The sequence below is a fragment of the Heliconius melpomene genome, chromosome 3, assembly GCF_056956725.1.
Source record: "Heliconius melpomene rosina isolate 202511_hmr_F chromosome 3, ASM5695672v1, whole genome shotgun sequence".
NCBI classification, from domain to species: Eukaryota; Metazoa; Arthropoda; class Insecta; order Lepidoptera; family Nymphalidae; genus Heliconius; species Heliconius melpomene.
The window spans coordinates 9,589,615-9,700,743 of NC_140391.1; the positions used below are offsets into that span (position 1 = coordinate 9,589,615).

Here is a 111,129-nt window from a genome sequence, read left to right on the forward strand (position 1 = left end):
AAAAACTTTTTATCAAACAAAATAAATAATAAAATTATCGTCTATATTTATAATAAATCGTAAAAGGGTCGGTGTCTGTACTTGGAAGATATTTTTAAAAAATGGGAACTTTCATTAACTTAAATTTTAAAAATCATTGTTTTGGGTTTTATTAAGTTAATGAAAGTTCCCATTTCCATGAAAGTTGTCTTGTTTTTGCCTAACCTCAGAATTGCCTTAACCGATATAAGTAATTCTTTGTTTACTATAAGAATAGGCGATACTTATGTAGTAAAATATATTGTTTGTGTCTAGGTGATTAGGGGAATTGTGCTAAGATTGCCATCTTATGATACTATGATAAGATGACACACTACCAATATTGATGAAACTATTAGCGCTAAGTGCGATCTTATGACGTTTTAGAGTGTCTGTAGGCAGCTAGTGCTTAAATTGAGTATGGCTGAAAATGAATGCAGATGGGCAAGTAATTCATGTTTTCGGTATTTTCAATTGCAACAAATTTTTCTTTCGCTTTTGCTTGATGGTGAAAAGACATGTAAGATAAAAATTTTCTACTTGAACTAATTATAAATGAAAATAGGATTATTATATGACACAACTAACGCTAAAAGTGCATCCTGACCTATAAACTTTTGTCACAACGGTTAAAATTAAATTCATATATCTATAGGGTAAGATGACATACAAAACGCGAGTATAAGATGGCATACTATCTTACCCTTATAAATAGAATTTATGTATTTTTTTGCTTTACCTACAAAATGCCTGCAAGAAGACATGGATAAGGCTGCTAGAGCAAGGGCATTCAATAGCCGCAAGTGACGAGGCTTATTTCCCTTTTGGAAAAGGTACTGATAACGGAATCCAACCTCAGAATTTGCAACATGTATGAATCTGGCCTTAATACTGTTTAAAAGCCCCCCAGCAAAGAAGAAATTATTTATTTGTGAACAACGCTCGACAAATAATGATGGCATTTTTATGCCACATACTAAGTTTGTCATTTTACCATGTAGATATGTCGTCTTGCACTGGTCGACCTAAGTGCGATTTTTGTTTGTTTTTATGATGTGCGAGATGATTGTTCTGAAACTAAAATAATTTCGTAGATTATGGTATATATAGTGTATACGCAATATGGTGTTCTCAGATCACTTTATTTGAGTGAGTTTATTTAACTTTATTTTACTTTATTTTAGTTAAGTGATCTGAGTGTGATCCGGCAAAGACGACGACTAAATAAGTATCTTATTTTATATTGTTAGTACATATACAATTTTTATATATATTTTGTTGATTTTTGCTCTCAAAATTGCCTAAAGCAAAAAGTTAACTTACATTTAAAGGCATAGAGTCAAGAGCTTGTCAACTAGTACGTGACGCAGGTTCATGTTGTCCGGTGTACTGCGTAATATGTGCGTTAATGTAGGGAGTGCTCAGGATAGGATTATGGGATATGGATTAGGTAATTAATAAAATCAAGTTATTCTGTAAGCTTTGTTAGTGGTACAATAACTCATTACCGACTGGTTTAATACCACCAGTCTTGCTCTACTTTTTATAACGTTCTTTCCATAGAAACTCCTGTAGAAATTAAAACAAATAATTAAGTTTAACATTTGTCACATTTTATGAAATGTTTAAAATGACAAAATGTAAAATAAACAAAATATAGATAAAGAAAAATTAATAAAACAAACGCCATATATTGAATATAATTTATTTGTAGCAGTATATCAAGTACTATACACTAAAAATCAATTACTATAGCATACAATTAGCATTTCTTCTAAAATTACATAAAAATCCCTTTAATATACATTTGAGCGATTAAAACCTTTTAAAAATTTGGTAACAGCGAATATCGCCTAACACTAATTAATAGGCATTAAAATCTTTTAAAATATACAATTTAGGCACATCACTAGTTTACGGTTGGCCATTATACATTTAATAATCGCATAATTCTATTAGCGAAAGTAAATAAAAAAAATGTTACTAGCAATTGTAGCAAAATCAAATTGCTAGTAACAATGACAAAAAAATTAACAAAATAATATTAAAATGTAATGAATTAGAATCAATAAAAATCAACAATAATAAAGGCTGACGAAACGCCTAACTTAATAGCGGCTCGACAACATTGCGAGGGCTTTTTTAATACAAATATGGTCAACGGAACGTCACTAAGCAAATAAATATGAGTATCATATAAAAGGAAATACAGCAAATATCGATTTTTGTAAGTAAACGGCCAATATACAGTAAGATTTCAAATGTTTTTGCATAATTGAAAGAGATCCTTTTTTCTAAATACGTTATAGATTTACATAATATTTGTCCAAAAGTTACAATTATTACAAAAAAGCATGTTTTATTTCATTTTTCAAAGGATCTGAATGGAGATTGCTGTATTTGCTTCTATATGATACATATGACCAAATAGTAAGTTGACATTTCATGACAATTATTCAATAAAAAGCCAAAATTAAATATAAATACTATTTAAAATTGTTAATTTAAAATTTAAAAAAGTCAACTGTGGTCAACTTAATCGTAATTTAGGCGTAATTTTAAGTTATTGAGTTGGTGTTGAATGGGGTCCGGGTTAATGCCAGTCAGAGTCGCCAACAGCACCGCCGTTGCCGGGGGGTGCGGGAGATGTAGGAGGAACTATAAAAGGTAGAAAATATCAGTTAAAAGTAATATCTTAATGAACTAAGATTTTCGAGATATAATTGAAGATTTATATAAAACTGTTCGGCAAAAGAAAACGTTATAACAAAAAAAAACAATATCCAGAGCTTTATTTATCATTTGCGCAATAGATAGATCTTTTCAGTTGTGATACTACTCTGGTGCGGCAAGCGCAAGCGCGGCATTACCTCCAGAATTTAGGGGAAAACAGAATGAAGTGTTATGAAACTAGATATTATAATTTAATCCCGCTGTAAACGAGATAAAGCGTGAAACCTAATACGAAAACTAAGCAAATATTAATAATTTACCATCCCCTCCATTCTGCGGTATAGCGGGTCCGTCGTCGGGCGTGCGTTGTGCGCTCTTAGAGTTGCGCATTAGTGGTTTATGCTTCTCTGTCGAGTGCTGCCACGCCCAGCACGATCTACAGAAGTACCTGGAATTTTAAAAAGATTTTTTTTTAATTTACCATAATTTTAATTGTAAAAATTTTGTTAGCTTATCTACAGACCAAGTTATTCTGAATAAGTAAATAATGATTGCTATTTCCATTTGCATCAAGTCATTTGTTTCACTAACGTAAATATATCAGTAGGCAAAATAAGATTTTATAGAGGAACATAAGGTAATTGTCTTGATCATTAATTTGAAATTAGCATACCTAAAACAGATCGGTTCCCGACAGAAGTAAGGGCCCTGCTGCAAGTTGCACACCGAACACATTGAGTCCTCCAAGTACGGGTCCACTTGAACCTGCAACGAGAAATTTTAACGTGAACACAAAAGTTGTATTTATAGCTTGTTTTAGAAACGTGCAACGCAATTATTGGCAGACTTGGTTTAATTTAATATAAGTAGTTATATTTCAAAAATACATTGCGTTAACACACACATTTTAAATAGTTTGAATTTATTGTTAAATGACTGAGCTACACGCTGTATCCCCCGCACAACAGGGTAGGCGGAGGGAACCAAGGAACACAGTGTTAAAACATTCCGCTCCCATTAAAATGACTCCATTTTCCACTTCCCGCTGAATTCGGGAGACGTTTGTACTCCTGCGCCACGAATGGCCCCTAGCATTATTATTTGCAGAATAAATAAACTATCATAACATTTATTTACCTTCTTGGTGAACTTGTCAGTGCGTATCTCAACGTACGCGGCGGATATGGCGCGCACGTACGAGCGCACGTTGTTGAACGTGACGCGCCCGGAACCGATAGGATACTTGTTCTTGTCCGTGTCTATACCTGTCAATCGGAAATCATTTTAAAGGAAACGAGTATTTTCATAGAATGTATCGATTAGAAGCACAGCTTTGCTTTATGAGATTAAACTTATTATTTGTTATTTTGAAATTAAATACAAAAAAATAAATAAAATCCATGGAAAAAAAGCACTCAAATGCTATATTGCCACTGTCATATTCTATACTTATAAATCTAATACATTTATATCTAAAAATTTTTACCAGCATAAACCACTCCGTGGAACAAATCGTTCATTATGGTCGCCAGAGCACTAGCGGACAGCATCCCGTGCAGCGCGCCCACGAACACGGTACGTGCGGGTTCGAGGCGGACGGAGGTGCCGGCAGGGGTCCCGGGGATGCCGGGGGACACCCAGTTGGAGTCCGATACTGCCCAGGGGATTACTTGTACCTAGAAAACAAGAGTACCATATTTCGATAGAATGAATAAGTTAATGATTTGCATAATTTGGTATATTATCATTAATATTATGGAACATCGACTAATCGTTGACAGTAGACGGAACAGAAGGACTGATATAATATAATCTAACTAAGATCCTATCACTGAATATAAAATGTTACCGCCTCGGTAATGGCATGGTAAGCAAGACCCGACTCTCAAGTCGGTAATTAAGCACGCAGTATAAGAAGGCACATACCTCCTTGGTCCGCATGTTCCGTGAGGCGACCCGGTAGTACCAGTCGGGGCCTTCCCTCCTGGAGGCTGCCAGCAGCGCGCGCACGCGGCGCTCGCTCTCCAGCGTCACGTAGGCGTAACCACGCGGGGATGCGCCGCCGCCGCCACGTCCTGGCCACTCCACCCTGGTACAGATCGACTACTTTGAAGACTGGGTACAATCGATGGTCGTTATGCAATTACTTTTAAGCTTCGCGCTTTATTTAGACAGGAAACCAGAGAACTATTATGAGGCACGTTTTGAATTCTGCCTCAGCACGAGCACCGTTTTGCGCAGTTACCACAACAAGGAAATGAAATGAAAATAAAAATAAAAATTGAATATATTTTTGAGTGGGCCTCTTGAGCTTGAGCTTGCTTGTGTCCCAGCCAGCACATCTGGCCTCCTTCGTTGATATTTAATTAGCGAGATTGCGGTACTCATTAAATCTGAATAATTTAGGCAAGTTCTAGACATTTTGTATGTTAATTAAAAAAATACAATTAGGTATTTAAAAAATATTCTAAAAATTCTTCCTTTAAAAAAATTACACTACTACAACACCTACCTCACAGGCTGAAAATGCTTTAGCGTGTTCATCAGGGTCTGCTCGGTGATGTCCCACGGCAGACCTCCGAGGAACACTTTAGGCGAGAACCCGCTACTAGGATCAAGGCAGCGCGAGGGCAGCGTGCCACTCCAACGCAACGCCTCCGAATGGCGGGAGGAGACTGCGCCACCTGTGATAAAAGAAATATAAACCTGAGATAACCAATTTATATTTAATAATTGTAAATAACATTAGATAAAGATAGTCCTGTGTAAAGCGTCACTATTTTGGTTGGTCAAGCAAGTTTTTGATGTATTGATTCCACGACTAAAATAAGTGGCTTAGTGATGAACATTCCAAGTTGCCGAAATTATTAGTATTAGTATGTTTTACAAGCATAACGTACATAAGCAAATTTCTTTATTTAGTAAGAGCTCTAATTTAATAGACTTAAAAGAATATTTCGATAGAAATATAGGAAATAACCAGACGATGAAACAAATATTTTTTTATCATTACTTACAGAAAGATGCACGGCGTGGTAGAGCTCGGTTTTCTTCGCTACGATTTTGCGCGCGAGCCCCTTCAGGCGGCCAGGGCGATTCCACCTAATAAAAACAAAATTGAATAAAAAACTTAAATTTTTCTTCGAATTAATATTACATATCGAAATCATACTGGCACGACAAATAAATATTATGTAAAGATATTTCATTCTCCACTTATGAAATTCTTCAAGTGAAATGGCTACGTCACTATATCTTTAAGTTTTGAGTAAAAGCAATATTATTACAATAAACAATACAAGTTACCTCCAGTCCCTCGCAGCTAAGTCGCGTCTGGTAGACGCTGATGCGCGTGTTGTTCGCGGGAGGCATCGCCAGGGCCTTCTGAAACATTCAACTTACTGTACACATCACAATTATAAACTATATTTTACATTCTCTTCAATAAACTTTATCACATTTTTTCCTTAGCTTCACGCTGTATACAGCATGTAAAAGTAAATAGGGAGCCAAGTATTTAGACAGTGCCCCCCATTCTCCACCCTATTCTGTAGACATTGAACGATAAGTGGCGGAAATCTATGAACCATCTGTCTCTAGTATGTATGTGTATTATCTATGCAATGAACTCTAAAATATGAATATTTGAATGCATAAACATTTTATTTCGAATTTATATTTAACTTAACTTCCTCTTTAGGAAAGAAAAGTTTCTAAAGTATAATTTTCCGACTCTCACGCAGAATACAATATAACTATGAAAAATCTATTGACGCATAGGAAACATCTTCCAGTCAAACCATAGAAATGTAGTTTAAGAAATTTGAACATTTCTTTATTGACGTTTAAGTTTGCATCCTGAATAATAGGAAAAATTAAGACTTACTAAGGAAGCCACAAGGTCTGTTATGCCCTGGCCCGAGTTGTCCCAGCCGCCCGGCCTCGCGCTCTCGCTGTAACAAAAATTCTTTAATCACTTTCAGGTACTTTAAAGTACTCGAGGAGTGCGCGTTAATTGTTTGTGCATCGATTTGAAAGTTTATGATAAGTATTTATTTAAGATATGAAAGGAAACTGCAACACGATGGGAGACTAGGTAATAATTTGTGGAATCAATCGGGAAAAAATACCCCGTTGGGTTTATTTCTATAATATTTCTACCAGACAACCTGCAGAAAGTGAGTGCAAGTATGCAGCTTTTTTTAACTTGCACGCTGTAACCCGCGCATAGCAGGGGATACCTAGACCTAGAACCTGGTGTGAAGATCCCATTCTCCATTAAGACATTTCCGTTGCACTTCCACCGACTTTTTTAGTGGCGGAACTCAACGACGCAAGCAATATAACATGCAATGTAAAAATAACGCATGAATAATAATTAAATTCAGTAAATTTAAATTGTAAACTAATATCTGTAGTCCTGAATACATAAGATTACAAACCTGTAGCTTGCGTAAGCAGTGGGATGACGCGGTGGAAAACATGTAGATGGAACCAGCGTGCGTGGGGTCTCTGCTGCCTCAGGGCTGCTGGGGGTTTCCCATCGCCACTCATTGTCACCACCCTCCTGTAAACGTTAATATTATATGGAAAAATAAAAAAAGATTACACTATAATGATCGTAGGCTGGACTTGAGTAACAAAAATTGTTTCAGTATTTGTAGAAAATTAGGTTATATGGTATAAGTAATCTTTAGCGAAGTGATATATTATGGTAATACAGCTCGTCTAGACTGACGGCATACACTACAATAGCGGAAAATCCCGATTCCTAAATAACTTGGTATATTCTAATGTTAGTATCCGCAATCATTGCGATAAATTCTTCATAGGAGAATTCCCAAAAAATAGCAAAACTAAAATTACCAATTTAGTAATAGTAACTTTTAATATCTAATTATTAATATTATTTCACTTTAAATAAGCAAAATATACAACTTTTAGAACCCAGATTAAACTGAAACTCTGGCATGTGCCTACAAAAATAATATTAAATTGCCCGCTTCTGCCAATAGCCGCTCCGGCAGACGCCTGCCAAATAAGAGATACAAAAGTTGCAAGTTTACAAGGAGACCCGGCTAAGTGCTGGCACAACCGTCGATAGTGTTTACTCTAAGAGAAGCGATCAACGCGTTTAACGGTATTCCACTCTGAATACTTGGTTGGCATAGCATCAATAGTGAAATTGAAAGTTGTCAATACAAGAAAAAGAGCAATTTCCGCTAAATTTGTATTCGATAAAACTAATTTACTGACTGACTGACTAAACGCGATAGGTCGTGGGCGCGATTATCACTCGAGGAAATGAAGTATTAAATATTTTCATTTTCTCGTTCTGGTAACGAGGGGTAAAGCGAAGAGTTGAGTTGGACCACTCAACAAGCAAGCAATGCTTCGAGAAATCGTAGGAAAGTAGGTAACGCAAGTGTCTTAAGCAGAACGGAGTGTCTCAACACTACATTCCGTGTATTCCTCCCGTCTACTCGGCTATGTGGAGAATACAGCGTGAAGCTAAACACCACATGAAATTTCTTGAATATTTGAAGATATTTTAAGACTGTTGGTATCTCTATAACAAGTAGATTATATAAGAAACCCAAAAAAGTTACAATATAAAGATTTAGGCTTAGGTCAGTCAGGATTAGGTCACAAGTTCGTTTCCCCTAGTAACAGGTAGCCCCGTCGGGATGAGTTATTATTAGTAGCGTCTAGTAATGGAGAAAATCTAAACCCTCGCAGCATTAGAACAACGTATACAATATTTATGCGCTAGCAGATATATTAGGGGGCTAGAGGTTGTTGCGGACACAATTTTAAAAGGTCAGGCACTCATTTTGAAAATTTATTTGTATTGTATGTATTTTGGCAATGTTTATTGTTAATTTATTCTGTTAAAGAAATATTTATATTTATTTATGTTTTTTTATTCGAATAGCTAAGCGTTAAAAATAAAAGTTAAATGGAGAAAAAGTAAAGTAAATAAGTAATACAGCAGCAGGTTTTTTTTAGCTTTACGCTTTATCCCACATGTAACAAGGTAGCCAGAGGGAATCTACTGTTAAGGTACCCCCTCCCTGATTAAGACACGTTCCGTACTATGCGCCGAATTTCGTTACGAGTCGAGGAACTATTATTACTAAAGCGAAAAAATTGAATATTCCATTCTCCCTAGTGGGAATTGAACCTACAACCGTCGCGTTAACAATCGTACGCTTGTTGCGTCTGTGCTATAACTAACTGCCTCTGTGCCATAGCGACCTCAAGCAGTAATAGTGAAATAAATAGTAATATAACGCAAACAATTCCTAGATCATAATGTAGCTATACCAATTAGTTACATAGTAAAATCACTGTTCTCCACTTTTCTACACCCGTTTATAATAGTATTTTCACGAATAGAAAATATGCATTTCCGTTTTAACAGTAAAAAATACTCTAATAGCAAGCTTCAACCACTTCCACTACAACACACGAGACATACCTAAATGGAATATCAAAATTAATCGAACTTAGAAATACCGCGCATGTTGAAGCGTTAAATTAGGTCGTAACAGTAATTAGGAAACTACCTTCGCGCCGGTACACCGTTTACACGCCGGATGTTACGGATTTATATACATTTGCCGTGAAATTGCTATCAAATTTCTATATTCTATTTGAAAATATTACGAATTTCCTTGTATCTCCACGAAAAGAACATTAGTACTTCCCAATGAAACAACTTAGGTAGGTACACGAGTAACACTAAAATCGATTTAATTTGCTGAATCATCGTTTTATTCTATTGGAATATACGCTACATTTCGAATTTGTGTTACGAGAATAATCAATCCATTCTTAAATAGGATGGCGGTTAACGAATAAATTTAGGTCAGCTTAGTTTTGTATAGATTCGGACAAGTTAAATATACAAATTGTCGACATTTATTTCAATCTAATAGTAACTATATAGGGAATGATGGTACGCTTTAGGAAAAAAAAATATTCCTAATTATTCGGCGGTAAGTGGAAGCGGAGTGACTTAACACTAACTAAATTTCCTCTGCCTACCCTACCCTATTTACATACGGTATACAGGGTTAATCTAAATATTGAGCCAACTATTACTAAGAAAACACCATTTAAAAGCATTTATAGATATAAAATTGGCGCCTTTATGGAGTATATACGATAAATCATGCGACCGTTTTGATCGGTGAGGCTATTAAAAGAGATTGTATTACTGCACTTAAAGGACGGGAACTTGGCAATTTTAAGATGCAAGCGGGATTTAACGCTCTGGAAGATTTGTCGAAATGTCGCTACAGTGAGGCTGGAGGAATTACAACAGTGTTCTTGTTCGCTAGCGTATATTTACAACATATTTTTTAACACTTTTCCCGACTATGTATTTGATGAATCACTTCGGTTTTGTAAAATCGAGTTTCGGTTCCAACTATTACACAAACTGTATTAGCGCTATATTTCAAATAAAATGAATATTCAAAGCTATAATTTTTAAAGTTGGCAAAGAAACTAAATCTGCAAAATAAATAAGTTTTTAAATTTGGGGTAAGAGTTAGACTAGGAAGTTATCGATTTTACGGAAACGCATCCTTTCTGAATTTACGTATAATTCAGAATTACTTTCAAAGATTAAATGTATAGAATACATGAGCATGAATAAAACGCAGTATATTTTAAATGCAAGCTATAAGCAAGATTAAGAAATCCAGGATCCAGGGCTGATACAAGCCTGGTCGCGGCTGCATTATTTGGCACGGCGCGCCCATTAATAGGGTAGCTGGCAGCCGTCTCTCGAACATTAACTGCCATCAAAACGGATGTCGTACGGACATTATGAACGGACAATAAAACTGTCGAGCGCTTTGTACTCAAATTTCAAGCCTTGAGGCTTTCAAGTGCATTAAGTAAGGCGATTGTGCGATGCACCGAGCATGGGTCGTATTTTTCATATATGTAACTACCCTACCGTTAAAAATATTTTTTTACAAGTTAAATTTTAGAGAATTTTATAACCATTTAACAGTAAAAGTGACACAAACGACAACTAATATATTTATTAGAGTCAATCAACCGTAAATTAATTTGAAATAATTGAAAACGCGACTGATTTTTCTGGTGCCCAACGTGGGCCCGGTTCTTAAATTCCATTAATTATAAAAACTTATTATTCTGAAAAAAATTCGAAAGCTTAAACCTACCCATTATGAAAACTACTTAAAAAGTTCGACATTACGGAAACGATATGTCTGTTGCAATCGTAGAGCCACTTTAGATACACATCTCGCAATGACTAGACGGTATTATTGCCCACGTAATGGGATATTAAAGAACTTTTGATGTAAATATTCGACTTAAATAACAATTGCGATAGAGATTCTAAAGTTAGAATAAGATTAATAAGAAATAACTTACAGTTGTCCTGGTAGTTTTCGGCGCGGCAGCTTCCCCGAATTGTGATGTATCAAATCCCAAAAACTCGGCCAGCGAGCGACGGTTCTCGCGTGAACCGCCGCCACCGCGGTTGTTATCCTAAACAATAAATTATTATTTGAAACTTTGGACTTTATGGAAAAATAAAATGAGCAAATTGGGAATCGCGTATATGAAAGTAAAAAAGTTGTTTAACGGTATATTTGAAATAACCAAAATTGAAGGTATTATAATTTAAAGTTACGAGGGTAGTTGTAAAAAAATGTTTCAAATTATAACCGCCAACTAAAACCGAATCATGGAATATAGATGTCGCTTGAAAGCACGAATCAAGGGAAAAAAATATGGATAAAAAAAACATTCAAATCCAACAGTAAAATATTAAAAAACTCACCTGATGTAAAAGCGGCATAAGTGCCGCCAAAAAGTTTACTAAAGTTTTCGATGCGACTTCGACCAGATTGTTCCAGACTTCTTGCCAGTTCGGCAGCCCAACGTCAACTGAAGGCGGCAATGCGCGCAGCGACGCACGAAGTCGAGACTGACCCCACCACCCCCTGCTACGTTGTGGGGATGCCGCCACTTGCTGTTAAGCCACGCCCCTTTCAATACACTTTTCAATTTATTTTTGAATTAAATTTTATTTTTATGATTTTTGTTAATTTAATTATTATATATTTTTGTAATTTTAAACTCAAACATTTATATAATTAAATTTTAGACGTAAAAGATATATTTTTTTATTTCTTTCTACATTATTGCTGACATTGAAAATTTACCGCATTCGTCTTAAACCAAATTACAACATAAAATGATATTCGTTTATTAAATAATATTTTATTAAATAAATAAATATAGATAATAATTTAATTTAATGATGCAATAAACTTAAGCAATAAAAAAATATATAAATTCTTTTTTCAAATTAGTGACAAGTTTGCCAGTTTCTAGCATTAAATTTCCTGTGAATTTGGAAAAGATATAGAAAAAACATTGGCTATTTCATGTTATTTAAGAGTAAAAAAATAAAATAATTAAATACAAGGTAATTAAAACACTCATTTTATTTCTTACATATATTATAAAATAAACTATTAAATATATCATTTTTTATTTATGGACATATATAAACGACGGCCTTACATTTAAATCAAATCTTGTCAAAGTAAAAAAAACAAGATAGGTATTCGTAGAATACATTTTAATAAGTCTGTAATACATAGTAATAAAAAAACATGTTTGAGTCTATTTCAATTGATTTATAAGATACACAAATTTACGTGTATATATGTTTATAAGACATACAGTTAAGTATTTTACAAAAAGTTACTATCTTGGCGCCCAGCGTGGTACAAAGAACATGCTATGTTAGTTCTTCAAAAATGAATAGTTTATTGTTTTAATTAATGAACAAAGTTGTAAAATTTCGTTGTTTAATTATGTTGAAATATTATAGTAATATTTCTAGAAACCGACCATGAAGCTAGGTGTATAAATAGGGCGCCTCTGCTACCAGTTGCAGAATGAAAGTAAATTCTTGTTTCGTTATTGTCACATAATAAATAGTCAAAAACGCAGCATTGCCAACCACCTAGCACGCAGTCTAGAGTCTCTTTAATATTATTTTAATCTGTTACATGCGTAAATGAATAAAAAAAGTCTTAATTTCTTATTAACTTTTAATAATAATAAGCCTTTAACATTAGTTTATTCTTGTAAACCAAACATAGGTGTCAGTATAGTGCCGGGCTGGTGTCTCGGCAGGCAGCCTCGTTCATCCGCATAGATGTATGGAAAGCGGAGAATCCAGTACGCAGAGGCGGAGAGTTTGATTGGCGGCTCTCCTACCGGTTGCGGGATGAAGATAGGACCGCCTGGTATTGGTTGTACCTGCAATTTTACACTAACATAGTTTTGCAGCTTTTTAAGATGTTATTGTAAATGAAGCGCGCTGTTAAATTCCGCCACGCAATGACTTAAACATTGGGAACAGTGGGAAAACCAGAGTACTTAGCACTAGGTGCCCTAAGCCTACTCTATTATACAGCCGTTTGGGAAGGGCCACAGAGGTCGACTGTGATGATTGTTGGTGCTATCATCAAATGAGGCGATTGATATTTAAATTATTTTAAAATTTTCATTCCTTTAAGATAGAAGCACTCAGGCTTGTCTTTATTAATCAACTTATAATGTCTCGATATGGAGTTCCATCTACAACTACAAGATTTTCTTTACCAAATTCGCTACTCTATATTTTTATACTATAAATCTCTTTGGCAACTACAAAGTGCGTGACGTGGTGTTAAGTGAGCTCCTGCAGGCGTATCCCTCATACAAATCGACCACCGTACCGTACAAAAGAACAATCTCAACCTCAATAACTCCAGCTTCCTTTTCTAGGTTATTACACCAATTAACCGCGGGCAGTGCGTGCTCGCACAAAACTCACTGACCTTGGGCTCCAGCGTGACGTGCACGGGCGCCTTGGGAGTAACAGCGTGCAGTCGCGCAAGGCGTGCGGGTGCGTGCGCACGACATACGCAGGGCGCCTGCACGGGCATGGCGGCGGCGGCGAGGCGTGCGCCCGCGCTGGCCGCGGCGCCCTCGCGCGCCCACGCGCTTACGCTGCCGTTTACCACCGTGTCGGGCGACGACATCATGAACCTGTGTAATATTCGTATTACTATTACATATTCGTATATTGAGTTCCTGTAGACCCCCGATTAGACAGTGCAGGAAAGTTCGGAAAGCCTGAAACGGAGGCCCGAGTCACTGAATCGCTAAACGTACTGTTCGTGTACCCGGTACCCATATAAAGACCCGAATATACGGACATGCGAGGTCTGTTATAGAGCTGATCGAATTTGCAATATGGTACTGCAGTACTAGCGAGGATATCACGGTGAGAATGAAGAAAAACGTGATGAAAGAACTACAAAAAAGATTTATGAAGAAAAAGTGAGCAGCAAGAGAGGTAGGGTTCCGGCCTCAGTTGACCTTCGAAAACACTAAGAAGAGATACTGGAGGAAGGTCACGTAAAAAGCATGAGAACCCCCAGTTTAATGACAGTAACCGAGGCAAATAAAGTATGCAGATCTCTGCAGTGTGAACAGCAAGTGAACAGTGTTTGGCGCTCCGTTACTAGTACCAGTTACTATAAGTTATAAGTTATTTAAGTTAATTATTTATAAGTAAATTGCATGTTAGAGATTGTGTAACTGATGTAGAACTGTCTTCCATTAATATGGATTGGTAATCCAATCAATGCAAAAAAATAAAGCTAAATATAAAAAAAATATATAACAAAAGAAACAACATACCTATGCCCCCTCGGACATTCGTATTCAAAACCAATAAATATCTTCACAGTTAAATTATGTGTGGGCGTCTTTCTAGTTCTTGCCCTCCAGGCATCCATTCTCACAGCACAGTCCCAAGGTATCAAATAATTAGTATGTGGTAGAAATCCTGGCTGCAGATGTTCAGGGAGTCCAGCACTGTGGGAGTATAAGGAGGAAGCTCCTAAACAAAGTAGGGACCAGCTTGGAAACGCTGGGAGGAGGGCAGCCGGACTGGTTGTATGGAGCATTCCTGGTAGATACTCAGTTGTTGATGGCTGACGGCTTATTACTTTTTCTGGAATGCAGTTTTAAATCAGGTTAGCAACAAGGAACTTTCAAAAATAAAAATTATTATTAGAGATGAGGCCCGTTGATTTTTATTATAAGAGATCAATAAAAAAGTTCAAACTGATTAAAATATATCACACCTGACATTGCAACCTTTTATTATTACTCTTGATTTTTAAAAGTCAATTATCTTAACTTATAGAAAATTATCTTTTTTTACTGCATAAATTTAATCTTTGTTTTACAGTGACAGTGCCAAATTTATCATTCACTTCTAACAAATCAAGCACCACTACAAGAGGTGTAGGCCCCTTGTAATAAAGCAGTATGGACGTCTTTAGACCAAGTAAGTGACGGACCTCGTTTGACGGCCGACATTTCATTTACACTACATATACACTCTCACACTCGTGAAAAGCAGAGTATGAATCTCGCAGATTGTCCATTATGTCTAAAATTGCTTAACTCTAAAAAATTACACCATTGTTTATAAAAAAAGTTTAAGCAAACATACCTGAAGCTGTTCCCTGTACTGTGACCACTTCTATGCCGTCATCACTACACGCGGGAGGGTCTTCCTCATCCTCCTCCCTGGCGAACCCTGGGGACAGTTCGTCTGGGGGTGTCCACGGGGAACGAGACTGTGGGGAAGTTAAAGCTGCAGATTCTTCAGCAGGTTCCTTGTTTTCAGACCCTTCTGGAGGTTCTTCTGTTGATCCTTTGACTGATGCTGCTCTGTAGTTAGGCATTTGTAAAGTTTTAATCATTTTTGGTAATTTATTTTAAAGAGGTTTTTTTAATGATATTGCAATATTACTTAAAGGTATGAAAATATATTATAGATAACTTTGATGTGTTTTTTTATTAATTTATGTGTCGATAATAAATATATATTATTTTTTTATTAAAATGTAGGTTAAAAATCCAAAGAAGTAAATCTTATTAAAAGAAAATGAAAAAATATAAAATATTGCATTTGTAACTATTAACTCATAAAAAAATATCTTACCTGAAGCTAGGCGTAGAAGGTTGAAACACTGGAAACTCGATAGTCAGTAAAGTAGAACAAACACCACATTCGTCAGCCGCGTAACTATAGAAGCTGTAGTTAGCTTTCTTCACGGTATAAGGGTCGTCGCGCGGGCACTTGGTGCGGCCGCAGTTGCACGCGCTTATGTAGCGGACGCCCGATGAGTGCTCTTTTGTGGTATCACTGTTAGTAAATACAATAGAATATGTTAAAATACATAAAAATACCTATATATTTGTATTGGAGTGAAGCTTATGCGTTTTGTTAGTAAATAGTATAACTTTACTTTAGTGAACATATTAGTTGTTAGATATTTTAACAGTGTAAAGGTTTTGGAACTGAACAAGTTTGACATCTTACTAATTGGATAGTGAGGTGTTGACTTGTCTGCTATATAACTATAGAAGCTGTAGTTAGCTTTCTTTAGAGAGTAGGGGTTCTGCACGGGCATTTGTGGGACCAAATGGTGTAATGGTTATAATTTTTGTGTCTGTATTAAATAAATAAGGAGGGCATGTAAATATTATTTACAGTCTGAAGAAGAAACAAAAGTTGAGAACCCTGGTAAAGTTATCCATATATATTTTTTTTTTAGTTTTACGTTTTTTCCCGCAGCAGCAGGGTAGATTACGGGTATACGTACTGTATTTTTACTCACCAAAGAACTTTTGTAAAATTGCGTGTTTTTCAATACACTCTTAGCGGAACCTCGTCGCTTTGTTTTAGTTTTGTGATCAGAGCGAGGCAATAAAAATAACTCATTTTCCCTCATGGAGATTAAGCCTACGACAGCCGCCTTTCTAGTTAGATATTGCTACACTGCGCCGAAAAAGAAAATGGCATTGGAGTTCTCAAATGTCAGCCGCGAACTGGACGCTCAGGCAGACCGATCGTCGTGGAATTCGTGTTGTCGTGGCTAATCTGTCTATAGTCTGTCGTATAGGCATACGAACGATTGAGATGATGATGATTGCTCTATTGAACCACAAAGAATTTCATATCCAAAGAACTATTGTAACACTATACAATATATATAGATAGATGTACATACTGTTGCGGGTGTATACAGGGGTGCGCGGTGAGCGAGGGCGCCTCGCACAGCTTGCGCGCGCGCCAGACGGCCGCACAGGCGTTGCGAAGGCGCGCTCGGGCCGCCGCCGCAAGCGGGCCGCGCGCCATGGCCTCTACCACGCCTAACGATACACTCACCTGAAGAAACAGGCTGGGTTTGTGCTTGTTGATGTTTTATTATGTGGACTACTTAAGTATTGGTGTAGAATGTACATCTTTAAATAAAAATAGCTGTCCTCGTGTATAGTACGTATTTATCATTTTTCATTTCATTAACAAATAGAGACAGGTAATTTGCAATATTTTATAAAAATATGATATATTGTCCCAAATAAATTTTTAAACTCCATATGTAATAAATGTTATTAATACATTACATTTAAAGTTTAAGTGTTTGGAATACCTTGTGTGCGTGATGTTGACTGGAGTAATGTGGAGGCAAACCTTCAGCATAAGATGCTTGCGCTATTGGCAACACCTGGAAAATTAAAGATACTATAAAAAAAGGTAGCTTCAAGCTTTTTGTAAAACATTTCAGTACATTTATTTCATAACAGATCTTTTCATGCTGACAGTAGTGATATTTCGAATTTTAGTCAAAAATAGAAACTTTTCGATGTTTAATTTTTTTATTAATATAGAGCAAAAATGAGTATCCCATTCCTAGGTTAAAAATGTTGTAATAATTAATTTCAAGTTACCTTTGCACATCTCGCCTGAGAGAACCTCACGTCAGTGGCGAGGGCATCAAAGAGGGCCCCATTGCCCTCGTCGTTGTCAGATTTGGGAGTTTCTTGCAAGTAAACAGGTGTTAGTGCTTGAGCGGCTGCACGCCACGAAGATGCACTTGGTAACTAAAAAAAATACTCTTTTAAATTTTTCTTTATATTGCAATCTGTCGCTAATATAGAACATTCAGCAATAGGCATGTCAAGGTTTGGTTGGCCTGTGTTGGCATTGCCACTTGTGTCACACCATACTTAAAAAATAATGTTCTGCTTTTACTGCAGCACATCCTGGGAAATCTAGTACGTAAGTCGGCGTTAACATTTTATATCATCCATAAGTTTTTGGGTAAGTGACTTTGGGTGGTTTAATTTTTTTTTATATGATTTAGTGAACTTGACTATTAGTAGGTATTGCTAGATTTTTGTGCAGTTATTCATTGGTCACAAATCATGGAGATAACTACTTTGAGATAACTCCATTTATATAAAATGTAAGTTTAACGTATGAAGATTATTATTAACAAACAACCACAGAAATACAAAAAAACATACCTCAAAGAAAGAAGTGCTCATAGCATATTTGCCAACATTATCATCAAATCCTTCACCAAATGCAAGATCTAAATGTCCTTGTAAAAACTGCCTAAAGGAGCTCCTCTGGGATTTTGTCTCAGGTTCAATTCCGTTACAGAGATGCACTAGACCTCGTATGAGCGAGCTAACATCTCTAGCACAATGATTATCATCATCAGCATTTATGTAGACAAATTCTTCATTTTTAGGTATTGCAAATAAAGATTTGGCGCTGTGGAAATATTTTATTTATATAGATATATATTGAAAAATGAAATTAATGAATGAAATCATAAATTATGAATGAGGCCTATATGGTGAACAGGCAATGTATGCAACTATAAAAGTATAACTACAATCATTGTGAACTTGATCATAATTGAGGGAATTAAATATTTGATATTTTCATTTTCTTGCTTTGGTAATAAGGCTAAGTGAGGCATTGAGTTTGCAACTCAATATACAATGCCTCGAGAATTCAGCAGGCACTTCAATTACCCACTCTCCGCTAAATTCTTAAGGTATTGCATGTTGCGTGGTGTTTATAATACTACTATACTAATATATAATACTAATATACTTTACTAATAGTAGTATAAAAATTATTCATTTGATATTTTCAATCTTACCAAACATTAGTGATTAATCTAGCTTTCCTCAAAATAAAATATATTTGATCTTCCACTGCATGTTCCAGTCTTTTTAATGCAGCTGGTACTTTTTTTAATGGTGTAGGGGCCCTTCTAAAGTGAAAAAGTAAGCGGGGGCAACATGGCCTGCCATGAGTTTCCCATGCTCCTCCAGCCTCAGAGGAAAGTATGGCAGATGTTGTTTGTGCTACAAGTTCTGCCCTGGAAATAGAATTACACTAAAACTAGAATGTGTGGTTTAGTTTAATATGATTTATTTCACTTTCACATAACCAATGGGAAAAAAATTGTAACTAGAAATCCATAGCAGGTACAGGTTAAACTTATTGTTATTTATAAGCTGTAGCTGTTGTTGTTGTAAAGTTTCAACTTAATCGATTCAGTTGTTTTTTGCCTGAGAGACGACTAAGCATTCATCCATTCTCACAAACTTTCACATTTATAATATTAGTAGGATAGGATGTGTAAAATTTATACATCCTACATCTATTGGGAACCTCTCTTGGAAAAAATGAGAAAGTTTGAGTCCCACTAGACTAGAATAATTATGTTTTTAACATTCATTAATGTGTGATTAGAACTTAAAAAAATAAATTTTGTACATGTTCATTTAAGTTAAATAATAAAATAGTAATATATTATAAAAATTAAAAATTAAATAACCTATGTATCAAATTAATATGAATAACAAACCTATAGCTATCAACAGCTTTAAATAGTTGTAAATATCCCAGATCAAAAACAGGAGTGGGTGAAGATAGTATTACTATATGACATAAATGAAAAATCAATGCAATAGCTTTGCACGAGTCCATAGCAAGTTCTCCAGATGCCACCAACCAATGTGCTGCATCTGCATCTTTAACTGTACTTTGAGAATTTTCATCAAGTTCTGCAGCTAAGGATACCAATTTCTTGGTGTCGAGATATGTAACTGCATGGAGATACAATACGCCTTTCCTCTCGTCCCAGTGGCATTCAATGCCATTCTGAAAGTTTAAATATATTGGTGTATAATATTTGGTAGGTATACCTATTCCACGAATACTATAGTAAAAGTTATTTAAAAGATTTTAATATAGCATATTAATACTTTTAATACTTACTTCTTCACATTGTACTGAAGATACCAGAGGCGTAGTTTTATTAGGATACCGATATGGTGATTTACCAATAATACCAACAACTACAATTCGTTCCCTTTTGGAGAATTCCGGAATATCGTTAATACTAAATGTTTGAGTCATTTTAAGTCATATTAATGAAAAGAAAATACTATATTGTGTTCAAAGATTGTGATTAAATATTTTGGTTCATAAATGTCAAATTGACAATCAGCAATTGTTATTTTTTACTTTCTACATACGTAAAAGTGTTAGACTCTACAATCCAATTATCAAAATACAAAAAAAATATTAAATCAAAATTTTTTTATTCAAAAAGATGCCGAATATTTGCGTAGTTAATAAATCCATATTTATTTTTCAACAAAAGCATACCGTACAGTAAGGCGTTTTGTCATTTAGCATTAGCACTTCAGACATAGTTTCGACATTCACGCTAGCTGTCAAATAGTTGATGTCAACAAAGTAAGTGTCAGCTGTGCGTTGGCTAACCTTTCTATGAGTCAAGGCAGTCAAGGTCCGCAACTTTTCGTGGAGAGTGGGAAAATGTAGTCGTAGAGCAGTATCAGTTATCAAACAAAATTTTGCAGCATTACACGTGCTTAAATTCCAAACACTAAAATTAAATTAGATAACTTATCAGTGAATTGGGTACGAAAGTGAGTTGTATAATAATGTCGTCGATAATAGACGATATTTGCGAACTATTAGATAGTTACAACGGCCGCGACAAGGTAAAATATGCGGAAATATTTCTTATATATTTCAAAACCCTGAAATTACCAGTTAATAATTTGTAATGCATAACAATTCCTAACAACCTGTTATTCTAGTGAAAGGCTAATCCATATTGTCACATAGATTTTGTTTTTTACTATCTTAAGTTTGCCGCAAATCTTATCTCAGTAAGTGAATACTAGAATGAGTTTTGGAAGTTATTTTTTAAACTTATATAGTAAATATTATATGTTGAAGTTAAACTTTAAAAGGAGGATGAAATTTCTAAAAATTGAAAATTAAATTATATATATTTCCAGATTGTCCGTCTAGCATGCTATACTTGCAAGCTGTATGGATGTGTGCAAGGAGAAAAATCTTGGCAGACAGCAGGCTCTCGTCTTTCCAATGCCCGGTTGATGTTAAGGCTGTTTGATGACATACCTATGATAAGACATACATACAGCTATGGTCTAGGAAGACATGTAAGTTGAAATACATAAATTCCAATGTTGAAATGTATATCAGTATAAGAAAATTAATTGCATATTTTCATGTGATAACCTTATCTTATTTAATTACATCATAGATTGTATAATTTTTGTTTTTATATGTATATTGAGTTTTACTTAAATGTTATGGTTGTCATGTTATGTTTGTAATGTTTTTATTTTACTTTTATATTTCTGATCTAATCCAAAAGCTAATGAATTAAATATTACAGGAATCTTCAAAAATTGCAGCACTCTTAGGAGTTCTTGCTAATATGGTTGACCAAACATTCTTGCCAGTTGAGAAAGCCTGCTGGCTTTATGATGTTGGCATCTTAAAGCTCTCTACATCGACAGCAGACAAATTAGAATTGTTAAGCACAGCTTTATGGGCTGCTAGTCTTTATATTTCACTTATACAGTGAGTATTTAATTTAACACATATAATAAAATAAAAAAATTGAACAAATAATTGGAACTTAAAAGAGTGATATCAGTACATCACTTATAGACTTATAATGAATTGTCTACAAGTATTTTCTATGATGTTGCCAGTGTTTCTAATTGCATTATATAATTGTGAATTACTGCTAATTCTGATACTAGAGATATATTAACAGTGGAAAAAGTTATTCTAACTTGGCTGCACAAGGCACAACATTGAGTCCTGTCATACAACACAAAGTATATTATATTGTACTGGATAGGAGAATGAAGTTCATTAATACTTATTTTCATGGCCTAACCTGCCTCAAGGGATAATTTGGGAAAATAAACAAAAGAAATAATAATAATTTGGTGTAATTAAAATAATTAGAAAGTTGAATTGATAGAAAAATGTGTGGCACTTGATTTTTTGTATGTTTCTGTATATAGTTTCGAGTTACATAATTTAAAGTCTTTACTAACAATAAGGTACTGAGTACTTTTTAATTATAATATTAGCACATTATGTTAATGAGTCAGATATAGTACAAAATAATTAATATTAATGAAAGTATTTTGCAATCAATACAAAACATTAATTACTCTGCAATCATATCTAATAAGTAATTCGGAACTATTTCTCTGCATTTTCGTACAACCTCCTCTGTGGCTTCTCCACATAATGTAACATTGGTGAAGTGATGTGTTCAACTGGCACACTCGGAATGCCATAATCACAAACCCATACCATACCATTCTTTGCATTATTTGTGTAAAATATATTTTGTATTAGCCTCATTCTGTATCTGCGTGTGGCAGGGTGGTAGAGGGAACCTCTTGTGCCATTTGTTTTGTACATTGCATAAAATGTTTTTTTTTTTACGATTAAAAATGTTAATAAAAATTTCCACTTCCAGAACATTCCGTTCAATGCGGCATCTTTGGTGGAGTAAAAACTGTCTTAACTCAGAAGATGCATATGAAGCGAGAAAAAATCTTGACAATAGACTATTAATACAAAGTGTTACCGCTGCGAAACTCTGTTTAGATATCACTCATGCGGTTAGCTGTTTACCCTCTGGTTGTCTTTGGGGGGAAAAAATAGGGGGAACTAAGGTTTCAGCCATAGCAACACTGTCATCTGTGGTTGGTATAGGGTTGTATTTTGCTAAGAAACGACTTTTTAAATAAATTATTGTAAATTGTGAAATGTGGAGGACATGTTACTTTGGTTTAATAATGTAATTTTGACAATGTATACTTATTTTTGAAAAGATGAAACTTAAATTTTATTTTAAAAAAAATTATATACAATATTACCTTATTTTTCCTTTTACAATATGAAGTATAAAAAGCAGTAGAATTTCGAACTTTTATTTATAGAATAATTATATATACCAATTTACCAATTCCAACATTTACGCAAGTAAGTTTGAACTTTATTTTATGTAAAAACAACTACATACCATATTTTTGAAATAAGGTATTGTTTAAAATAAAAAACTAACTACGGGTAGTATGCGTTACATTATTGGATTCCAGTACAAATATGACTTTGATTTATATTTTTCATGTCTGAACGTCTTACAATTTATTGTATATACCTATTGATATCTTCCAATTCCATTCTAATTTCATGAAACAGGGTACAGTAGAAATAAAAATGAGATGTACGGGCAAATTGAATGATTTATATTTGTATATATGCACTAACATTAATATAATAAATAAATTAGTCCATGTCTGTTCTTTTATTTACCTGTTTTTATTCTTGGTTATATTTTTTTTCTAATAATTCTAAGTAATGCATGTGAATAGTTATGGTTTGTTCATTTATAGTCATAGTAGTTACATAGATATGAAACGAATAGTATTCATTAACGTTAACAATTATTATAGTAAAAACTAATTTTCTTAAAAAATATTAAATAAATAAATAATTAAAATTTTTTTTTTTTTTTTTTTTTTTCAATTTCTATCCATTTACGATCAGCCAATAAGCTATAATTAAATTTTATATATATCTGGATTGACTTTTGGAGATGAACCCATCCTGTGATGCGTCATCTCATTTCACAGTTATGCTTCTTTAAATTGAAGCAAGTCTGGATCGCCTTAGTCGGTGTATGTTTTCATCTATATCGATCAGTGACCTTGCAAGTTCATTTCTATGATGTTCCAATCTCATTTTATATGTGATACACGATATATTTATCTGTTCCTTGACAGTAGGTATTTCAAGATATTCGTGGACTTCTGTATTTCTTATGAACCATGGAGCACTAGCAATTATTTTTAAGGCTTTATTTTGGAAGCGTTGAAGTATTTCTATATTGGAGTGGCTTGCTGATCCCCAGAGTTCAATGCCGTAAGTCCAAATAGGTTTTATAATAGTTTTATAAATTAACATCTTATTTTCTAATTTGAGTGAAGACTGTCTCCCTATTAGCCAGTACATATCCCCAAGTTTGCGATTTGCCTGTTCTCTTTTTGCCTTGATATGGTCTTTCCATGTGAGCCTCCTGTCCAGATACATTCCCAGGTACTTGACTGTTTTTTGTTGAGGTAAAATCATGTCATTTAGTTTCACTGGTGGGCAGTCTCCTCTTTTAAGTGTGAATGTCACATGTATAGACTTAGCAGCACTTGCTTTTATTCTCCACTTTTTGAACCAAGTTGCGACTTTATCTAGGTGCTCTTGTAATTTTGCAGACGCTATGTTTGGATCTTTGTGACTTGAGAGTAGTGCCGTATCATCAGCGTAAGTAGCAGTTAAAGTATCATCGGAATAAGGGAGGTCAGCAGTGTAGACTGTATATAATACCGGACCCAGCACTGATCCCTGCGGGACTCCAGCTTCTATGCGGCAGATAGATGATAAGCTTTCCTCGACCCTGACTTGGAACATACGGCCCTGAAGGTAGGATTTTAGGATCATATACATATTGTTGGGCAGGCATATTTTTAGTTTGCATAATAATCCTTTATGCCACACACGATCGAAAGCCTGTTGTACGTCGATGAATGCGGCAGAGCAGTATTCCTTTTTCTCCAAGGTTTGGCGGATAGTGTGAGCAATTCGATGAATCTGTTCTACCGTACCATGGCTCGCTCGGAATCCGAACTGGTGATTTGGTATTATTTTATGCTCTTCCAGTATCGGATTTATTCGTTGCAGGAGAAGTTTTTCCAATAATTTTGATATTACAGGAAGGAGGCTTATAGGTCTGTATGAAGTGACTTCTGTCGTAGGCTTTCCTGGTTTTGCAACCATGTTTATAGTTGATATTTTCCACAATGATGGGAAATATTGTAACCTTAGCACAGAATTGAATATAATTGTAAGGAGGACTATGCCTTTTTTGGGGAGTTGTTTCAAAACTTCTGCTGTAATCAGGTCAAATCCTGGCGCCTTCTTTGTTTTTAATCCTAGTATAGATCTTTTCACTTCCACAGCTGTTATTCGCTTTACAGGTAGCGATACTTGTTGTTTATCAGTCGTCAGGATGTCATCAATTTCTCTTTCTGTGTCCATGAGATCAGGTTCATGAGGTGTAAAAGTCTTTTTTAGAAAATTAGCAAATAACTCTGCCTTTTCGAAAGGCTGTCTCGACCAATCACCATTTGGTTTTCTTAGTGGAGGAATGTGATCTTTAGGTCTTTTCAGTGATTTCGTCATCTTCCAGAGAGAGTAATCATCCGCTTGGTGTGGAGATAGAGTCTGTAGTTTATCCTGGAGAGTTTGATTTTCGTTTTCTACCAGCATCTGTTTCAATTCTTTTTGCTCTTTGTTTAGTTCCCTTTTATACCTGTGATTTCTGCTTGTTTGCCATTTCCGTCTAAGTCTCCTTTTTTTGGCTATCTTTTCTTTGATCTTTACAGAAATGTCTTGCGATTTTTGTTTGAGACTAAGTGATGGAGTGGATAGCCATGCCGCCTTCTGTATTAAGTTCGTGGCATACAGCGTGACGCTTTCGATATCTTCCTCTGTTTTAAGCCGTATGGATAGATTGATATGTACATCAATATATTCTCGGAAGGCGTCCCAATCAGTCTTATTGTTGTACAATGTATCTGGCGCCTCCTTCCAGATAATGGTAGTACTGAGACTGCAGATCATCGGTGTATGGTCAGAAGTTCCATCCAGACAAGATTCCATCCTAGTGTAGAGCTCTGACATTCCCTTACAGACAAAGAAGTCAATAAGATCAGGAGTTTTATTGGGATCAGTCGGCCAGTAGGTTGGCTCTCCAGTAGAGAGGACAACGAGGGAAAGTTTATCTATAGCTTTTTTCAACTCTCGGCCTCGTGTTGTAGTAAGTCTAGAGCCCCAATAGATGTTCTTTGCGTTCCAGTCACCTCCAGTGATGAATCTTTTTCCAAGTTTGCAGAAAAAGTCTGTATACATTTGTTCATCAATCCTATGTCGAGGTGGACAATATACAGCAGCAACAGTAAGCGCTCCCTGCCAGTCATCTATTGCTACTGCTATGGCTTGGAGATGCGGGTATTGGAGGTTGAGCAATACATGTTGTTTAATACATTCTCTGATAATTATTGCAGCACCACCGTGCGACGTTCCATCAGGATGATTAGAATAATATACTGTAAATCCATTAATCTTAACGACTCTTTCCTCTGTCAGATGTGTCTCGGAGATTAGTAAGATGTCAATTTTATTATGAATTAGGAACAATTCTACTTCTAGCCTATTAGGAGCAAGGCCATTGATGTTCCATGTAGCGATCCTCAGAGTTTTCATTTTTGCTGGCGGGCTATTAGTGTAGTGAGCAATCCTAATAAAGTGCCCATTTGTTGTATTAATATATCTATCTTTTCAGATTGTTTCATAATAATTTGTTCTAGTGAACTTGTTGACTGAGGCTGTACATGCTCTGTTTTCTTTAAATGGTGTCGGGTAGCTGAAGAATATGTCATTTTCTTTTTAAAGCTAGATATGCTGTTATCATCTTGAACTTCGCTATAGTTTTGCATCCGAGTATGGAGCGGAGGGAACTCTTTCACATCTGGTGGAATGGGTGACTTATTAGTTCTTTGTGTAACTAGCTGTTTTTTATTTACAGGCCGGTAATTTTTTCTTGCTCTGATTTCTTTGTAGACTTGGCAGCCCTTATAATTGGCTGGATGATCGCCAAAGCAAAGTGTGCAGGTAGCAGGTGTATTTCTATCTTTTTTAGGACAATCCGTAGTTTTATGTCCTTCTGCACATTTGACACACCGATAGGGACGCATACAATTGTTTTTCGTATGTCCATATTGTTGGCATCTGGTGCACTGAGGGATGTCGTTAGATTTCCTCGGATCTTCAATCTTGACTCTGGTATGATAAATGAATTCAATATTTTTTATATCTGGGTTGTTAGGGCTGGGTTCAATATTTACAAAAAACATATTCAATGGTTTTTTATTCTTTTTTGATATTGCACATACTATTTCTCCTCTAACTCTGTTGCCAGTCTTTTCTATCTCTTCGATTATGGCTGTTTTAGGTGTAGTGTGGTGCAAGTTCTTAACTACGATTCTATAACACTTCTTTTCTTTTTGTGTGAATGTATGGCCTATAAGGCCATTTTTTCGAATGTGGTCCATTAGGTCCTTATAGATTTCAGTTGATAGTGTTACGATTCTTAGTTGATCCCTATTGATAATTTTGTATGAGTAAGTTCCACTGGGTACAGCTTTATTTAGGAGATCAGTTAGATTAGAAAGATCTTCTACACCATAGAGGATGATTGGTGGTGGTTTATGAACCCTTTTAGAAGGAGCTATTTGATTTTGTTCTTTAGAATCTTCATCAGTTAGATCTATCGGGAGTCCACTAAATTTGTTTGAAGTGCTGGTAATGTGTCTTTTTGTGTTTGATGGGCTGTTAGTTTGTCTTTTTCTTTTAGAGTTTCGCTGAGTTGGTGACCTTTGCCATACAGGATGGCAAGGTTTAGCGTTATTGTCAGTAGCAATTGCCTCTGATAGAGGATTTCCTTTGTGACATACTGGGCTTCCTAGTGAAGAAGATCTAGGTCTTTGAGTAAATAAACTTGGATGGAATGCCTGTTGTACATATTTTTTAGTATTGCTTCCAGTAGCATATACTGACGCAGAGGCCTGGTCGCTCGCTCCTGTGCAGTCTTCGGTAACCAATTTCACACTTGCAGGCCCGGATACCTGCAAGCGCCGGGGGCTAGCCGGATCGCATGACAAAACAACATCTTTTTCGTTCATAATTCATAGAAAAGAGGTGGGAGATACTAGCGGCACTTTCCCAAGGTACCGCAGTCACTCTTTTTGAGAGGATTTAATCTCCCAAGGTTTGTGATGAACCAAAGACAGGTTAGTTGACCGCCGCCCGTTGCTCGGCGTCGCTACTCATTTTGCACCACCCGGGGGGCACGTGTAGGGTGGGCCTAGGAATAGGTGGTAAATCCTACGGACGCGAGTAGCTCTACCCCCCTAATAATTAAAATAAAAAAATATTTTTCGCTACGTAAAAATCTACAATATTTCAGAATACGTAAAAGGGAACGCGATACATAGCCTTGGCTCCCACAAACTTATGTCGTCCTGGTAATCTGGATATTTTGAAAGCTTGTGGAAAGAATCTGAAAGGAAAATCCTGTCTGAAAATTTGAAAGGAATTCGAATGGAATGTCGAATGGGATTGACAACAACATGGTGAAAAATAAATATTTATTTATTTTTATTATTACTTCAAAACGATTATTTGTTGACGGTGTTATGGAAGGTTGTTGTGTTTTGTGGCGAAGGAATACAAGCGTGCGACTTTAAATGCGCCAGGATGTGGGTTCGGTTCTCACTTGAGGAAACGAAACATTAAATATTTTGACTTCCAACTCAAAGCCAGGAGCTTTGAGGTCTGCCACTGAACACACAATGCCTCCAGAATACGGCGGAAAGTAGGGAACGGAATTGAGATTTATTGAGAACGGAGTGTCTTAACACTAGATTCCCGAGATCCCTCTTCAAGTGAACATTAAATGATAAATGTGAAGAGAGCCTAAGTAAAAAATACACGTCGATCTTGCGGTAACGAAGTGGGGTTGGGGTTGAGAATGAAGGTGGAAGAAAATACAACCCCTAGTTTAGTTATGAGCTCCTGGTATTTCTGCCCAAAAAGGCGGAGCAATGATGAGAGTGAATGACAGGGCGGGCGGGCGTTCAACTTTCTCGACAACATGAACATGAAAAAACATGAACAACTGATCGACATTTTTCACTTATTGAAATTATTGCATTATTTAATGAAAATATTATGTTTATTTTATTCGGTAAGGATTAATACAATAATATTTAATTATGTATAAATAATTAGAAACGTACATATTTTTTATTTAAAAAATTTGCTGAGCTTTTCAGAAGCTTTTATAGAGTTCTTTCAGTTGACGAATAATGATGGTTATTCGATAAAGGAACCCTTTTTTTATAATGTTACGTTGGGTTCTACTAGAACTCTTTTTATTAGATACCTTCTTTTTTATTGATGTCGCAATAGTAACTATTGATTACTTTTATAATTTTGTAATTGTCCAATTCTATATAAAAAAAATATATTTATAATGCTTATACCTACTCGATTTACCTTTTTTTTATTAGAAAAAATACATCCCTATCATTTAACAACATCTCGCTTTAAGCTGAAAAAGCACGTGGCACTTAAGACATTATGTAACTATGTATCAAGAAAAGTCTTTATGAATGAAATGGAAATAATTCCTTTTCCGTTGAAAGGGAAAGCCCTCTGAATAGAAAAGCTCCGAAGTAAGTTTCCACGACGTCCGGGCTACTAGGGCATCATATTCTACGAAGAAGCATTTCCATCTAAGTTATGTGCTACGCGGATCTACGATTTGTTTTCTGGATAAGATATTTAGTTAGACATAACTTATTTTAAAACATTAATTTAAATTTGTTGAGGCCAGCCGTGGCGAAGAGGCATAAGCGTGTGGGTTCGATTCCTACTCGAGGAAATGAAATATTTAATCTCTGGTAACGAGGTAAAGCGCGGCGTTAAGTTCCGCCAATTTCGCCGTTCAACACGCAATGCCTCAAGACTTCGGCGGAAACTGGGGAATCGAAGTGTTAAGTGGAATCTTAAGTGTCTTAACACTAGGTTCGGAGGTTCCCTCTGCCCACCCTACTTTATGTGGGACACGTTGTATATAATTGTATTGATTTTTCACGTATATAGATTAAAAAGAGAGCAGATACATTGCAATAAATACAGACTTACAAAAGTATGTATTTATTGAACAAAAATGATTCATAAATCTGTAACTGGAAACTGTACGAGTATTGTGATCTTATTTGAAGTTTTAAAAAATGTAGAAAATGCGGTTTTAAAATTATACTACATTTTTTATACTAACTACTTTTTTAAAGCGTTCAAGCTTCATCATATCGCATCCATCCTTCCTACTCAACTAATAGGGTTGCAAAAATCAATATTTTAGCGCATGCGTTATAAATGACATTTCTTAGAAAACTCTTCCCGTCTTTGCTATCCTAGTACCGCCGCCCACAAGTCAGACATTTTCCTGCCCTCCTCCAGGCCTTCCCGGAAGCTAAGACCCTCTACTTCCGCTCTGTAGGGCGGCGAAGACGGGGAAATCTGCCCAAGATTTCCCCAAATTTCTCTTTTGTGAAAGCGCTGTTTACTATGTTTTAAAGCTTTGGGGTAACATTGTGGGGAGGAAGGGAGCGGAGGAGGGGAAATCCATTGCGCATTTCGACGCGCATGTTCAACTAGTGAGTATTAGAATAGTATCTATAGCCCTACTAACATTATAAATGTAAGTGAATGTAAATTTGTTCCGCTTTTAGAATTACTGAACGGATTTAGATTAAACTTTACAGTAATATAGCTTATACATCAGAATAACACATCCTATATCTTATAAAACAAAGTCGCTTTTCGTGTCTGTCTGAACTTTCTAACTCTTCTTCTTCTAAACCACCCAACGGATTTTTATGCGGTTTTCACCATTAAGTCGAGTATTTCTCAGGGAAGGTTTATATATAGTTTATTATTTGTACATTCTTATGTAAATTAACATCAATACGATAAATGTGTCTAAAGTCCTACCCGTTGAGACACTTTCGCGCATGCGCTGCTTTAATGGTAAGTAATACATGAAAATAATGTACTGGAGTATTGTTTCTCTTAATAAGATCCACAAAAAAGTCCGCGACAGCATATTTTTATCTTTTAAGGATAACGTGTAGTAATCATATTTCTGTCTAAAAATAGTAATTTCAATATATTTTTTATTGTGAGGGATATTTTTCCATAATGGTATTAATCCTTATCCTTTAAAATACTTTATTAATTTTCTACGTTAAACGAAGATAAAATTTGCTGTTTACACTATTTCGAAATTGCGAATAGTTTTAGAGAAAAACGCATTTAATTATTGACACATCACGCCGTTGACTCATCAGCTGTGCCGACTCAAGTTTTACTTATCCCTTACTCTCAGCATATAAATAAGTATATTAGTTACGCTGGCCATTTAATGTAGATCAAAACTGTCTTTTACTGTTTTTCATTTAATAAGTACTTTAGAAGTTGTTACAATATCAAAACATCCTTGCTGCGAAACGCGCCCCGCGACGTTTTGCTTATACAAGTGCGTCATGAGCAGTCCATCGGTGGTTTAGTGGTAGAATGTTCGCCTGCCACGCGGGTGGCCCGGGTTCGCTTCCCGGCCAATGCATTCTATTTAATTTTCCTCACAGGCAGCCACGTAGTGCTTGCTTTTCATCAGGGACAGAATACCTTCTTCAGCATTAACCGCAAGCTCGAAAAAAAGAACCCGCCCGCTGTAGAGGCATAGCAACGAAGATTTAGATGCGTTTGCACGTATTGGATAATTGGAGTTGAATGTATTATTTCAGCGCGATATATTTGGTTTCATATTTTTTGTAGTAGTTATTAGTAGGTAGGCTTTTGTTTATAATTTCTTCCGTTTAAAAATAGTCATTTAACTATATAAAAATAGTCATTTAAATATATTTTAATAAGTACTTAAAAAGATTAGTAGTATAGATTTAAAATTACGGTACCTACTAAAAAATCCTTGCTGTGTAAAACAATTGGAAAATACTTATTGAAACTACAAAAATGCTGGTTGCATTAGAGTTTAATTAATTTTCACATTATCTTAAGTGCTTTGCAAACATACATTATATTAATAATCCAGTAGTAAAAGCGGGCGAAGCCGCAAGGGGGTTGCTAGTAGACTATAATTTATGTGAAGATTTTGTATAATTTGGCTATAATAATATAGATAACTAGCGGACGCGCGCAGCTTCGCTTGCGTATTTAAGGGTGAATTCTAATAAACCATGACACACGTGTTCAATGAAATATTTTTAAGAGTCTAAATTTCAAATTTTATAAAAATCGGTGGCGATTTAAAGATTTTTCCATACAAACTTTCAACCCCTTATTTGCACCCTTAGGGGGTGAATTCTAGAAAACCATGAAACATATGTTCAATTAAATATTTTTAAGAGTCTAAATAGCAAATTTTATAAAAATCGGTGGCGATTTAAGAATTTTCCCATACAAACTTTCAACCCCTTATTTGCACCCTTAGGGAGAGAATTCTAGAAAACGATGAAACACGTGTTCAATTAAATACTTTTAATAATCTAAATTAAAAATTTTATAAAAATCGGTGCCGATTTAAATTTTTTTCCATACAAACTTTGAACCCCTATTTCACCCCTTTAGGGTTAAAATTTTTCAAAATCCCTTCTTAGTGGATGTCCAGATTACGAAAGTAAACTTTTGTCCAAATTTAACGTTTCTACGCACAGCGGTTACGGCTGTGCGTGCGTCTTACCTCAGTCAGTGAGGACAAGTCCTTTTATATATATAGATTACAGAAAAATGTTAATTGATTTTTTTTATAAACCTTTATATTCTCTACTGTTTGTTATGAACTATGTACACATAAGAACATATCTAACAAATTCATTTATCATACAATTAATTTTACCAATTTTATCAAGGGAGAACTGTAAGGATATTATAATTTAGAATTAAATTTATGGACTTTAATTGAGCATAGGTACGGATGTAAGTTTTGTAAATACTCTTTTATCAGTTAAATAAAGAAGAAATTGATAATTATTTTAATTTACTATTAATTAGAAAATATAATAAACTAGCGGCCCGCTCGCGGTTTCACCCACGTGAACTACAGGGTGAGTCATATTGAACTTTCCGATTTCAATAAGGTGTGTATTAAAAACAAAGCGACATGCAGTAAAAATTATTTTATTGTTTGAAAGCACATAACATGCAGTTTTAATTTAGTTGGTTTTAAAAATGATATCCTGTAAATGTCTACCTCCATTGACCACACACTGCTGAAGCCTTTCCCGGAAGTTGTCCATTACTCGTCGAGTCATATTCAGCGGAATAGCATTGATTTCTTCCGTGATTGCAGCCTTCAGTCCATCGATGGTTCGGGGACGATGCGTGTACACCTTTTCCTTCAGGTAACCCCAGAGAAAGAAATCGCAGGGGGTTAAATCAGGTGATCTCGGCGGCCACCCAACGTCACCTCGCAAAGAAATGAGATGACCGGGAAACATTTGTCGCAGGATTTCCATTGAACGCCTGGATGTATGGGCTGTAGCACCATCTTGTTGGAACCAGATGTTATCGTTGTCATGATTCTGCGTTAATTCCTCCAATTTCGGTTTCAGAAAAGTTTCAAGCATGTCGCAATACCGAGCAGAGGTAACTGTGACGACTTGACCATCTTCTTCAAAAAAATAGGGACCCCACACACCAAACTCTGCAATAGCGCACCACACTGTCACTCGAGGGCTGTGAAGTGGTCGTTCGTGTAGGTTTCGTGGGTTATTCTCAGCCCAGTATCGAAAATTCTGTTTGTTGACAGTTCCGGCGAGGTGAAAATGTGCCTCATCACTGAAGATCAAAACAGCAGTGCGGGGGATCTGCTGAATGTCGCAGCATAAATTTGTTCGTGTGTCTAAGTCTCTAACTGTTAATTCTTGCACTACCTGAATCTTGTATGGGTGAAATTTAAGGTCTCTATGCAGTATTCTGCGGACACTACTGAAAGATAATCCTAGTGAAGCGGCATGTTTCCGAACAGAACGCCGAGGGGATTGTTGAATTGAAGCCCGCACTCTATCCACGTTTTCCGCTGACGTTGACGTCCTAATTCGGCCTTGTGGTCTTGTTTTTAATGCTGATGATGTTGCTCTAAAATTTGATACCCAATTTCTGATTGTTGGTCCAGTGGGAATGGGATCACGTCGACCAATAGCAAAATGTAAACGGAACGCACGCTGTGTTGTGATCACGGAGCCGCCATTTTTAATAAACTCTTCAACTACGAACGCACGATGTTGTCCTGACCAAGCCATTGCTCACACTAAAACTGCATGTCATGGCGCGTCTAATGACACCATCCCCACCCTTCTACTCCTTCCCTTCTTCGTGCAACGTCCTTCCAAAACCGGAAAGTTCAATATGACTCACCCTGTATGTTATTATTAATTTCTGTCGCCCTGACTACGTCCTAGTGACGTCTATGCAAAATTTGAGACTCATATGCATTTGTAGTAACGAAGTTGCTTGAATCTGGTGCACATCAATGCTCAAAGCATACCAGCGCACTACACCGACCTTCTTGTGTCGTTTAATAATGTACCCATCGACTGTATCTTGGTCTCAGAGTCATGGCTTAAACCTTCTCTCCTTTCTTCTCTTTATTCCATTTCAAACTTTAATCTCATTAGAAATGATGGTATTAATAAAAGAGGCGGTGGTATCTGTATTTACCTTAAAACTGATATTACTTATAAGATCTTACAACATTCTCCCAACGAATACTCAGCCAATTTAGAATATCTCTTTCTTGAAATTAATTGCCGCCATACTAAAGTCCTCCTTGGTGTTGTTTATAGTCCCTCTATGAATATTAATTATTTCCATACTTTTGAAATAGTTCTTGAAAGCCTTGTCTCTTCTTATGAACACACAATCATTATGGGCGACTTGAACACTTGCCTTCTAAAACAAGACTCCAGAGCTAAAAGGTTACAATCTCTAATAACTTCTTTCATTCTTACCCTCTCTGAAACACATTTTCCTCCAAATTCTGACCCCTCTTTGATTGATGTCATTATGGCCTCCAAACCGGAGAACGTACGTGTACATGGTCAACTGACAGCCCCCTTCTCGTACCATGACCTCCTGTTTGTAAGTTACACTTTATCACTACCTAAGCGAAGAGGCAAAGTGTTAATGCGTCGTAACTATAAGCATATTGATCACGACTCGTTTGCTTCAGACGCTAGTTTAATGGATTGGTCTCATTTTTATTCATCTTCTGACATTGACGAAAAAGTTGACATTTTTAACAATAACTTATTATCTTTATTTAACGCTCATGCACCACTTAAACCAGTCCGTTTTAGACGCCCGCCTGCCCCTTGGCTAACTTCGTACGTAAAGATAATAATGAAGAAACGCGACAAAGCCAAGAGAAGCCAAGTGGCACCCGAGTCCAGAGAATGTTGCTGTCTATAAAAAGCTGCGAAATCGGTGTAACAGGTTGTGTAGAGATGCAAAACGCCGGTATATAACTTCCTGCATTGATAATTTCTCTCCTTCTCAAACATGGAGATTCTTTGAGTCACTAGGCGTGGGTAAATCTCATTTCTTATCAGTCCATTGATTTAAATTCTCTAAATAGTTACTTTTCTACTTCCCCCGTGCGTATGGCCAAATCCAATAAAACTTTATGTCTTCGAAAACTGGCTCAGGCCACCCAGCCTAACTGTGATCCTTTTGCCTTCCATGAAGTGACAGTAGAAGAAGTTAGAAAGGGCATCGTATCTATTTCCTCTAAAGCTGTTGGAAGTGATAACTTAAGTCGTGACATGTTGCTGCTAGTGCTACATCTTGTAACTCCTATTATTACTCACATTCTAAACTTCTCATTCGAGTCAAAATCTTTCCCTACTGCCTGGAAAAGTGCACATGTACTCCCGTTACCTAAACAATCTAATCCTATTCATTTTTCACACTTTCGTCCTATTTCCATCCTTCCTGTCCTTTCGAAGTTCCTTGAGAAATCAGCTTTTCAACAGCTTTCTAACTATCTTTTCCAAAACAATCTTTTAAATACATTCCAGTCCGGCTTCCGCCCATCACACAGTACATGTTCAGCGTTAATTAAAGTTACTATATGATATATGAACTATACTTATTTTACTCGACTTTAGTAACGCGTTTAATTCTGTGGATTTTGATGTGTTACTTGGTATCCTTTCCACACTTAACATCTCTCCGGCTGCCACTGAATGGTTTCGTTCTTATCTTCGGGGTCGCAAGCAAAGAATCTACACCGGAGAGCTTTGCTCTGACTGGGCTGATTTGGTAACTGGTGTACCTCAAGGCGGCGTACTCTCTCCTCTGCTCTTTTCCATTTTTATAAATGAAATTACCAAAATCCTATCTTGTCAATACCATCTTTACGCTGACGATTTACAGCTATATAGACACGCCACTCGTGAAGACTTAAACACTGCAATTCTGAACATTAACACTGATCTCGCTCATATTAGCGAGTGGGCGACTTTGTTTGGCCTTCTTATTAACCCCTCCAAATCTCAAGCTCTAATAATTAGCAGTAGGCAATTACGTGCCAGAGTAGAGTTTAGCACCTTGCCTTGCATTAAACTAAACGAGACTATAATACCGTTGTCTGATTCAGCAAGAAATTTGGGTCTCATAATTGATAGACAGTTATCGTGGTCTCCGAACATTAATGTAATCAGTAAACGCATACATTATTCTCTGCACTCTCTTAAACGCCTTCAAAATTTTTTACCCATTCGCACTAAAATCATTCTTGCTCAATCTCTTCTTCTGCCACTGCTAGATTACGCTGACGTTTGTTATCCTGATGCTAACGAAGAGGCTCTCGACAAACTTGACCGCCTTCAGAATATGTGTATTCGTTTTATCTTCGGCTTACGCAAATTTGACCACGTGTCTGATTTCCGTCGACAACTGAATTGGCTTCCTGTGCGTTTACGTCGTAACCTGCACATTCTCACTATGCTTTTTAACATTTTAAAGTCATCCTCTCCTTCTTACTTAAGGGAGCGTTTTCAATTGACACTTCCAAGTGAAAGACCTGTACGCTTATGTGTAACTCAAAGAAAGCTTGAGTACCCTATATGTAATACCTCTTTTTATGAAAAATCTTTCACAGTTCAAGTAGTGCGCTTATGGAACTCGCTACCTAACTCTGTACTGTCGGGCAATCCATCGCTAAATACTTTTAAAATCAAATTAAAACAACATTTTCTTAATCTCAATTAGAATCTTTAGTAGTCGCTTTGTCTTTTTCTTTATTAATTTTCTTTTCCTGTTTCATCTCTTTTGTGTCATTGTATATATTTATATGTTGTATGTGTGTATGTTTGTATAAGTATGTTTATTTATATAGGTATAGTAATATTTATTAATATTATGTATTATATATATTTATATATTATAATATAGTGTATTAATATTTGTATGTAGGTTTATTATTATTATTATTAACGTAATATTAAAATACCGCACCCGAATCATTTCTTTTGACATCTCCTACAATCAAGGGTTTCTGGTAGAGATCTCTATTAGAGATAAGTTATCCTTTGTACACATTTTTTCTATTGTTATAAGTTTTCTGTACTTTCTTTCTTGTGTGGTACATAAATAAATGAAAAAAAAAAAAAAAAAAAGTTTCATATAAATTTTCGACCCTAAAAACAACCTCTTAGAAGTCGAATATTGCAAATTCCCGTCTTAGCGAGCACCTACGTCCTATAAGTAATTCCTATGCAAAATTTGAGATACCTAGCGCATGTAGTTTCTGAGATTTCGTGATGAGTAAGTGACCTTTCGATTTTATATATATAGATAATAGATAAAATAACCATATAACGCAAAATATTACGTCAATTTTGTTTTTTTATAGACAACACGCTTATAAAACCATAATTATCATAATTATTATCTTTTTAAACGGTTTTATTTAGCTCACCCCGTTTGTTTATTTGTTTGTTTGGGTCAAATTTAGTAATTGAAATTTAACCCTCTTCCCGTTAACCGATTGATCTGAAATTTGGTATACGCCTTTGATTCTGGTGACAATACAATTATCCATATTCAATATTATTGTGAATCCAAGATGGCCGCCGCTACAAGATGGCGGACAACTTAGTTTTTTTCAATCCCATCAATATGGATATCAAATGAAAGGGCTTGTCAAGTAGAATTCAGTGGACTATACAAAATCAAAATCCAAGATGGCCGCCACTACAAGATGGCGGACAAGTTAGTTTTTTTCAATCCTATCAATACGGGTATCAAATGAAAGGGCTTGTCAAGCAGAATTCAGTGGACTATACAAAATCAAAATCCAAGATGGCCGCCGCTACAAGATGGCGGACAAGTTAGTTTTTTCGATCCCATCAATATGGGTATCAAATGAAAGGGCTTGTCAAGTAGAATTCAGTGCACTATACAAAATCAAAATCAAAGATGGCCACTGCTACAAAATGGCGGATAATGTAGTTTTCAATCCCATCAATATGGGTATCAAAATAAAGGGCTTGGTAAGTATAATACAGTATACTATACACAATTACAATATGAATCTCCCACCTAAGTCAAGATCTGGTATCCTGTCGAGGACTGTGTGGCTATAGGGTGCCTAAAAATGATACGTCGCTAGGGGTACCACCCAAGGTAAAAGGTAAAAGCGCGCCGAGAACTGTATGGCACTAGGTGGATAAAAATGATATGTCGTTAGCGTTTTCCCCTCAAGATTCAGGCACATCTTGTTGTACATAGCCTTGTCCCTCTATTGGACCTCTAGGGGGGTCGTTCGTAACATTCTCCATTAACCTTGCAATAATGAGACATCGAGCCTCATTTCAACGAATTGAATAGCATGAGAAATAAAAACTAAAAACTTAAAAATAAAAAAGTATAAAAAAATTTTTAAGTTAAACGGTTTTATATTGCAGATAAATGTACTAAAAGCTAAAAAATAATTTCATAGAAATTATGATTACTAAAATAAAATCGTGGGGACACTTGCTACTTACCACTAGGTGGGTGAAGTCTCACGCTATGTCTTTCAATTGTAGATATTGGACGTGCCCCACGATTTTATTTTAGTAATCATAATTTCTATGAAATTATTTTTTAGCTTTTAGTACATTTATCTGCAATATAAAACCGTTTAACTTAAAAATTTTTTTATACTTTTTTATTAGGGAAATAAAAAGAATAATAAATATTTTAAGCATTTATTTGTTGAACACATATTTATCTGTTTAATATTGATGTCAGTCTTTTATATAAATAAAATACAATAAAAGTAATTATACAATATTATTTGCTATTATTATCTATACATTTATTTGTTGTGATTTCTTTGAACATAATAAAAAATATTACATATATCACAGTGTTCATATATATAAAAAAACTGTTAATATAAAACATATTACTATAATAAATATATTAAAAAAATATTTAATTAAAAACTATTTAATTTTACTTGCACTACTAACTACCACTTGTTAAATATTTTTCTTAAAATATAGCCTCTACGAATATAATATGTATCTATGGGTAGATATTATATTTATAACATTCTCAAAGACCATTAAGTAACATTTTATATAAGTAGTGTTTCTTCATTCCGAAGAAAAAAAGAAAGAAGAGAGAAAGAACCTTGATATATTATTTCAGTTCCTTATTTCCCAATTTATAACTTTCGAAATCTATACCTATCCTATAAATGGAAATATAAATTTGAAATAAATATTTCATTTTTTCCAGTGGGATCGAACCCACAACCAGTCGGTTTACAGTTACACTTTCTGCCTCTGTGCCACCACTGGAATCCAGTCAGTTTTATACTAACGTCATCACACTTTCGGCGTCTCTCATAAAAGTTCACACAGATGAAGTTTGCTAGTTTATGAGTTAAGGAATCCATATAGAATCGTATTTATCTTTGGTCTTACTACAAATTCAATAATAGCTGTAAGGGTTCACTGCTTCTATTGAGCAGACTGACATTCCAATTTATTCTGACATTATGTCTAATAATTTACACTCTGTTGACATTTCTCAACATTTAAATTAATTTCTCAGACAACAGAGGTAGCAACCTCTAGCTCTAATTTATTATTAAATATCCATTTGATCCAGCCAGCTTTACAATTAAATTACAATAATCACGCACATTGCACATCATCACAATATCCGTGCAAAAATAATAATAGAAATGTTAATTCTATTAGATTAGTTCATCAGAACATCTGTTGCTTGACGGGGGGCAAGCAGCTAGAGCTGGAATTATTCATGAACTCGGAGGAAATTAGTATTTTGTGTATTACTGAACATTGGTTAAAGGTGAACCAGCTCATGTTTAATTTCAGAAACCACCGGGTAGGAAGCTCATTCTGCAGAATCAACACAATACACGGGGGGTCCCTTATAATATTAAACAAGAACCTTAAGTTCAAGGAACGGAAAGATATTGTGTCCCTTTCTGTAGAATGTTCTATCGAATTAGCGTGTGTTCAATTAGAGCAATTCATTGTTATATGTGTATACAGACCTCCCTCCGCCAATTTAAAATTATTTTTAGAAGTAATGGATGAGGCCTTAAGCAAACTTACCAAGTCGGGTAAGCCTTTGTTAGTGTGTGGGGACTTTAATGTTAATATTTTGGAAAGTTTTAGTCCCACCATTAATTTATTAAGTCTTTTTAAGTCACACAATTTACTTAATTTATTTATGGAGCCAACCAGAATAACTCCTACGACTAGTACTTGTATAGATAACATATTTACTGACATTATTCCATGCTACAAAAGCATTATTAATAAATTGGATTCTGACCACTCTGGTCAGCTAGTAGAATTCTATAGTAAGAAAAAACAGGTGGCTAAGAAAAGAATTGCTGTTGTACCTGTCACAGCTAGTCGTTTGGAACGTATGAGAGTTAGTTTACTAACTAATTTACTAGTTTTAGATATAACTTTACCTCCCAATTCTTTGTACAATTCTTTTTTTTACTCTTTTATTAATAAATTTCATTCAATATTTACTCCCAAAGAGATTACAATTACTGATAGTCCTATCTTTGGAGACTGGGCCACAGCAGATATTTATAAGAGTAGGGAGACACTGTATATGTTATATTATGAAAAACAGTTTAATAGTGGTGAAGAGTTTAAAGAGTACTTAAAATCTTACTCTAAAATTTTCAAAAGAGTTTGCAAAATTGCTAAATCTTTATTTATTAAAACAAAAATCAGAAATAGTAATAATAAAATTGAAGCCACTTGGAAGGTTGTTAATGCCGAGACTGGGAGAACTAGGGTGAAAGATTCTAATTTTAAACTTAGTATTGACGGTCACATTGTTGATTCCGATTTGGAAGTGGCCATTGCATTTGAAAAGTTTTTCTCTACTTTCCCAGTCAGTCTAACAAACGATTTAGGTTCTTCCACCACTATTGCAGAATCGTTAATTAAAGACAATGTTCCCGAATTTTATAATGGTTTCGTTTTCCGTCATGTAAATTATTCAGACATTAGTGTAGCTTTCAAATCAATTAGTATGAAAAAGACAGCCGACTTGTGGGGTGTCTCAGTTAATATCATAAATTCTTTAATTGATATTTTGATTCCTGATTTAGTTACAATTTTTAATAGATGTATTGATTGTGGAGTGTTTCCTGATTTGATGAAATATAGTAAAATAACTCCATTGTTTAAATCAGGTAGTACGCAAGACCCCACAAATTTCAGACCGATTTCAGTACTACCTACGTTTAGTAAAATTTTTGAAAAGCTGATACTCAGTCAGCTTCTTACTTATTTTAATAAAAATAAATTACTGCACACAGGTCAATTTGGTTTCACTCGTGGAAGGTCAACATCTGATGCTGGGGTCAAATTATTAGAGAGTGTATTCGCGGCTTGGGAGGAGTCACGTGATGCCTTTGGGGTGTTTTGTGACTTATCCAAAGCATTTGATTGTGTGCAGCATAAAACTCTTATCAGGAAGCTACACCACTATGGTATAAGAGGCATTGCTTTGGATCTTCTCACTTCTTATTTAAGTGATAGGATTCAAAAGGTAAATGTCAACGGGAAACTATCACACGGGTCACCTGTAGCATTGGGGGTGCCACAAGGCTCTATTCTGGGTCCGTTTTTGTTCCTTTTGTACATTAATGACTTACCTCACCTTATGAGAGATATCTGTGAAATGGTGTTGTTTGCAGATGATACATCTTTAGTTTTTAAGGTTAATAGACAGCAATTGGAAATTGACGATGTAAACAATGCTCTTTCTAGGATATTACACTGGTTTAGTGCCAATAACTTGCTTTTAAATAGTAGTAAAACTAAATGTATCAGGTTCTTTACTAAGAATGTTCAACAAGTAGAAACCAGGGTTTTGATGAACAATAAGGAACTTAAAGTAGTTAATGAAACTGTTTTCTTAGGTATAACATTAGATGCTAAGTTACAATGGGGTCCGCATATAGAAACTTTATCTGGTAGACTTAGTTCGGCAGCGTATGCTGTCCGCAAGATTCGTCAACTGACCGATGTTGACACCGCGCGTTTAGTATACTTCAGCTATTTTCATAGCATTATGTCTTACGGTCTATTACTTTGGGGTAGTGCCGCTGACATAGATACCATTTTTGTGCTCCAAAAACGGGCTGTCCGAGCAGTCTATAAAATGGGTCCACGGGAGTCACTAAGGAATAAATTTAAAGACTTTAACATCCTCACACTACACTCCCAATATATTTACGACAACTTAGTATATGTGCATAAGAATATTAATAAATTTAATAAAAACAGTGACCTCCATCAATATAATTTAAGAAATAAAAATAAGCTTGCTGTGCCCTTCTCTAGGCTCCATAAAGTGTCTCACTCATTCGTAGGTCAAAGTATACACTTTTATAACAAACTTCCAAACGACATGGTTAATTTATCACTGAACAAATTTAAAAAAGTGGTAAAGCACAGGCTCTGCCAAAAAGCTTATTACTCTGTTAAAGATTATGTTCGCGATAAAGATGTTTGGAAATGAGTTGCTCTATTTCTAAGTTAAAATTGTTAATTGTGATTTATAACAAATGTTGGCATTTAAAAAGAGTGGCCATGAGTTTCTTTGCCTGTATCTTCTCATGAGCTCAACCATTTGAACGGGCTTTTTTCAAGTCAAAATTGCACATTTTTTTTGGTTATTTTGTTTTCCATTTTTTTTTTTATCTTTTATGACATGTCCAAGTGAATGTTAAGCATTTTTATGGAATAAAGATATTTTGACTTGACTTTGACTTTGGTAATTTCGATAAACAGCAATAGCTTAAATTATATATTATTTACTTATTGTTTTCTACTTTTCTTACTAGAGAATAATAAGTGACAAGATCTAAAATTATAACCTAAAACAAAAAAAGAGAGATCAGCGTTAACCCACTGTTATTCAAAATTACCCTATTCTTTTACATTTAAAATTATAAACATATACTACTCAACATTAAAAAAATCTTATAAAATTGTACTAAATTAATTACAATAACTAAAATATTTCGTACATTTATTTATAACATAAAATATAATAAGCATATAAAATATTATATACAAAATTTGACTATTACCCAGCATATTTAAGAAATAGGGTATTTCTAAATAAAATGATTCTAAATGTCGTACCCACAATATTCAGGCGGGTTCGTGAGTTTCGTTTGTGGTTTCTTCTTTAGTAGGTATAATAGGTCCGTGGTTTTTGGCAGGTAGAGTGAAGCAGAGGAGTGAACATACTGAAATTATATAATTTTAATGATAATTAGATATATAATAATTTTAATGATAATTCCCTCCACTCGAGGGAATGATTTATTTACTATTTTCATTGCCTCATACAAGTAACAAGACAAAGGGTAGCGGTGAGTTTCATCACTCAATACGCAATGTCATCATTGTTTGAGCTTCATGATATATATGTTTTAAAAGCTTATAAAAGATTTTTAAAATTCTTTCGTCACTCATTATATCGTGCCGTGCTTATAAAATGATTTGAGTACCTTATTCATTATCACTATTAAAAATATTTAAAAGTAATATAGAAAACAACTATAATTGAAACAAAAAACTTACATATAACAATACCGCCGAAAAGATAAAAGCTGACCCCACAGTTTGTTTCCAAAAATACGCCGATGAGGTTGGAGGCGGACATAGAACCCACACGACCCATCATCATAGCGAGGCACACCGCCATTGCTCTGGACATAGAAATTGGACATTCGGTTAAATCTATACTAATATTATAAAGTTGAAGAGTTTGTTTGGTTAGACGCACTAATCTCAAGAACTAATGGTTCATGAATTGAAAAAATATTATTGTTTTAGAATGCGAATTACGTTATGAGAATATATGTAAATGAATGTGATTAAAGCAAATATAATTAAGTAGTCTCTACAATTTTTATTTCAAATTATGATGATATCTCAATATTTACTGTTTAAAAAAAGCCTACTAAAAAACCATACTAAGTCGAATTGATAACCTCTTTCTTTTTTAAATCGACAAAAAATATAACAAAACCTCACCTATATTTAGTGGGAAACAGTTCAACGGTAACAGCATTCATGAGACCAATGCACGCCCCACACATCTGGAATATCGCGAACAGGGCTACCGCCACCGTCTGGTTGTAGACGTGGTGGGCGACGATCCCACAAGTGCCCGTTATGAACAGAAGCACCACCAAAATGGTTTTCTTCCCTATATAATCTACCAGGAATCCCACTATGATGTACATCGAACAGAATACTAGTCCTATGTATATTGACATTTCAAAGATGGCGGTGTTCATAGTGTCGTCACAGGTTATCTGGAAATTGTAATTATTGTTTTATTGTATTTTGAAAATTAATTAGAGAAAGTTGTTGCTAAGTTGGACAATGGTAGGAATGAATGAAATATCTCGAGAATTGTGCGGTGTGTGAGAAAGCAAAAAAACTTTATTATTAATATATATAATGCATAATAAAATCAAAATCTCATTGTATAAATGTAATTTTTGTAATATTTGAATTGGATTTGGCCAAACTAGTTTAATTCACAACATAATTTGATTTTCCAAAAGCACAGAATAAGGCAATATTGTAAAAAATTGTAAAGATTTTCGAAGCTCTCTTAAAATTCATGACTACAAAAATTAAACATTAAACTAATGACAAAATAATAACCTCAGTGCCATTAGACATTTTCTGTTCAGCTTCCAACACGTCGCAAATACGACTCTCAGCTCCGTCGTGGTTGACGAGGGAATTTAATATTGAAGGGAACCAAATGTAGAAGCCGTTTGTTCTGAAGTATGTTAAAAATATAGATTAATTATAATATAATTTTTGCATAATAGAAATTCTGTTGCAATGAAAAAGAGAAACTTAGTGCTAAGTCCATAATGATAAATTAATTTGATGATATGTCGCCATATTATGTTTATTTGACTATTCAAAGATGTAGTAGAGTACAGTTAGACAGTAGTCAAGGTAGGCAGAGGTAACCTAGTTTTAAGACACTTCGTTCCCCGAATTTTGGAGGCATTCCTTGTTGAGTGGCGGAACTCAACGCCGCGCTTTGCCTCGACACCAGAGCGAAGGAAATGGAAATATAAACATAAATCAATATTTAACTTCCTCGAGTGGGGATCTAACCCACAACCATCACGTTACAGGTACACCCCTGCCCCTGGGCCACGACGCGAAGGCCTAACTCTATGACGGCAATTACTCCGTATATTTACATGATCTAATCATTTTTCATAAACTTACGTAGCAAATATTCCAAATTGAACAAAGCATGTGAGACAAGTCCACGGCAGTAGGGGAGCCTTAAACAAAGGTGCTGTTTGATCGCGCATGGATTTTAGCACCGCGACTATTCCTTTACTATCTTCCTTTTTGCCGTCTTGTACTTCAGATATAAGGGTTTTTACCTGAAATTAACAAAATCAAGCTGTGTTCTAAATGTTGTACTATCATCTTAATATAAAATTATTAAAGAAGCCGTCATGGCTCAGTGGCACAAGAGTGTGACTGTAAACGCAACGGCTATGTCTTCGATTTCCGTTCGGGGACATCAGTATATTATTATTTTCATTTCTTTTCTTGTCCCCCTGCCTATCCTGCTATATGCGGAATATAGAGTGAAACTGGAGAAAGATATAGCCTATTTTTTATTTACTTATATTAACTCACTTCAAAAGTATCTTGCGGTTTCCAGTTGTTCACAGCATAAATTTGTTTCAAAATCTTCAAGCATTCTTCTGATTTTCCTGAAGCGCTCAAAAATTTAGGACTCTCGGGTGCGAAGAGTAAAAATATTGTACTAATTATGAAAGGAAAAGAGCTCGCAAAAACTAACAAACGCCACGGACGGTAGGCAATGCTTAGAAATTCAATTGGTAGGGAAAACTCTAAGGGTAGGATTAACCAGGATACGGCTGAAAAATAAGATAAAAATAACATTAATATACACTGAACGTAAGTTATAAAAGTAATTTTAAAAAATACCAAATTTTTCACCGACACAAAAATAACACATTTTAAATACAGCAACGAAAAATTAAATAACCTTTTTATTTTTTTAACCTCTATTTTTTTTAACAATTTATATTTAAAAATGTAAAATAAAATTTATTCTCTTGTATAATAAGTATATAGCTATTTAATTATTATTATTAAAATGGTGCGCGATGTTGTGATAAGTATGAATTAAAATTTTATTAATAATGCAAAACAAATTATTGTAAAATATATAGGATATGTACATAATAATAGATTTAAAGAACATATTTCCTTTGTAATAAATATTATTTGTAAAATTACAGAAAATAATATTCTTACCAGGCAATACTACAGTCCCAATACCGACGAAGGAAGATCCGAAGGCGACCATCTTGTCACGATGTTGCATGTTTGTGAATTCACCCAGATATGTGTACACTATTGACGATGGCCCCGCCATGCTGAAAATAACATTTTTTATTCTTCACAGGTGGAACCGGTGGAACTCAACTCCGCGCGCAACCTCGCTGCCAGAATGAGGAAATGGAAATATTGAATATTTCATTCCTTCGAGTGGGAATCGAATCCACAGCCGTCGCATTTGCACGACGGCCTACAGGATTTTTCATATATCCTATTATAGAGAAATACAAGGAGAAAGAACTTAATGAATTACCATCTATTCTCGGTTCTCCAAATAAATTACGGGAGGGTATAAAATTACTAAGTAAAATAAAAAAATACTTACAACATAGCAGAAATAAACGAGAACAGACCAAAAGAGATCATATCAGGTGCAAAGCTAGACAGGGCGGCGAAAGTGGCTGAGATTATCATTGCGAATATCATGATGAAGCGTCGTCCCTTCGTGTCCGCCAACCAGCCCCAGAAGTAGGAGGTTAGGATTATAGCTGCAAAGATATAAATGTTTCTATGTAAACATTTATTTCGTATAATACAATAGTATACGTACGTTTTAAAAATATAAAAATAATTTACCTAGAAAAGGTATTGCAGCAAGCCATCCTCTCTGCTGCATCGTAAGGTCTAGGTCACATTGTGCAGCTGGCAGGACGTACCCCATGACCAGGCTCTGCATAATCACTCCCATAAGTATAAAACCACTTAGCAGCATATGCACGATGTTGTATAAGCCGAAACCTACAAATTTAAGATTTTTAGGATCAATTATTGTAATAAGTACCTGATGACATTACTAAGAGTTCAAGTAGATATCTTCGATTCATGACACCATTACCATATTATATTCTTTATTTGTACTACGATACAGAAGAAAATAAAATCATTTATAAAATACATGAGAAAACAATATTACAAACATTTATTTCATAAAGATAGATTTATCTTTATCAGACACAGCCTTACTTATTTTATACACTCTTAAATGTTATTAACACATTGAATATTAAGTATAGCAAAATATAAAAAAAAAAACATAAATATTTAATTAATAAAGGTAGCTTTATTTATCTCTACAAGAGATCTTGTCTAGAAAACCTGTGGAAGTCACTCGTCCGGTGTGACAAGCAACAGGTAAGAGCGCGGCACAATTTAAGAATATTAAAATTAATTTAAAAAAATATGAAATTATTAATTTAAAGAAACCTGCTTCGGAATTTTCAAAGCTTGTACAATATAGTACAATGGGTTTTATCAATTATAAAAAATGCGTGAAGATAAAATAATTGCGATTAATTAGCTAGATGGTATTTATTTTTTTGGTAATAGGTACAGACAGAATTGATGTCACTCATTCAAGGTCGAATTCATTATGAATTCAATTTAAAGGGCATTGTAGTTGATATATTAAGGAGCAATTTAATTGCTTATAAACTTTTTTAAAATGAAGATAATAAAAGTATAGTTAGTTAGTTAGTGTAAATAAACGTCGTTTTATATTAATTACTTATTTTGTTATAAAACATGTTTATATTACACGTAACATGTTTTTTTTTAATGTAATATTTAGTGCAAAGATTTTTTCTTAGCGAGCTTCATTTGCAGTCTCATTAGAAGAATATTATAACAGCATCGTGTGGACGTGATTATTGTCAATTCAAAAGCCTACACGTAAAAATGTTATAAGCACGCGTTTGTCTTTAATTTCCTGCGAGTCACGTATTTTCGTTTTTTTAAAACTACGAAAATAGCACTTTTAAGCGTTTAAATATACTCCATTTAAATGGCAAGCAATTTGAAATCATTTCATATAATAGGTAAAGTTAATTTCACATACAATGAATGAAAAAGCTGGGTGAGCTTATATAGCAAACTTAAGTTTGTCAACTTTAATAATTTACACTTCCAGAAATCCTGAAATTGATATGGAACCCTCAGTGAGCGTGTCGACTCGCACTTGACCAATCCTTTTTATTATCAGTGCTACATCTTTTTATAGTTAAACATATTATAATATTCACTGATAACGATAGTTTATAGTTTATACAACACGAATGGGGGCAATTTGTAAGCATGTAAATATATTACTAATTCCTATTTAAATAAACTGTTTTCACGTCTTAAGTCTCGTTGATTTTACTATTTGCATTGCATGAAGAGGCTTTGTATTGTTTGTGGTGGTATTAAAAATAGTACGATAGCGTATGTGTTAATACTTGGGAAACCCCATATTACTAACAATTTGGAAAACACAACGAAAGAACTACTGCCAAAGTTTACTTTGGTATTAATTTTTTTACATAATAAAATAAAAAAAAGTAAACTAATTACGCCATTATAATCATGATTGGGGCGTTTATTGTTTTTCAGCTTCACTTTTCTTTATTTGTAAGAAAGAAATTAGTATTAACCTATGAAGACACTCCGTTCTTAAGATATATGATACAACGAAATGATTGGTGATGGCTTTGAAACGTACTCGACGTAACCTAACTAAGATACATTGTGTCTATCATTTGTGTTTTATTCTAAACTAGCGGCCCGCTCGCGGTTTCACCCGCGTGAACTATGTTATTATTAATTTCTGTCTCCATGACTACGTCCTAGTGACGTCTATGCAAAATTTGATAATCTTATAATTTGTAGTAACGAAGTTTCATACAAACTTTCAACCCCAAAAACAATCCCTTAGAAGTCGAATATTGCAAATTCCCGTCTTACCGAGCACCCACGTCCTATAAGTAACTCCTATGCAAAATTTCAGATTCCTAGCACATGTAGTTTCTGAGATTTCGTGATGAGTGAGTGACCTTTCGATTTTATATATATAGATAGATAAGCAAATGTTGAACGGAATTAAATTATAGCAGCAAATATTTTTTGAATTTAAAATTTTTCAGTTGAATTTAAAAAAGAAGATATTTTTTAAACACGTACCCACGTACCCGGAGGGCATGTATGAAGAGGTTGATGAAAGTGGACGAGGCGAAACAGGTATGTAGAGACGGTGTATTTGGCGCTCCGTTCTCTCTGACTACCCCGCTAGGAATAAAGCGTGTAGCTGTGTTGTGTTGTTGTTGTTGTTGTTGTTATTAACACGTCTTTGCATAAGAATATTACATCATAAAAGATCCCTTAGTGTTCATTACCTATTACATAATTTGATAATACTATATACATCAAATTAGGCGGATGGGTCCCAAGAATGGAAAATCGAGTGTGGTGGCGAGAATTGGGAAAGGCCTTCGTCCAACAGTGGACAATAGATGGTTTTCGATGGTGATGATGAAGATATCATTATCATATCACGTTTTACACTTCCACTCAACCAGTATCGAATCCACGAATACTGTTTACACCTAAAAAGAAGTCATGCACAAATTCCTTGTTGCTGTGTCAGTAAAATCTTATCAGGTTTAACAACATAATTTATTAATCAGCTTTTATTAAACTATTAAGGATTAATTTTTATGGCAGAGGAAAATTTTATAATACAGCGAAAAAAATAAACAACAGCTCAGATAAGCGAAAAAAAATTATATCACTGTCTCATGTTGTATATCTTATCATATTTATAGTGGGTTTGGTATAATTGGTGATTTTGGTATTATTGGTATTTGTACCGGAAAGTACTATCATGACATTCACTTTTGAAATACAAATGCATTTTCGAACGTATTTCTCTATTGCTCTCTATATATTATTTTATTATTTAAAATTTAAAAATATTAAAAATTATATATTAAACTAATATATCAAAATTATTATTATTGATATACCAACAATAATATAATTACATTTTACTGTAAATAATGGTAATTAATCGCATAGAAATGACAATTTTTATTTACTTGTAACCTTACATTTTTTTTATTAGACTTTTCTAGATTTTTTCAGGCTATTTTAAAAATTGTAACTTGTAACATAAATATATAGCAGCATAATGTTACACATTTCGAATAAATATCAAATCTAGATAAATAACCTATAAATTATCAACTATTTGGTGAAATTAGATACAAATGTTACATCATGAAATTAATATAACTAATTAGTTCATGCTGAGAGCCAACTGCGAACTAATAAACGATTATAATTCGTCTTCTTTGAGAAACTTTGAGAACGCTTTTATATATTTTATTATTTAATTCTTTCTCTTTACCTATTTAAAATAAAAAATAGGTATAGAGTTAAAAAAGCTTTATAGTCTGAGGCCATTCGTAGTGTAGGGGGCATAAGCCTGCGACTGTTGAGGTAAAGCGCGGTGTTCAGTTCCGCCGCTCAACACTCAATACCTTCAATACTGGATTTAAAATAGGCAATACATAGAGTAAGCAATTTATAAAAAATATAGCAATTATTTTTTATAATAGCTTTTTTCCTATAGCGCCAGATGTATTAAGTAGTGAGTCGTTTTAAATGTAAACAGTACCACTTGTTGTGACTATAAATAGTAAATATTATTAAACGTCGGGTTAATAGATGTGTATTTAGCACTTTACTGGAAGCAAAATAAATAAATCTAGTTTATTTCGAGTATTTGGAATTAGATAATGTGTTGAGTAGTCATTTATATTGAGGAAATATTTTAATATATTCTATATTTTTATTCATTTTATTCTATTCTATTCTAATATATATATATTTTCATATAATAATAATGTAAAAAAATCATAATAGGTATATAAAAAATAAAATTATTAATTGTCATTTTTGGAGTTTTACTGCTGCACATAGCAGGATAGGCAGAGGGAACCTATCAACTTAGTGTTACAACGATCCGTTCCCATTAGGATCCTTACGATCCTCATTTTCCGCCGATTTATGGTGGAATTGTGTATTGCAATCACCATATGTGGAAATTATATAAATTAAATTGAAATAAAAATATATATATTATTTTTTTCGCCAGTCGTGGCACAGGGGCACAAAATATGACAGTAAATGCGGCAGATTGTGGGTTCAATTCCCACTCGATACAGCGGGAAGCTTAAAAAAGGGTTCAAAATTATGTTTACTATAAAAAAAATATGTTTTACGTACCTATACAGTAAGTAGCAAAGCAGAGTTATATTAGCTCGTAGTACTTATGTTATTACGTGAGGTGTTGACTATTGACGTTGTCAAGTCGGATGCTTCACTGCTCCCATTAGGATCCATTACGAAGATAGCACGATAAATTATATTTCAAGTGTTTAATAGTTGTAAATAATTTTATTTTATAATTTGTGTAAAATTAATAATTTTATTTTGTAATTTGCATAAGTGAAAATTATATGTTTTTAATATTTTGTAGAGTACGTAAAGGAAAATTGTTCGTGAGGATGTCATGGTGTAGCGACAAGCTAAAGTCTGACTGTAACCATACGCGACCATTGTGGGTTCGATTCTTAATTGGGGAAATTAATTATTTTCATTTGTTCTGTGTGTGTAACACGTAATCATTATCAAATGAAATACTGGGCGGAAAGGAGGAGGAACGGAGTGTCTTTTTACTATGTTCCCTCTGCCTACCCTGCTATATAAGGGATGTAGCGTGAGGTTACATGTCTATCTAGAGATAAAGTGCGTGCTAACTACTAAACTGCTATGTGAAAATTAACAAAATTGATATGATTTAATGATTTTAAATTCCATAAAATTATATAAATTAAAAGTAGATATATTTTATAAAAGTTATATCAGTGACATTTAATTTTATTTTTAATTACCACCCACAGAGACACGTGTTGGCGTGACGTATATTAGCGCCACACCTTATCTAATAAGAAACAAGATATCTGTCATAGCTAAGTGGAGAAGTGTACGTATACTTGTATTTTTTGATTTTTTTAAAGCAAACAATGTTAAGTAATTATTGTTCATTGACATAAATACGTTTTTAAAGTTACAGAAATTACTAAGGATTATTGAATTTTTCATATTTCAATCTGAAAGGATGTCGCTTTATTTGCTCTTATATGATTCAAATGAGATCGATAAACGAAACTATAACGAGGCATTAATGTTTTTTTATTTTTTAGCTTTACGCATATAGCAGAGGGAACCACGTGCTAAGACAGTTATTCATTTCCCGCCGAGTTTTGGAGGCAATTCGCATTGAAAGGGGACAGAGCGGAGAAATGAAAATATTATATAAATATTTTATTTTCTAGAGACTTTTCTAATCTAACCCACAGCATGTACCGCTTACAGTAACTCGTTGATATCTCTGCCTGAAATCTTATTAAGTCATAAACTACTAGCATTTATTAACCATAGTTTACCTTTTATAGCGTTAGTTGTAGACGTTTGGATCTATGAAAGAAAAACGCATAATAAAATCATTTTTATAACAGCTATAAATACAAACTTGTCCTTCTAATCTTTCCCACAGATTGACAATGATGTCTGTCAAAAATAAATTTAATTCTACGATATTATAACACTATTAATAAATTAATACATCAACTGTTATGTTATCAGATAAAATTCTTAAATTATATGAGGCGATTTGTTCTATAATTAAGTATGGCGACAGTGCTGTGCGCTGAAAAGGAAATGATAAAAAAATTGTCAAAAATTCGCTGTGTCATTGATAATTAATAATAAATTATTCAATAGAATCATTTTAAAGTGATTTCTGACACAAAAAATATTTGTGAGATTAACTTAGGTTCTCTCGGTAAATGACAGTACCAATAAATAATTACAAAGTAAAAATTATTATATTATAATTTAATAATAATATAACTTTTACTTTCATTATTTAAACGTGCTATAACTGATAACAATATAACAATTATTCATAAGAATTACGAAGGCTTATTATATTAATAGACTTAGAGCTTTCAGTATTTTTATTTCCTTTCCTATAATGATATAGAAATTGTCAACAATCCTTTTCCCGACTAATTAAATAAGTAGTTTAATTGTTTTTTTATTAACGGAAGCCTACAATTAAGCGGTGTTTTTGTAGTAAACTATCTTTATATATTTAAAATTTATTATTAAATCACTACTTCACTGTCTTAAACCTGTTTTGAACTTATTAATCATACAGAAAAAATATTTAAAATTCATTTTATTTCATATTGTCTAGAAAAATAACAATAAGATAAATAAACGTATGACGACGAGTGTGCAGTTCATTAACACGACATCCAAAGAAAAAACAGTAATTCATTTTTGTTTGTGCAAAATGGTCTTTATCGTATGAAAAGATCGAAAATATAATAAACGTAGCAAATTTTTATATGAAGAAATTAACATATTATTTCATTAAGCTGTCTGATTAAAGTTAAATTTGCAATAGAAAGTTCTAACCAATAGATAAAATTAAAGTAAGGTGCTAGTTACAATTGCCTCTGATGGTGTTTTGATTGTATTAATTCGATATATTCACGCTATTATTGTGAAATTTATATATTTAATCTGTCAAAGCGGATTACGGCCAAGGTTAGCCTAGTTCCATTGATATACTTAAACTACGCCGGTTTATTATAAATAAAAAGTATTTTTTTAATGTAGATTTATTTTTCATTGATTTCTTTTAAGAGATACACTCTCTTAAAAGAAATCAATGAAAAATAATTACTATCATTATTGGAAAATTTTTGGTCAATATCCAAAGCTTGTACATCTTTTTTCCACAGATCCAATTAATTGATAGATCTACCTGATTCATTTATAGTAAATAGTATAATATATTTTCCTTTTATTGTTTTCGTTAATGACACTTTTCTAGACAGATTGTAATTGATAAGAAAGCATTGATTGTTTAAGGAAAATGATTAAGAAAAGTTACTTAGAAATATTTGTAATAAAGAAGTTTTCCCGACAATAAAATAATTGTTTCAGTAAAAGGTTACTTACATTAAAAATAACGTCATAATTGCGCAGTAGGTAGTAATTATCACTTGTAAAAACATTATAATAGTACAACGTCGTTGTCTTATATAGGCAAAATGTATATATGTTATATAGGCGAAATTTTTCTTCATAGTTTTGAAATTAGTATGTCAACTTGTAGCATATTCAATATTTATTTTATGGGCAGATAAACATTTTTCTCAGTTTTTATAATTAGCTTTTCGAAAATACAAAATTTCGGAAACATAGACATTCCTTTTAAATTTAATTGTACATAAATTTACAAAGAATGAGCACTCTAAAATTTAAATTGTTTTAATAAACTCACCAGTCTCGACCATAGCTTCTTCGAGCGTTGCAATGGAGATATCTTTTTTGGCGCCTTTTTCCATTTTCCCGCTTACGACCATTGTGTCGAACGTCTAAACAAAAAAGTCAAGTTTTTATGTTTTCATAATTCAAATTATTTATTAATTCAAAAATATAATTAAGTTAAACGCAAGTCACGATTAAAAATTTAATTATTTTATAATTTGGAATTAAAAAAATATATATTAAAATTAAAATACCTTTAAAGGATGAATGATTTATTTACTAGCACAATTACATTTAACATGAATAAAAAAAAATAACGACAAGCGTTAATAATCACTGTCCTTTACTGAACGCTGTTATCAAGCCAACTAAAGTGAAATTATAATTAATTGACTTAGAGTATCAAACCATCGGAATCAGTATTGATAATAACGATGAAACAACACAGTGTGCCCTTTAGATTAAGAAAAAGATAGATACAGCACGCTAATTATTTGCTTATTTTGTTAAATTATGCATTTGGAGATATAAATCGCGGATGTAATGAAATTGATGAAGGAATGACATAGTAAGTTCAGTGTATTAAGGTGGTTCTTGTGCTGAATTAAGGGGTATTAAATAAGGGGCATATACTTATATATTTAAATAATTTACATTTATTGGACAAATGTAGTAAATAAAATATATGAAATTTTATAATTACAATGTTATTATAATCTCGATCGAAAATTTTGTTTCAATAAACAGGCTTGTACCTACAATATCTCATTACCTTGTTTGTTTTACTATGAATCTGTAGTCACCAATTAAATTAAATTAAAGAAATTACTTGTGGACACTTCACGTAAGGAGAGCAGCAAGAAAACGAGTTGTCTTTTAGTTCCTTTGTATTTATTTGTCTATACAAACTTGTTATTTTTTATACTTAGCAGCGGCACGGCAGTCATAAGGATATACTTACAACTGCTTTGCCCTTTCAGTCATCCTACTAATATTATAAATGTGAAAATTTATGAGAATGTATGTTTGTTCCGTTTTGACGCAAAAACTATAGAACTGATTTAAATTAAACTTTACAGTAATGCTACTTATACATCAGAATGATACATATAAACTACAATTTTTGAAAACATTTCATATAATTTGACTATAATATAACAAGAAATTTAAGCGTGCGGAGCCTCGCATGGGTCGCTGGTATGCAGATAAATTACATACAGTTTGTTCAATTTATTTGACTTTCCCTACATTAATGTCACAGATAAGGCGTACATAATATATAGCTGTAAACTTAATATACCTATCTATGAAAAATAATAGCAAAAAAATCTATCTAACGTTACCATTTTTCGGTCGGCTCAAAACGAAGCATTTTAGGGTGACTTTAATTTTATTTATGTTTTCGTTTTTTTAAGAGAACTTAAATTTTTCTCGATGTCTGATGATGCCTTCGTTTTTTTAATGTATAATTGACACATTAATAAATAATTTAAAATTTTATTTAATAGTTTTTTCAAAAACCTTTCACGCGGTATGCTATTTTTGGAAAACTAGTTGGTCACGTTACGTATACCTAATAAATTTTATCTGTAATATCTATAAGTATATAAATTTTCCATTTATTGTATAATTTTCGCTTATTGCAAATCATATTAGTGTATACATAAAATATAAAAATAAAATTATCATTTTCTTTATATACCTGTATTAAACTAATATAAGGAGCTTAAATAATGATAGATGAAGATTATTTCACTATATGGGGGTAGATAAAAGTAAATATTTTTTTTATTTCATTATTATTTGGTATAAGTGTGCCTGTTGTCGGGCGGAATACACATAGCACGTAAAAGTTACTTTCCATTGTAAGTCATCGATATTTTTCTTATCTGGTAATCCATTTGCTTTTGTTTAGTGAAAGATTTTCAATGTCAAATAATATTGCTTTTGCACACGTTAATTATTTTTGCACACGTTTTTTGCGCGTTGGACAGTAGGTTATTATGGGATAGTAGATCTATACTTCTGTAACTTCCGCATGTTTTCAATATATGGAACTTACAGTTAGGCGTGTTGGGTACAAAACCTTTCGTGGTTTATACGGTCTAATGAAAATGATAATTGTGTATTTATTTACAGATATAATTATTCTATTAAATACTATACGAATATTTATTAAATATGTCTATGTAATTATTTTCAGTTCAGGGGATGAATTCTAAAAAAACCACAAAACACGTGTTCTATTAAATATTTTTAAGAATTTGAATTTTAAATTTTATAAAAATCAGTGCCGATTTAATGATTCTTCCATACAAACTTGAAACCCCTATTACACCTCTTCAGGGTAAAATTTTTCAAAATCCCTTAGTGGGTGTCCACATTATGAAAATAAATATCCGTTCAAATTTCAAGATTCGACCATCAGCTACGGGCATCTATAGCTCAATCAGTGGTAACATCTTCTTTTACAAAAGCGAAGTAATTTTTAAATAAAGCATTACCGCTAGTAGGAAACTTTTAAAAACATTGTTCGTTCAGCCACGTTCTGTGTGTATTTATAAAATTATTTGCATTTTCCAAATGCTTCCGTGAGCGGTACATGTGAAGTATGTATTTTTAAAATATAATATAATAAACAATTAAACAAAAGATAAGAAAAATGATTACACCATAAAAATGCTTCATCATAATTATTTTTTTTGCAAATTTTACGTCGTCATGTCGCCTTATCTTAAATGATGTTTTGGACTTGAGATTTTTCTTAAATATAATTAGCAAGAATAAAGACGAACATTTTTACATTACGTAATAATTTTATATTAATTTATACATAATCCAACGCGGGCACATACTATCATGACAAATATTTTTTATAAAATTAACCTGATATCTTTGCAAGAAAGACCACGATAATAAAATTTTATTCCTGATTATTATTTCACGTTAAAGCCTCCATTTCCCATTTACTACTCAATTTTCAAGATTTTGCGTGTTGAGTGGGCCTCGGTGAGACGTGGACACACATTATTTATGAGGTTATGACTTACTTAAACTTTTTTTATTTTACATGTTTCTACAACATGTATGTATATTGAATGGTGACACCTAAAGTATGTAAAATTACCCTTTAACTAAACCTAACCGTTGTCCAATCACCCTGTGAAAAATAATTTAGGAACAGGGTCTGTTCGATCCCCAAGCGGGACAATTCATTATTTTCATTTCCCCGCTCTAGTAAAACAAAGGCGCGGCGTTGAGTTACGGCACTCGGCGCGCAGTGTCCCGAATACAAGCAGACGGTAAAAAACGATGTATCTCAAGATATCTTTCTATAATTATGCCGGGTGTTATATGCCGGGAAATTCTGTTACTTCGTCCATCGAAAGATCAGCATTTTGATGAATCAGTCTTAATATTTATTTGTTGAAAATTATGAGGGAAATTTAGATAAAAATATTTTATTATGATTTACGATAGCTATGTTGTCGCTACGTTACGATGAGAAGTTCTTTCATCATCGCAGGTTCAATATGTCACATTCGTTTGTGTAAACATTTTTACGGTGATAAAAATTTATATTTTTTTCCTTAAAATATATTTATTTTTTTACTAAAGAAAGTTAATTGCTTATTTTAATCAGATTTTTTATTTTATTTTTCGATAAGTATAACTTTTTTAATATAAAATAATGGAAAATTGTCGGTATTTAAATTTCGAAGCTCTTATTTATAACATCTAACTACTTTTTAATCCATACCTATATTATAAATTCGAAAGTAACTCTGTCTGTCTGTCTGTCTGTCTGTCTTTTACGCAATCAGGGCCAAACCGCTAATTTAATTGTGATAAAATACTCATATAGAGATACTTGAGGGTCCCGGGATGAACATAGGATACTTTTTTCTCTCATATTTGTAATATTTTCGATATATACCAATATATTAAAATATTTATTAATTTGACATACAATTTATTCCGCCATGTTAATAACAACCGTCGTTGCTAAGCAACCATTTGCAAAGTTTATTGTTAGAAAACGTCACCCAAAATAAGCTTGCTTAACGCATCTCTCTATTGAAAACTGTAAATAATTTCATAAATATATTTAATAAATATTCGTATAGTTCAAGCGGGCGTAGCCGCGTTCGTGTCCACTAGTCTTTTATATATTCATTTTATAATGTTTTGGAAGTAATAGAAAATATTTTAATTATAATCTTAAATTCCTAATTCGTTCAATTTGAAATTTTATCATAATGTACATAATATTTAAAGTCCTAAGAAGTAAAATATTTGCATGTATTAAATAAACACTTATCTATTTGCCAGTTTAATAAACCTTTAACCTAACTCTAAGCTTCAAAATTAATTAAAAATGAAGTAGAATGGAGATATGCACACAGTCATCATTTACTTCTTAGTGATAAACATATATTATTATTATCTTTCATTTATACTTTTTACGTGTTTGAACCTTTACATTGTCACGGTCCAAGAAGCCATTATATTTTCTGACGCAATTAAAATTATACTTCAGTTATATTTACAAGTATATTTATTAAGAGCTGAATTTCCTAAATAAGCTAAAACGCTTTCGTGCAATTTTTAATGAAATATTAACGAATGGCGGTTACTCTAAGTTTAAATGTGTTTAAATGGAAGGAAATATTTATAATGTAACTATATGTTCAACAAAGGCGAGGTTACTGTAAATACGACAGTTGTGGGTTCGATTTCCACTCTGGTAAAGAGTTAATATATTGTTGCTCGTGAGGCGTGTAACATCTGCCGCTAATGTCACTTTATAATGACCACGACCGCTCTGACAAGAGTGTTACGACGGAGAAGAAGAAGAAGAAAGAGTTAAAGTGCCGAGATGAATATCTTAATAAAAACGGAGTGGCTTATGACTAGGCTCCAGGTCCTTTCTACCCTGATGTGTGTGGGATACAGCATGAACCTAAAGAAAAAACTTCAACTAACTGGTGAGATGAATTCCGTGGTTAAATGGTTTTTTGAATCAAATCAGTACAATTTTTTTTTCTTCTATATTTTACAATTATCTTTTATTTTATATGTTATTTTTATATTAATTAATCTGATGTAATAGGTAGCGTGTTAGACATTTTTCAGTGGAAAAATATCGGTCACTATCAGGGTCAGACGCTGATGTGATAAGTATGAAATATTTTTATTCAATAAATTTTTAATTATGATTACAATGTTTGATGATAAGTGAAAAATTAAAATTTAAAACAATACATACATTTTCCAACGCCCCATACGTTTTCACATGCACTTTGAAAATTTTTATTTTTGGAACCAACTTGAACGTCACACCGAAAGATAGTTTCTAAAATAATTAAATTATAAAATATTTATTTTATATATATATTTGATCAAAGTTTGTGTGCTCGAGCTCAGAATTTCACGGCGACTGGTGAGGAGACGGCGGTCAACCCTATTATATGTTATATGTGTGTAATTAAATCATCTAGTGTCTTTTGTTAGCGATAAGGAGCCGCGGGAGTTCTACAGATCATAGGCTAACATGATATAATATGGTGAACGGTATCTTCCATTTAAACTAAATTATTATTATAAATATTTTGATTTTTTATTATTATTATTTTTGATGTAACTTACATCTTTATTACTAATAACAGGCTATAATATAACTGTAACGTTGTTTATACACGCTAGTCATACATTCTAATTTCTATGAGAAGAATGTTAAGAATATTTAAATATAAATTTATAGTATTTAAGACCACGGATTACTGCAGTGTTCGAAATGTCGGGTTTTCAAATATGTATAATAATTAATATTCGCGATTAATTCGCTTAAATAATTTCATTTAAAATGTGTAATAATCTTGAAACTAAAAGAACTTAGTATAGCAAATAACCTGTAAGTATGTAACAAGGGAGAATGAATTAATATATTATGTTTATCAATATTAAAATTTATATGCTAACAATAATTATATACAAACGAGCTACTGTAAAGAACATAATATGCAAATCGAATAGATTATATACATATATGTAGGTAATAACATTTGAAAGTTATCAATCATTTGGTGCAATAATGGCAGAATTGACTTTTTAAAAATTTAAGGAGACTATTAAAATGTACAAATAGTCTTTCCGTATACATTATCAAATACAATTTAAAAAAAACAAGTTTGTCACTATTATACTAAGAGCTAAGAGCTTATAAAGGATAAAATAAAAGATATAACTTGTCAATTATTAATTATTTTATTTAATTATTAATTATTATTTATTTATATTTAATTTTAAATGTGATGTAAAGACAAGTATTGCCATGTCATTGTAATGACTATGCTTATACAAAATCTAGTAGGTAAGTATAGCTATTAAAATCAGTCTACAATAAGGCGGTTAATTGCTTATTCTTAACTAGAAAAGATAACTAGCTACATATTAATTATACTATATTATATATTATATACGAGAGTCATTTTAGAAATGTAAAATATCGATCTTGGAAATTACTTAAACAACTATAGTATAATAAATCCCTTTGTAAATGTAACAACAGAGAGCTATTAAATAATATATGTAAATATAAATTTTATATGACAGGAAAAATGTATTTCCACAACAATACACCCTTTATTGTGCGCACTTGTCTTCACCCGTTGTTGTTTCCTGACTGCACTTTTGGAAGTAGAAAACTGAGCCCTGCACACACTGCAAAGAAATAAAAAAATGATTATTTATAAATATTAAATATTTTTTTATACTAAACATTCATTTGTTCGAGTCGAAATCGAACTCACAACCGTCGAGTATACAGTCCGTAGTTATAATTTTAAAATTAAAGTGAATAAAATTTTCTAAATACCAAGAGAAGAAAAAATTAGATACATTTTAATAATATTTGAAAATTTAGAAATATTGACGAGACTTTGTTATTAATATATGTAATATTATTTTATTTAGCTATTTTAAGAATTTTGATATTCAAATGTGAACACTGCTCTAAAATTTAATGAGCAATTTTAATATTATGTAAATATTTTTCCTTAAACCCATCATTGTTTTAATGGTTAATTAATTATAGTATTTTTTTGTGTTTGCATTGCAAAAAACCTTAATAAAGGTTATTCCTATTACCGCAGGGTGGGCAGAGGGAACCTAGTGTAAAAATACTCCGTCCGTAATATAATACTTACTAAAAAGAAGACCAGCAAAAACGTAGAAGGTAGAAGTGCATGCTCCAGCCAGAAACACTCCTGACACGTTGGCTCCCACCACTGAGCCTACTCTACCAAACATCATCACCGCACCGACCGCTGTCCCTCTAAAACAATTATTTTTTATTTAACTACTAAAAATATGACAATATTAGGTGAACGTTGTAGATGGAGTTCAATGTGTTGTGGGTTCGAATCCCACTCAAGGAAATGAAATAATTTTTTTTTCATTTTTCGGTCTGGTCCAGTGTTGAGTTTCGCCACTCAACACGCAATGCCTCCAGAACTCGCAAAGTGGGAATTGTCTTAATGGGAACAGATTTTCTTAACACTAGGTTCCCGAGTACTCTCTGTCTACCCCGTTATGTGCAGGATACAGTTACAGTTAGCGTAGAGCTAAAAATATATAAAAAAATACAATTATAAAAAAAAAAGTACTGCATGGACCAGACCAGACCACAACACAATGTCTTAAATTCGGGTAGAAAATGGAGAAATAGATTCTCTCATTTTTGTACTAACACAAACAAAAACCACCATTGTAGTGTCGTTTCGAATTTTGATTATTTGATGGCTATAGATTTGATTTTAGAGAATATTTTATTTTCGAAATTATTTTGATTGTTAAGTCTGCCTATTGAAAGAGCGGCGATAGGTTCTCACATCATAAGCAGGTATTGGGACAAGGTATTTTTAATCGACTTCTGTACGGGGAGGAGGTTATCAATTCAACTGTATTTTTTAAATATTTGTTACCTTTTTCATGTATTGTCATTCCTGAAAATGGTTTTTTTGTTAAAAATTATAATTATCATACTTATAAATAATAGATATATTTATAAATGTCTGGAATTAAATTTCAAAATAACAGGTAAATTAAAAATGTAAATGCCAAAACTTATAAACTCAATTTTAAAAATTAGTATTTAAATTCTATGTATAGTTATGCCGCTAAACACGTTTATTATTATTATTCACGTACGTACTAAAACACAAAAAAATTGCAACTTGATTAAATAATTCGCGGGTATTAAATTTTTGTAGCATTCAAAAATATAATATGTAACTACCTACCTATGCAAGATATAAAATAAAATAGTTTGTGATTAATGTTTTTTTTATATGGTACATATATAATTATGGATTTTTTTATTTATTACATAGGGTACAAGAAAATCAGCGAAAATATTTCCGCACCTCTACAACTCTATCGAGTAGGTACTGTAAATAGTGATTTTATAATTAACTGTGAGCTGTATCCCGCACACAGCGGGGTAGGCAGAGGGAACCTCTAAGCTCAGTATTAAGACAAACTGGTTCCATTAAGACACTTGTGTTGAGTGGCGGAATTCAACGCCGTGCTTTCCCTTGACATCGGAAATAAATAAATATTTAATTTCCTCGAGTGAGAATTGAAACCACAATCGGTCGCGTTTACATTGACAAGCCTGTGGCCCTGCGCCACGACTGGCCTCTAAGTAAATAAACCACTGAAGTATTGTATGTTACATATCAATATGTAACACAATATTAAATATATACACATACATACATACATATACAGGCACAATATATATTTTTTAATAAAATTTGCATCTAAAGCACACAAACTGGTTATTTAATACGATCTATCATATAAAGTAAGTATATTGGGAGATAATAAAATTACAAGCATTCGATCAATTATCATTACTTAAGTCCAGTTAAAAGAGGTTATAAGTGGATACAACGACAATGTAATTTTGAGTAGCACTTAGAATCAAGCAATCGTTGCGTATGTACCTTTTAAGCTAAACAAAAGTGATAGCGAAATTATTCACTATATTTTTCTTTAGACAATATTACTATTTCTTTAGACAATATTACTCCCGTGAACGGGAAATGAACCCACTTACTTTAAGCGTTCATTTGTCACGGGAATGTCTATATATATTTAAATATAGTTGTTTACTTCAGGTCTGAGTCATTAACCCTAATGATTTTGAATAAAATTATTTGACTTTGCCTTTACTTGGCTTTTAAGGTAGTGTTGGGTGCAGGTACCCTGATGAAATATAAAAAGTGGATTAAAATTATATAATACATAATTATAAATATTTATATAATATTTATAATTATGTATGTATTTTTTTTTATAGAATATATATGTGCGTATATATGTATATGTAGTATATTTATATTTATAGATTCAAATATAATATTTTTCTGTTATGCACTATACTCTCCCCGCTGTTTCACAAATATCCACTTCCACTGGTAGGCTGGAAGAGATTTCTTTTAGAAATAAGCCCACCCTTGTCAACAAAATTTTTCTTCTCTTAAGTTTCTGTATTTTGTTTTTTGTGCAATAAAGAATATATATAAAAAGAACAACGCAGTAAATTTCACGTTCTTAATATTAAGATAAATAATATTAAAAAAAATTAAATGTCGCATTTGCCGCTCTGTGATGGGTTTTCCCACAGCTCGCGATGTGTATTCGTAAATACTACAATACCAGCTATAAATTCATAAATGTTATAATTATACAAATACTCTAGAATAATAAACTGTCATTCAATATTTATGTAACGTTCAATTAAATTTTAATGAAAAATATATAATATTTTTTAGGAATAATGTTAAAGACTCTTTAAAGAGATCACTGGACAAGGGATTTGAACAAAGGACGGAATGCCAAATTAGTGTAAATGGAAAGATGTTAGCAGGTATAGCAGGTTAAGAAGAATGTGGTCAGATGGCATGGGCACGTCGAGAGAATAAGAATATAAGGAATAGATAGCCAGGGGGCCACTTGTTTGACCTTTGAAAATACAATATCGATAAAAATTGTTGCGTAAAAAGTGTGAGAACCCCCGGCAGAACATGCGTTTCGCATGCAAGGACCGTGACGTTTGGCACTCCGTTCTCTCTGGCTGATTAATTGGGAAGCTAAAAAAATGTTATCAGATATTTAAATATCAATTTTAAAACTGAGCAGCAAAGCAAAAATATATTTATATATTGTACAAGAACTTAACAATGTAAATAAATATATTCTGTAGTAGGTAAAATGTATTAATTTCATCAAATACTAGCGAGACTTAGTGCTAGTCTCCATCTTCGTCTTCGATCTACGTAGGTATATGACCAGAGGTTTTTTGAACAATGAAATTACAACAATATATGTAATTACATAATTAAGAAGCAACATAAGCTGTCATATAATTTAAGAAATTTATTTATTAGGAACGTTAAAACTATATTATTGTAATTGTAAATAACGACTCCAAGAGACAATATGTAATTATTATTATATTTATGTTGTAATAAATTGCCATCCTCTTCGAACCAACCCACGTAAGTGGGAGAAAAGCGAGTTTATTAAAAAATTATATACAATTATTTTACCTTTTACTTATGTCTAAATATTAAAAACACTTGTACTAGAATTTAGAACACGAACGAACGAATTCAGACTATTTATTAATATGTAAGTACTATATGTATAGTGTGCGAATCCGCTGGCGGGTCGCTAGTACAAATAAATATAAAACTTAGTCGTAGATAAAATAATAATTTTCTCCGAAAATGATAATTAGTTAGAAAACTAAATAAATAACAATACATTCTATGTTTTTTTTTATTTTGTCTTTTGCTAATCGGACAGAGAGAAATAACCTCTCACCATCTTTGACATTGCAGATTGAGTGACTGAACGCAACCAGATCAGAAATTTAAAAGAATTTAAATATAACAATACGGAATAATAAATTAATTTTATTATTTAATTATGAATTTTTAAATATCATTTAGCTAATTTTGATTATGTTTTATGTTTTTGTAACAAAACTCTGTTGAAAGATGGGTAAGTTAGGATATCATGTCTGGGATTTCCGTCTTCTACTAAGTTCGCCGATTAAATATTTAGAAAATTACAATAACATGATAAAGTAAGGAAACCACAAATATTTATTATTTACTACGCATTAATTAATTATTTTAGTTTCTTTTCTGTCGACATGTTTGTTCTAATAAATAAAAAATATAGTTTTTATATGTATTTTATATTAACAAGTTGTTGATTACACGTGACCATTGAAAATATACTGGTTTCCTATTATTGAAATACTCGTTTAATCTTATGAATAAAATACTTGTTAAGGCCGTCGTAGCGTAGGAGAAGAAGCGTGTGACTGTAACGAGATGGTTATGGGATCTATTCCCACTCAAGGTAATGAGTTGTTATTTATTAGATAATATTTTTATTTCTTGGCTCAAGTATCAAGGCAAAAGCCCGGCGTTGAGTGCCACCATTCAATACGCAATGCCTCCAAAAATTCGGCGGAAAGTTAGGAACGGAGTGCTTTAACACTAGGTTCCTCTTATGCGGGATACAGAGAGAAGCTGATTTACTATTCTGAACATGTGCTAATATTCAACCTGTCTTCTGACTCATTAATTTATTATCTTATCAATTTTATATATTTTTAATTAGATTGAGATGTTTTTTCCACTAAAGATTCATGTAGAGGGGCTTCATGTTTTGGCTTATTATTTTAAATCTTTTAGTGTAATATTTTTTTCCTTAATGTACCTAGTATGAGGGAGGCAATCTATACCTGCACTTATAATAAAAACATGGAAGATGAGAAAATCTGTTATTGGGGACATTTATCCTATCTATACTATAATATAATAAAGCGGAAGAGTTTGTTTGTTTGTTTGAACGCTAAGATCTCTGGATTTACTGGTCCGATTTACTTTGTTTTTGTTTTGTATGAAAGCTGCATTCTTCAGAAGTGCTATAGGCTATATAACATTACATTACACATATAAACTAATATATTTTAAAGTAGTTTCTAATTTGACATGCAATTTATTCTGCCATGTTAATAACAACCGTCGCGTCGCTACGCGACCGTTACCACGACATTTTGATATTCATCCTTATGAAAATAAATATTATAGTCACTTTTAGCATTTCATCTAGATTGAAATTATAGTTTACTGTATAACATTCTAATAAATAATTAAGGAGATGTCACTGATTCGAAATGACCTAGCCTACGGGCGGCACAGTATGACCGACGCGAAAATATTCTTATAGTTCAAGCAGGCGTAGCCGCGTCCGGGTCCACTAGTATCTTATAAAACAAAGTCGCTTTTCGTGTCTGTCTGAACTTTCTAACTCTTCTTCTTCTAAACCACCCAACGGATTTTGATGCGGTTTTCACCATTAGGTCGAGTATTTCTCAGGGAAGGTTTATATATAGTTTATTATTTGTACATTCTTATGTAAATTTACATAAATACGATAAATTTGTATAAAGTCCTACCCGTTGAGACACTTTCGCGCATGCGCTGCTTTAATGGTAAGTACTACATGAAAAAAATGTACTGGAGTATTGTTCCTCTTAATAAGATCTACAAAAAAGTCCGCGACGGCATATTCGTATCTTTTAAGGATAACGTGTAGTGATCATTTTTGTGTCTAAAAATTGTAATTTCAATATATTTTTTATTGTGAGGGATATTTTTCCATAATGGTATCAATCCTTATCCTTTAAAATACTTTATTAAATTTCTACGTTAAACGAAGATAAAATTTGCTTTTTACACTATTTCGAAATTGCGAATAGTTTTAGAGAAAAACGCATTTAATTGTTGACACATCAGCTGTATCGAGTCAAGTTTCACTTATCCCTTACTCTCAGCATATAAATAAGTATAATAGTTACGTTGGCCATTTAATGTAGATCAAAACTGTCTTTTACTATTTTTCATTTTAATAAGTACTTTAGAAGTTGTTACAATATCAAAAATTCCTTGCTGCCAAACGGCTCGCCACTCGCCATGCGCCCGCCTGCCTTACACACATCGGTGGTTCAGTGGTAGAATGCTCGCCTCGATTCCTGGCCGATGCATTCTATTTAATTTTCCTCACAGGCAGCCACGTAGTGCCTACCCAACTGGTGTCGCTGTTTTAACAGCATTAACCACAAGCTCGAAAAAAAAACCCGCCTGCCTTTATAGCAACGAAGATTTAGATGCATTTGCACGTATTGGATAATTCGAGTTGAATGTATTATTTCAGCGCGATATATTTGGATTCATATTTTTTGTAGTAATTATTAGTAGGTGGGTCATAATCAGAAAAAGTGACCATTTTGTGTCTTTTCTTGTCCCGCTACTTTGAATGCGTTTTAAAAATACAATTTTAAAGATAGCTTAAATATTTTGCCATTTAAGATAAATTTACTTATTAACTTAAAGATTTTTGTAATATTTTAAATGTATTATGGCTAATAATAGTATTTTTTGTTAGTTGCAAAAATCCTTTCAAAATGCTTCCATACAATTTTTCGTGTCCCATTCACCACTTTACTTTTTAAAAATAGATTTGTTACGAATATTTATGGTTTTATTTGATTTCAGATGTGTTTATATTACTTTACATTATGCATAATATTAAATAGAACTACTTTTATTGATATATTATTTAGTAAATAGTATATATTAGTTAAGTAAATTTGTCCCAAAATATTGTCTTTTTGTTACTCAGGGCTAGTAACGTACAATTAAATTATGAACGCAATTATTTTGAATGATATTTAATTTTATTTTTTATTGTGGCACCATAATTCTTAAAGTCAATGCTGTCGTAACTACAACCAGTAGTGTTCTCGCAGCAGTTGAGGGGTTCAAATGTTTTAGAGGGAATGCGTGAAATTACATCTCAGGGTTATAAACGGCTTTTATTTTGGTAAGTATTCTATAATTTCGTTTTCTTGTTTATGTTATTTGCGTCTTTTTACAAAATCTCAAAAAAGAACTTCAGTGCTTGCACATGCAACACGTGGCTTATGAGCAAATATTTAAAAAGGTTAGAATTTCTCAGATTTTATTCTCAATTTTGTTATATTTCGTTACGTAACGGAACTGAGAAAATATGAAGCCTAGTTCATAATTACGTTACCATAGGAAGATTATGTATATAAAAAAAAATGCTGGCATATGAAAAAAATAATTAGTGATTTTTGATAACGTGAAGTAACCAAAAATAATGATTTTTAAGTTTTTTGTCTGTTTGCTTGTTTGTTTAATGTGTTTGTGCACGCTTATCTCAGAACGGCTTAACCGATTTAGTTAAAAACATTTTTTTATTCTTCCTGAAATTAGTTGTGATTTTGTAATTTTTTTTTTCTCTGAAGATAGTGCATTAATAAATATGTAGCTCAAGCGGGTGAGGCTTTTATTTAAAAACAAATAGGTTCTGTACTAGACAATATACATGAAATATTATTAAATACCTATTGATAACTATTTTTTATTTTCAGTAAGCGTCATGGCTCCTATGTCAAATGCTGATAGACAAAAAAGATATAGAGAACGTCTTAAACAGACCAATCCTATTAATGAAGATATGCGAAATAAATACTTACAAAGAATTCAACTTAATTCCCGTGATAACGACTCAAATTTTGATATATTTTAAAGTGGGTTTAATTTTATCATTAACTTTGTGATTTCTAACTAGAAATATAAGTTTATTACGTTACGAACTAGCGTTATTATATAGTTAATATTGTCACTTTGTTATGTTTTCTTACATTTATAATCTATTAATTCAACGATTGAATCTTTAAAATTTTAATTTGTGTCTCATTAAATAAAAAAAACCAATAGTTTTATTCATATAATATTCTTATTTTGTTGTGTATAATGCCTTATAACATCAGTTTCGTAACAAACATTATCAGTATTGTTACTTATCAGTTACGTTACGAATTCGAAAATGTCCACTTTTCTGATTATGACCCAGGTAGGTTTTTGCTTATAATTTCAATAAAATTACGGTACCTACTAAAAAATCCTTGCTGTATAAAATAATTGGAAAATCCTTATTGAAACTACGAAAATGCGGGTTACATTAGGGTTTAATTAATTTTCACATTATCTTAAGTGCTTTGCAAATATACATTATATGAATAATACAATAGTAAAAGCGGGCGAAGCCGCAAGAGGGTCGCTAGTTAATTATAAGTTTCATTTAAAATTAGTTTTTTGATGTCCTCTTTCTGGACAAGGCAAAGCGCGAAGTAGAGTTTCGTCACTCAAAGTGGCTAGCTATATATATAGCTGTGCCATAACATTAATTACTATATTTTCAATATGAAGGATACACCGTGTGGCTAAAAATAACTATAAATATTGCTCTTAAAAGCTATAGGTAAGTACCTACTAAAACTGTAGTTGTTTGTTTGCATTATTAGATTTCCCACTAATAAAACAATTGTTAAGCTGTACGATAGCAAGATTAGTAAAAGTTACAAACAAGGTCACTTTTTATTACTTTATTATGTGAGCACATCATGTTTATGATGTAATCTCAGCCTGTTCCAAACAAATAAGGGTAGATATAATAATAATAAAATGTTAAAATTTTAGCGAATTTGGCGAAACGCGAAGAAAAATTTTGAACCCACAATCGATAGGTTTACAGTCACACCTTTTGCCCCTGCGCCTCGACGGATCTCAACTATAACTTTATTTACGTTAATAATAATTCCAAAGATAAAAGTCCCGCTTTTCCCGGACACAAAACCCGGCTCCTGTAGAGGAAATTTACTGAGTCCTCAAGTTTTCAAGACATTGTGTGTTGTATGGCGGGACTCAACGCTGCAGTTACCATATCAAAAGCTGATATAGATAAATACCAATACCAATTTTTTGTAGTATTATAATATATATATTTTTTTCCTTTTGAAGTCATAACAACATCAAAGTTATATTTAATTTGCTCTTTGCTTACCTTAGGTTCGTGGGGAAAAGTTCCACAGAGTACGCTGTGAGAGGTCCGATACCGAGAGCAGTTATTTGTAGAGCCGACATCGATACTCCGGCTAATATTCTGAAACAACAAAGAAATTTTATATACGCCAAGCTTTTACCATAATAAATAATAAATTAATATTCTTAATTTAATGAATTTAAATCAGAAATTTTCAATTAACTAACAAACAATTTAATATAATTACCTGTTTACAGTCAACGCAGAAATGAGACAAGTACAACCAATGAGAGCGTACATAGATATTAATAAGTTTTTCTTGCCGAATGGACTTAAACTTATGAGCATCACCAGGGTTCCGTATATGAGAGAGGCGACGATGGTGATCTGGAAAGTTCTATGGGATATGCTGTCCACACATGTTGCTGATTCAGTCTGAAAAAAATATGTATATTTGAACATTTTTTATTCTAGGTAATTGGGTAGCATTATTTTTATTTTATTATTATTATTATTGCTACGACCATTTTCCATTGTCTGCTTTCCGCCAAATTTTGGAGGCATTACGTGTTGAATGTACACCGCGCCGCTATGTAACGCCACGTTACCAAAGCGAGGAATATTAAAATATTATATACTTCATTTCCTCAAGTGGGAATCGAGCCCACCACCTGTCGCATTTACAATCGCACGTTTGTACCCCTTTGCCACGATTGGCCCTCACGCGGAAATATGTCATAAATATGCAGGCAAATGACCACAAATTTGTTTATTTTTTAGTATGCTGCCTTACTGCCCTATGACAGCTAACAGCTGTCATTAATCCATATTTACCTGATTGTCAGGCTGGTTCATCAGCTCACAAATTGTCACCGGCTCATCAGGGTACATCATCACTTTGTTGATTGTGTTGGGGGCGAATAAGAACAAACCGTTTAACCTGTAAATAATTTTTCAAATTATTTTTATCATCTCTATATCGGTAGCCATAGCATCGTAAGTTCTATTTCTGGTTAATAAATATAGTTTAATCATACTAATTTTATTGATTTGCATCCTTGAGGTTACTATAAGAGAAATTCTTATTCCCTGAGGCTAGCATTAGTTATTTATTTATCTTATTGTATGTACCTCAATTAATAAAATAATTTAAACCATTATCCAGTGTTTTATAATAATCTAATAGTAATCTAATTGAATATGTATGTATGTACACGTTCCACATGTTATATAAAATTAGTTATTAAATCAATTATATCGTCTTGTAATAAAATATGTATAACAAATATTTTATTATATAAATATAAATGATATGAAACTTGAAATAAAAAAATTGTAATTATTAAAAATAAATTTATCAAAATTCAAACAAGACTCCCACAAAAAGTACACAAACACAACTCAATCGACGAGGTTTCAGTCTGTCGCTGTACCACTTATTATATTTAAAATTCTACATTTAAAATCCGTGTTATTTTTTTTCTATTTTTTTTTGTAATGTAATCTAAATTTTTACTGTTACTTGAGCTTTCTCTTTCTAGGGATGTGCACAAAATGCAAAATGTTATAATTTATCCTTTTTTCCACTTTGTAGAAATCTAAACATACTTATTACGAAAACGTATAAAAATTCTATGTAGCGTATTGATACGTTCACGTAAACGTATGGCTTAGTGGTAGAGCGCTTAAAATGTTTCCAAGAGCGCGGGTTCAACTCCCGCTACGTTCAAATTTTTATACGTTTTCTTAATAAATATTTTTCTTCTCTAAGTGTGGCATAATACTTTAAGAAATGTAAAAAAATATAAATATTTCCTGTTTTCCAGTAGCAATCGAACCTGCTACCATCGAGGAAATTTTCACGTCAAAATGATTCTACATCAGCATATAAAACATGAATAAATGTATAACATGTATGATGAAATGTGCGCTGTTATTGACTAAATAGCTATAAATATCGCCAATAATAAAAAAAAAGAATTACTTCCTATTTTTTTTCTTTTTAGTATTCTGTATCTCAAGAGACAAAAAAAAAAGAACAAAGAGGTCCAATAAGAGTTCCGCTTATAGTGGACCACTTTGTCAACTACCTGTTCATCTGCTAAGATCATTAACCCGAGATCGCATTGAGATACCAAACTGAAATTATTATTTAATATACAGATCTACGGTCCTCTGGAGTACAGAAAAGAATAGCTTTTAATCCAACGCAAGCAAAAGATACGAAAATTTTACCATCGATGTTGTTGCATTTTGTATGAAATTTAAGCCGAGTAATGAAAAGCAATAATAGGGTGCTTCCCTTATGAAATATGGCAGGAAATAAGAACTTACGATACAAGTGGAGGAGACATTTCTTACTCATTTAAATTTATAAATCTTTCATGAATATTTATAGGTATTCCATGGAGAAAAAAAAAATCTTATATTTGTAATGCATTTCATATAAAATGGGTACACAACTTAGGTTCGTCAATTATTAAAAGATGCCAATTTAAAGATTGAAAAGCTGAAATTGTTACGGAACCTTCGGTGGGCAAGTCAGGTTCGCACTAGACCAATTTTTTTACAAATAAGAGCAAAGCAAATAACAAATTCCAACCAGTTTTTTTGCCATAACTTGAGCTGACTACGCTTACGTCTTAAGATTTATTTACGTACTCATATATCGCTCATTTGGTGCAACAATTAAAAACTTAATGTATTTATTTATTTAAGAATATTATTTTGTAAATAAGGTTATGTAGAGATAATAGTTACTTCTTTCTCTAGGCTACATAGGCACGTAGGGCATGTGTACCTGAAGGGAACCTAGGAAGCTACTGTTAAGACACTTCAATCCTGTTAAGGCTATCCGTTCTCCAATTTCCGTCGAATGATTTGCGCTTTCCCCATTAACCAGAGTCAGGAAATGAAAGTATCAAATATTTCATTCACCGAGCACGAAGCCAACCCATAACCGTCACGTTTTCAGTCGGACGTCGTTGACCCTGCGCCACGATGGTCTCAAAGGCCTTAAAGTCAGATCTAACAAGAGAATTTTTTCATCACTAAATATATAAAAATGTATATGATATAACTTACAAGGAAAACAAGCCAAACATCAAAAATCCGATTAGCGCGAGCCATTTTAAGTGAGGAGGTCTAAGGAGGGCAAAGGTCGATCCACTCTTTAGTTTGCCACCTAAAGTACAATTTCCATCTTCAACAGTTTTCTCGCTCTCTTCGTGGTAGCTTTTTAATGATGTTATCTGGAATATATTAAAAATGTAAATTATAAAAATGTCACATTTAATAAATATCAAATTAAGCAAATCGCTTGTAAATTGTAATAAAGTTCGTATTTCTTGAATAGGAAAAATTAGCTTTACGCCGTATCTCGCACACAGCAGGGTACGCAGAGGGACCCTAGTGTTGAGACCCTGCATTCTTACTTATTTCATTTCCGGTCGCAATTAAATACTCGGTATAACGAATAAAATAAACGCTATAAGTCGAAAAAACAAGACGATACGTTCTCCATTAAAACTAGGTTCTCTGGTTTACATAGCGTGAATCTAAAGATAAGTAAATAGCTGTACTTACACAATATTCCTCTTTGGGGCACCCGGTATTCACAGAGTATATATGGCTTAAAACTTCTAAAGCTTTATGAGGTTTGTTCTTTGTCATCAAGAATTTCGGACTCTCTTTGGCCTGCGTCAGCCACAATGCGGCAAGTATGAGAGGTGCTGCGTACACAACTGTTAGTATCCTCCAAGGGTGAATGCCTATGATAGTGTTCCAGTCATACGAGAGCACTCCCCACGCGAAAACTGGGTGTTCAAAATAATATTTTTTATAATATTTGATGTATTTAGTAATAGCATTTTATGGCCATTTTAAAAAATATTCATTTCTACGTTTTTTTTATTATATTGTAGGTTAGACAGAGAACCCTCTATTTATTCACACACTTTAACCAGCTTAAACCTGAAAATATCTATGCCTGTCTTACATACAAATAATATCCCGGAATATTCTATTATCTTGGAACTTTGAACTCAGAACTATAATACTGTTTATCTTGTTCTAAGACGATATTAATTTAAACAGTAGTTCTAACAATAACAATAATATGTGGTCAATTGGTAGAGTAATTTGAAAAGTCTTTTTGCTAGGAAAGAATACTCACTTGGGCTAAGGGAAGACAGGAGCATAAGGATACCATTACATATTAAAAGGGCCAAATCTCTACGTTTGTGTGGCATCAACTCCCCAGCGTATGCAAAACCAAGAGAAGATGGACAGGATAAGCTGAAATAATATTTTTTGTTAGGGTTTTCTCGACTACTGTTAAAGTTAATCAGTAGTAAGTCTATTATTGAATCGACTCCTAGTAAAATTTTCAGAGCCAAGATGTGTGTTTTCTTCAACGGCTTTTCCTCGAGACCACTATAAATATCTTCAAGATTACTTAAAGAAATAACCAACAACCGTCAGGTGTATAAACACTTACAAATATAATATCATTACTTACAAAAGTGATCCTGCAAATTTGCATAAAGCAAAACTAAGAAGATTGGGCATGAAAGCAGCCGCTAAGCCAATCACTCCAGACACGGCGGTGGAGAACAGAAGTACTGGTTTCCTACCGAGAGTGTCTGCTGCTTGGCCCCAGAACGGTGCTGTTATTATAACTCCTAGGAAATAAATACCAATATGTAAAAAATATATCATAATAAAAAATCTAAATGTGTTTTTCTTTTATTTATTTCTATTGCTTCCCTTTAAAGTATTTTCAATAGTCTACAAAAATAGAATTCTCATTACCTATATTAGGAATAGACGTTATCACTCCCCTTAAATTGTCACACAGATCAAGGTCACAAGCAGCAACTGGTAGGATGAAGGAACATCCAATCATTTCTAGTATAGATGCTAATAGTATGGTCACCATCACGGCGCAGTGAAATACTTGATACTTGCCAGCTCCTGTAGTAATAATATAGCAACGCTTGGAAATAAAGAAATGCTTTGTTATTTGCACAGGTTTTCCTTATAAATAATGTTTGCAAAATAAGTATATTTAAATACATGTAAAGTTATTTATTGGTAAATCCTAATCAGCGTTGTTAGATTTTATCTACATGAAAGCGGGATTTTTGAACAATTTAAGTAAAAAGCGAGATTTTTTTACCAAAAACGGGACAAGAGGTACCTAAGTTTTAAATAATGAAAATCTAATTTAATTCAGTGAAGAAAATCTAACTTATAAGTGTAAAAATAAAGATATTATATATTATTACATATTTATTTATTGTCTTAATCGTTCACTAGAAACTCAAACAAGAAATGATACGCCGTTAGATTTATCTAGATGGCGCGAATATTACTGGATATATTCAGTAAGTTTATGCAGTCGATTTTTTGTTTACAATTCGCTTGTTTCTTATTTAATCGTTAGCCATTATTATATAATTAGAATATATAAAGAAAAAAACATAAATACCACTAATATCTAACGCTCTTTCTAAATCCACTTCCATATTCTTTGATTTGCTAAAGATGACTTTACCCGGTGACAGCGCGTCCTTTTCAGTCTTCATTATTCTGAAAATAATTTTAAAACTATTAAAAAATATATCAAAACTATTAAATAAAATATACTTTCAAATTAATTATATTAAAAAGGAACGGATTAGACAAGTCCGCTTTAGACGAATCCCGTTACGTTTATGTAATAATCAATAATTATCTATAAGCATATTTTACGATATAATAATTAACTGTATGTAATAATAAAGTGTATCTTCAAAAGGTTGAGGGCATTTATGAACAATGTTATAATAGACAATTAACCACAGAGTAATTAGTTTGTAAATGTTGTTTATTTAAAAAAAACAACAAATAAATACAAAAAAGTAACAAAAACAAAGTAGTTTAGAAAATACGTGAAATTCAAGATTTTATGGCACCAAAAAATATAAATTCAAGTTAGTTTCATCCCCACGACTGAGGTAGATTGGTGTGATCATTTTAATCATATCTTAAACTAGCGACTAGTGTTGCCCAAATGCAAGAACAAGACGAGACTTAGCCAGTCTTGGTCTTGGTCTTGCGCCAATACACCTGGTCTTGGTCTTGGTCTTGGTCTTGCGCTCCCAGTCTTGGTCTTGGTCTTGGTCTTGGTCTTGGTCTTGCAGCAAGAGTCTTGCAAGTCTTGCAATTACCTATTAGTCTATTACTATTTATTAAAGTTTACTTTAAACCTTAAAAAACGTATTAGAATTGGAACATTGTGAGCTTGAATTAACATAGCCATAGTAAAGATCAAGCAGATTAATAAATAACTGAAGATTTGATAAGAAATTCGAAAAATCAACTGACCTATATGTCGTTTTCCATGGAAGTAACTGTTTCTTAATAAACATTTATGATTTATAAGCTTACATTTGCTAAAACATGTAAAAAAACAAATTAATTACAATAACTTGACTGTATTTTAAAGAACAATACTTATCTGTCTAGAAAGAGATTGAACCCTCAACTTATAAGAAATTTAATAAAAGATTTGTACGATTTATCATTTATTTGAACAAAAAATAAAATACAACACTAATCAACAGCTTTATCATTAGGTTATGATACTTTATATCAATTTTTTTGACCAACTATTAATACAAAGTAACCATCTGGCTGACTCATCATTTAACCTATTTCTATGTTTTCTAATTACTAATGATGCTTTAGAAAATAACCTCTCAGCAGGTACTGAAGTTGCAGGTATTGAGAGAAAATCACGGGCCATTTTCGATAAAATCGGATACTCTGTCACATGCGTCCTCCACCAATCTAAAATGTCTTCCGAGCTGGCAGTTCTTGGTTTTCTCAGGTACTCCTCCAACTCGTCTATCACTAAGCCTTGAAGACAAGATCCAGATGACGTCGAGGGACATTCATAGAGTTTATCAAAGTCTATTACGTCTTCATCTTCATCACATACTTTATTTTCTTTTTCTGGTAATTCCAGAGATTTGTTCAGTGAGTGTAGACTTTTATATTCTTCATAAAGTTAATGAACTTTATGAAGAATATAAAAGTCTACACTTGCGCAGACTTTCTGTTTTAAGTTGCTTCCCCCACATTGTCAGGTCAAAAATCTGAGCCTTATGCCTTGGGTCTAAAATTAAAGAAGTACAATAAATCCAGTTGCTCTTCTTGTAATGTTTAAGCATTTTGTCTCGAGCTGCTTGGAAAGCTAGAATGAGCCTTTCATCCACTTCAGATCGATTAGGTTTCTCATCTAACTGTTTTACCATAGATTCAATTTTATCTAGCAAGAGATTGAATGATACAATGACTAGCGGTAATGTAACATATTTGTCTCCACCAAGTTTTGTACTTAAAAGTTTAAAGTTTATTAGAAATTTATGTAATTTTTCGAGGACCTGCCATTCATTAGCTGTGATTTGAAAATCATTTAATTCGGTGACAGAACTGCACAATATGTCAATGCCCGCTCTCACTTTTAAACCAAATCCAATCATATCATGCGTGGAATTCCATCTCGTTGGACAGTCAAGAATGGCATTTAGATTTGATGGCACGCCAGCTGCTTCACAAGCAGACTGAAACTTCTTCTTCACTATCTCACTTCTTTTTATTTTACTGGAAATACTGCGTAACTTTGTTACAGATGTACGCGAGTCAGCAATATTTGGTTAGTGTCAGACTCATAGTGTAATGCTAAGGTCTTTAATAAATCTTGTACACCAAGGTTTAAAATGTGAGCAAAGCACCGGAAATGTTGATTGTCTGAATCAAAGTGTGGCGGCAGCTGTTTGCCCAGTTCATACATAAATTTGGTATTTGCAGTTGCGTTGTCGACCGTGATACCTTGTATTTTATCAATTATGCCATATTCCAATAAACATTCATGGAAAATCGTTGCAATATCTTCCCCAGTATGTCGACCGCGTGATGGTATAAAATCAAGAACTACAGATTGATACTTCCATTCGTTGTCTATATAATGAATAGTAACCCCGTAGTAACTCCTACCAGCAATTGACGTCCACCCATCCATGGTAAAAGACATTTTAAATGATAATTGTTAAAGTCGTTCCTTGAGATTCAATTGGAGCTCTTCAAATCGCTCTTTGACTTTCCTTCTAAGTGTAGACCTTTTAGGAAACACCATATTAGGGCAAATACGTCGAAAATATACTTGTGTAGCTTCGTCATCGAAAAATGAGAAGGGAAGATATTTTTTCACCACCCAATCAACTGTAGCTGTCGTGATGTTGTCACTGCTGTTTTCCGACTGAACCAAAACAATAAATCTTGTGTTATTATTTAAAACATACTAGGTTTGAGCGTATAAGAGGAGGAGGTTTGTTGTTGTTAAATCGAGAAAATCGTTAAATTGATATTTGTTATATTAAGGTTGCACTGTACTGTAATTTACCAAAATAAAGTACTTAGTTGTTACTGGCCGATTAAATGAAAATATGGGTGTTTATAAAAAATATTTAAGACGATAATTACATACTTAATATGTCGCACCCCTAGATGAAAACACCACTAACTCAAAAATACTTACGTAAGTTAATGGCGTTTTTGAAAGTATCGCATGAATAGCTACGCAGAGTTATAATTCTTTTAACTGTTAAAAAAATATTCTTACCTGTCCACTTCTTCCAGCGGTTACTAAAAAGCTTGTGATATCTCCACTTAATTTTGGTTTAACAGGAAGAAATATTTCTGATTCCTTTTTGTGGAAAGATATTAGATGTTTCCTTAAGCCTGAAGTGTTTCTGTTTTTCATTTTTATTTCAATCTTTTTATGTTGGCACAATTTACAGAAGGCAGTTTGGGATGCATGAATTATTTCGAAAAACTCCTCAAATTTGCTTTTGGGTCTTTTAGATCTGTGACTCAAACTCTCGTTACTCGGACTAGAATAATTTGAATCTTCGTCACTCATATTAAATTGTACACGTGATACGTTTTTAGAAAACAACGAGAATTAGTAAAAACAATTATTAAGTTAGACTCGAAGCACAGCTCAATTGGAAATGACTGGAATTAAAATAATTCCTTTATTTATTAGTACGTTTCCTTGCTTTCTACCGCGCCTGTAGGTACTCTTAAAATTCGAAATTATTTTGCATGAGTATACCTACGCCTACGCCCTATGGCGGCAATCAAATAGTGTCAAATGTTATGATTTCGGCGTGGCGGCAACGATTGTTTTAGATTTCAAAAGAAGCCGCCGGCGCGTGTATCATAACCATGTACTTCCGAAAAGCGGCAAATTTCTTTGAGAAGTAAGTACAAAACCTTTGATGCCGCGTTATCAAAGTGCCGATGGTTAAAACATAACTATGCATGCACTCAGTTTGATTTTAATAGATAGGTCCAGTTTTTCATATTCTTTGCTACAGTTTTTTGCGTCTCATAGAATTCCTAAGCGTACCTACCTATACACCGAACTGTTACACCTAACTACTCAGTGAAATAGCGCTAAGTCCTAGCTGCAAGACGCAAGAGCCTTGCAGGCTATGTCTTGTTCTTGCTCAAATCTTGCACGGTCAGTCTTGGTCTTGGTCTTGCTAAAAATACGCGGTCTTGTTCTTGGTCTTGGTCTTGCAAAAATGCAAGAACAAGACCAAGACTGCAAGACCAAGACTGAATTTGGGCATCACTACTAGCGACCCCCTTGCGGCTTCGCCCGCTTTTACTACTGGATTATTCATATAATGTATGTTTGCAAACCACTTAAGATAATGTGAAAATTAATTAAACTCTAATGCAACCCGCATTTTCGTAGTTTCAATAAGGATTTTCCAATTGTTTTACTCGGCAAGGATTTTTTAGTAGGTACCATAATTTTAAATCTGTGCTACTAATCTTTTCAAGTATTTATTAAAATATATTTAAATGACTATTTTTTAAACGGAAGAAATTATAAACAAAAACCTACCTACTAATAACTACTACAAAAAATATGAAACCAAATATATCGCGCTGAAATAATACATTCAACTCCAATTATCCATACGTGCAAACGCATCTAAATCTTCGTTGCTATTAAGGCGGGTTTTTTTTTCGAGCTTATGGTTAATGCTGAAGAGGGTATTCTGTCCCTGATGAAAAGCAAGCACTACGTGGCTGCCTGTGAGGAAAATTAAATAGAATGCATTGGCCGGGAATCGAACCCGGGCCGCCCGCGTGGCAGGCGAGCATTCTACCACTGAACCACCGATAACTGCTCATGACGCGCTTGTATAAGCAAAACGTCGCGGGGCGCGTTTCGCAGCAAGGATGTTTTGATATTGTAACAACTTCTAAAGTACTTATTAAAATGTAAAAACAGTAAGAGACAGTTTTGATCTATTATTAAATGGCCAACGTAACTAATATACTTATTTATATGCTGAGAGTAAGAGAAATGAAATTTGAGTCGGCACAGCTGATGAGTCAACGGCGTGATGTGTCAACAATTAAATGCGTTTTTCTCTAAAACTATTTGCAATTTCAAAATAGTGTAAAAAGCAAATTTTATCTTCGTTTAACGTAGAAAATTAATAAAGTATTTTAAAGGATAAGGATTAATACCATTATGGAAAAATATCCCTCACAATAAAAAATATATTGAAATTACTATTTTTAGACAGAAATATGGTCACTACACGTTATCCTTAAAAGATAAAAATATGCTCTCGCGGACTTTTTTGTAGATCTCATTAAGAGGAACAATACTCCAGTACATTTTTTTCATGTAGTACTTACCATTAAAGCAGCGCATGCGCGAAAGTGTCTCAACGGGTAGGACTTTAGACACATTTATCGTATTTATGTTAATTTACATAAGAATGTACAAATAATAAACTATATATAAACCTTCCCTGAGAAATACTCGACCTAATGGTGAAAATCGCATAAAAATCCGTAGGGTGGTTTAGAAGAAGAAGAGTTAGAAAGTTCAGACAGACACGAAAAGCGACTTTGTTTTATAAGATTATAGGATAGGATAGGATAGGATAGGAAGCAAAACAAATAAATTGCGAAAAAATAAAAAAATATATACAACGACAGCTTAAACTTAAAAAGTTACTTTCATATATACATATACGTTATTTTTTTAGCTTTACACTTTTTCTAATTTAGACTAGCGACCCGCCCGCGGCTTCGTGCGCTTTGTCAGATTGAGACATGTACTTATACATATTTAATAAATAATCTGAATTCGTTCGTGTTCTAATATCTACTTACACTGCATTTATAGTGACGTCAAATGTATTTTTTTAATATGTTGACATAAATAAGAAGTAGAATAATTATTGCTTATTATTAAGATCGTTTTTCTTTTTCACCTACGTGTGTTGGTTCGAAGAGGATGACAATTTATTACTACATAAATATAACGGTAATTACATATTGTCTTTTGGAGTTATTATTTACATAAGTTACAATTTACACTAATGTCCTTTTACCGTTCTTAGGGCTAATAAATTAATTTCTTTAATTAAATGAGAGCTTATTTCGCTTCTTCATTGTGTAAATTCATATGTTGTTGTAATTTCATAAATAAATACTAAACAATAGAAATAATGCATGAATTTCTCCACATTTTCTATCTTTAATTTTTTTGTGTTATTTTTTATAATTACGGCATATAACGGTTCTAAAAATATTAATTTTACTAATAGTTTTATACAAAATGTTTACAGCAGTTAGGCTCTTTCAATTATTTCTTTAACGAATGAAAAGTTGTGGATTTGATTCCCACTGAGGAAATTAAATATTTAATATTTTATTTTTTTTCGTTCTGATGTCGCCGCAAAACGTGGTGTTGATTGTCGCCATTCAACACGCAATGCTTCCTCTTTCTGGAGGCAGGAAATGAGAACGGAGTGTCTTAACACTAGATTCCCTCTGCCTACTCTGTTATATGTTGTACGCATGAAGCTTAAAAAAGTATGGTAGAGGCGTAGCCTATCTCTTTTGGAATATAATTTTAGGTAAATCCTGAAAAGTTTTGAAAAAGTTAAAATGGTATGTAAAAAGTAAACCTACTACTAATATTTGTAGATAAACATTTCAATTTACAGCCTTAATTCGTATGATCAACCAAATGTTGTTTATTCAGTTTTTTTCGAGTATACGTTAAAATCGATAAACGAAAAATTTCGATAACAAAGCGAGTGCTGTAAGAATTGTGCTACACTCGTATTTTAAACACTGGCCATCCCTACTAAGGTCAGCGTGAAAAAACTTTTTAAAAACAACTTAAAAGTAATTTGTTTAATAAGAATAGGTTAAAAATTAATAACAAAAAGTTATTTAAATAAAAAATAATAATTTCATAATGTTTTTCAATTTTTGATTTTGCAATTCCACGAAGACGCTTAAAATAATTCCTAAAAGGCATGAAATTTATGAAATAATTAAATTTCCAGAAAATCTTTATTATATTATTGATATTTTTTTTAGAAAATGAAGCAAGTTCACATTTAGGGTATATCTTGTAGAGTATAATATGTTGTTCTTTGATATTAAGAAAATCTACATCTAAATCTAAGGTAGATAATAATTGACAGAAAAGCATGACTATATGCTGTACCTATAACCTGGTAATCTATTTTTAGTTCTACTTATCTAAAGGATATGACACAGTGGTGTCATGGGCGGCACAACTCAATGCCGGGCGTCATCTCTAGAGAGCAAAGAGGCATATTTTATGCCCACGGGGAGAAATATTAAACTCTCTTCACTTATAGAAAAATACAAGCAGAATATTTTTTTCTTAGCTTCTGGCTGTATGCGGTATACCGTAGATATATAGCGCCGTAGGCAGAGATAACCTTAAAACTGTCCGTTTTGATGTGACGCTACGAAGGCTCTACGTAAAATATAAATAATATGCCTAAAGCCTAAGTAATTTTTTTTAAACAAAAATTTATACAAAATTATACAAAATCTGTATATAAATCGTAACTAATTTATGTGTTATTCTAATGCTGAAGCATCAATTTTTACAGACTTTTACATTCATAGAATAGAACTAGCAGAACAAGTACAAAATATATATGAATTTCACTTACCATATTAGATAGCTTAAAGATTATTATCTGAACTTATTTTTTAAGTATTCAATTTTTGTTTATTATCGTTTTGTTTTACAAATTGTTGTAATATTTTCTAATAAACAATGAAAAAAAAGACTTGAGACTGGTATTTTCTAAACACAACTTAAATCTAACTAGTAAGTGTTACATGTAAAGAATAACGTTAGTATATAACTAGTACAAACATCCTTTTGGGAAATTCAAATGACTCATTTTTTACAACGAAAGATCACGTGGAAGTGTTAAGTTAAAAAACTTCAGGATTTTTTAAATTTTCTGACATTTGTTATAGAATGCCGAGTTACTTAATTATAGTGACAGTAAATAAAGCGGAACCTAACGCCGCATACAACTTAGGCAGGGTAAAAGTAGTTTTTAATTATTCTTTAGATTAAAATCAATTTATTTTTCTGCATTCATATTTTTAACTTATGTATATTTTTGCTTATTTCATTTTTTTATTAACTGAACTGAATAATATCTTACCTTGTAGTGCTTGTATCTGAACACTTCACTAAATAATTATGTAAATAATTTATTTTCTTTTTACCACGATACATAATGTTGCTTTTAGCATTTCCCGAATCGATATGAAAACTTAAAAAAGGTCAGAAACTGCTTTACTTTTGAACTCTAACTTTAAATGAGGCGAATTTGCAAATATCTTCTAAAATACGAGTATAATATAATTAAATATTTAATTTATTTACTCTCCAATTAAAACTTACTACGTACTTTTGTAATTTAAAAAAAAACAAAGTGATTACGTAGATGGGTCAATAAACTTCTTTTTTGTTTCGTTATACTCTTCTAATTTGATTCAATACACTAAATACTGTGTAAACAAAAATATTATTTTTGGCATGAATATTTATTCTCTCCTTTGTTAGCAGTATTTATTCTGATAAAAGTAAAGTAAGGAGAAGTAGAAAATTAGTGTCTATATATCGTATATAGAAACTTGTAAATCTCCGGGGAGGAGAGTATCGCCACTCAACGCAATGTCTCGAAAATAGAGCAGTGCGTGGGAAACGGAGAGTCTTAACACTCATTTTAACATTACAGAAATCATTGAAAGAATTATACTCAATATGAACAATTAAACACAATGTAAATCGATATATAAATAAAAGTTATAAAAAATACGGTAATTTATTTTTTAAAAAATAATTAGTTTCATGCCGTATCCTGCAAGATAGACAGAAAATAAAACCGTTTAAAAAAAGAACCTCATCTTATGATTCTTCGTTCCACAATTTCCACCGAAATCTGGAGGCATTGCGTGTTGAGCGGCGGAACTAAACGCCGCGCTTTGCCCTGACAACAGACTGAAGAAATGAAAATATAAAAATTTCATTTCCTCGAGTGTCACACACTTCACACGCCTCAACTCGACTCAATGTTTATTTTAAAAAAAGTCGTGATTTATTATTTGGTACTTACCTCATAAAATTATTTCGTTGTATTATTGAAATAAGTTAATTTATTAATTCATATATTAACACTACTAAATTAATTTAAACAAATAAAATACTTTATACAGTAAACAAACAATTTGTCATTTATAACGACCACTCTCTAGATGGCTCAAACTTTGTCTGTACTTGTACATTACTTGACGCTGGACCCCACTTCTGTAATAATTATTGTAAACTAATAAAGATTAAGATCCAATAATTATTACGGAAGTGAGCTTTTATTGATACACATCCAGAGATCGTTGTGGACTATGAACACGACGGTTATGGGTTCGATTCCCACACGAGGTAATGGAATATTTTCATTTTCTCGCTTTGGTAACGAGGCAAAGCACGAGGTTGAGTTCTGTCACTTAAAACGCATTGCCTCCAGGATTTTTCCGATGAAGGTGAAAAAAAAAACATATATGTAGGTAAGATTTATTAAAACAAAATTGTAAGGTTCTACATACAACACGTAAAAAGTAATAAATAAAATATCAATATGATTACAGAAATGTGCTTATGGCGATTTTAAACAATATTAATATTCTATATAATATTCGCAGTTTTGAATTTGTACTTTTAAAATACTTTCTTTTCACTATTATATTCCACTTGTCGAGGGGAGCATAAAAAACTAGTGTCATATTCTGCTATTTTAAAGACAGCGTAAATTACGTGGTAGAGCTTAATACTGAGTTAATCTTATTAATTTATCATTAAGAGAACTTAATGATAAATTAATAAGATCTTGGATTTTCTTCGTTTTTACACATTTCAAATTAAACTCTTTGAGCAAATTAATCTTTTATAAACAAAGTAATTTTATAAACAAAATATTTTATTATTTGTGAATTTTGTATTTTTGCACACAGATTTTTTCCTTTATTTCATAAGAGGTGAGAACATGTTCTCTTGCAAAGAATTTCATCCAATATTGGGCAATAAAAAGGTATTATCATTCTTATCTATTGATTTGGTTATATTAAAAGTTTATTTTTTTGTGTTCCTAAGAAACTGCAGCATGTATACTAATTTCAACTTGATACCTTCAGCTTAAGAAAAGTGATCTTAACACACGGAACACAGACAGACGGAAAACAAAATGATGTTATAAAGGTTCCGGTTTCTTCATTTGAAGTACGGAACCCTAAAAATTCTGTCAAATTCAAATATCCAGGAATACCAAAAAAACTAAATATTTTCTCCAATGTCTGTTTGTCATAACTTTTAGATTACTTTATCGATATTAATTTTCTTAGTAATATGAACTTCACATGCAATTATAAGTAAAATTAATTACTATTATCGATACAACGAACTGTACAGCACTGAGAACTGTAGAGAATAATAAATATCCCTTTATATGAAAAAAGTACTTAGTGTTGTAGAAAGTAGAACTATAATGGCTTAAGCTTTTACATTAATAATTATTAATTGGAAATCATTTTATTTGTTTTGAATTGCTACGATCGCGATGTAATAAAAGCGACGTCACATAAAGTTTATGAGTTACACATAAAAGGCATCGGTTTGTATACACTTTCTTTATAAACTATTTCAACTATTACATATATAAGGAAAATCCTGAAACAATCTATTTTTATATATATGTTATTATATAGAATTACGGTAGGTACTATATACCTTTTCACATCTTCCCTTGTCAAACTCTACGTATATGTCCTCTGACATTATGGTGGAGTTACAGTTCAGTTTTAAATAGCTTTTTCCTGCAAATAGCAGGATTGGAGACAAAAATCTATAACGTAAAGAAATTCGGCGGAATAGGGATCGGAGTGTCTTAACACTAGGCTCCCTATGCTTACCATGCGACATGTGGGATACATATAAATAAAAATAATTCATATGAATGAAAGGAACGTTATACAATATATTTTATACATAGATATTTCAAAGATGCATATTGTAGTAAAACTTTATACCACGTGCTCTACCTATACCTATAACCTATAATGTAAATAAAAAATATTCAATAATCAAATCAAAACAACTTCACGCTGTAACCCGCACATATCAGGATAGTCAAAGGGATCTAATGTTAAGACACTCCGTTCCCTACTTTCTGCCGAATTCTGGAGGCAGTGCGTGTTGAGTCGTAGAACTCAACGCCGCGTTTTGCCTCTACACTAGACCGAAAAAATGGAAATATAAACGTAAATAAATATTTCACTTCCTCGAGTGGGGATCAAACCCACAACTACAGTCACACCTTTGTGCCGCTGCGCCACGACGGCCTCAAAAATATTCCACACACCATATTATACAAAAAAAATATTAATCTTTAAAAGACGTAACAATAAGCCTCTACGTATACGCATAAATAAATAACTATATAAATAAAATAAATATAGATTCAAAACAAAACGTAATAAACAACAAACAAAGGCGATTACACCCGCTATCTCGACCCCCCCAACGATTTAATTCATATCCAAACAAATTGTGATAGCAAGTCTCTTATCTACTACCTGTGCACTCGCGGAACATTAATTTTACAATTATGTCATAAATTCTTGAAAAGTATCGATTATAGATATATTATATATATTTTTTGTAAGATAAAGATATCCTATCTTACAGTGCGGCAAAGAATATATATATATTGATATCTAATTGATATTCCCGCTGCAGATTAGAAAAATATATTTTTTTATAAATATTTCATCAAGTAGGAATCGAACTGACAACCATTGTTAAAGACAGACTCTTAACTATATTGAATAACAGAAATTTTTCTAAATTATTTATTATTCATAAAACATCGGAGTAATGTCTTTCTTTTTTAATTTTTTTAATTGTTAATCGTGTTTTTCTAATTTTAAGTCTCACAACCCTGAAGTATTTGCAACATCGAGAAGATATCATCTCGATTTGTATGGGTTTCATTTCTTTTCAATTACATTCACTTTTTATATTTTCAAATAAATAATTTGAAACCTCACAACTATGGCATATTTGCAATATCGAGAAGAAAACACCTCGATTTGTATAGGTTTAATTTTTCAATTGAATTTTCAAGTAAAAAGTGAACACTTCCGAGTTCTTTTTAATTAATATTTTCATTTTTTTGTGGCAATATTTTAAATTGTTACTAAAATTTCTGAGTATGCACGGACCCAATGGGGGGGCTATTCCTATGCACATCCCCATAATCATTGCGAGTGATACAACTGTCTCTACGCTGAAAGAGTTTTCGTTAAAATAATAAGAATATACATACGAGTATTTCAATTTCTAGGATGTATAAGAAGTCACGTGACATGCGACAACAGGCATCTTGCGTCATAAGCAAACTTTACAAGTTTACGTTAAACGTCTAATGGAAAAGTCCAAAACACTAACCAAATAAATGATTAATATTATGTGATAGTATCTAATATGGGTTTCCACAATTTTTAAGATAAAATCTCCAAAATTGATTGAGTCAATATTTTGTTGTTTAGTGTTTAGTGTTGTGTGTTATGAAAAAAAACATTATAATATAATGTTTTTTAAATATTATATATCCATATCTATATTATTAATTCGAAAGTAACTCTGTCTGTCTGTCTAACTTTTACGCAATCAGGGCCAAGCCGCTAATTCATTTTTGATAAAATACTCATATAGGGATACTTGAGAGTCTCGGGATGAATATAGGATACTTTTTTTTTCTCATATTTGTTATATTTTCGATATACATATACCAATATATTCAAATACTTATTAAATTGACGTGGAATTTATTCCGCCATGTTAATAACAACCGTCGTTGCTAAGCATCGCGCAACGATTTGCACTTCTGCAAATTTGTTGTTAGAAAACGTCACTCAAAATGAGCTTGCTTAAAGCTGAAAACTTGAAAACTGAAAATAATTTCATAAATGTATTTACTAAATATTCGTATAGTTCAAGCGGGCGTAGCCGCGTTCGGGTCCACTAGTGTATAATATATATTAAATGTTAATTGCTTTGCCGCTTGTTTGTTTGTAGCTTGTTGAATATTTAATTAAATTAATGTTTTTTTTGGCTCTACCGTATATTATAACAGTGAGCAGAGAAAATCTAGTCTTAAGACAGTTTATTGTCAACTTTATATCGGAATTTTAGACATGATTTCTTTAGTAACGGAACTCAAACCCGCACTTACTATGAAAGGAAGTGTAAATAATTCACTTCCCCTCACGGGGATTATACCATTACCGATTTACCATTTTCGGTTGGTTTTTTATTTGGCTGACTTTAAATTAAAAATATTGCTATGGGTATTTAAATAAATAAAAAACTGAAAAAGGCGTCAAAAATTTTATAACAACACTGCCTATATATTTTTATTATTTTATTAAATTATTTTTGACATATAAAAATTTACCTATTATAATAAAAAATAACAATTATTGTTAAGAATTATATAATAATTTCCATTTAAATATTTATTCAGGAAATAAGATGCATTCATAATCTCAATAAGTAAAGGAAATTATACATACAAATAGACAAGGGGAAACCATGCAGTTAGATATAAAGTAAATATTGAATGAACTCGCGTCGCGTAATGCTTAGAGGTGGTTTGACATGTACATACATGCATATATAGTTGTTGCTAATATAAGTTTATTTTCTTGGTATGCTTGTCTTTTTGTATCAACTTACGTTACAATATAGCAAGACAATTATTTATTTAACTATATTTTCATTGAAGAAATGATCAATTATGTTTAGCCTCATTTAGTAGAGTTTATTAACTATTTCATACAAAATTTCAGTGTTACTGAGAAGTTTTTTTAGCACGCCATGGATTCACCGTGCAGGTCAGGACCATCGCGCCTGTAGGGTGAGAAGCTCAGAATAATGCCTGAAACTTGCGACACAAATGTAAGTTAGGGGCCCATTGACACTCAGTGACGTTCACCTTTACTCTCTGAGCTTCGTTCACTACCTCAAAAGTATAAAAAAAGAGCTTCACGCTGCAGTGGGAACCTAGACCGTTCCCCACTTTCGTTCAAACATACAAACACACAGTCAAATAATACATTTTATATATATAAATACAAATATAGTGTTTTATCTTTAACAGTAGCATATTTAAAAAGTCGTGTGGAATAATTAGTTAAAAATAGAAATTGCAAGATAGTGCTATACTCTGAAAGTATATAAGATAGTATTTTCTAAAGATAGCTTATTAATAATAACTTTACCACAAAGGAACATACTCCTACAATATTAATAAATGAGAAATTAATTCAAAGTGTTGCCAATTTGGATTTTATTTAACTTTAGGTGAGAATTCCTTTTTTTGTTTTTAACATAAAAATAAAAAAAAATGCGTAGAAAGCTTTTTTTTTGTCAAAATTTATTTTATAAATGAAGATAGTATAAAGTTGTCGTATTACAAAAATATTAATATCAATTTTTATTTTTTTTAATCAATATATATTTTTATAGTAATAAAAATATATTTATATATTTTTCTTTATATAAAGGACTAAAAATGCAACAAAAACCGGAATTGGATTCAAAAAAGGTGGAGATAGAGAAAGAGAAGCCTTCATATGCATCGACTGTAGAAGATGCGCTAGATGCTACAGGTTAGTAAAAGAATTGCATTAAAATTAATTTATTAAATTATCTAAGAAGTTTTATAAATAAATTATTCTCTGCTATTATTTGAGACGTATAACAAGAACCTACTAGAGTTATAAACTATTTTCGACATTGGTGTATATATCCACTCTCTATCCATTTGTATGATAAAACCTACCGCCGCGGAAAGCCAATATAATATTTTTGCTTCTATTCCGCATAATAACAGGTTACGCAGTATGTAGTAACAGTAACCTAGTGTTAAAACACTTCGTTCTGCCCAATTTCTGCCCAATTCTTGAGATATTTCTTGAGACATTGAGTGGCAAATCTCAATGCCGCGCAATGCCGCGCTTTGTTAGTAGACCGAGGAAATGAAAATAAATGATTCCCCAAATGGAACCGAAACCATATAGGTAGCGTTTACAGTCGGATGACGTGCCGTCGTTGCATATTTTTTAAATTAAAAAATCCCATCATTACTATCGAACCCACAACCGTCAGCATCAAAGGCTCCCCTACAAAATCAACATAACAAATCACTAAACACTATCATCATCATCATCATCATCAACAGCCATCTTTTGTCCACTGTTGGACATAGGCCTTCCCCAATTCTCGCCACCACACTCGATCCTCAGCTTTTCGGATCCATCCGCTTCCCGCCAACCTCTTTATGTCGTCGGCCCATCTGGCAGGGGGTCGTCCCACCGGTCGTTTCTAAACACTATACAAAAATATATTTTTAAAAGACTAAACCATTCTAGGTTTCGGTAAATACAACTTCGCGCTACTCCTAACATGCAGCTGGACGCTCCAAGCTATGGGCATGGATCTGTTCGGCACCAGCTTCGTGGTGGCAGCGGCGGTGTGCGACTTGGAGTTGTCGATGCAACAGCGGGCCTTGCTAACTGCTACACCACTTATCGGTAGGTAGAAAAGGGAAAAAGGGAGGAGAAAATGAGAATTGTATACTGTCTTGTTTCCATGAACATTATTTATAAATATTTTTTTAATTAATATGTAATCTTTTAAGCATTATTTCTCCGTTCTGGTAACAAGGCAAGCGCAGTGTTGAGTTTCACCACTCAACATGCAATGCCTCGAAAATTCGGCGGAAAATTGTTTAACGTAAATTCCCAAAAAAACACGTTTTTTTTAGTACGAAGGTGTGATATATCAGTTAAAACATTAAAGCGCTAAACAAGTTTAATTTGGGTTGAACTAGATTATAAAATTTTAAAACTAACCCATTTACCCATTTACATATGTATGTGTTTTTGCTTAAGAGCCTTCTAAAATATTGACCAACCTTCAATGATAAGCGGTCGTTGAACTATCGTCCCCTTGGCAGTGCCAAGGCGGTAGGACCCTTATCAAGTTCAAAATGTTAAATTAATATTTCCTCCGCGTAATGTGATATGGCCAGCAGGCGTCGGCGTATATACAGATACTAGCGGCCCGCTCGCGGTTTCACCCGCGTGAACTATGTTATTATTAATTTCTGTCTCCATGACTACGTCCTAGTGACGTCTATGCAAAATTTGAGACTCCTAGCATTTGTAGTAATGAAGTTTTATACAAAACTTCGACCCCAAAAACAACCCCTTAGAAATCGAATATTGCAAATTCCCGTCTTAGCGAGCACCTACGTCCTATAAGTAACTCCTTTGCAAAGTTTGAGATTCCTAGCACTTGTAGTTTCTGCGATTTCGTGATGAGTGAGTGACCTTTCGATTTTATATATATAGATTAGTCATATTTTCTATATAAAGATATTATAGACACTTTCCAGATTATCTCAATTTTTGATCTTTTTCTATAAAAGCTTTTTTACCAACATAGAGATATCTTACTAAGTCTTACTAAATTGGTTCCCCGAACGCCAAATTATGCAAATATATATTTGTCAGTTACAAATATATTCTATTAGCGTCTTGTAAAATATAATTGCAATTTCTTTCACCTTCGCAATATTTTTATGCAAGAAAACGTAAAAAATGTTATATCATAACAAAAAAACTTATTTAAAAAGTGTTGTATCATGTTCTAATAATTGCCTTCTTTTAATGGGACAGTTAAAAAAAGGATAAAAAAATATGAATACTAAAAAAGGCTTAATTAAATAGTTTCAATTCCTTTAAACATTTGAACAAAATTATTATAATTAAAAGATATTCGAAATGTATATATCTATTTTATTTTCTTCTACTCAGGTGTAGTCCTAGGAGCGCAACTATGGGGCTACGTATCAGACACAAAAGGAAGGCGGTTGACACTAGTACTCTCAATGGCAGTGGGCTTCGTTTTCGCAGCTTGCAGCAGTTTCGCCCCAAACTGGAAAATCATGGCCCTTTTGAAACTTATCTCATCTGTGTTGTAAGTTATTTACTTATATTCTTTGTCTACGTATTTTTGCTATATAAAAATGCAATAAAAAATTATACTAGTATCATCATCATCACCATCATCAACAGCCGTCTTTTGTCCACTGTTGGACATAGGCCTTCCCCAATTCTCGCCACCACACTCGATCTTCAGCTTTTCGGACCCATCCGCTTCCCGCCAATCTCTTCATAAAGATACTTCTTCTTCTTATACTAGTATAAGTGGTATAAATTGTCGAGTTGTGGCCGCTCTGAAGTGAGCTGTAGATAGTCACGCAGATTATTTTCTTTCCAAATGAACAATGCGCAAAATTCTGAAAACCTGATTACACCGGCCACAACTAGTCGATCGTACTGTAATTAACCATTAATGATATGTAATAAGTTCCTAAATAACTTTATATTAATATGTTCGATATAATTCATAGAAGTCATCTTTCTATCACCCCACCCGCATTTAATTTCAAATATCTGCCCGAAAACCCCATGTTGCAAATACAAGCTGCTTCGTAGCTGTTTGACTTTAAACAGCCATTAAGTACTATTTCTGAAGATCTTATTTTAAAAATAGACAGTTAAAAATAAAGTAAATAATTTGAGAGAAAAGATAACGTTAGCAAATATACATATTTTGAACCTAGGTCCGGTATCTCGTGTAAATATTCATCATCTGATGTCGACGTCACCATACGAAAAGAAAAGACGTCATGTTTTTTTCCTATACTGTACTAACGGAAGTGTTTTAATGGGAACAGTGTTTTAACACTAGGTTCCCGAGTTCCCTCTGCCTACCCTGCTGTGTGCGGGATACAGCGTGAAGTTGATTTTGTTTTTATATTTTTTTACACGTGCAGTAAAAATTTACTGATAGGTAATTTTCTATTATATATACGTTTGAATCCACAATTAACATAATCTGTCAATTGTTATCCAACAACAAGTACCTACAGACAAATGACATCACAGACCTACTAAGTAAATGTCATTGCGATATCATATCTATCTATTTAGTTACATCAGCCTGAGAACTTTAAATAATTATTTTAGATTATTAAAGTAAATATTTTTGGGGAAATACGTTGTAAACAAAGTATATGGAATGTTAGCTGTTTGGTTGTCGTCTTCTTTAAATAAAAGTATCACCATGGGAATTGTGCTCAACTACTGTATCTTTTTGACAATCTCGAATGTAGGGCCCTAAATGATTTCATACAAGAGAGTTTTAGTTTACGTTGTATACAACGCACGAATGTAGCAGGCATCCTAGTGTCAAGAAAATGTTTTCCACGTTTTTCACCCAATTTTCTATTTAAACATTTCCTTTTAATACTATTAAGGCCGTATATGAGGCCATCGCCTGATTGTAAACGCAAAGGTGTATTCGATTCTAACTAAGGGACTGAATTATTTTAATTTCATCGCTCTGATAATAAAGATAAATCACGGCGTTTAGTTCCGCTAGTTTTTTCGCTCGAGGAAATGAAATATTTAATATTTTCTTTCAGAGTAAAGCTAAAAAATGGCTAATAGAATATTCTTACTAAGTGAATTATAAGAGAAAAAATATAGAATTAACCGTGATCTTCTACACTACCTAAGATTTTTTACTCAAACATTGATATTCTTTATTACAACATCGTACTACGAAATTATATAAGCAAATAAACAATAAACATTTGTTTCCAGCACTTCCGCCAGCAACTCGGCGGCGTACACGCTGCTGGGAGAGAGCTGCTCCGCGCGCGCTCGAGGTCGCTCCATGCTGTTGTGCAACTGCGCGCTGATGTGCTCGCAGGCTACTGTTGCGCGTGAGTGTACAAAATAAATGTATTTTTTTCTTTTCAGCTTTACGCTGTATCCCGCTCACAACATGGTAGGCAGAGGGAACCTAGGGTTAAGACACCACTTCCCCCCACTTTCCCCCGAATTCTGAAGGCATTGCGTGTTGTGTAGCGGAGGGAAGAAATAAAAATATAAATTTAAATAAATTATTTATTATATTATTTCATTTCCTCGAGTGGGGATCGAACCTACAACCAGCTGCTTTTAGAATATCACTTTGTGCCCCTGCGTTTAGAATATCACTGGCCTCAATGAATGCTTATTATCATATATTAGCACATCTGTACGTATAATAAAATTGTAACTGATCGCAGTCTGTACATTTAATTGTAATTTATAATTCTCATAAAGTAATTATTATACATTTTAATTTATTTTTTACAGTTTTCGCATATCCAATCTTACCTATGAAATTCATCTACTGGATCGAGTTCCTCGGTATCAAGTACAGGCCATGGCGTCTTCTCGCCTTGGTCATGTCCATCCCTTGCGCTGCGACGGCTGTTCTACTGCGATTCTTCCACGAAAGCCCCAAGTTTTTGATATCCCAAGGACAACACGAAGAAGCCTTAACAGTCTTGAAGAAAATATACGCCTGTAACTCAGGAGATAAAGCTGATAACTTTCCTGTAAGTAGATACCTATTTAACAAAAAAAAGTATCTTCTAGCTAATTCTTTGTTGTAAAGAAATAGTTAATTAATCTCGTTTTTTATTAAATTCCATTATTTTCTACTGTCTCTGTCATGTGCAAATATTACAAATATAGTATATATTTTCTTCTAAATAAAACTATTTATTTATTATTAGATCACCAAATTGACGGACGAAGCCGATCAAAAAGACAACAAAGAGTCGTTCTTGAAGGCAATATGGCAACAGACAGCAGCTCTGCTAAAACCACCCCTACTTAAAGTCACTCTCAAACTCTTCTATCTGGTCATCATCATTTATATGACGTAAGTATTTATTAACTAAAACAGTATAAAAAATTAGAACATATCTCTATGTGTATAAATTAATATTATAAAATTAAACTGAGTTTGTTTAGGTGAGCACGGTTAACCTCAGGAACTACTAGTTGGACTTTTAACAATTTATTATATTATATTTGTCCTGCACAACTGTTATTAATTTCTATTTGATCATGTTAAATATAGAAATAACCTGTAAATACTAAAGGTATTTTTTTTTATTTCAGAGGAAGCGGGTTCATTCTCTGGCTGCCATATATAATGAACAACTTGTTCGTGGTGTTGGCGGCGGGCGCGGGTGAAGGCATGAACCTCTGCACCGTCATCCGCTACTCCACTGATGTCGGTGCTCTCACCGGAAATAATACTGTAAGTTTGAGGACATCTTTTTTTAGCTTCATATTTCAATTTAGTAACATATACCACTTGGCGTTGAGTCCCGCCACTCAACACGTATCATCTGAAGAATTCTGAAGAATTAACACTAGATTCCCGAGATCTCTCTGTCTACCCTGCTATATGCGGGATACAACGTGAAAGTAAAAAAATAAATAACTCAGAATCTGAATGAATTATTACAGATGGTCACAGAAGTGTGTGATGATAAGATACAAGACACTACGCTAATATCCGCTATGTTGTACGGGGCGCTCGCGTGTTCTATGAACCTGGTGCTTTCCCTCACGTGCGGGTCTAGGAAGAAGTTTGGCATGATGGGCATCTTAACTGTAAGTATAAAAATAAAACTTTTTAGGAGCTTCGAGTTTGATTCTCTTTAAACTTCTATAGTTCAAAAATAAGAATTCTACTTATAATTTGGCAGAAACATGTAAATAATATAATTTTTCATTTTTTTTAAAATTCATACTCAAATATATTTATAAATTATAGGCATCGGGTCTCGCAGCAATTCTTCTCAACCTAGTACCAGTTCCATTAGCAGGAGGAATATTGTTCTTCGTGTTTCTTCTTTGTGCACTCTCTATGGGCATCCTTAGCGTGTACTTCGTAGAACTGTACCCGACTTCTCTAAGGTATTGTTCTGTAAAAATATGTATTTTAGTCTATAACAATAATAAAATAGTTGAGTAAATGTTTTTATTATAATAATATGAATATTATGTATTAATTACTCAAAATTCAAAACAAAAACCATTTCCCATATCCTTTTACTACTTTTTGACTAATTGAGTGACAATATACTCGTATACGAAATTATCTACCAAAACTTATTACCAGATTATTTTGGAGAAGAGGAAGGAACTAGCTAGGAACTCTTCAAATAATACATAAAATATCTATTACAGGGGCATGGCGTCGTGTCTGTCTGTCATGTTGGGGAGGTCGAGCGCGTTCTTAGGCGTCAACGCGATTGGTCCTCTCATTACTGCTAACTGTGAAGCCACTTTCTATGGCTGGGGTGCACTTTTGCTTAGTAAGTATATAATTTTTTTTATATTTTTGGAATGTATGTATTGCACTTAATGCAAAAAATATGCTTGATTATTAAGCACCATATATAGTGTAAAATTTATGGGTATGCCACTCTGTCTAACAACAAGATATTTTTTGGTATCATGCTGTATGCCGGACGTAGCAGGGTAGGACCCTTCGTTCTCACTGAGTCACTTCCGTTCCCCATTTCACAATAAGATTGACTTCACAAAGAGATTGTGATCATAAAACATATTACAATGACATTTTATTTCTACGATTATTCCTACAAATACTACATTTTTATTTATAAAACTAATTTTCTTACAGGTGCTGTTGTTTTCGCATGGGCCTTCCTACCTAAAGACAAGAAACTAAATCAATGAACATAATCAGTTCAGTCGCTGTGATAAACAAGTTAACAGAGATTAGTATTAAGTATGGATCTCCAATGATAGTTTACGAATTTTGAGTATCGTGGTTAATATTTAACATACAAGTAAAATAAGCAAAATGGCAATTCTTTCCGCATTGTAAGAAGAATATAAGGAACATATGAAGATTTCTCCCAGAATCGTTAGTGAAAATATTATGCCATCAATGATGCCTCTCTGAAAACTTTTGGGGAAACGTAATTTTTAAAAAATTGTAGTTAAATAAGTCCTACAGAGATATAACCAAAAAATGTTTTATAATCGATATAGAAGTTTTGCGTGCAAGAAGTGAAGGCTTTATTGATAATATCATCTGTATCTGTTATTCATAAGGTGTAAATTCAAATCGTTTATATTGCTACTAGTTGTCCTCCTCAAATTTGTTTGTGTGGTGTTTAAAGTTGAGTGTTTTAAATTTGAGTTGGACCTAAAAATTAAAAATGTTTCATATTAAATGTCAATAAATTGCAGTTCCTAAAGAAAATATGTGCCGATGTATGTTTATACAATATGTACATACTGCGTGGATGTAAATATAAATAATTTAGCTTATAAGATTAGTATTAAGTAAAATTTCTTCAAACATGAAATGTACTGAAATAGAATTTGTAAGTTAATTTAATAGTAAATACGTTGCCATATTTAAGAAATAAATAATATTGAATGATAATATATGTTTCATTTCTTTAAAATAAAGCGTTGAAGGAATTCATCGTTTGATCGGATTTGATTAAAACAATTATCTACATTTTTTACAATTTTAACTATTTAAAACAATTTTTTCTACTACATAGTTTAATTTAAATCGACTTAATTAAAAAACCCTTTGAAGATATTAGTAATAGATAATTTAATTATAAACATCGTAATAGTGAAAAATGTACGAAAGAAGGAATGCCAAGTCAACTTTCTTAAATAGTACCTACTAATGCTATTCTACATCGATGCAAGGATTATTTTAGTACAAACCTCAAGTCAGATACACGTGGTTTCTTGTTATTCATTTATTAATACAAACAAAAAAAAATACTAGAAAAGAAATAAAAACAAAATACTGAATAATTTGAATAAAGTAGTGTTGTTTCACAATGTCGGATAGGGATGGCAACAAGGTTACTTTCGAGGAAGCACTCAATAAAGCAGGTTAGAGATTCCGTTGATTATTATCCTTTTAAGGTAACATATAAAAATCAATACAAAGTATTAAAACTAGTAAAACATTTTTTTATATATATATATATATAGAATATATATATAGAATGATTGTATACATACATACATATGTATGTATGTATACAATCATTCTAGCGTATAAATTTTACAATATACCTACATATTTTTTATCTATATTTTCTTTATACGTCATGCCTAGCTATTTATTGGTTGGTAATGTGGAATCCCGCGAGGCCAGCGGGTTTTCTTACTCCATCTGTACAAGAACTGGGATAAAATGTCTATTACTAAACACTTACGTTACATTTATATCTACGATGACTTGGTTGGAGAAAAAAAAACGATTTAACCAAATAAGTAACAGCATTTAGTAAGCCATATCGATTGAATCATTTGATGAAATCTTTGGCCAAGATATTTTATTAAAATGTAATAAACATTTAATTAAAATGTAAATAATAAGTAAGGATTGAGTTTATTTTGTTGTACGTGCAAATAAATTAATAATTAAAAAAACTAAAAACAGCCTCACGCTGTATCCCGCACACAGCAGGGTAGTCATAGGGCACCTAGTGTGAAGACACTCCGTTCCCCACTTTCTGCCGAATTCTGGAGGCACTGAGTTGAGTGGCAGAACTCAACGCTGCGCTTTGCCTCGACACCAGAGCGAAGAAATGGAAATGTAAACATAAATAAATATTATACTTCCTCGAGTGGGGATCGAATCCACAACCGTCGTGTTACAGTCACACCCTTGTGCCGCTGCGGCCTCAACTCACTTTTCCACAATATTTATTTTTTTATTTATAACAATGTACCCAATACACGTTGCAATATTTATTTTCTAGGATTTGGCCTCTACAGCTACCTATTAGTTAGCGTATCGGGATTGATTATAATATCCGTAGTCTTCGTAGCTTATGGTAATACCATCATAATCCCCACAAGTGCTTGTGAGCTAGGCACTAGTACCGCACAGAGAGGCATCCTGGCAGCAGCGCCACTTATAGGTAAAGTCGGTAAATTTTGAATTGAATATAAAGAGAGATGGTTAAAATCTTTTTAATTACCTCAAATTAGAGAATAATCTTAGGTAATGTCAGGGTTTTAGTATTTATGCATTAGAATTATTTGAATTTTTTACAAATCATTCAGTTCTTTAACTATCTGAACCTGGAGTTACGGGCACTAAACTGATGATTTCTTTGAAGTTATCAAATATTTTATCTTCTTTTCTGTTTTTTGTTTAAGTTAATTTTTTGTTTGTTTTTCGTTTTGTATTTTAGTTAATTAATATCAATTATGGTGTAATAAAGTATTAAATAAAATAAATAAATGAGTGCTAGTATATGCGAATAACGAGATAGTAAGCATATTATTTTTAGGCTTCATTTTTGGTGCCGTTATATGGGGATACCTCGCAGACGTCTTTGGGAGGAGGCTTACTCTCCTCATATCTTTGCTATCAGCGGCGACAGTCAACGCCGTTGCCAGCTTATCCATCAATTGGATTATGCTTATGATAATGCAATTTATTACTGCCTTACTGTAAGTTTAAATTACTTTTAGTAGGTTTTGACGTACTTTGAACGATTTCGACCAAAACTAAATTTGGTCTAAAGTGTAATAAATAAGGGACACTTATTGGGATTTAAATAGACATTTTAAAATTTGCTAACACAGTTTTAATTAGTAATGTTTTAGATAGTAAGAAAGCTTAAGTTTTTTGTTCCTTATACATTTATATTTTAATTCTTAACATATATTTTATTTAATTATTCCAGAGCATCTGGCCATTACTCTCAAGCTATGACTATCCTTAGCGAGAGTGTTCCTATGGCAAAGCGTAACGTCGTTGTGTTGCTAGTGGGTAGCCTGTTCTTACTGGCTCAAGGGATTATGGCAGGTAATATGAATATAGGTACACATAAAATGCTTCCCATTGTTTATTATAATAAAATATTAAGTCACAAGAGCATAAGATTATGAATATAAACGCGACGATTGTGGGTTCTATTCCCACTCGGAGTATGGAAATATCTAATGTTCTTATTTTCGCACTCTTCGATAATGCCTTAAAAATTCTGTGTCTTAATGGGAAACAGAATGTCTAAAGGTTCCTATATTCCCTCTTACACTGTGTGAAGGTAAAAATAATGTAAATTTCATATTAAAATGTATTATAATATTGTTTCAGTATTAGCGATACCAATCATCTCTCTGACTTTTTCTGTTAAACTGCCAAGATTAGGTATTTACTGGAACTCTTGGAGGATTCTAATGTTGATTTACTCTACACCAAGTATTATCTCAGCTATCTGGTTATACTTCATGTACGAGAGCCCAAAATTTCTTTTTTCAAAAGGACGGGATGCTGAAGCTCTAGAGATTTTGAAGAAAATTCACCGCCTTAACCATTTAGGTTCGAAGGAGGAATTTGATGTTAGTTTTACTATAAATTAATCGGTAAATTCCATATTGGTATGTAACTTCACTAGTACAATATACAGATCCAACCCGCCAAAATAAATAACCATAAAAATTATAATAAGCCATACTTAATCCAGTGTATTTACAAATATTAAAGTATATTAAAATAATATGTATACATTTTATAAAATATTATCTTGTTACAGGTAAACAACATTACAATCGAAAGATCTACATCAGCTGGAAAAAGATCCATTAAAGATCAATTTCTCCCTATGTTCAAAGCACCACTGTTAAAAAACACGATAATTCTTACAATGCTCTTCATAGTTCAACAGTTAAGTACAATTTTATGAGTCATGAGGAAGGTATTTTTTCCCAATTCAAGTATATTTTATACAGTATAAGTCTTTGTTAAAAGATCTTGTACGTTACTTTTCTTAAATATTGCGAACTTAGTTTCATAAACTGGTGAGTCTTAATTGTCTCCATTCTTCCACCTTGTGATTATTTTCACTAGTTTGATGAGTACAGATGAAATTGATGAAGTTAAAAGAAAACTATTTACTACGTTTCACCCCCTTACCATCGGGTAAGGGGGTCAAACGTAGTATCTATAACGTAGTAGTCTATCGAGAAATATTTTCTATTCACAAAGACCAAAACTACTCTAGCTCATTCACGACTGTTACACATTATAGGTAGACTTATTTACTTATTATTATACTAATTTATTTACTTATTGTAAATTGCTGTTTAAATTTTTAACAATAAAATATATTTTATATAGATATATTAAACTATATTTAAATGTTCCTTAGATATAAAGCGTTTACAAAATTAACCGGAACTTTCACATGCTTACCTTCCTTTATTCCATAAAAGACCTCGCTTCCGATTTACGCTTCGAACCTAGGTCTCGTAGTATTTGATTCCTCTTTCTCTATGAAATCTACAATTGTTTAGAACGAATTTAAGTGACGTAATAGGTCTTATTATATATGTCGCCTCTGCATATATTTTAAACATATATGTTTCTCTCTATAAAGAATATTCTATTCTATTCTAAAATTTAAATCATTAATTATACTTACTCGTTTCTAGAATCGCATCATATCAAGTGTGGTTACCTACAATAGCCAACCAATTCGTAGAGATATTAAGTACAGGAGAGGGCTCGGAATTAACTCTTTGCGGTATTCTACAAAGTGGTATTCATTCGATTCCAAATGTAAGTATTTTAGAATATACTGTTTTAATTGAGCGACTGTTAAATTTATGAATTATGTTATAGATGTTTTTTTATCAAAATGTCTTTATTTTCCAAGCCAGATGCGGTACCTTGTTCCTTGAATGTGACCTCGCTATTAATAGTTCTTGGAGTTGGCGCGATGCAGTCTCTTGCAAATGCACTGATTAGCTTAGTAAGTTCAGGACAATTTTCAAGTTTTTAGTGGAACTCAACGCCGCACTTTGCCTTCTTACCAAACTTAACTTTTTATATTATATATGTTTAAAGGTTGTCGACCGAGTTGGTAGAAGGAACATGGTGATGTGTATAACATCTTTTTGTGGAACATGTGGAATTGTTGCCAATCTTGTGCCCAACGCGATCGGTAGTGCGGTCCTGTTTTTCATCTTCCTCATCGGCATCGTGACTTTTGGCTTATACACCGCCATAACAGTTGCTTTATTCCCTACCTCCCTGAGGTAAGTACTTTAAATTATATAAGTCTTATGGCTACCTACTATACCGCTGTAAGTTTAATCACCTAATTATACGATATTTTCCTCCTAATTTATCGTAATCAGACAGATGGTGGATATTGACCTGTGCGCCTTCCCGCGTACAGTTGTTAATTTCATTTCAATAGATCATTTTATGTAGAAAGGTATCTCTCTCAACCTGCAATGTCTCTAACATCTGGTGGAAACTCAAAAAAATATACATAAAAAGTGATTTGACAGAATAATAAAAATATAGTATTTTTCTTACAGATCATTAGCAGTGTCATTTACGATGTCAGGAACTAGAATTGGAACGTTCGCGTCAATACAAATTCTTAACGCGTTGCTAGAAACAAACTGCGAGGCAGGCTTCTACGTTTACGCAGCACTATTCGCATGTAAGTTATCATATAATTTTTTGTAATTAAATATATGTTAAACTCTATTTTACAAACTTTGATAGTAGTTTTATACTTCTCTATCTTATTGATTATCATAAAGAAATATTTAGTAAACATTGATTTATATTTTATATTAAAATTAAATATATATTTCAGCCTCTGCTCTGATAGCAGCTTTCCTGGAAGACGACCGGAAGCCCCTAACAATTGAAGACACGAGAAACGATAAAATATTTTAAGCATTGTAAAGTTTAATGAGACAATATTCTTGTTAATGTTGAAATAACTTTTATGTTAGAAAAATAAAATTCAAATTCTGCCTCTATTCTTTTCTACTTTGTAGAATTATCGAATTATTACTAAAAATAACCTTCATATAATAATATTTTGGTACAAATATATAATTTGTAGAGAGGGAGCAAAAAGCAACCAGACCTACGTTATCGTGTAAAACCTGAAAGTTCCTATGCACCCAACACGTACTATAAATTAATTTTAAACAAAAAGAAAAACAGACTTCATAAAACGAACTTAAAGTAATAAGTAATTTTACAAAGATTTTATAATTTTGAAATCTTTCAGTAAGAACTTTCAGTTTTCATAATGTAAACGATCTGGCTGAGTGTGGCTCTGGTGGTAACATACAAATTGAAAAAAAAAAAAAAAAAGACCGGTCAAGCGCGAGTCACGCTCGCATACCAAGGGTTCCGTATAAAAATTAGAGCCCTCGAGCTTTTTCTGAAATTCAGGCTTAACATAGCCCTTTCATCTGATGTCAATTACCAATATTGATGGCCCTAGAATTCGGCGGAAAGTGGGAACAGGAGCGGAGTGTCTTAACACCAGATTTCCAGGTTTTCTTCTGCCTATCCTGCATGGTGCGAGATTCTTTCTATTATGATTATTATTTCAGCTTTACAATAAAATCCCACGAAAGAGATAATAATACCTTTAGATAGACACATCCTTGTTGTGACAATTGAATATTGATTTGATATTGTTTTAAAGAATTATACGATAAAGTCAACATTTTCGCTAAGTAATGATACTATCCTAAATCGATGATTAGTAAAAATGATAGATAAGACTACATATATAAATAATATAGAAAAATTTTCTGACTGACCCACAGATATGACCCACATGGGTCATAAATGAATTAGCAACCCTTAGAAATATTTTATAATATAAAGCAAAGTACAGTTTAACAATGGCAGATTCAACTGACAACAAAGTTACTTTCGAGGAGCCACTCAACGAAGCAGGTGAGAAGTTCCGAGACAATATTTTTTTACCCTACTGGTAAGGGAGGGTTATGTTTTTTGCGCTGATCTTGTATGTATGTATTATTCTTTATTACCTCATATCTCCAGAACCGCTGAACGCCGCTGAATTCAAGAACTCAATACAAGGATTCCAAAAAGGTAAGATACTCCATTCTATATTTTCTATTCGAAACTTCACGTCTCATATCATCTGAGGAGGAACTCTTCAAAGTACTTTTTCAGGGAAATATTTTTTTGTGATTTTGAAATTTTGATTTATTTATTTTCAGAGGATCTAGAAGAAATATTTTACAAGTAAAAATAAAAATATATTCTTTAAAATTTTTATTAAGATAGCATAACGGAAAAATATAAAAATGAAATTTTAAATAGCAGTCAAATCACATATTTGAGAAATAGCCTACTTCGAACATCTTTTTACTGATATCTCCGAAACATTTGTAATTCTTCTTAATAACCTGACATTTGCTGCTAAAATATTTTCTTACTGCAACTCAAGTTTATTACCGCCGCTGTATATGTTAACATAATAATATTCAATAAACATCGGCACAGTCGGAATATTTTATAATATTCCGACTGTGGTTGACTGATAAAAATCACAGATACTTATTTATCTAACTACTTAATAAAATGATTTGCATAAAAATAATTTTCCCTGTGATAATTTTTATTATTTAATAATAGTACATTTTTTATGTATCTTTTATGCTATGAAATGAAACTTTTAGTGACTATTATTGCTATCTATTTGCGATAATAAAAGTAGACGGTTAACTAAAATACTTGTGAAATATTTCTTCTAATGACTCTGAAAGTTAATATTAACCATCACCCAAGTGTGTTACACTATTCACACCCTTTGCTAAGATAACTTGACAAAATAGGGCACAAACACCCTACCCACAAATATTGTTTGCCTACAGTAGTTTAGTTAAAAATGCAAGCACTTCGGTAAAAACATAAAAAAAGGATTTTAAGTTAGCTCATTCTGGTAATGATCTAAAATTTTTTAACATATTGTCTGTTTTACTTATAAAAAATATTTTTTTTTTATTCGATGTTATTTCCAAGATTTATAAACCGATAGTATTTAACTATTAAACGTTCCCTAATATCTGCTAAACAACTGAAAATCGCTGGACGTACTTGTATTGAAATGAAGAGGTGCGGTCTCTTACCTATAGACTACCGTTAATCCGTCGATCGCGTTACTTAGTATGTTAGATAAATTCACCAAGGAGAATTTTAAACTGTAATAACACCTTTAGATACACACATCCTTGTTATGATAATTGAATATTGAACTGATATATTTTTTAAAGAATTATACGATAAAGTCAACATTTTCGATCAGTAATCCCAAATCGATTAACAGTCGAAATGGTAGATAGGACTAAATATATAAATAATATTTAAATAAGTTTCCTTTTAGATACATGTGGTTCATAAATGAATTAGCAGTCGTTTACAAGAAATATTTTATAATTGAAAGCGAATTACAGTTTTGCAATGGCAGATTCAAGTGACAGCAAAGTTAGTTTCGAGGAGGCCCTCAACAAAGCAGGTGAGAAGTTCCGATAATATGTTTTTTTATTGTTTTTTTATAGCGTGTCTTAACACTAGATTCTCTCTTAACGTATATTTTCATATACTGAATAAAAAAGAAGCTGAAAAATATGTTTGTAGATGTAGATTAAATTGAAGAACGTTATGTACATGGAATCTACGATTTTTTACTAATAATAACTTACTATTTCTAATTTAAATGTATTAAATATTAATATATCAATTATAATTTATAATAATCTTATATTTATTGACTTCTTTTTAGGTTACGGGCTTTACAGTTACCTACTAGTCATCTTATCAGGTTTAATTATCATATCTATGGACTGCACAACATATAGTACCACCATCATAATCCCCACAAGTGCTTGTGAACTAGGTACCACTACTGCACAGAGAGGTATCTTGGCAGCAGCTCCACTTGTAGGTAAAGTATATTTTTCCTAGATAATAGTTAAAAATATTCCATTACTTTTCTTTATTATCTTTATATTCCACATCATGGCATAAAAATTTATACACATTTTCAAATAACATTAGTCTATACAATATTTTCATATGTCTATATACAACTTTTCACTCGAAATTCATACTCTTAGTTTTATCCAGCAAATTCACAATTTTACAGTTCAAATTCTTCCTTTTACACTTGATTAACCATGTTTTCAATTCAATTTAAGTCGCCGTTTCCTGCTGATCTGATCCTCAAATGCTTACTTTTAATTCGAAATGTGAAAATATGAATTTTTCCTATTATAGGACGATACCTAATTAGTAATAATTAGGTTTTCGTCCCTTAGATCCATGATCATTGCTAATGGCATTAGGAAAGATTTTTCACTTTCTTATTGTTTACCACTTTGTTTCTTCGTGTAGACTTGGTAATTTTGTCTTATATGCTTTCTATTTCCAGGCTTGATTCTTGGAGCAGTATTATGGGGGTACTTTGCAGACGTCTTTGGAAGGAAGAATACTCTCCTCATATCTTTGCTATCAGCGGCGACGGTCAATGCGCTTGCCAGCATATCCGTCAATTGGATTATGCTTATGATATTTCATTTCAATTTAAAATAAAATGTCAATTGTAAGAAAAGCATTGAACTTGTTTTTTTATTTTAAAATTCGGGGCAAAGTGGGGAGTGTCTTAATACTAGGTTAGACATAGTGTCAAGCTGAAAAAAACTCAGTATTTATCGAATTATTTTTTTTTTATAAAAAAATATTGTAGATTCATAATATTCAAGAGGAAATCACGCAGATATCTGGAGGTTCAATCAAAGAGCAGTTCCTCCCATTATTCAGAGCGCCGTTGCTGAAGAACACAATCATTCTTTCAGTTTTATTCCTAATTCAACAGTTGAGTATTATATTGACGTTGTTAACATTACTTATTGAGGTTAGTCGTGGCGCAGGGGTACTAGTGTGATACCGTAAAACTCCGACTCAAGGAAATGAAATATTTATTATTTTCATTTTCTTACGCCGGTAACAGGGCAAAAAGGCGGCGTGGGTCGCCGGAAAGTGGAGAACGGAAGTATCTTAATGAGAACGGAGTGTCTTAACACTAGGTTCCCAGCTTCCCTTTGCCTAGCCTAGGTGCAGTATGAAGCTAAAAAATACATTACTTAGTAACTACTCTACCGTGTTTTTACGTTACGGCATAAAAAAATCCTAACTAGATTTCGTCATTTTTTTTTATTTTCCAATTATTACTGCTAGCGCCGCAAAATATAGACCTTCTTCTTCTTTTATTCTTCTTCTGTAATACCCACGTTTTACCATTACATCAAGTTTGATAAATCCCAAATCCTCGCTAAGAAAAACAGATATACCTATTCCTAGAATGATCTGCGCAGATATTGAAATACAAAGACGCCCTTATTTCAATAGAGAGGACGGTTGGAAGCTTTCTACTACGTAGAACTCAGTAATACAATCTTTAAAGTCTCACCATACCAGAGGGCAAGATACAGTCAGGTGATTCTGCAGGAATCCAGGCCATATAATAATTATGTCAACTGACAGACGAACGCCACCGTTGTCACGGATAGACACCCGTGACAACGGACTAATGCAAAGTGTTCGAAACGTCGGGTTTCCAAAAATATATAATACTAAATATACGCGATTAATTCGGTTAAATAGTTTCATTTAAAACGTGCAATAATCGTAAAAATCAAAGATCTTACTTTATCAGTTATATTTTTCCCTTCCAGGGTCGCAGCCTTCCAAGTGTGGTTGCCCACTATATCTAACCAATTAGTAGAAATATTAGGCACAGGAGAGGGCTCGGAATTAACTCTTTGCGGTATTATGAAAAGTGGGATCAACGCTGAACCAGATGTGAGTCTTGAAAATGTAGAAACAAATTAATAATTATGGCTTGTGAGAAAATTTTACATTTTCAAAGCTTTCATTCAGTTTCATTTTCTTCGTGAATCGTAATTTATGCACACATATATCATGGTATTGAATTTTTTTTTATTGTCCAAAAAATACTTACTAGGCTGTATTGGATAAAAGCCTGTTTTTTTTGCTTTTTTATTTATAGCATGAAATTATATTACTGTTGAAATTATTCATTCATTTTACACCTCTGGACTGAATTAGTATTTTTTCTTTTTACGCAGTTGAATTTTTTATTATTCTATTTGACAGCCAAACGCGGTACCTTGTTCATTGAATGTGACATCTCTACTGATAGTTCTTGGAGTTTGCTCGGCGCAATCTTTGGTGAATGGACTTAACAGTTTAGTAAGTACAATCGATTTATTATAGATAACGTTTTAACGAGCTGTCTTTATTATTATTATTATTTATACACTACAAACTCATGGTCCCTACTTCCGTTTACTTAATTTCTTTTCGTTTTTAATACATTCGAATATTTTTTTAGGCATTACTTAAAATTTGACTTATGAGGGATTATAGTTACAGTTTCTAAAGAGTAAGAGCCATTTTTATAAATTGCCTACTTGTCCATAGTGATATAATCTTAAACTACATTCATAATTAAAATTAAATATACTGAACTCTATTATCGTCACTAAATAAATTGCAGTAAATACATATCAATTAGATTTATACTCGCTGTAGTTAAAAAATTCCCGATAGACTCTAAAATAACAAAGTTAATAATAATTTATTTTTTTAGGTTATCAATCGAGTTGGCAAAAGAAATATGGTAATGTTCATAACGTCTTTCTGTGGGATATGTGGTATAATTGTCAACCTTATACCGAATGCGATCGGTAGTGCGGTTCTGTTCTTCATTTACCTCATCGGTATCGTGACATTTGGATTATACACCGCCATAACAGTGTCATTGTTCCCTACCTCCCTTAGGTAAGCGCTAAGACTTGTAACTTCTTTTATATAGTACAAGCGGCTTCGCCCGCTTTTTTTTTTGTTTAATATTATTTAGATGTATTTAGGGAATATTAGTTGGTTATTTTAATATGATTATTTAGACTGATTTTAAATGTTATATTAAATAATCGTTATTTGCCATGAAATATACCAAAATTGACAAAAAGTAAAGAACGAAATGTATAAAATTTTCTCTCTGTTTACCCTACTATAGTGTTCCGCCACCCAACTTGCAATATATCCAAAATTAGAAAGTGGGATACGAGGTTGAAGCTTTAAAAAAAATAAGTCATAAATGGTGTTAAAAAATTAAGAGTTTTTTTTAGCTGTACACATAATTTACAGTATGTTTTACGTTTTTCTTACAGAGCGATAGCCGTGTCTTTTACGATGTCAAGTACAAGAATAGGAACGTTCGCGTCAGTACAAATTCTTAACGCGTTGCTAGAAACAAACTGCGAGGCAGGCTTTTACGTTTACGCAGCACTATTCGCATGTAAGTGATTGAGTATTTTAAGTTTTGAGTGGCGGAATTCAACGCCACGACACCGGAGCGAAATAACGAAAATATTAAATATTTCATTTCCTCAAGTTGTTATTGAACCCACTACTGGTCGCGTTCACAGTCCTTAATTAATACTTACAGGTTACCGCTACCCGGAAGTAGTTAACCGATGTAGACTACATGTTTCATTTTTTTTATTTTATTTAAAAAATGTACCAATTTTAAATGATTGCAGCGTCTGCTGTGATAGCTGCTTTCCTGGATGATGACCGAAAACCCTCAAAAGTTCAGTTAGAGACAAGAAATGATAAAATATCTTAAATATTGTAATTATAATTATAGTATAGTATAAAACAAATATTTGTTTATATTTATAATTTTACATATTTTCATCATTTAAAAAAATAATGTATCCCGCAGCAAGCAAAAAAGGGAAGGCAAGAGGGAACATATGCATTAAGAATGGCGGAAATTCATTCCGCGCTTTGCCTTGTTACCAGAGCAAGGAAATGAAAATAATAATAAATTTCATTTCCCCAAGTGGGAATAGAACCCAGAGTTG

General features: G+C 32.9%; 9 protein-coding genes across 11 annotated transcripts; 4 read left to right on the forward strand and 5 right to left on the reverse strand.

Annotated features, from left to right (window-relative positions):
• Positions 1-1,703: 1,703 nt before the first annotated feature.
• orb (polyadenylation element binding protein orb) lies at positions 1,704-11,673 on the reverse strand. 2 transcript variants are annotated; one of them, XM_085207900.1, is made up of 13 exons: positions 11,522-11,673; positions 11,110-11,226; positions 7,134-7,258; positions 6,578-6,644; positions 5,998-6,072; positions 5,709-5,793; positions 5,204-5,375; positions 4,618-4,780; positions 4,178-4,367; positions 3,829-3,956; positions 3,365-3,456; positions 3,012-3,139; positions 1,704-2,676 (listed from the first exon to the last, which is right to left on the reverse strand). In XM_085207900.1, the coding sequence occupies exons 1-13, from the start codon at positions 11,537-11,539 to the stop codon at positions 2,612-2,614; spliced, it is 1,425 nt and encodes a 474-aa protein (XP_085064026.1). In that variant the 5' UTR covers positions 11,540-11,673; the 3' UTR covers positions 1,704-2,611. The 2 variants fall into 2 exon arrangements, with proteins under 2 accessions (XP_085064026.1, XP_085064025.1); XM_085207899.1 differs by having other exon boundaries at positions 5,998-6,075.
• A 1,115-nt stretch (positions 11,674-12,788) lies between these two features.
• Positions 12,789-20,148, reverse strand: LOC146540119 (nonsense-mediated mRNA decay factor SMG8). Its single transcript, XM_085207537.1, has 12 exons — positions 19,916-20,148; positions 19,503-19,798; positions 18,789-19,010; positions 18,139-18,391; positions 17,560-17,712; positions 17,262-17,336; positions 16,839-16,996; positions 15,767-15,970; positions 15,272-15,492; positions 14,449-14,764; positions 13,581-13,791; positions 12,789-13,017 (listed from the first exon to the last, which is right to left on the reverse strand). Exons 1-12 carry the CDS (start codon positions 20,054-20,056, stop codon positions 12,835-12,837), a joined length of 2,433 nt encoding a protein of 810 aa, XP_085063663.1. The 5' UTR covers positions 20,057-20,148; the 3' UTR covers positions 12,789-12,834.
• A 321-nt stretch (positions 20,149-20,469) lies between these two features.
• On the forward strand, positions 20,470-23,307 carry Pex11c (peroxisomal biogenesis factor 11c). Its single transcript, XM_085207538.1, has 4 exons — positions 20,470-20,667; positions 20,971-21,135; positions 21,375-21,562; positions 22,485-23,307. Exons 1-4 carry the CDS (start codon positions 20,608-20,610, stop codon positions 22,756-22,758), a joined length of 687 nt encoding a protein of 228 aa, XP_085063664.1. The 5' UTR covers positions 20,470-20,607; the 3' UTR covers positions 22,759-23,307.
• A 19,746-nt stretch (positions 23,308-43,053) lies between these two features.
• LOC146540121 (synaptic vesicle glycoprotein 2C-like) lies at positions 43,054-60,318 on the reverse strand. Of its 2 annotated transcripts, none has more exons than XM_085207535.1 (11): positions 60,143-60,318; positions 54,887-54,980; positions 47,287-47,448; positions 47,036-47,198; positions 46,627-46,748; positions 45,979-46,223; positions 45,553-45,716; positions 44,965-45,085; positions 44,323-44,606; positions 43,867-43,994; positions 43,054-43,529 (listed from the first exon to the last, which is right to left on the reverse strand). In XM_085207535.1, the coding sequence occupies exons 2-11, from the start codon at positions 54,966-54,968 to the stop codon at positions 43,432-43,434; spliced, it is 1,569 nt and encodes a 522-aa protein (XP_085063661.1). In that variant the 5' UTR covers positions 54,969-54,980; positions 60,143-60,318; the 3' UTR covers positions 43,054-43,431. The 2 variants fall into 2 exon arrangements, with proteins under 2 accessions (XP_085063661.1, XP_085063660.1); XM_085207534.1 differs by lacking the exon at positions 60,143-60,318 and adding an exon at positions 55,128-55,287.
• An 850-nt stretch (positions 60,319-61,168) lies between these two features.
• Positions 61,169-85,590, reverse strand: LOC146540122 (uncharacterized). The gene is made up of 12 exons (XM_085207656.1): positions 85,434-85,590; positions 76,367-76,467; positions 75,688-75,849; positions 75,395-75,557; positions 75,050-75,171; positions 74,461-74,690; positions 73,960-74,126; positions 71,710-71,815; positions 71,123-71,310; positions 70,897-70,995; positions 62,082-62,209; positions 61,169-61,596 (listed from the first exon to the last, which is right to left on the reverse strand). Exons 1-12 carry the CDS (start codon positions 85,436-85,438, stop codon positions 61,538-61,540), a joined length of 1,530 nt encoding a protein of 509 aa, XP_085063782.1. The 5' UTR covers positions 85,439-85,590; the 3' UTR covers positions 61,169-61,537.
• LOC146540123 (uncharacterized) lies at positions 78,971-80,504 on the reverse strand. Its single transcript, XM_085207921.1, has 2 exons — positions 79,544-80,504; positions 78,971-79,180 (listed from the first exon to the last, which is right to left on the reverse strand). Exons 1-2 carry the CDS (start codon positions 79,841-79,843, stop codon positions 78,971-78,973), a joined length of 510 nt encoding a protein of 169 aa, XP_085064047.1. The 5' UTR covers positions 79,844-80,504.
• A 4,997-nt stretch (positions 85,591-90,587) lies between the features above and the next one.
• LOC146540124 (putative transporter SVOPL) lies at positions 90,588-98,776 on the forward strand. The gene is made up of 12 exons (XM_085207840.1): positions 90,588-90,733; positions 90,937-91,041; positions 91,804-91,965; positions 93,253-93,415; positions 95,110-95,231; positions 95,650-95,894; positions 96,075-96,223; positions 96,466-96,607; positions 96,820-96,966; positions 97,130-97,272; positions 97,546-97,673; positions 98,003-98,776. The coding sequence occupies exons 2-12, from the start codon at positions 90,945-90,947 to the stop codon at positions 98,056-98,058; spliced, it is 1,554 nt and encodes a 517-aa protein (XP_085063966.1). The 5' UTR covers positions 90,588-90,733; positions 90,937-90,944; the 3' UTR covers positions 98,059-98,776.
• Positions 98,777-99,054: 278 nt separating this feature from the next.
• LOC146540125 (synaptic vesicle 2-related protein-like) lies at positions 99,055-104,163 on the forward strand. Its single transcript, XM_085207897.1, has 11 exons — positions 99,055-99,249; positions 100,128-100,289; positions 100,665-100,827; positions 101,064-101,185; positions 101,477-101,721; positions 101,916-102,046; positions 102,814-102,940; positions 103,038-103,133; positions 103,229-103,419; positions 103,708-103,835; positions 103,995-104,163. The coding sequence occupies exons 1-11, from the start codon at positions 99,195-99,197 to the stop codon at positions 104,075-104,077; spliced, it is 1,503 nt and encodes a 500-aa protein (XP_085064023.1). The 5' UTR covers positions 99,055-99,194; the 3' UTR covers positions 104,078-104,163.
• Positions 104,164-106,572: 2,409 nt separating this feature from the next.
• Positions 106,573-110,924, forward strand: LOC146540126 (uncharacterized). The gene is made up of 9 exons (XM_085207974.1): positions 106,573-106,691; positions 106,959-107,120; positions 107,607-107,749; positions 107,922-108,049; positions 108,910-109,036; positions 109,352-109,447; positions 109,848-110,038; positions 110,431-110,558; positions 110,803-110,924. Exons 1-9 carry the CDS (start codon positions 106,637-106,639, stop codon positions 110,886-110,888), a joined length of 1,116 nt encoding a protein of 371 aa, XP_085064100.1. The 5' UTR covers positions 106,573-106,636; the 3' UTR covers positions 110,889-110,924.
• Positions 110,925-111,129: the final 205 nt, after the last annotated feature.

Excerpts from the sequence above, each read along its gene's own strand:
- orb (XM_085207899.1), bottom strand. Across the intron at positions 6,076-6,577 it reads CAGACCTTGTGGCTTCCTTA|AAGGCCCTGGCGATGCCTCC; the intron begins GTAAGTCTTAAT and ends TGAATGTTTCAG. Across the intron at positions 2,677-3,011 it reads ACCGCAGAATGGAGGGGATG|TTCCTCCTACATCTCCCGCA; the intron begins GTAAATTATTAA and ends TACCTTTTATAG.
- LOC146540119 (XM_085207537.1), bottom strand. The coding sequence starts at position 20,056 with ATGACTCAAACATTTAGTATTAACGATATTCCGGAATTCTCCAAAAGG. Across the intron at positions 15,971-16,838 it reads CCCTGTATACACCCGCAACA|TGATACCACAAAAGAGCACT; the intron begins GTATGTACATCT and ends ATTTACTAACAG. Across the intron at positions 13,792-14,448 it reads GAATGTCCGAGGGGGCATAG|GTTCATGATGTCGTCGCCCG; the intron begins GTATGTTGTTTC and ends AATATTACACAG.
- Pex11c (XM_085207538.1), top strand. The coding sequence starts at position 20,608 with ATGTCGTCGATAATAGACGATATTTGCGAACTATTAGATAGTTACAAC. Across the intron at positions 20,668-20,970 it reads GTTACAACGGCCGCGACAAG|ATTGTCCGTCTAGCATGCTA; the intron begins GTAAAATATGCG and ends ATATATTTCCAG. Across the intron at positions 21,136-21,374 it reads GCTATGGTCTAGGAAGACAT|GAATCTTCAAAAATTGCAGC; the intron begins GTAAGTTGAAAT and ends TAAATATTACAG.
- LOC146540121 (XM_085207535.1), bottom strand. The coding sequence starts at position 54,968 with ATGGTCGTAAGCGGGAAAATGGAAAAAGGCGCCAAAAAAGATATCTCC. Across the intron at positions 45,717-45,978 it reads AACCGCAAGATACTTTTGAA|GTAAAAACCCTTATATCTGA; the intron begins GTGAGTTAATAT and ends TGTTAATTTCAG. Across the intron at positions 43,995-44,322 it reads CTGTTTCCCACTAAATATAG|AGCAATGGCGGTGTGCCTCG; the intron begins GTGAGGTTTTGT and ends TTCTATGTCCAG.
- LOC146540123 (XM_085207921.1), bottom strand. The coding sequence starts at position 79,843 with ATGAGTGACGAAGATTCAAATTATTCTAGTCCGAGTAACGAGAGTTTG. Across the intron at positions 79,181-79,543 it reads CCGCTGGAAGAAGTGGACAG|TCGGAAAACAGCAGTGACAA; the intron begins GTAAGAATATTT and ends GTTTTGGTTCAG.
- LOC146540122 (XM_085207656.1), bottom strand. Across the intron at positions 71,816-73,959 it reads ATGTTTGGCTTGTTTTCCTT|GTTAAACGGTTTGTTCTTAT; the intron begins GTAAGTTATATC and ends AATTATTTACAG. Across the intron at positions 71,311-71,709 it reads TGAACCAGCCTGACAATCAG|ACTGAATCAGCAACATGTGT; the intron begins GTAAATATGGAT and ends TATTTTTTTCAG.
- LOC146540124 (XM_085207840.1), top strand. The coding sequence starts at position 90,945 with ATGCAACAAAAACCGGAATTGGATTCAAAAAAGGTGGAGATAGAGAAA. Across the intron at positions 91,966-93,252 it reads AACTGCTACACCACTTATCG|GTGTAGTCCTAGGAGCGCAA; the intron begins GTAGGTAGAAAA and ends TCTTCTACTCAG. Across the intron at positions 97,273-97,545 it reads CTGTACCCGACTTCTCTAAG|GGGCATGGCGTCGTGTCTGT; the intron begins GTATTGTTCTGT and ends TATCTATTACAG.
- LOC146540125 (XM_085207897.1), top strand. The coding sequence starts at position 99,195 with ATGTCGGATAGGGATGGCAACAAGGTTACTTTCGAGGAAGCACTCAAT. Across the intron at positions 101,186-101,476 it reads GGCTCAAGGGATTATGGCAG|TATTAGCGATACCAATCATC; the intron begins GTAATATGAATA and ends ATATTGTTTCAG. Across the intron at positions 101,722-101,915 it reads GTTCGAAGGAGGAATTTGAT|GTAAACAACATTACAATCGA; the intron begins GTTAGTTTTACT and ends ATCTTGTTACAG.
- LOC146540126 (XM_085207974.1), top strand. The coding sequence starts at position 106,637 with ATGGCAGATTCAAGTGACAGCAAAGTTAGTTTCGAGGAGGCCCTCAAC. Across the intron at positions 107,750-107,921 it reads GGATTATGCTTATGATATTT|ATTCATAATATTCAAGAGGA; the intron begins CATTTCAATTTA and ends AAAATATTGTAG. Across the intron at positions 109,448-109,847 it reads TGAATGGACTTAACAGTTTA|GTTATCAATCGAGTTGGCAA; the intron begins GTAAGTACAATC and ends TTATTTTTTTAG.